Below are 144,179 nucleotides of genomic sequence, written 5' to 3'. Positions count from 1 at the left end.
GTGACCGTGTTTCCATCTTTCCTATCTTTCCTATCCTTCGATATGTCTTCGCTCGCTGCCCCAGCGCACCTTTCTCTCTCTCTCTATACCTTTCATCATATCCTTTTAATCCCTCCTCACCACCATCCCTTGTGAGATACTGTTGAGGTGTCGCACCCTGATGCAGACAGTTACGGGGCTCACTTTCCTTTTCTTTTCCCTCTTATAAACATAAACACTCCCCCCCCCCCCCCCTGTTCAGAAGGCGATGCGTGCGATTCTCGATTGCGCCATTGCACTCTACTTTTGAGGCCAAGCTCCAACGTCCTGCAAGTTTTGGGGAGAATATTACGTGCCAAAAAGTGAATGACCACGAGTGGGCGAAGCTCGGTCTTAAGGCCCGTAACGTCTTCGTTGAAGTCGCCGACTGCTATGTAGGGTTAGTTCTTGTAGATGTTTGATAGTATTCCGTCACAATTATGATTGGTGTTTGTGAATTGTTAAAGGTTTTTTTTTTTCGTGTCTCACATCCGCGAACTTTTCCGCGATGAACACCGCAAAAGGTCAAGGCTCGGCAACAAGGGCGTCGCCCCTGAAAGACGGTATGATTAGGATTCACGCCGTAGAGAAGGGCTCCGGATATATTGAACATCTGGTGCACAGTAGACGCACCTCTATCATTTCGCCTCCGCCGGAGTGCGACCACAGAAGCCGGTATCAAACCCAAAATTTTCAGGTCAGCGGCTGATCAAGTTAATTTTGGCGTTACACTGCAAAGAGCTAGTGCCAGCAGACGTCCGCTCCTGATAGCTCACGCCAATGTTTTTATTGCGACAGATCTTACCTGCACGCTGTCGGTGCGTTCGCTATCGTGCTCTGTGTATAGTTCAAATTATTGACAACTCCCTGCGCATTGTATGTTCTACCCACGTGTATGAGCACGCAAGTAGGGCTCATCCGCTCAAGCACAGCTGAAACGAGCCGGCCCACTGCCGTCGCACAGAGGCCACATGCAATAACATCACCTTCTTGCGAGGCCTGCCACCGATTGTAGCTCATGCAGAGAGGAAACGCCCCATCTGTCTTGAAAAAGCATGAAGAGACATCACGGGGAGAAAGGGAATGTGTCGCTCTAGCAGCAACTGTGAACATTTATTTTAAGGGTGTGGTCACCATCGCTGGCGCGCGCGCTATCTCGGCAGGTACCAGCAGGCGGCTCGTGTGCCCGTCTGCTCTCAACGCGAAGAGACTGCACGAGAAGAGCTCTCCCTGGTTTGGCAATATTCTTTTAAAGAAACGTTTTGTACAGCCACTTGAGGTCGCATATAAAGACTTAGCTGTTAGCCTTACTTCACATAATACTGCAAATTGTTGCTATCGCATTCATTGCTCCCCCATTGCGGTGAAACTGTGATATTTCTGTTACTTCTTCCAAAAAAAAAGCTGACACCACATTTGAGAACAACTAATGAGCAGGTCAGAAAAAGTACTCACAACACCGTCGACGACACCGCCTTCCTCAAAAGTGGCCAAGAACTTGTTCAACAGTTCTCGCTCTGTCTTCTGTCCGTTCAGGTAATCGGGGTGGTTCCGCACGTTGTACACGCTTTTCAGGTCGTCGAAGGTCACCTGACCGTCACCCGATCGGTCAAGCTTCTGGAACGCCTTGGTCACCAACGCCTCTCGGCTGGGACTCATCTTGGGCTGATATGACGGGAAAACGGCGGAACACATGGTAAGAATGGAGTGCTACGGCGTATGTCTATTCCGTACTGCTTCGATATCGTACTGTCTGATAGTCATTTGAGATTAAGATAGAAACGCATTTCTTCTACCATTAGGGATTAATCACGCTGTGGCGTCGTAAAAGAAAACAGCAAGGACAGAGAAAGATGTAGAAGTTACCGGAAAGTAGAATTCACTCTTGGACTCTTTAACAGCAAGACCGCAGGAGACTGAATTTACCGCGAACATTAGATTACTTTGATGTTGTTATCATAAATAGAACAATTCATTGGATGTAAACAGGAAATTTGGAAGCACCTTTGCGTTTCACCTAGACAATACCCATTCCGATACACAAAATAAAGAGAAAACCAGTGTGAAATAAAGTAGATGACATTAAACACATGTGCTTAAATAATAAAAAAATGCTTAAACAGGGAATGCTGCTGGAGACAAGATTTTAATAAGGGCACATGTCTTTGTCAAACTGCTGCCTTGACGAAGACGAGTACCCCGTTCATCAAGTCACCACGTCCCCTTCGTCGAGTTGCTGCGTCGACGTAGCATTCCACTCATCAAACCATTCGCTGCAGCAACCCATCCTGTCCAACGACTTGTCATCATTTGAAGCTGCACTGCTTGTGTTTACAAGTTCAGGTGAGATATTATTCAGGCCACTTAATTTGGAAGAAAACTTAGAAAACAGTTACGGGCATCGTTAGAGGTTTGTCCCCGAAAGCACAACACACGGATTCACTAAAGTCGGTTAACGTTTGCTTAATTTTACCTGACTGTTCCCTAGCGCTGGTTAGTGTTCAGGGCTTTTGGCTCATGCTGGTTGCGCGGCCACTGCATGGCATGAGCTACAGATGCATCCGACATGAAGGTTCTTGTTATAAGAAGATCACCCATATTTTTCTTCTCGCTTTTCTGGTTCGACCTTCGTGCTCAACTTACTCTGATGGTGCGGATGAATTCGTCGAACTTGATCGTCCCCGAATTGTCGGCGTCGAACATCTCGAACAGCTTGTCGTAGTCCTCGGCTTCGAGGAAGGGCGCCATGCCGGAATCGTCCAGTCCTTTGATAAATTCCTCGCGAGACAGGTCACCACTGCCATTGTCATCCATCCGACGGAACACTCTGAAACAGGCACAGGTAATGTAAATGAGTACTAGACACAGTTCTCTTTAAAAAAAAAGCTGTGCGTACTGAGAAAGTCGGAACGTCTTGGGGGAAGAAAACAAAATGGAAAAGGCCGGGAGGTTAACCACGCACTTGCCCAATTGGCTACCAGACATGTGCCTGGTCAATGCTGAAGAAAAGAAAATGGGTAGCGGAAAGATGAGACAGAAAAGGAAAAGGAAAAAGGAAATACTCAGTAAACGCGTTTACGCGTATACGTGGCCACGGTGGCATTGTCAAAGACTCCCACAAAAGCCCGTTGTTCTTGAAAAGCACAGAAGTGCTTTGGCTGTATCGCGAACCGACGAGTGACGGGGACGGTGCTCCAGTGGCGTCCGCACGAAGAGCGGTCGATCGCGCAATCCTCGCAACGCATCAGGAGGTGTTCGTCTTCCGCAGGCGAATCGAGCGCAGACCCACAGAGCTCTTAGAGTGTTTGGCAACGTTTTGGAGGCTTTGCTTTGTCATGTAGGACTAAGAAACTGACTCGTAAATTTCCCCTCACTATAGGGTCCAACTGAAATTTTGATAGCAAATTTTAAGCTGCAGGACCTGTCTACACAGGTGTCACCAAAATATGTATTTTATTAGCTACGTTTACTATTGGCTGTTGAACAAGTTTGATTACTTTAAACTCAAGGAGGTTAGCTTCACTATCAATACGGACACCTTTTTCCCCCTCCTTAGCCTCGGAGCCCGCAAGTCATGGTACGTGACACAGTTGTTTATTGATCCCAATGTGCTCAAGGTGTTGAGATGTCCATATAGCTATTCATACGGATATTCCTATGAATATCCGCATCAATACATATATGACTATTCATATTGCTACATGCATGTATACTGATATTCTAGGGGGCGACGCGCGTGTGTGCCTGACGAGGAAGACGAAGGGTTGTCTCCGCTTGATCGCTGGTGAACCGGGCACGCCATTACCGCTGGTTTGGAATATATCTAATCCCCAGCCTCGTCGATACGGCGTCTCTTCTTTTCCGTAACATATTTGGTGGAGGTGTAACGTTCCCCGTCTTCACCACGAAGCTTCGCAGTGGCCGCACAATTCAGTCTCCGGCCATGGCTACCAGTGACAACAGCCTGTCAGCGTCTCCCTCTGTAGCTCCAGCCACTACATACCTGACGATGCCCACCCCCCGTGATCCAGGTACATTCTCCGCACAACCTGGGCTCGACGTCGACTACTGGCTCCGTATGTACGAGCGTGTTAGCCACACACACCGATGGGACCCTACCATGATGCTCGCCAACGTAATATTCTACTTGGACGGCACCCCACGGGTCTGGTTCGACGCCCATGAGACCGAGCTCACCAGCTGGGATACCTTCAAGGAGCGACTACGTGACATCTTTGGGGACCCGTCCGGTCGCCAAATGGAAGCGCGAAAAGAACTCGCCACTCGTGTGCAGTCGTCAACAGAGTCGTATGTCTCGTACATACAGGATGTCCTCGCGTTGTGCCGAAAAGTCGACGAGCAAATGACAGAGAGTGACAAGGTAGGCCACATACTTAAGGGCATCGCGGACGACGCCTTCAATTTGCTCGTCTACAATAACGTCACAACCGTAGATACGACTATCAAGGAATGCCGTCGCTTCGAAATGGCCAAAAGCCGCCGTGTTCTGCCTCAGTTTACGCGGCTACCAAACACGGCTGTTACATCCACTTGCACCGATCTCGGTGCCGCACCACCCATGCAGGACAGCGTGACACGAATAGTTCGACGGGAGCTTGAGGCGTCAAGTGCGGCACCATTTCCTCCACATCCGCTCGATCATGGCGCCGCAGAAACGCCTCCGCCGGTCTCCGTTATTCAAGCCGTCGTGAGGCAGGAAATTGCAAAGCTTGGTTTTCCTGTGGCCTGCTCTGTGTCCCGACACGTCTCCAGACCAATGACAACAAATGCACCACATTTTATTCCGCGATCCCGCAATCCGGCGGAATGGAGAACTGCAGACGACAAGCCGATCTGCTTCCGCTGCCACCGAGTTGGCCATATCTCCCGCTACTGCCGCAGCACTTGGACGCCCTCAAACTGGAGTCAATTTTCCTCTAATCGACCGTACGAGGACTCCCGTCGGTATTCGCCCAGTCGTGTGTACCTTTCTTCCGACATCCCCAACAGCCGCTCCACTGCTCGTTCACCGCCACCTCAACGTCACCGTTCCCCATCGCCCCAACCACGCCGCTATCCGTCGCCGGTCAACTGTGGATCCTCTCGGACGGAAAACTAGATCATGCAGCTCCGGGAGGTAGTGCTGCATCGCTTGCGAATGATCCAAATTCTCCATTGACGCTCCCCACTGATACGAACTTGATTGAGGGGTATGTGGACGGTATTTCCTTGACGGCGTTAGTCGATACCGGAGCTCAAGTGTCTATAATGAGTGCTCATCTGTGTCGCCTGCTCAAAAAAGTCCTCACGCCTGCAGCAACTAAAGCCCTCCATGTCGCTGATGGCGGAACTGTGGCCATCACTGGAATGTGTACCGCTCGTGTTAGTATATTGCCGGCCGCCATGTTCCCGTTTTATTTACGGTGCTTGAAAATTGCCCCCACGACCTAATCTTCGGCATGGACTTCCTATCGACGCATTCTGCCTTCATCGATTGTGCCGCCGGTACTCTCTGCCTAGAACTTCCTCTTCTCTCGGATTCTGACCCTGAACTCCCGAACAGCTTGTGCACCACTGACTTCTTCCGGATACCGCCTAAAGCTCTCACATTCATCGAATTGGCAACACCCTCTCCCGTGCTTGACGGTGATTATATCGTGACGCCGATTACTGATGTTCTCCTGGCGCGTGACATTACTGTCCCACACTCTGTCGTAAGCATGGCCTCTAACCGAACATATTTACTTGTTATCAATTTCGGTTTCATAAAACAAGTGCTACCCCAAGGAAATTCGGTCGCCACACAAAGGCCCTTAATTGACGACCACGTCACCTGTTTTACGGCAGACGTATGTCCCGAGCACCCACATCACTCGCAGGATGTCACGTGCCTCGATGCGACCTTATGCTCCATGATCGCCCCGGACCTCAGACCTGAGAAGTCAACCGCGCTATGCCGCCTTCTGGCTTCATACCGCGACATATTCGACGTCGACCACCGTTCACTCGGCCAGACTTCACTCGTCAAGCACCGCATTAACACAGGTGATTCTCATCCCATTCATCGGCGACCATACCGGGTGTCTGCCACCGAGCGTAAAATAATTCAACAGGAAGTCGCCAAGATGTTAGCCAAAGGAATTATTGAACCCTCTTCGAGCCCATGGGCGTCCCCCGTTGTGCTCGTTCAAAAGAAAGATGGCACGTGGCGCTTCTGCGTGGATTACCGTCATCTGAATAGAATCACGAAAAAGGACGTTTACCCTTTACCCCGCATCGATGACGCTCTCGATTGTCTCCACGGCGCCCGATACTTTTCCACAATAGACCTACGTTCCGGCTACTGGCAGATTGCTGTCGACGAAAAAGACCAAGAGAAGACTGCATTTGTAACTCCAGACGGCCTATATCAGTTCAAGGTTATGCCATTTGGGCTATGCAACGCCCCAGCCACGTTTGAACGCATGATGGACTCTCTGCTGCAAGGGTTCAAATGGTCAACATGTCTTTGTTATCTTGACGATGTCGTTGTATATTCCCCAACATTTGAGACCCACCTTCAGCGTTTGTCAGCTATTCTCGACATATTCCGCACTGCAGGCCTCCAATTGAACTCGTCGAAGTGCCGCTTCGGACGCCGGCAAATTACAGTGTTGGGCCACTTTGTCGACGCCTCTGGTGTGCAGCCGGACCCCGAGAAAATTCGTGCAGTCACCAGTTTTCCTGTACCCCAGTCAGCCAAAGACGTCCGGAGTTTTGTAGGACTTTGCTCCTATTTTAGAAAGTTTGTGAAAGATTTCGCAACCATCGCTCGACCCCTCACAGAGCTTCTAAAGAAAGACGTCACATTTACGTGGGGTACCGACCAAGCTGCTGCTTTTTCTCACCTAATCACGCTACTGACGACTCCACCCATATTGGCTCACTTTGATCCATTCGCTCCGACGGAAGTTCGAACCGATGCTAGTGGTCACGGATTCGGAGCCGTGTTAGCACAGCGCCAACGGGGACACGACCGAGTTGTCGCCTACGCTAGCCGCCTCCTCACAGCTGCTGAGCGCAACTATTCTATTACGGAGCGTGAATGTCTTGCTCTTGTTTGGGCAGTCTCAAAGTTCCGTCCATATTTATATGGCACTAATTTCACTGTGATAACTGACCATCATGCGCTATGTTGGCTTACGTCACTGAAGGATCCTACTGGCCGGCTCGGGCGCTGGGCTCTGCGACTCCAAGAGTATACCTTTACGGTGACGTACAAGTCCGGACGCCTACATCAGGACGCAGACTGCCTGTCGCGCTACCCGGTCGCTGAGTCGAGCACTATGCATGACACCGACACCGAGCCTTGCGTCTTTTCCCTTTCGCAAGTGACATGCATCGGTGACGAGCAGCGCTATGATGCATCCTTGCGTGCTATCATTGAGAGCCTCGAATCATTATCTTCCAGTCAGTCCTATCGCTCGTTCGTGCTCCACGATGGTGTATTATACCGCCTGTTGCGTAGCGTATGTTTATCAGCTCGCGACTGCGTCTGCGCAGAGCCGATAAGACGAGCGGACGAGACGACGGTGAGTTAAACAAGGTTTATGTACAGCATATATACAGAGGCGTTACAATTTCGGCACTGGGGCCGACAGAGACTCGAAGAGCCGAACTCTCCTCTCTAACACATAGGTCAGCCTTTCGCCTAAGACCGCTGACTCACACACATGTCGGCACTCCGACACGGGGACGCCTCTCACATAGGACCTCCGATCGCGACACGCCGCAGGGCTTCTTTTATTTACACCGGGTCCCACCTAAAATGTCCAATCAGAAGCGCCGCTGGTCTTCCGAGCAGGCTCCTCCAATGGGGTTCGCCGCGCGATGCGTCAGGCCACCAGACATGAGGACGCCGGCTCGCTGTCACGTGCGCAACTGACTCAATGCACGTGGGCCACAGATGCGCCGCGCGTGTTCACGCCGTGGAGTTGTTCGCGCCCGGCGGAGTGCGGGCTGGCCTTGACCCAGATTGCCTGTTTCAGAGGCACGGACGTTTGACGAGGACTCGCTGGCATAACAGCACCCCCGCCGCCAGACAATGCACCGGAAAGACGAGCTGCTTCCACGGGACTCGGATGTCAGGTGCGCTCGTTCGCCAGGTCCCTCCAGGTTCGCCTCCAGGGCCATGGGGAGAATACAGCTCCAGACTGTTCCGGGAACACATCCCATCATTGACGACGGATCCCAGCCCCACTGGCTTGTCGCCACAACTTGCTGACCAGCTTCACTCGTCTCTTCTGACCATCTTCGGTTTCAGCACTTGTCGATGGTTCTGCAACTTGCTAAGAACGGTTCGACAACAGACAACACACGACACAAGCAAGTGCCCTCGGTCACCCGACAGAACACCAGACAAAGTATAGTACAACATATACCTATCTACGTGTTTATCGGAATTTTGTTCCCTCTACATCAAGAGGCACATGTGGGACAAAAGACCCCTAAAATGACAACTCAATTTTTTTTTCCACGTACAACAACGTAACGGATTAGAATACCACATAAAGTTGGCCCCTTGAGATCACTCTGAACGAGAGCGCTCAGCCCAGGTCGTGATGAGGTCAAAATTTTGCCCCGAATCGCCAGCCAGAAACCGAAAGGTTGAGAAGTTACTAGCTGGAACGCACTGCTCAATGCACCTGCATTAGCGTTTACCTTCCCCTTTTTTTTTTCTTTAGCGAACGTCAAAGTTGCGCTGTGGAGCAACATGCTCCACCTCAGTAACCGGCCACTTTTAGGCGACGATACCTATGCGGCACCAAGAGCGGCTCACACTTGCGACGTTGCACAGGGGAACAACGATACGGCTTGCTACTGATTGACTCCTCACCGCTTAGCTCGATATCGTGTTCGATCACCCTCATGTTTCCGGGGCGGTCCGAAAACACGTCTTCAAACTCGGAACCAATCTTTCTCAGGTCCTCTTTCTCAGGTCCTCCTTCACTTAAGCTAGGCTCTAGGTTTATCTGCTCCCAAATTACTTTCGATCCCCCTTCGATCACCTCACTAGAACTCAAATTTTCTGCTCCCTCTTCCTCTGAAGCCTTCAACAGCTGATTTACGACCGCTTGATGTTGAACATTGGGTTTCATCAAGTTGTAAATTTTGTTCTGCCGCCTTCCTACTTGCACCTCATAAGTTGTATCGCAAGGCTTTGATAATACTGTGGCGGGCCCTTCCCAATCAACCTCAAGCTTGTTCCTTTTTGGTGGCTGCAGCCGCATTACCTGATTATCAACTTCAAAAGCGCGCTTCTTCCCCGATTTCTCGTAGTGCTCCTTCGACAGCACTTTTGCCGCGTTTTTCTGGCTTTCCACGAGCGCTTCAATTTGGCTTTCCACTAGCGCTTCAATCGAGAGACCCTCACTCTGCCCTCGAATGAGCGTCTCTCGATCAACTCTCGGCAGCTCGCTCCAACTTTCCGCAACAGGCGAGAGCGTTGCAACCCTCTCGCTCTGACTCAATGGCGCCACGTCGTCTCCCCCAGCGCATACCGCGCCGGCCGCTCCCGCGACGGGCCGCTCGCGTGACTGCTCACATGACTCATGCGGAAAATTTCCTTTCTGGGGTTCCGTCGACCCGCCGACAAGGTCACTTGAGAGTTCACCGCATGGAACCAAGTCAAGCTTCCGCGAAAGCTTTCGCGCTTGCGATCGCGTGGGAGCCATGCACGCTAAGTTGGGGAAGAACGATTTGCCCTGCTCTTTGAGAAGCTGCTCCGAGTTGTTGGAGAAAAGATAAGAAAAACGACCATTCAGCGCGGCAGACACAGCCGCTTCGGTGCAAAGCTTACCGAACGGGCCTTCAATGACAACGGTGGCGATTGGTAAGCGAACACTCTGCTCCTCGGCGACTTGCCTGATCCACGCGCATTCTCCTGTGAAGTCATCCGGAGACACCAATGAAGGATGGACAACGTCCATGGTTGCCGCTGAGTCTCTAAGTGCTCGGCACGTTTTCTCATTGACCCTAATTTCTTGGAGATACGGCTCCAACAACCGCATGTTTTTTTCTGATTCTCGGATCGTTGCGAAGGCAAACTTTTCCTGACAGTTTCTCGCGATGTGCCCTTCCTTTTTACAGTTGTAGCAGATTAGCGGCTTCCGTTTGTTTTCCGGTTCTAATGCCTGTGTGGTAGAAACCTCACTCGATTTCTCCGCTTCTGTTTGCCCTTCCCCTACAGTGTCCTTCGTAAGAGACGGGTCCCTTTTGAAATTACGGTGCGGAGCGGGTTTCCGTTGATCAGGTTTCTTTGAAAAGCCCTCTTTTCTTTCATCCTTTTCAACGCGCACTGCCCTGCTATGCAACTTTCGGCGAGTATAATACTCCTCAGCTAACTCTGCTGCCTTGTTTAGCTGTACTTCACCAAGTTTGTCCTGCAGCCAAAGTTTAACATCCTCCTCGATGCAGCGGTAGAATTGCTCCAATGCAACGCATTCCACCACTTTATCGCGGTCGTCATAAACACCTTCGCCCTTGAGCCATTCGATCAAATCGGCTTTAAGACGAAACGCGAAGTCAACGTGTGACTCATTCCCCTTTTTAGCATACCGGAACCTTTGCCTGAAAGCCTCGGGTGACAATTTATAACGTCTTAAGAGCACTTCCTTAACCTCGTCATAGCTCTCAAACGCTTCCCTCGACAAGCAAGTTATCGCGTCGGACACTTCGCCGGGAAGAAGAGCTAACAGGTTCCGCGCTCAAAGACACCGCTCCAAAGCGTTTCGCTCACAGACGTGTTCAAACTTGACGAGATACTTCGCCATGTCCTCGCCTACAACGAACGGTGGCAGTTGGTCCCGAATTCTAAAACCGCTGACCTGAATCGTCGGAGAAGCTACGCTAGGCGCCTGCGAACACTGTAGGATTGCCAATTCTAGTCGTTTCATCTCAAGGCGCTCCTGTCTCTCGGCCTCCTCGCGACGTTCGCGCCTTTCAGCTTCTTCACGTTCGCGAGCTTCGCGCCTTTCAGCCTCTTCGCGAGCTTCGCGCCTTTCAGCTTGTTCACGTTCGCGAGCTTCGCGCCTTTCAGCTTCTTCGCGAGCTTCGCGCCTTTCAGCTTCTTCACGTTCGCGAGCTTCGCGCCTTTCAGCTTCTTCGCGAGCTTTGCGCCTTTCAGCTTCTTCACGAGCTTCTCGCCTTTCAGCCTCCTCACGTTCGCGAGCTTCTACTTCTCGCCTTTCAGCCTCCTCACGGCGTGCTTTAATATCCACCCAGGCCTCATCGACTTCCTCAGCCGATACTCCCTCATCCTTCATGATATCAAGGATCGCTTGCTTTCGTTTCGCACGGCCCAAAGTAATGCCGAGTTCCTCACAAATTTCGATGAGTTCCTTCACTTTAAGGTTCTCCATCGTTCACACTAGCCTCTTGCTGTTTGCCCCTGTTAAGAATCTACTTGCCGTACCCACTATAAGCCTACTAGCAAGACGCGCAAGCAATTTTTCACCCTCCCGTGTTTACCACCTCCGCATTGACTTTGGTTTCAAAGCACTTCGACTTGGCTTGAAACTATCAAAGCTCACTTCAATGCTTCACACAGCCCTTCTCTAAACTACTACAACCTGAGCTAGAGTAGTCTGGTGAACTGAGGGGAAAACATCAGGCACTCACCGCATCGATGTCGCTGACGCCGGCCGATCCCGCAGCTGCCAACCACTGTTGCGAACGACGGACCGATCCCGCCGAAGCCACCACTGTTGCGAACGACGGACCGATCCCACCGCTGCCACCACTGTTGCGTAGCGTATGTTTATCAGCTCGCGACTGCGTCTGCGCAGAGCCGATAAGACGAGCGGACGAGACGACGGTGAGTTAAACAAGGTTTATGTACAGCATATATACAGAGGCGTTACAATTTCGGCACTGGGGCCGACAGAGACTCGAAGAGCCGAACTCTCCTCTCTAACACATAGGTCAGCCTTTCGCCTAAGACCGCTGACTCACACACATGTCGGCACTCCGACACGGGGACGCCTCTCACATAGGACCTCCGATCGCGACACGCCGCAGGGCTTCTTTTATTTACACCGGGTCCCACCTAAAATGTCCAATCAGAAGCGCCGCTGGTCTTCCGAGCAGGCTCCTCCAATGGGGTTCGCCGCGCGATGCGTCAGGCCACCAGACATGAGGACGCCGGCTCGCTGTCACGTGCGCAACTGACTCAATGCACGTGGGCCACAGATGCGCCGCGCGTGTTCACGCCGTGGAGTTGTTCGCGCCCGGCGGAGTGCGGGCTGGCCTTGACCCAGATTGCCTGTTTCAGAGGCACGGACGTTTGACGAGGACTCGCTGGCATAACACGCCAAAGTTTTGAGCCGGATGGACCGGCTCTGCTGCTTGTCATTCCGAAACACCTTCGCTCGGAAGTTCTACATGAACTTCATGACCTTCCGACTGCTGGTCACCTTGGTGTGTCACGCACTTACGACCGAATACGCCGACGCTTCTACTGGCCAGGGCTTGCACGCTCAGTCAGAAGGTACGTTGCGGCTTGTGAGAAATGTCAGCGCCGCAAAACGCCATCGACACTTCCCGCCGGACGCCTTCAACCACTCGATATTCCGTCAGACTCGTTCCTCCGCGTTGGCTTGGACCTACTTGGCCCTTTTCCCTTGTCTTCCTCGGGTAACAAGTGGATAGCCGTGGCCACCGACTACGCCACGCGTTATGCCATCACACGAGCTCTCCCAACAAGCTGCGCCACAGATGTCGCCGACTTCCTCCTCAAGGACGTGATTTTGCAACACGGAGCCCCACGGCACCTGCTTACAGACCGTGGCCGCACCTTTTTGTCGAAGGTCATAGCCGACAACTTGCAGTCCTGTAAAACGAGACACAAGCTGACTACGTCATACCACCCGCAAACCAATGGACTCACGGAGCGCCTAAATCGAACTCTTACAGACATGCTCGCTAAGTATGTTTCTACCAACCACACCGACTGGGATCTCGCGTTGCCGTACGTCACATTTGCCTACAATTCTTCGCGCCATGACACTGCCGGTTACTCTCCATTTTTTCTGCTGTTTGGTCGAGAACCAACATTGCCTCTAGACACCGTCATACCGTCTCCTGGAGTACCTACCAGTGAATATGCCATGGACGCTATCACTCGGGCCGCTCACGCACGCGAAATCACCCGTACTCGCCTTCTGACCTCTCAAGAGAAGCAACGGCGCTTGTATGACCAACGACACCGCGACGTACACTTTCCACCCGGTTCTTTGGTACTGCTCTGGTCTCCGACCCGTCAAGTTGGCTTGTCAGAAAAACTGCTTGCTCGCTACACAGGCCCATACCGTGTCCTCCGTGTGGTTACGCCTGTAACATATGAAATTGGTCCTGCCACCCCATTGTCTTCATGTGCCCAACAGGCTACCGATATTGTACATGTTGCGCGCTTGAAGCCCTACAACTCTCCTAGTGACGTTGACATCTAAATGCGCCGAGGCGGCGCTTGCGCCGCCGGGGGTTATGCTACATGCATGTATACTGATATTCTAGGGGGCGACGCGCGTGTGTGCCTGACGAGGAAGACGAAGGGTTGTCTCCGCTCGATCGCTGGTGAACCTGGCACGCCATTACCGCTGGTTTGGAATATATCTAATCCCCAGCCTCGTCGTTACGGCGTCTCTTCTTTTCCGTAACAATATGAATATGGATATCCATACAGTGTCACGCCGACAGACAGGGGACATGGCTCGACCCTACGGAGCTTCGCCCCTAAAACCAGGGGACGCTTGACGGCACTCGAACGCAATACTTCCTGCTTTGGAGGTGGACGCTCTAACCACACAGCACCACTCGTCGTGTTCACGCGGGACTCGCTTGATGAATTTCGTGCTGAACGGTTGTGTCGTCCGTGATCTCTGACGCCAGAATAGCTCTCGCCGATCTGCCCGCCGTCCGCGAATTCCTGGTGCCATGTAGCTCTCGCTGATCGGTGCCCCGTCCTGGCACTCCTTTCACCATGTCTCCCATTTTTCCTACCTCTTCTCTCTTCTTTCAACACTCATGTCCGGAGATGGCTTCGTCTTTTTTATCTTCCTCTTTCTACTATTCTTTTTATGCCTTTCCCCCATCCACAACAAGGAGCCTAGCCATGTCATCAGTTTGGCAGACAGAAGTCGGCTCATTTTTGCTTTCTTTCAAGAACCACTTGCTGCGTGTTCAAGCGGCAAGCCTTGCCCCTTTTTTCTCCCTATCTTTCTATTTCTTCGTTCTCTCTTTTGCTTCGTAGCACATGAAGTGTCACAATGATTCACGGGCAGAGGTTAGTGACGTTCGAAGAGGCGTACATGATGTAGTACTGCACCTGTTGCGTAAATATATATCTTTCTCCCAGCGCATCTTATTCAATAGCGAGCACTTCTGACCTTCTGTTTCAAATTTCTAACGTTTTCACGCCGCTCAAGAGTGTCACACGTCGCGGCCAATGGTCACGTCGCACCGTGAGAAGGGCCGATAACGAACGGTCAGTTTGAGCGACGAAATGGACACCAAAAGAGAGAAGCGCGGCCGAGTGTGACAAAGCTGACGGAGCGATTAAATCACCATTCAATAAGATCACACGATAGAAGCTGGGTTGGAGATCTTAGAGGGAGGCCTCCATGCTCTAGTGGACATAAGTTGATCATGGCGATGATCGCGATGGACACCACCAACCGATCTACGCATCACCCTTGTGTATTCGCAATACCCAAGCCTAGTGTGAGGCCCTCTGAGGAGCGAGATGAAATTGCTGATTCACACGATTTGATAAGCATCCCCCAACAGGGATCCGCATAGGGACGATGGCCGAGCAGGGAGCATGGCTGAAAATGAGGTGCAGGTATGCAAGTTAAGTCGGTGTCACGGCGTGTGCCTCCAAAGTGACTACAGAATTGGTCAAAGAAAGACTGCGAGCACGACAAGGCATGGGCGGGGTCTTCGAGAGACCACCGGTGGACTGTTTATGTCTTTACAGTTTACATTGGCTGAGGACAATCGAAACGACCCTCCTAAAGACAGCCAGCAGACCGAAATTGGTGTCGTGGCTTGTGCGACCCCGTTGTGAGTAATCACCCTTCGTTAATTCTTGAACCGGCCATAGAGGGCGGTACTTGTACTATACGCTGAAAAATGCAAATGGTACGACACTAGAGTGCGTTACTTGCAGAAAGGAAGGATTGACGTCACACGTACGGGAGGAGAGAGAGACGATCATGCGACTACGATCACATGTCCTTCGGTGGTGCCGTTCTGGCGCACGCGCGCACTCAGAAACTCGGCGATGGAGGATGGACAAGGCTGCTGAGCGGCGTGCGCGCCGGGCAGCGGTGGCTCGCGCTTGAAGAAGAGACTCCGACGGGCGGGCGCGCGAGGCAGGAGCGTGTCGCGAGGACCCTGCAGTACGACCACGAGAGGCCAAAGCGGCGCGGCAGTGGCGTGCGGACCCAGCTTCACCTCACTCTCCATCATTCCCCCCGTGAATATGCTGTCATTTTTTATGGCTTGTTGTGTCCCAACGGCGACTGCTTCAAGTCTACGTTGAGATTCAAAACCACGTATGTACACTAACAAGGCAATCTGCCGAATTCATCGCAGGAGGATAAATCAAAAAACAACATAGGGAGGGGGAGGGGGGCAACCACTATAGGTAACCGATTTTTGTCACATAAACGAAGAACGTGCACAGTTGGCTAGCAATCCCGAAGACAATTTTACGATCATATACGAGTCATAAGTGTGCCTGCTAAACAATCTGTGTAGCTCATGGCTACTACACGGAAAAAAATCACAGCATATCTACGGAGTGAATGATAATGAGTAGGGCAGTGCTTTTGTTCGTCCGTCTGTGCATCCGTCCGTCCATCCTTATGTGTGTCTGTGTGTCCGTCGATCCGTCTGCCTGTCTGTCACTCACACTAGCGCTACCTGCTGAGTGAGTCTTACAGCTAGGTGGTGGTTACGAGCCGGTCACAGACATGCATGGATAGACGCATGCTTTTAGGAGCTTCGCCCCTAAAATACCCGATATTCCACAAGGGGGCCAGTCTCCCCCCATCCCCTTGTACCTCTTCTGGACCATAGAGTTTTCTCAAATTAACTAGAGGGGACTCTGGCGCTGTAATCGTTCAGCGACCATGGGAATGATGGGTAGTACACAGATTTGCCTAGGCTTCGTACGTGCGGGCGGCGAATCGCACTTGCGGCTTCGTTTATTGCTGTTTTCTTTTTTGTTTCGAAGGAAAGAAACGAACCCTTTTGAACTTCGTGACCCGATTTGAAATGGTGAGCCTAAAAGAATAAGGTGGGGAAGCGCAGCCGATGAACGTTTGCTGATATTTGTTTCGTGAGAAAACAGCTCCGAGCCTTACGAACACACACGAAGGCAGAAGCAGGCGAGAAGTACGAAGATTCGACAAATGTATGTACTACTCATCATTCCCATGCTCGCTGAAGCGCTGTGCGTTGCAGCTCCCATAGACACTAACTAGCGCCAGAGTTCCCTCTAGTGTATATTAGGAAAATCTATGCTCCGGATGCCCATGTATACTAACCAGCCAAGCCAAGTAGTTTATACCATAAAGCGACTTACTTTCCAAGACCCAGAATCCCTGCGGAGCCCCGCTGAAGGCAGAGAAGTCGTAGCTTCTCCACTGCGTCTGATGTGTTGTGCAGTTGCCTGGCAGCCGTGAGCTTCATGACGTTCTCGTTTCGGGTCTGCGCGGACACCGGTCGAGGCATGGATTGCGGTCTCGCAGCGGCCGTGTGGAACAAGAAGTCCCTCGAGAAGCGGCCCCCGTAAGACGACGTTTTCACGCGATGCTGCATATTAACATAAACCATAAGGATGATTATAATAGTTAGTACTTGTTAGGGCATAATGCCTCAAAACCACGATATGATTGATGAAGGTCTCAGTGGAGGGCTGCGGAAGTTTCAAACATCTGGAATTATTTTAACTTGCACCTAAGCCTAAAGAAACGTGCCTCAATCATTCTCGCCTTCACAGAAAAGGGGCTGCCGTGGCTGGCATTCAATCCTGCGACCGTCCAGTCAGCAGTCAGACCGCTGTGTTGGGTCAGCGTAACTGCATCACCATTAGGTAGTTTTGTAATAGCATGCGCAAAGCTCGAGAAGGTTGCGGGCGGAGCACAAGCGTTCGCCACTCCACGGTAGACCGCAAGGTGAGAGCGTATATGACGCATGCTCAACGCAAACGCTAAGCTTTGCGTTGACGTGTTCTAAAACTCTCTGTTGGAACAGCTGTCATTCACTCCACTTCCTCATTGGGCTCTGCGTTTCACGTCAACTCCTACCCGAACACTCATACTTCCATTGAGTCCGTAACGATAAAAACAACACAGACCAGACAGCGGCATGCGAATGTGCAACGCGAGCAAAGCGCTGTACGCCAGTCTCCGAGGTACAGTCCAACACTCGAAATCGTAAAATAGACCAGTCTCTCAAACTCGTTGCACTACTCTGGCGCACAGGAGAATGCACTCACGAAGGAAAAGACTGAAGGTATACCACATACGAAACGCGCAATGCTGCGAGATTGGCGATATGTCGGAATGTGCCCCCTCGTTCGGTAAACGAATGCCGTTTGTTTTTCATTGATTGCAAAAGACGGCTCCATGACCACCAAGTAAGCAATCGCGTACGTGCACTCGCAAACTGCGGGAAAACATTAGTCGACAACGACGGCGTAATTGAGGTTATTGAGGTGATCGGCACTATCTGACGTTTCTATTAAAGCGATCACTGTTTACTGTTTTGTTTATATACCCGTCCCACAGCCAATGAGGTATTAAGACCGATAAACGGGGCACCCACAACAATATATATGTTGGCTTCGTGTCACACAATCTGAAATTTTCGGTCACCATCCCCAATATTAAATTTCCAAATACATGTGACTTTTAATAGAGCATCAATGTTAGCTTTGACGTCTATTCGAATGTGATTAAAGAACCATATAATACTGTGAAGTGTTTTTGTCTTACACCACTTATGACGCCTTCATGTGAACCGCATGTTGTGCTTATCATTTTGTTCTCTTTAGGGTTTTTTTAATCAGACTGCTCAGGGGAGCCCAGGATTCCATAAGACGTCTCAGCCTTTATTTCCGGCTTAATTATTGGCAAGGAAAGGAAAATCGAGCTCTTACTTCGTATTATACGTCCTCAAAAGAGTTCGATACGCCGATGAGCGACAAGCCTGCTGTTCCAGGCCCTACACTGTGAAGCCTTCCACACAGGTATTTATTTACCAACAAGCACTGCACTTGTGCTTGGGCTAGTTGGTGCTGGCTGATAATTGTGGTACGTATACCGCAAGTACACAAAATATATCCACAGAAGCACACACCACAGGCGCTACATCAAAATTACAAGTCGACAAGCACTCATTCAAGCACCTCGCATTCTGGTAACTACCTCCCTATTCCCCCCACCACCCTAAATCTAAATTCTGGATGAAGCCCTGCTTCAACAGTTGTGCTTCTTAGTCTCAATTAAAGCTTTGACGCCAAACATATAACGCAAATCACGGGAGGGGCAGGGGGTGAAGGGGGTTCCTCTTGTGTTGGAGCTAGGGTGTGTGTGAAGGGGGGGGGGAAGAGGGGTAGACGTGCACTCTCTGCAAGTGTCCGCCCACGAGATTAATCTTACAAACATGTTTAGATTGCTGGAGAGTATATCGCATTAAACTAGCGGATTCAACTTTATTATTGCCTGTTTACCTTGTCCTGTTCAAGTGTTCAAGTACGCTTCGGCTGCGTGAGACATGAAATGGCAACTGCCGCTCGATCGGCTTTAGCGGAGTCAACAGAACTACGCACTTGCGCGAGCTCAGAAACCATAATATTTTCTTTATCTTTTGATTTCAGAGCAGGGTTCTAATTTTCATCTAAATAAAGATGAAGGGCATATTCACTCAAAGAACAAAACGGCCGCCACTACAAGGTGCGTGTTCCCCCACCCCTTGTGATTTTTCTAGATATACGTAACCGGTGCTAAATATACCTGAAATTACTCACCTTAAACAAAGACGACCGATACCAGCTCCCGCGTTGGCAGCTGCAGTAACACCGATGAACAAGTGACAACCGTTAAGAGATGCACACAAACAAGAAAAGAAGTACGAGAAGCGCAGGTACTAGGAACAGGTGTGCGCAGCCAATGACGCCCGTCGGGCGTCTTCGATACACCGGCGAGCTACAAACGCGTACCACGTGCAACGCCCCCGAAGACTAGCTAGTCAAGCGAGAAAGCATCGCTAAACCGGCGGCCGTGTGTCAAGATATGCTAAAATATAAAGAGACCCCCGCCCGAAGCAGCCGCATGCAAAAAAAAAAAACTCAGCATCTTGGGTGTCGTATCGGCCGGCCGGACGGCGAGGGGGCACCACGACCCCTCTCGGGTCGATACGGGTTTCCATTGTACGTGGCCCGGGCCGGCCCTTCACTCCGGAGGGGCCGGCGGTTACTATGGGTACTAAACGTAAACACAACGCTCGAGCCACAAGCACAAAGAATGAAATACGCGCAAAAGAAGCGTGTGGACGGGGGAGTGAGTGATTTCGGCGGTGGAGGGAGAGAGACGTATACACAACTGCGTATGTTTCTGGCGAAATCTGCCCTGGTAGATCTCCGCGTATCGTAATATAGGGGGCACGTACTCGCACGCCGGTGGCAGCAACATCGACGCATGCGTGCAGTTCGTTTTCACCCGTGTCGCGAACGTTTTCGCCATGATGGTGATTGATTGATTGATATGTGGGGTTTTACGCCCCTAAACCACCATATGATGATGGCTCATGAGAGACGCCGTAGTGAAGGGCTCCGGAAATTTCCACCACCCGGGGTTCTTTAACGTGCACTGAAATCGGAGCACAGGGGCCTACAGAACGTTTTCGCGCCACGACTGTTGTACGACTCCGCCGAGGATGTGTTTGATAAAACTTTGTGAGGAAGTGCTTGCATACTTTGCACCATAGATCGCGTACAACGCTATGAAAGTGGGTGAGACTTCTTGCAGCAGATGCGTTCTAAGCTAGAAATAGTTCAATAAAGTTCTTGTTCTTGTTCACCTATAAACCTATTTTCTCACAACACGTGCACCGGTTCGTTCGGCTTGGAGTACACAAAAACTACGGCGGACCAGTCTGCTTAGCTGTATTCACGCGACGAACGAAATTACGATTCGACCTTGAGGATGGCGTACTATACGTCACCATAGGTCACCCGTTCCCGCTTCCACACGTCGGTCCACGCGGAGCGATTCGCGAAACGACGGAAACCCAAATCGCAGCTGGAATGCCCGAGGAGCAATGCCGAAATCCTCGCTTGTGGCGGTTATTCTCGCCTGCCTTGTGAATGCTGGTTGTGGAGGGATCCGATACAGCTTTACGTGGCTAAAGATCATGAAAGGTCGCGCAACAACTAGTCCTGTGACAAAAATTACGTGGCGCTGCATAACAAGCCCCGTGAATATGAATCATGTAGTCACTTTTACTAGTCCCGGAATATGCACAAGAAATAGCTAAGGTAGACAAAGGGGCACATCTTGTTACTCACTTGAACTCCTGCATTGGCCATTCGCCACGGTTTCATGATACGCAGAATATAGGCAGAAGCAGGAATGAAGATGCAAGGCTTGCTTTGGAAGCATATCACATTCAGAAAATTAAGAAAAGCGGAGCTGATTGTATCAGTGATACCTCCATTTCTTTGCATGCCATGGAATATGAATTTTTGCGTGCCCATCTTGGTTGAAATATCGTGGTTTACGTGTGAAATATCACAACACGCGTGTACATTCAGCTGTTGCGGTGCGATGTATCATGGAATTTTATCTGTTATTACGTATACAATACGAAGCTGTGCGTGGCATGCAACGTATGTGGTTTTGGCATATATATGCGAGGCTGTGACAAGAATAAAGCAAGTGTTGTTTGCACGTCAATCTGATTCTTTCCTCACCTTCTTTTTGTTTTTTTGTTTTTCATTTTTTGTATTGTTTGCGTCAAAGGAGTTCCCTTCTTATTGTGCTATGTACCAACTAGACCCAACGCAAGCTTTGCTAGTCCCGTGACTAGAATTATGCAATGTCATGCAAACTGCTCAGCTGACTTATCATCGCGTGACACCACGCACTATTTAATCCATTTAATGACGTGACTAAAATCACACATCACCTACAGCTACAGTCACGATATGTTTAAGACATAAACACGTAACAGCTAGTCACTTGACTTAAATCCCAACATATGATCTATCAAATTTGATGTATAATAGATGTAAAAACTGTCCGAACAGATGCACCATCTACAGACCAAGGACCTCACCGGGCGTCTCAACAAGGCCATCGCCGATATCCTAGCCATGTACGTCGACGTCGAGCACAAGACATGGGATGCAATTCTCCCGTACGTGACCTTCGCGTAGAACACGGCCGTCCAAGAAACGACACAGATGACGCCGTACAAGTTGGCCTATGTAAGGAGCCCTTTCGACGCTATACTTCCAAACGTCGCTAACGAAGAAAACCTCGACGCCACCGTAACCTTCAGCGCGCTGAAGAAGCTTGTGAATGATCGCCCGCCTGCGCATCAAGAATCAGCAGGCGACCGAAAGCCGTTACTATCTTCGACGAAGCTTCGTGGAATACCAGCCCGGTGACCGTGTTTGGGTATGGGCGCCGATACGCCGACGTGGACTCAGTGAAAGACTTCTGTATACAGAGTTGTTCGACGTCTCGGACAAGTCGAATGTGGCGTTGTCCCCGATGGCTTAACGAGCTCTCAACAGCCCCCTGCACGAGCTGAAGTCGTTCATTTCGTGCGTCTGAAGCCGTATCATGCTCGTAATCAAACACGAGGACTGTATTTTTTGTTATTGTACTTTTCTGCATTGTTAATTATTGTTGCATGAGTTTTTTTTTTTTCATCATTTACTTTAAGCATCGGGACGATGCTTTTCCTGAGAGGGGCATTGCCATGAGCGGTTCTCATTTTTGCTCTTGCTGTATTCGCTTTACGCCCGCACAGGCAGTCAGCGACTGTCAGCGTAAACCACGAATCATGCAGTGTTCTACATTCGCAAACCGCGAATAAGTGCAAACCATGAATCAGCGGTACTGCTGACCCTCCCTTTACCGGCCACAAATTCGGCCAAATCAACAGCGTCATCTTGGATCTACAGTCTGCTCTCTCCGTCGAGGTCACGACTATGTGACAACATTAAGCGCTGCAGGTTTTTGCCAGCGCTCCACGCGCGGCAATCTTTCGCTGTGTTAGCGCGAACCTATCGAGCCTGCCAAATGATCGCGTGACTCTGCCGGACGTCACACCACTCGCTCATGCAACGATCACAACTGTATGCATACGTGATTTACTCTCGGGGGTTTTCGTGTTGCCTTTACCCCGGCAGGAAGCTATTCTTCCTCGCTACAGCTCAGACGAATAGACGTGTTTCGCGACGTATCGAACGTATACGGTCAAACTCAATATAAGACCCGGCATCCATTAGAGGCATCGTGCACGTGTAAGAGAAGAAACGGTCTACGACATATGCACAAAGGCACGGTGTTTTATTAATTTGTCGTACGTGCGCGTTGGTCTGTATACCTGCGAGCCTACTTACACCCATTTTGCCGATTTCGGTATACGGGAGCGGTAATAAAATAAAAAAAAGTAATGGAATGGTTTATCAGTGTCCGCGGACATACACGCCGCTTGTGGCGCATGGGGCTGGCGCAGTGACAGCGGTAAATTTTAATGACGTGAAATCGATTGTTTTCTCGCTAGAAAGGAGGCCATGCGCAGGTCGTGTTTCCCACAGTACTCCAGAAAAGCCGGGAAAATCCATTCGTTACACCAAAGCCTGTTCGCGGAAGGCGTTGCAACACAGTTCGAACATCGTGTGCCTGGACAAAGGAAGACAGGGACAAATGATGGACAGGGGGGTGTTGGCAATTGAGCATCGACTGCAGAAATTCGAAAGAGTGTCTGTTCAAGTGAAATTCATTTGTTTACGCGTGTTTCTCTTGCTTACGAGGATGGTACACCGTATATTTAAAAAAAATGGCACGGGACGGTTTGGTATTCACCTAACAGAACGTTGTGAGGTACAACGGAGAGGGGGGGGGGAGTGTAGATATTGTGATATTTTTTTAATTTGTGTCGATGTAGTCGCATAAACGACAAGTTACGCCTGTGAGTCCAACACTCACGACGAAAATTGTTAAAACTTTTACTCGACTTTCGCGTGAACGCAAGAAACTGATTAATATTACACTACACATATGTATTTTTCATTTGTGATGAATTTACGGCTATTGCACGCAGAAATTTGTCGAAGATGTAAGAGCACAAATACCGTGCCCATCATCCGGCTCTATGAAACATGATTTTTTTTTTCGACAAGGAAGTTGTTACTTAGTAATTTAAAAGGGTGCCACCAGAAAAAGAAGGGGCGCAACGCCACTTGTAACTGCATGTTTGACTCGGACGCTTGCAAATCCACGAAAATTATCACGTTGGGTCGTTGGCTTATGCTTCGGAGGCCATTTGGAGCTCCGATACATACATACATACATACATACATACATACATACATACATACATACATACATACATACATACATACATACATACATACATACATACATACATACATACATACATACATGCATGCATGCATGCGTACATACATACATACATACATACATACATACATACATACATACATGCATGCATGCATGCGTACATACATACATACATGTATGCATGCATGCATGCATGCGTACATACATACATACATACATACATACATACATACGTACATACATACATACATACATACATACATACATACATACATACATACATGCATGCGTACATACATACATACATGTATGCATGCATGCATGCATGCGTACATACATACATACATACATACATACATACATACGTACATACATACATACATACATACATACATACATACATACATACATACATACATACATACATACATACATACATACATACATACATACATACATACATACATACATACATACATACATACATACATACATACATACATACATACATACATACATACATACATACATACATACATACACACATACATACATACATACATACATACATACATACATACATACATACATACATACATACATACATACATACATACATACATACATACATACATACATACATACATACATACAAATCAAATTTGTTTATTTCAGCATTCGTACAATGTAGGAGCTTTGCCGAGCATGTCCATGTAATCACAATCGCAATAAAAATACGCGAGTGACCACGCCTTCTCGTGCATCATTTGTGTGCAACCATTTTTTTGTTTTTCCTGTGCTTGGCGCCGTGTTTTCGCGAACTATGCTGCCGCCGCCACCATAACTGGCGAAAGCTTATAGATACACAGTGGAACACGGGCACGCTGGAAATTATACCATGGGCACCGAACACGTGGATTGTTTCGGAGGAGATTGACTTGTGTACGCATGCCTTTAATACTTGCCCTTGTTTTCCCTTCACACTGCGCACGTAGCGTTTTAACAACATGGGTAATGATTTGTTTAGAAAAAAATATTCTATCGAGGAACGCTATAGACACATGGAAACAGAGTGTGCACAACCAGCAGAATAACAAACGCATGACTAGGCTGAATATATATACACGACACCCTTTATCAAAATAAATGTACAAGTCCACAGGATTCCCCGAACACGTGCTACTGAGGACCAACATACACACACTTTTCACAATGTACACGACAACGAATACACATAATGTACGAGGCTTGGTGCAAAATGTTAGCAAATAGGTATAACAGATGTCACGGTGCGAGAGTTAGGATGTGTTTACGACAAGTGTTCGACAATTTATATTATGAGGTACTCTTAGGAGAACAGTAAACTGTCCCCAGAGTGTGAACCATGAGGTGACAGCGTAAGAAGCGTGCTCTATGGATTATGCATTTAGAGAAATTTATTCTCAGACAGAGCGGAAATTAATAACATTCCAACAGAACGTCTCTACAGAACAGAACATGCAGCGACACACAACTATTTGTTACAAAAAGATACATATGCATTTGTGCACTACAGGGATAACGAAAAACAAATAATTAGTAAATATATGCGTATTGCATATTTACATAACATTTCTGCCGGTACTAAACAAACTCCAGCTTATCAAAACCAGGCAGTCCGAAATACAAGCTTCACGCGTTTTTCACAGACGAACACACAACGGCTGGGACAGTGCCAATGAAAACAGGGAAGTTTTATGGTACTCTTGACTTGTACATACACAAACGAAAACATCGAAAACAAGTAAAGATAGTGTACACATCTTACAAACTAGCACCAAGATCTAATTTATCACCGTGTATCCGAATGTTACAAGTTAAAGGAAAAGTAAAATGGATTGAGTTAAACACATTTCAGTGAATACCACGTATCCGTGCGTATTGGAGTGGGCGCTTGACTATAGTACGAAACAACTGGAAACTCCAGCTGTCCATCTTTATGAGACGGAATGCGGAGTGCCGGGAAAGCCTAAAAGACATTTAAATATTAAGTGCCAACTACAGAGATATGATGCTGCTCGCTACCAAGGGGCACGTATTAAATTTCGAAACCAGCGCACCTTAAATTCTGAGCAACCGACGCGCCAAGCTTTACTTGATGAGCAACGCCATGCGATTTATAAAGTTATTCCAGACTTGTACTCTGACGCTGTGCTCATAAAAAGATAATAGAGACATTACTTTGGCGTTCGAAAAGTACTAAAACAGTTTATTTAGCTCTTCCTCTGATGATCCTGACGTTCACCTCAAAGCTAGTTTTGTTTCGCTTGTGAACCCCTTGAAGGACAATGATTGTGCAGTCATTATTGGACCCATTACTATACAGGAAATCAAGCAGGCAATTGACAACTTGCCTTTATTGAAAACACCTGACCCTGATGGCATCTCAGGCAAATTTTGCAAAGCTTTCAAGAAAACGCTTGCTGCTATATTGCTGAATATTTTTTCAAATAAGTTATGACATGGATACACTGCCACAATCTTTTCGCAAAAGTCACACTGTGTTAATAGCGAAAACAACTGACAAGGAACAACTTCGCTTCGTCGAGGGCTACAGACTAATATCACTGTCAAACGTGGATTACAAAATTTTCGCAAAAGTATTATCAAATAGGTTGCAATTCGCTATGTCGATCCTCATTGGGTCTCATCAGACATTCAGACATGTGGAATCAGGAGTCGATCCATACAAACCAATATACGTGTCGCTCGTATTGTGCTTCAATACTGTCATGGTTTTCAAAAACATCTCGCGGTGCTATATGTAGACCTTGCAAAAGCTTTCGATCGTGTTTGTAATTCCTTCCTTTTTTCTCTTCTCGAACAATCCAATGTTGGCAAAGTTGTTCTTAATGGCGTTAAACTATGTTGGAATGAATGCTCAACTCGTCTGATAGTTAACGGTCAACTCACCAAGCCTGTTTCTATTCGCTATTCTGTAAAACAGGGGTGCCTGATATCACCTCTTCTATTTGCACTTTTTCTAGAACCACTGTGCCTAAGCATAATACAGTCGAGTTGCATTCGTGGCTTCAGTATATTAGGCAATGAAGTTAAAGTATTAGCTTATGCAGACGATGTCGCATTCTTTTCCATAGATAAGCCAAGTGCCATAAATGTGGTATATGCTATTGAAAAGTTTGGCGTAGTATCAGGAGCTCGTTTAAATGCCTCTAAGAGTTTAGGTGTGTGGTTTGCCCTGTGGGTAGCACACCGAATCACTTTGCAGGGATTAATTGGAGAAGAACTCCTCCAACATACCTCGGTGTACCATTGCATGCATATAGATTCAGTGCGCATTACTGGAAGGAATGCGTCCCTAAGCTTGAACGACAGACCCAGACATTTGTTCCCCATCGACTTTCAATCTTTGGGAGAGCTGAAGCTTGCAATACTTTCTTAGCAACAAAGCTTTACGGTGTATTGCAACTTATTCATTGCGCAAGATTTTATATACAACGCTTTCAACGGATTTTCGCTACTTTCATGTGGCCTTTTCGCTACTTTTGAGCCCGTGCGTCTTGATAATATATTCAAGCCAGTTAGTGAGGGTGGGTTAGGATTGAAACACCTCTACCTATGGCAAATAGTGTCACGATTCTTCTTTTTTCGAGACAATTCCCATCCTGTAATCTGTTCCTTCTTGCAGGTTACACTTGTTGATTGCTTACCAGATTTATTTGTTTCATCAAACTTCTCCGAACGCCCATGCTTGTGGGGATTCATGCAGAAAGTTTACCTCGCAGTTCAGTTCCTTAAATCTCGCTTTTCTGTAGAATACCTGTACACAGTATCGCGCAAGGTGCTGTATAAGGATCTACTGAGTAAACTCTTCCCACCTCCGTCACTGTACTCCAATCTTCGAGGCCATGGTGTGTTGAAGCGAGTGCGCAAAATCTACATTCCACCAAATTTAAAAACATTCTTCTTTAAACTCCACTCTGAAACATTAGCGGTAAACGCATGGTTAAAGGAAAGGGTATTTTTATTCCGTCTGTTAACTGCAGTCTGTGTGGTGTGCCGGAAACAATTGAACATTGCTTTGTTAGCTGCAAAGATGCCATACTGTTTTGGGATGTCCTTAAGCGAGCACTAAAAAAACGTTTCGTCCTTAATTCACACACATTGCGTTATCTTCTACCAACAGCGCTTGATGAGGTGCCATATGATATGTTTTTCCTCATGGGCATGCACAGCTTGTGGAAGCCACGAATGCAAGACCGCAATGCAGAGCCCACCACCCCTTCAAGCACACACTTCATTCAAATGGCTATCCATCTCAAAAACATTTCCGACGAGCTAGACTTTAGACCGGACTGGTACTTACTCTTAGAGAGCTGCTTGTCCTCCCACTTTCTTGTTTGCATAACATGATGTGAAGAACTCTCGATGTGAAGAACTCACGCTTTGTTAGCCATTGAGTGCTTATGAGTAACGCTTGAGCGCTTATTGTCGCCATTTGATTTTAGTTTTGTTTGCTTAATTTTGTCTTTATTACGCAAATACTTTATTAAATATCATGAAAAAAACTGTCACGCCTCTTCTTTTGAAAACAAGGAAAAGAACTTCCACTGCTTGGAAATGCAGTGAAAGTAGCTTTTATGTGTCACAAACACATGCATCCTGTATACATGCTTCACAATGCAACATGAAATATTGCAGTAATAATGCGTGGTACGAGCGTCCATCGCCAACGGGCGTCAAAGTATGTGATATCACAATGGCTCCACCGTGGTTGAAAGCCGGTACTCCACTCTAAAGGCACACACGCTACAGCGCATATTCCCTTTAAGCCACGTAGTGGGTGCATATCAAATTCGAAAATGTTCCATGCACTAAGTGTTTGAAGTACGCACTATGAACAAGATGTCACTATTGCGTTCAACTCCTAAGGGCGAAGCTTTAGTGTCCCCTAATTTTGTATTAAACTATTCGTTTTAAGTCACTGGCAGCTCTGTAAAACATTAAGCGGAATATCTGCTCGTGGTCCATGTACAGATTTGCAGTGAAAGTTTCTTTTAGTGTACTGCTACAGTACATCAAGAGTCTATAGACCCGTTCCATGTTTGTAAACAACGGTAGGCCGATGTCGACATTATGGGTAAAACTATAGCGACGTCCGCCCGTAACTTCCGCCATGAGCGCTGAGGGCTTCGCTGTGTGCCAACAAAACGGCGTTGTGAGACGCCATAAGCGTTGTGAAAACCATAAGCGCTGATGGCTGCGATGTGCGCCAAGAAACAAAACTAAGTTGTGAGACGCGACTCACATCTAACCGCGACGCAGATCGTCAGCATACCGTTTTTTTTTTTCATTGCTTGACTGAGAACACCACTTGCAGCATTGAAACTCCAGTAGAATCTGCAGTAGGCAGAGCGTCTTTTGCCTACTAAGACAGTGCCACCATATTTTCGCGACGTCGGTCCGGTGGATTTGTCTATACTAGGGTAATTTCCGCCTTCTGTGTTGTCTTTGCAGACAGCGCTGTCGTGAACATTGGTATGTATGGGAGACCCAGGCCTCCACGGCTTATGGGAAGCTGTAAAAATTTCCTTTGAACCTTTGCTGGTAATCCTCCGCAAAGGAAGGTTCCCGCAATGGAGGCGAGGCGTCCTGTTAAACGGCGAGGTAGAAGAGGGCAATGATTGCTATGTAAAACGCAAAAAAACGCATGCCTTTGTCTTGATGACTTTTGCTTTTGCCGTTAATGACAGGTTAAAATTAAAGGTTACTGATATGACATCGGTGGATCTCCCAAGTACGTTATCCCAAGTTTGTTTAGAAAAAGTGGGTAACGAGAGTTTACCAGGTACTTCTATGGGAAAGCTGAAAGTCGTCCCGTGCACCTCGCGCTTGATGAGTTTAGAAAAAGTGGTTAACGATTTAAAGTACTTAGTACTCTACTTGAGACGTAATAGCTCTACCGTCTGAAACGCTGTCTTGAATGGGGGGGGGGGTAGAAAAAGGGGGTAACGATTTAGAGCACAAGGTACTCTACTATGGGAGAGCTTAAAGCTGTCCCGACTAGGGATGCAAGATATAACAAGTAACGTGCACCTTGACTTGCATATGTCAGTGGCACTGTCGTCCGTCTGAAACGCTGTCTTGAATGAGGAACACTCGCGGCCTTTTGGGACTGCTCATGGACGAAGGCGTCGTTTCCAAAAGCGTGTGGCTGCCATGTTTCGCAACCACATCAGTTGGCCTAGCATCCAGTTGAAAGCTATGCATTTTTTTTCTGATCTCCTTTCTAACCGAGTTTTTTCCTCGCGTACGGGCGACAACCATATTCGGCAAATGATATCTTTAAAACTACTATCTTAAGCACAAACACAGGAAATACTTAAGGCTCGTTTACACCGTAACCATAGTTTTTTTTTTTTTTTGCATAAGACAGCCGGATGGGGAAGGTGGAAGCTTGCGACGAGAAAAAAAATCACAGCCTACCCACGGAGTGAATGACGATGAGTGGGGCGAAGTTTCGGAGGGTTTCGTTGGTAAACCGTGAATTTTTCGTCCTTCTGTCTGTCTGTCCATTCGCTCGTCCGTCTGTCTATCTGTCCTTCCATCTGTACGTCCGTCCGCACGTCTGTCTGTCTGTCTGTCTGTCTGTCTGTCTGTCTGTCTGTCTGTCTGTCTGTCTGTCTGTCTGTCTCTCGGTCTGTCTCTGTTCGTCAGCCTGTCTGTCCGTCCATCTGTACGTCCGTCCGTCTGTCCACACCTCCTGAGTGAGTGATAGAACTAGGTGGTCACGCACCAAGGGAGACAAGCATGTAAAAATACACGGCTTCAGGAGCTTCGCCCCTAAAAAGCCACCCGTGTCTACCGACGAGGTGAACTCGAGTAAATGCGTCGCAAAGTCGTGAGGGTATCACTTGAATGTTGCATAATTGGGTATTGTTTGGGAATGCTTAATTGCAGAACGGTGCCTGCAGTGTGGTGGCAACCATGGAAAAGTCACCAACTGTACCATCACAGTAAGATGCTTGCACTGCGGCAGGCCACATTCAGCTGATTCCGCAAACAATGACAGCGGCGCCTGGCCACCATCAACTCCCACCTACCAGCCTCATCGCGAGGCTCAAGCAGCCTTGCGGGCAAGCCCTAGCGGGACGGATTGTCCTCAGCTGAAGCAGACCACAGGCAAGAGCTATGCTGCCGCAGTGTGAGCTCCACCCAAGCTGGCGGACAGCTCGGCCCATCCACGCCAGTCAAGCGCAAGACAGCGGGAGCCGCCTGCTGGTCCCAAGCAACTGGGTTCTGCCAAGCCTCGCCCACCAGCGAAGGCACCCTCCCAACCAAATGTGGACAAGGAGAACGCAAACCTGAGGCTCTTGTTAAGAGTGGTTGCAGACCTGCTGCCTCCTGAAAACCAGCTGCGATCCATCTACCTTCAGGCAGGCGGTGTGCACCCTCATAACAGCCACAATGGTTGACACTCATCTGCATGGTACAGGGAAACGCCGCCGCCCGACTGTGCTTCAGTAGAACGCTCTCCCGTTGCGGCGGTGGCATCAAGAGCTCTCCTCACATCTCCTGCTGAATGAGTATGATGCGCTTGCTTTGCAGGAAGTGTACGTAGCAGTGGCCGAGTTGCGACTTCCCGGATACATCGGCTACCGAGGCGTCACGTCGTGCATTCTAGACACGAGCCAGGACGCGCCGTGCATGGCGAGTGCACATCCCCAGGATCCACCACGTTGCGCAGTGTACGTGCGACGTGAACTACCACATGCGCACATTAACGTGACCGATGTCACTGGGTGGGGGGGGGAGGGGGGGAGGACTTGTGTGTTGTATTGTGACGGGTGCGCTCCATGGTTTGGACACGATAGTGGCCTCTGTGTATGTGCGACCCGGACAGCGGTAGGACGTCACCATGCAGCTACAGCTCACTGCTAGATTCGGAAGCGACTACCTCTAATGTGGGGACATGAGTGCTCATCACACCATGTGAGGAGCCGCAGCTGTTCCACTCGATGAAGGAATCTGGTGGACGTTATCTATCAACTGGGCCTGCAAGTTTTGAACACTGGATCATTTACCTTCGTCCGAAGAACAGGTCGACCATCATGCCCCGCCATCGACATCACCCGGGTCAGTGAAGAAGCCCGGTACAACTGGGCGACGGATCTTGACTCCTGGGGTTCAGACCACCTGCCGATCGTCATCTTACCTGTGGGAGAAAAGATCCCAAGGAAGATGCTGTGTAGTACAGCCGACTGGCGGGTTTCCGAAGGCAGCTTCAAGACATCTCCGAGGATCAGGGTTTTCTGAATCTGGTAGCAGCAGCAGTGCAGGCGGCAACAATCCAGTCTAGGGTGCCAGAGCACCATCCTGTGCCAAACCTCCATCCCTTGAACCTACGAGCTGCAAGGCGAAGAAGGTACTAAAGGCCCCGTATCCAGCACAACCCACTCTTCAACCGTGTGGACGCGGTATGCCAGCGACATGCCAACTGTCGCAGGCAACAAAGCTGGCAGGGCATCTGCCCACCTTTGAGCCAGGCAAGAGGTATACAGCGCAAAAGAATGGCACCTTGTACAATTCTTTGTCTCGGGACCAATGATGCGGCAACCCGACATTGTGGCGGCTATCCACTTGACAATTGGTGAACAAGAACTGGGAGAGCGTCTGGCTGATCGCTTCAAAGAACTGCCACCAGCCTTTTCTGCAGCCCTCGCCACCACGCCTGCTCCCAAGCCGCCGCAAGGTCACCACCTTGCCTGGACAGCCGGCTAGCCAGATTTCAGCTGTGTCAGGAGCCCATTTCGGAACACGATCTGAATGATGTTTTAGCCAGTACTAAGCACCGTAGTTTCCCATGTGCCGAAGAAAACACATTCCAGATGCTGCGCAACCTGGATGTAGCCTCGCCACGGCACCTGTTGAAGACTTTCAATGGCATCTGGTAGAGCGGCACCCTACCCGGAGGCCTGGCATACCACTGGCGTGGTGCCGATCCGGAAACCAGGCCACCCTTGTGTCACCATAGCGTGCTACAGGCCCGTCTCTCTCACATCTTCTGCCTGCAAGCTCATGGAAGTCATAGCACTGGCACGCTTAAATTGAATTGCAGGAGCAAAGGAGTTTCTACCACAACAGCAGACGGGCTTCCGGCGCCACCGATGAACAGCAGACTCGATCGGGGACGTCATCTCCACCTTAGAGGAGGCCAGGATCGACAGCAAAGTGGCCCTGTTCGTCCTGCTGGATGTCTAGAGCGCTTTTGATAGCCTGCACTATACAGCGGTATATAGTGCTTTGGACACATTCGGCATCGTGGGACAAGTAAACTCTTACTGCATGGTCTTCACCTAACGTGACCACCTCATGTCTTTTGAACTAAACGGCAATTTTTCGTTTCTTTGGTGAAAATCATTTTCTGAAAAAAAAAACATTTTTTTGTCAATAAAACACTGTTTCCCGCCAAAAATGGAGTTCTGTGAACGAAAGAGATCAAAAGAGCCGACCTATATTCGTTGCAAGGAGAGCGCATGTGATAATATCATCCTGCGTGCAGGTCTGTACATCGACTGCTACTCAACCGAAGAGGAACGCGCACGTCTTCAAGGAGCATGAAGGAACACAAGGAGGGGTGGAGGACTAGGACGTTGCAGCCCTAGAGCAGCCAATGTGAACTTTGACTTTGAGAGGGCGTGCTCTATTTCGGCAGGCATTACAGACGGGCCGTAACCCCTTCTACGCGCTGTACTCTCAACGCGAACGGAGTGTGCGAAAATTTCTTCTCTTCCCGGATCGGCCATAAGCGGGGTTTGCACTGCGCCTTAATCGAAAGGCGGCCACACCATTGTGGCGCCATTTCGGGGGTCCATTCGTTCGTGCTGTACGTACACCGGCGTGCAAGAGGTGTTCTAGGGGTTTCTAGCCATTCAAGTTGCTACACGGATATCGAACACAGCAAGTGCAGAAAGTTTTCTGCACGTGCGGCAAGTGCGCGGACCTTTGAAACGGCAAACCCACCGAGTGCTCCTCGCAGATTGGATTGGATTGGATAAACTTTTATTGATTGGATAAACCTTTGTTTCCTCACAGATGACGTCAAGCCTTACACTTAGTATAAAAATACAATTTGTTGGTAACGCCTTCATTGATAAAGAGCTTAAGTGAAACTAACAAATTGTATCTTTTGGACCAGATATCGCGCAAATAAAGAGAACGTTGGTTAAAGGGACTATGGCCACTCCAAGTGTCGAAGTGGTTTTCTAGCTGCCAGTTATCTAAACGCGAGGCAAAAAGACGTTACTACAACTGAATGTTTACAAGCAGTCTCATGAAGCCTCGAGCTAGCACTCGCCCGACTGCCCTTCAAGCGACGCAGCCTTCCCCCCCCCCCCCCCCCCCAAAAAAAAAAAACAATGCAAAGCAATGAATGCAATGCCGTGATGTTTATTCTTCAACCGTCAGCTATTGACATCAGAAATATATAAGGAGGCGGACGTTTAACGTGGCGTAACCGCTTCACAGAGGGCCTTCCGACATCAGCCGGCCTTCAGCGATGGGCCCACTACTGAGAGCTGCACGTATTAAAACCCAATAGCGGCTACTCCGACCAGGAGATATGTCTTTATTAATGAGGTGACATTTTTTTAAACAAAAAAGCACGCGAAAACTCCGAGTTCGGACCTTAGCACTCACGCGTCCGAAAGGGCGAGGTATTTTAGGGACAATTCGACTGCTTGGCTCCTGCTTTCACTTGAGCCCCTCTTCACTATCGAATAAATGTGGCAGACACGCTCTATTCGATTTGAGAACTACCCCGACAGCGCTAGACAGGAGGGCGAGAGCAGAACACACTTTGCTCGCCGTTGGCTCGCCTGACCGTTCGGGTGCAACGCCGCCTCCTCTCCTATTAATATGATTAAGAAGGAAAAACTCCCAAGCATTTCCCCGAGGGTGAACATGGTTAAGTGCGAATACACGCGGTGATCCTATGAGGTGTATTTATTAATTCGCACTATTATATTTATTAATCACACTATGGTGCCTTTATGGTGTAATGGTTCCTGGGAATCGCAATTTGATCACACGGGGGAGTTTACGTTAACTCACTGGCGAATGCCAACGGATTTTAACTTTACTCCCCCTCACGACCCGCTCTCGACGGGAGACTGAGAGAGAAGGCGGGCGCGCGAGAGAGAGGGGTGCGCGCGCAGCTGCAACGAGCGAGGAGAGCGGAGGAGCGAGCGAAGGGAGAGGGGGTATAAGGCGCGTTACTGACACCGATATCAGCGTCGCGTCCGTGGCTTATTCGGTAGAGCGTCGCGCTGCGGCCCGCCAAGTCCTCTTTCTTTTAAAGATAGAGAGAAGAGTGCAGACGCTGCCGACGGCGGTGGATGGTTTGGGGTCGCTTATAAAGTGTATTCACACTTAAAACGTAGACGGATATGTCCTCCCTCTTTGTACATATTGTTTTACTTGAATGCGCAGCAGTACCGCCAGCACCCTTTGGTTTTGTTACGGCGACGCGCGCCCGCACTACCTCTGCCAGCCGCCAGTGTCATCTTCGGGAGCGGCTAAAAAGTGCGTGCTTTCATCCCCAGGGCGGCCGTGGAAACATCCGGCGCTGGTTCCACTACAGTGGGTAACTATCCAAGAACAAATAATCAAAATGCAAATATAAAAATTCACTGCCCCCAATCCTGCGGCTCACTTGCCATTCATGTGTGTAAGAGAGTCGTGCTACAAAATTTCGGATGCGACCATCAGCATTTTTCGCTGCTAACACAAACACTACACGCAATAGTAATTAAAGGTACGACGTCCCTACACGAAACAATCAGTATGACACGGAGCGATGTCAAAATCTTCGCGGAAGTTTGGCACGAATTCAACGTTTTTTGACGAAAAACCAGTGGCACTTACATGTGTGTTTATAAAAAAAGCACCAATCTGTTAATGCGCTATCCGTGTTTCACGTCACACAATAAGTTCTGTTGTGGTCGAATACTAAGCACTCGACAATGAAGTAGTCATTCTCGGGACGGCTTTGCGCTCTCCCATAGTAGAGTACCCTGTGCTCTATATCGTTACCCCTTTTTCTAACCCCCCCCCCCCCCCCAATACTAAGCACTCGAAATCGTTAACCACAATTTCTAAACTCACAAACGGTCGTGTGGGTCCATGGTGGAACTTTTTTTGCTATTCCTTCCTACTTCCTATTGTGGCATTGAGGCCCACGGGACGGCTTTTTATAAGCTCTCCCATATTAGAGTACCAAGTACTCTGTCTAAATTGTTACCTACTATTTCTACCCCCCACACACATAGTCTGTAAATCGTTGATTTACTTTGTTACACACTTTCTTTTTCTTTTAGCGGGACGGCTCCATGCTCTCTCATAGCTGAGTTAATGAAGTACTCGAAATCGTTAAACATTTATTTTAAACACACGGCCATAGGACGGCTTAAAGCTCTCCAATAGTAAAGTAATTGGTACACTAAATTGCTACCCACTTTTAAGGGCGAAGCTCCTTATTTATTTATTTATTTATTTATTAGAATACCCTCAGGGCCCATAGGGCATTACAGAGGGTATAGCGGCACCCGTTCGTCCTTCGTACCGTCTTAGTGTATAACAAGTATAACATTTTGACCTCCAAGGTGGTGCCGGTGAGATATTTCTTCTGTGCGTTGTTTAACAATAAAAAATGGTGCTTAATGCACATGCCAATGGCTGCTAATGGGGAATGAGAGACAGGATCATTCGGCTTTTAGTGAACGCGCACGCTGCGATTCCCATTAGCAGCCATTGGCATGTACATTAAGCACTATCTGACAACAAAGGGTTGCTACGTACGTTATACTCGCTGGGCGTACTCTGATTGGTTTTAGAAAGGTTTAGCGAGCATTGGGCCGCAGTGCCATGAATATGGTGAACTAGTATATACCATGAACTCGAGGTGGTTAAAGGTGGGAAGTACACCCGAAGCGCAAGCCGTAAGAAAGTGTGCGTGTGTCACCTCTCGTTTAGTCCTTGGAATTTCCTCTGGATGGTGGTGCTTCTATATGGGGAATATATGATGAAAAGATGCGAGATGGTGGTACTTGGAGTGTTGAATAGATGGACGAACGCACACACAGACAGATGCATGGATGGACGCATGAACGGACGCAGATGCGGATGCATGGACGAACGCACGACCAGACGCACGAACAGACGCACGCACGGACGGGCGGATGGACGCATGGACGGTCACACAGACGGACGCATGGACAGACGGAAGCAAAAACGAATGGACGGACGAATGCTTCGCCCCACTCTCCATCATTCACTCCGTCGATATGCTGCCATTTTTTTTTTCTAAACACATTTACATTCTGGACGTTGATCTCAAGGCCGCTTCGCCTGCCTTCTCATTGTTGCTGGTGCCTATACTGTCTTTGACGCAATCGCTGCGAGGCGGTTGCCGCAGGTCGTCGCCGTCACGCTCTCTTCTCGATTTTGGAGCGACTGTACAAAGAACTACTATCTTTTTTGACGGAGGAACTCTTCTTTTTGGGTGAGGAGAAATTCCTTCGACACTGCTCCAGCCTTTTTGGGTTCGTCTGCAAGAGACGTGTAAAGCATGTTTTCAGGCCTGCCTGGTTTTGGTAGGTTAATCTTTGTTTAGTACTCACACAAATACCTTGTAAATACTATGTAAATACCTAACATATAGATCTTTACATTTCATTTGTGTATTCTTCGTTTACCATGTATTGTACATATGTAAACATATCTTTTTGTAACAATTCTTGTGGATCTGTGTATGTTGTGTTCCGTGTGCATATATGTAAACATATGTTTTTGCAACAATTTTTGGTGTGTCTGTGAATGTTGTGTTCCATGACGACGTTCTGTTGGATTGTAACTGATGTTCACTGTTCGTGAGAATAAATTTCTCTAAACGCCTGCGTACTTGAAAATGTGAAGCTCAAGGGACGGCTTTTTCCCTCTCCCGCTGTAGAGGAATAAGTACTCTAAATCGTCAACAACTTTTTCTAAACACATATCAAGTGTGACGCCCCCAAGACGGCCTTACGCTATCCCATAGTAGAGTACCTTGTACTCTAAAATCGGTACCCACGTTTTAAACACACACTGAACGGTGAACGTCGTTCACGTTTCGTGCCACCTAGGTCATGGTGCCACCAATGCGAATGCATTCGGCAAGTAATTTTACCATAGAGTAACATAGTAATGTTATTCTATGGTATGATTTTACAGCAAAAGCTGGTATGAGATCAAAACTGGGGTCTCGCGCAGCGCCGCAGTTGTCTGCCGCCACCAGTGTCTGTAACCACATCGCGAAATTAGCAAAAAAAAAAAAAACTCGTACCATTGACACAGTGGGGCTCCAGCCCGGGTCCGCTGGGTGCCACCCCAATTTTCTACCACTCAGCCACGCTGGTGCGTAGGCCTTGTTCGCAAACTTGCCTTAGGCAGGCTTAATGTCGGGAAAGCAATCGCGTTAGTACGACTTACAAAGCGTTTTAAAATAGCGAAAGAACAAGCAGTCGTCGTACAATGCTAATAGCGTAACGAGTGGGTCGTCCAATGCTCGAACCCATTACAAAAGCTTGTTTTTGTTCAGCTATAAACTGCCGCGCATACCCACTTCAGGCATAATTCATCATCGTCGTCAGCCACTGCATGAACAATTGGCACGAAATTCCTCGCAATAGTCTAGCGCATACCACGCTTCTCAGAGGAATGACGAAAAATAGCATAGAGAATGCTAGCCTACTGCCCTAAAATTTTTATTAATAATGCCATAGTGGGAATCAAAGAAGTGTGCTTGCAGTGATTACTGAATGAGTGTTTAGAAAAGGCTCTGAAAGGCAGCTCTTCTATCTTTCGCTGTGACTGTTCTGTGCCTTCCGCACATGCCTGGCATTTTATTTGTTCTTGTTGTTGTTGATACGGCCTCATCAAGTGTGAGGTCCCCGGGGCGGCTTTCAGCTGTCTTGCACAGTATAAGAGTGCCTACACTACTCTAACCGTTATCTACATTTAGGAGCGAAGCTCGTGGCCATGGGTCTTCCCCTCCTAGCTCGTCCTGGTTCGCGACCACCTAGTTCGATGACTCACCGAGTAGGTGCACACAGACAGACAGTACAGATCGATAGACGGACGGACGAACAGATGGACGGACGTAAGCAAGAACGAACGAACGGAATGTTAATGAGGACACGTGTGGCGCCCCGTGCGTGTGACCCAAGACAGCCTGCGTTTTGACTCAATTCTCAAACTCAGCTGACCCTCCGAACGTGAAAGCAACCGACACAACGCGCAGCTTGGGGACCCAGTGTCTACAGCCCCCAATTCTCAACTCTAATAGTGCTCTATTCGCCTCGAAACTGGGACAGCTTAGTGCTCTTTGAGTACATTGCACTCAAAATAGTGGAACAATTTGTACTGAACAAGTCATTCAAATATAGGGGGGAAGCTCCCAAAGCCGTGGGTCTGTCCCTCCTAGCTCGCCGTGGTTCGTGACCGCCTAGTTCGATCACTAACTCAGCAGATGCGGAGAGACACAGACAGGTGGACAGACAGACAGAAAGACAGACGCACGGACTGACGGAAGCATGCACGGATGGACGGACGCTTCGCCCCACTTATCCTAGATAATTCTGCGAATATGCTGTGATTTTTTGTTGCAAAAAAAATTTTCTACATGTGGCTGAGTTGTGGTTGTAGGTGGAGCTTACATTTATTCTTAGGTTGTAAACGGCTATAGACAATAATATTGACAAGACTATACGCCTTTGAAACATAGAGAAACAGGCTCCAGACGCATGGTAGTCAAGGCCGTCAACCACCAAAGACATAAACAAGACTCAGTCAATGAAAACGCATGTACGAATGCTGTAGCCAGTGTTACGGCGGTTCATTAAGATACGTGGCGACCTAGACGATAGCTCAAACAGCAGGCAAGGCGTAGCCAGAGAGCGTACAGCCGAGTGAGCCAGCCGATGGCGATGCGCTTCTACACGTGTCTATCCACGCGTTTGCGACTGACCTTTCCCTTAATTCTAAAAAATTCGGCTCGGGTTGCATCATCGGTGGTTTTACAGCTCAAGGGCCCTTCTGCACCACCTTACATACCACTTCGCCGCTTAGATTTCTTAGCACTATTGCCACGTCTGGCCGATTCACCTGCGCTAAACCTGCACTCACGCGCGTCCTGAAACGTTCATATTTATTTACTTTTATTATCACGAACGTAAACTTGTACCGATGTTTCGCGCGGTGGCACAGGCAAACATTCTCGCTTTCTTTTCCTTTTCCCTGTTCTTTAGTTCCCTGTTCTAATTTCTAGTTTTCCCTGTTCTAATCATCCGATAGGTGGCGCTACCATCCCTACTAAGACACGCAAACTACGTAAACAGTATCCCGTTAAACTATAAGACGATGTTCGCAACGAACGTTGGGCTGCACGGTAACGCCATTCCCTTAATTTCTGCTATCAGGCTAACAGTGAACTATAACTGTCTATAGGCGAAAATAATAGAGGGTCAGGGGGTCGGTCTTCCCATGTGTTCAGGCTGAAGGGGTTGGGGGAGGTAGGACACCCCTTGCAGTGTCCCCCTTAAGATTTAGCTTTAGCACTTGATATAATTGAGTTAACAGTTGAATATAACGCAATGTTTAGCTTTTACTGCATACGTGTAAAACATGTGTTATATGCTTCTCAGCTGCGTAAAGATGGAAATCACAAAAGGCTACAAAGGAAGTGAATATAACAATGCAACTGCTCAAGCTCGGACCCCATGCTCATGCTTAAAAATTGTTTTTTCAAAACATTATTTATTTTCTTACATAAATAAAGATACAACCCTTATTGAAAAACCACAGCATATCCACGGGCTGAATGATGATCAGTGGGGCAAAGCGTCCGTCAGACCGTTTGTTCATCCGTCCATCCATCTGTCCGTCCGTCTAGTTACAGTGTATTCTAGTACACTATAGTCTAGTCAACCCTCCAAATGCCGCCATCCCGCATCTTTTCATCGTATATTCATCATGTAGAAGTACCACCATCCAGCAGACATTCCAAGGACTAAACGAGAGGTGGCTACCTGCTACTACTATTACTACTACATACATCGCGGACGCACGACCCATTGGCATAAGGAGCTTCGGATGGATGAATAGATTGATATGGCTGTACCCTTTAAATCGCGCGGCGGCTATCGCCACCTAGCCGTAATGCTTAGTGAACCAAAAATAGGATTTATCTTTTTTTCCTTTAAATAGTGCAGTTGAGGACTGGTACTTTGCAGAGAAGTGTTTAATTTTCACTCGTGCCTTGACTTTAGGCACCAATCGGACAACCTCCTTCTAGTTAATTCTACCCGCTTAAAGTCTGTTTCGCCCTCCCTGTCCCTAAACCCCAGTGCTTTAAAAAACTCTGCGCCATCATCCTGAACTATAGTGTGAAGCCCTTTACAAAAAATTATAAAGTGCTCGGCAGTTTCCTCCTCCTCTACACATGCACTGATTACCTTGTCTAGCCCTTCGTATTTGGCCCGATATGTCTTGGTTCGCAATACTCCCGTCCTGGCCTCAAACAGTAGATAACTACCCCGAGTATTATCATAGATCCCTTCCTTGGCCATTTCCTGCTTAAAAGTTCGATGGATCTCCAGTGCGGACTTCTTAATCATGCCGATTCTCCACATACCGGTCTCAGCTTCCTTCACCTTCTTCTTAACCGATCATTCTTTTCGGTTTGCCTCCTTCTATTTTCAAAGTATTTACCAGTCAATTTTCTGGTTCGCTTCCTGCATTTTGTACCGACATTCTTCATGTATAAGTAGCTGAAGACCTTCCTGACCCCCCCCCCCCCTCCCCATTTCTCTAAATCGCGTCTCAAATTTTATCTTGCTGCTAGCTTCCCTGCCCTCAAATGATGTCCATCCCATGTCACCCCGTACTCCGTGACTTGATGTATTCCTGTGAGCTCCTAAAGCAAGCCTACCTATTCCACGTTGCTTAATTTCTAATCTTGCTTGAACCTCCGATCTCATGCACAAGACCGCATTGCCGAACGTGAGACCAGAAACCATGACCCCTTTCCATATTCTTCTCACAACATCATAGCTATTGTAATTCCCCAGTGCCCTATTTTTCATCACTGCTGCATTCCTGTTACCTTTTGTCGTTACGTATATTTCGTGTTCCCTTAGGTACTCGGTCCCATTGCTTATCCATACGCCCAGATAGTTGTATTTATCTGTTATCTCTAGCATGACCTCCTTTATTCTATGCTCACTACATTCATTATCATTAAATATCATGACTGCTGATTTTTCCTCACTGAATCTGACATCTAACCTATCTCCCTCATTACCGCAGCTGTCCATCAATCTCTGCAAATCTTCCTTGTTGTCGGCCATTTGCACTATATTCTCTGCGTACATCAATGCTGGTAGTGCCTGCTCAATGAGTTTTCTTTGTTTGACGAAAAAGAGGTTGAAGCCAAGTCCACTTCCTTCTAATTTGGCCTCTAATCCTTGTAGGTACATCATCAATAACAAGGGTGACAGAGGTCCCCCCTGCATAAGCCCCCGTTTTACTTCTGTGGGCTTGGATACCTAGCTGTTTTTCCCACTTTAAAACTACCTTGTTACTTTTACAGATATCCTTTAAAAGATTAGTGACATCATCTTCCACACCTAGTGTGTCCAGTATTTCCCACAAGTCCTCTTGAACGCAAGTCCTTGAGCTCCCTTGATATGCAAAAATGCTAGCCACAGGGGCCTGTCTTCCTTTTCTGCTATTTCGATGCACTGCGTCAGTGAGAACAGATTGTCTTCCAACCTCCTGCGCTCCCAAAATCCATTCTGCAGTTCCCCCAGCACCCCCTCATCCTCTACCCATGCCTGCAGTCTTTCCTTTATAACCTGCATCGCCAGCCTGTAGACCACTGATGTCACTGTTATAAGATAGTTGTTTATGTTAGCTTTGTCCCCCTTTCCTTTATAGATAATGCTCATCCTGCTAAGTTTCCATCCATACGGGACTTCACCATCGATTCTTGTTTTGCTCACTGCCTCTCTCAATGTCTGCTTAGACTTTGGACCCAATGTCTTTATCAGCATAATTGGAATGCCATCAGAGCCTGTTGATGTACTACTAAGAACCCTCATCTCAGCCCTTTCCCACTCTCGTTGTGAAGATGGAGCCATTGCGCCACTTGATTCATCCTTGTCTATTGTGGTGCATAAAGCACTTCTTTGTTGAAATTTTTCTGTCACCCTTGTTCTTATATATTCAAAAGCTTCGTCCGCTTCTAGCCTAGCACCTTGAGCTGTAGTTTTAAATCTCTGCTCTAGGCTCGTTTCATTACTTAGGAAGTTTAAATGGTTCCAAAATTTCGCAGCTGCCTTTATGTCCTTTTTATGTGCTTCTGCCAGCCACTGAGCCCCTTTTCTTTTAACCTTTTCATTGGCCAGAAGGGATGCTTTCTTTCTACAGCTTAGAAAGATGTCTCATTTTCTTTCAACATTATCTGTCGGTTCACCCCGCCGCTTAGCATGTCTGTGTTCCCTAGAGGCTTCCTGACGTTTCGCCCTTAAAACGAAAGCACCCCCTATCGGAAGTATAACATTTTCTTTTGCTCATTCATCATAAAACTACACGGACGCCATCTGTTTTATAACATCTACATTGGTTTATTCCACCAACAACTGTCTCACCTAGCGGTGAATCCTGGAACGAGGTGGCTACGTACTACCTACATCGGGCACGAGTGACCCCCGCCTTAAGGAGCTTCGCCCCTAAAACAAAATGGCCACCGTGGCCTGATTTGCGCCACCCGCTGTGATTTTAAATGCGAAGCATTTTTAAGCGAACTTCGGCGACATTGAGCGTATCTATCTACCTATCTATCTAACTAGCCGCCTACGACTTTTAGCTTTCCTGGCCGTTTCAACAATGGTATCAATACCAAACTTGGTATGGCATAACAAGACTGAATCAAGAACATATTTGATTAGTCATAACATGAAAATCATAATGTGTATGTCATGATTTAAATTTCATGGTCCTGCACCTCTTGCGGTGGTTTCGTTCACATGGCACGTTGCAAAGTGGTATGGTATGACATGATTGCATGTCCAACACAAGCGACCGACCTTAACATAAAAATCATGACAAGCGTGTCATGTAACAACTTGACTACATGCCCTGCTCATGATGCGCTCGCGTCCGCTTCGCTAGCGCCACATATACCAAATTTGGTATTACAGTACGTGAATTTATGACGAAGGTATGTGACTGAGACAAACATGATAATCATGAGATGCATGTCATGTAGCAGCATGACTACATGCCACGCTCATGATGTGCTGGAGGCAGTTTCGCTAGCTTCTCTTATACTAAATTTGGTATTACGAGACGTGAATTGATGACGAAGGTATGTTACTGGTGCAAACATGATAAACATGAGATGCGTGTCATGTAACAACATGACTACATGCTACGCTCATAATGCGCTCGCGGCCGTTTTGCTAGCTTCACATGTACCAAACTTGGTATTACGCGACGCGAACAGACGACATAGGTAAATGACACATCCAACCATGATAATCATGACAAACGTGTCATGTAACAACATAACTACATGCCACACTCATGATGCGCTCGCGGCCATTTCGCTAGCTTCACATATGCCAAATTTTGTATTACGAGACGACAATGGATGACGAAGGTATGTGACTGGTGCAAACATGATAATCATGAGATGTGTGTCATGTGAGAACATGACTACATACTACAGTCAAGGTGCCAAAACATTTCGACATGACGCGGCGCGCGTGCTCCCCAGTGTTGCCACGCCAGGCACCGGTCTCGCCATATACTCGCACGTGTGCGCTGCGCTGCGTTGCTTTGACGCATGCGCGTTTCAGCGCGACAGGCGTCCTTTCGTCACGAAAAGAGGGAGACACAGTGTTGTCTGGGTAACGCATCGGCGCGAAATGCAGCATGTCGCATTTCGCGCCGGTTGCCGTCGGGCCGCGCCGACGGACTCTGGTCGCACCTGGCGTCAACTAAAGAGTGCTCGCGTTTTGCTAACGTAGCCTCACTTTGCCCAGCGTGCCCGTGCATCAACGCTACATTGGAGTATAATGGGCCCTTCGTGATGCGCTCGGGGCCGTTCTGCTAACTCCACATATACCAAACTTGGTGTTACACGACGTCAATGGGTGACGAAAGTTCACGACTGGTGCAAACATGATAATGCTGACAAGCATGTCATTAAAGAAAATGGCAACATACCACAATCATAGGGTGCTTGCGGCCGTTTTGCTAGCTCCACATATACTAAATTTGGTATCACGCGACGTGACTAGATGACAAAGGTAAACGACACATCCAAACATGATAATCATGACACGTAAGTCATGTACGGCATCATTTACTTCCACCTCATAACTTTGTGCCAATTTTAGAGTGAGATATCAACCTTCCTCTTTGTGCGTCGCATATCATAGATTCCCACTGTACGTGGGATCTGCCAATTTCTTCTGGAGTTACACCACTAAGTAGCACACTAGGGTGATTGTGTATACAGCTTGCTTTTGATTTGGCTTAGGCTCACTGAATGGATCGCATGGTTCAAGTTATCTTTAGTTTGCCAACACCATTTCGGAGCAGATTTAAAGCAGCACTTCTCTTCTGAAGCAGTCTGGAGCAGCACTTCTGTCACTGCACACTCTTGTCAACAACAGCGACGTGCTTGCCTTCATCATGTTGTCCTACTGTGACAACTCCCCACAGTTTCGCTGCTCAACAACCGAAAAACTGAACATGCATTTATTAAACAATTAACAATTTATTATTAAAGTGTTCAAACAAAAGAAAAGTCAAGTGTATGATTTTAAATAAAGTCATGTTATTTAACTTTGGGTGACATGAATTTGAAAATATTTGGTTTGTTTGCGTACATAGAAAACACGAAGACAGAGGGAATAGGAAGGGAACTGGCTGACAACGGAGCACAATGCCTCCCTGCTCCTTAGGGAAGAGGAGACATAGAGGAAAGGAGGGAAAAAGAAGGAGAGAGAAGAGGAAAGTAAAAAAAAGGGGTAAAAACACACACATGCAAAAAAGTAAGCCACATGAAACATGTCTATAAACACGACACCAAGTCCCTTGTCTTTAAGAAAGTTAAAAGGGCTCTATGAGCCTGGTCACGCTTAGAAGCACATGCTCCTGGGAACTACAATCATCAAGGGTCATGCACCTAAGTACAATCAGTCCATAGTCCTTTTTGAGTAGTGCTCACTGTACAATGAGTTGAGGGCACTCTGAAATGACGTGTTTTATTGTCTCAAAGGGGCCCACGAAAAGAAAGAACTGCAGTGTCACACACTAGTGCTGGAAATACCTGAACCATTTAATGGCCATTGAGAACTGTCGCGCAGCAGCGCGACAACGCCATCGAGTTGATGAGGTTGTGCCGCTTTGAGGGCCATCAATTGCATCACCTTTCAAAAGTGCCTGTGTGACACAGGTGTTGGAACACCATGTCACATATTTTACCGACACTGTTCTGAGTGGGTCCTCTAAGACTTTTCAAGCTGTCTTTTTCAATGAGTGGGTTGATACACCAGAGAGTGGACAGGTAAATGCAGCAGGAACCAGGATTGCGATTGCAAGTTATCCGACCTGGGCAATTCAGAACACAAGTAAATGCCATAACGACCCACTTTCATGTGAAAGGCATCTGCATCATAATATTGCAACAATAATATTCAAGCAATGAAACAGACGGTGGCTGTAGAAAATCCATCAGATGTTTTAGCATACTCTAGAGCTTTGACATGTCTTTTTGTATAGTGTTTGAGGTCCCAGGAGTTAATCTAATGAAGTGATAAAATAAGTACCGAGTCGGTACTACTTTAAAGGGGCTGTAAAAAGAAAAACACCCTGTCTCATGTAAGTAGATTACTCTTTCCCAATTGCGTAGAATGTCCCCATGCATGCTGCAAGCGAGAAAATATTCAAAAAGAAAATCCTGCTCCAGGCACCGTGACATCCCAGAGTTCGAAGGCATAGACTGCGCCCTACAGTATAGTTCCTGATTGGTAACAATGAAGTACGCTATGCTCTGAGGGGACCATGGACTTTAATTATCATAGGCTTCAGCAGATTTCATAGAGGCAGTGTTGCTGAAGTATGAAAAGAACACTTTGAAGTCTGCGACATGACAGGCAGAGATTTTGGTGCAGAACTGAAAAGTGAAACTTCAAGGTTGATTTTATACTCTGTTAATAAACTCATGATGGTGAAATAAGCAACGTTAAGGTTAGAATGCAATTTATCAATGTAAACCCATTCTGTAGCTTTAATTTATTGTCCCTTTATGTAGGAGCAGCCTTGCATGTCACAATTTTTACGCTGAGGCCCAACAATATAAAGTCAGGTTTACCAAAGCTAAAGGAGTTTGTTCACACTTTATTCGTGCGCACACATCAGGCCTCTGCCTTGTATACAGCGTGTGCGGCGTTGCGGAGTAGAGCATAAGGGAAACAAGATTCGAGCAGGTCCATGGTGAGGAACGGCGATTCATCCACCAGCAGGTGGAGGAGAAGGAAGACGGCTTCACGACCGGCACCGGCTTCCCGGTCGGCTTCCTGGCCAAGCCGCAAGAGGCTGGACGATGCCAGGGCCAGGAACTCTTTGAGCCGGTCCTCGATGTCATCGTGGCCGCAGATGGTGAAAAGGGAACCCGCGAGTGCGTTGACCGCGTGGGCCAGGCAGTGCATGTTGTTGGTGTGGGCTGTACAAGAAGTGGCGTATCAACGGAAGAGTCTCACTACACTCTGAAAAAATGCGGCTGATCCTCCTATATAGGAATCGGTGTACCACGAAAGTGAAACATGCCTTTACGCGTATGTTGTGCATCGTTTCAGCAACAGCAACAAAGTGCACGAAACAAAGCATGCACGAAATTAGCATACACAGGACGGGGCGGACTAATAACTGTCACAGCTCAACACATAAAGCGTGCTGTTCAAATACAAAGAAAGGCTCACAAAACGAGTGCACAAGTACACACAGAACAAGCACAAACAACTGTCACAGTTCTTCCTGCCTCGTGTGTCAGCAGCGCACCCTTTCATAAACGCGGTCGTGGCAGCGTGCAAAGTGACCTTCGTCTTCTCCCGCATAACTAGTCTGACAAGCGCGCGCGCTGGAGAGACCAAGCTCTGTGCAGGCAGCACTTCGTGGAAGCGACGACCTTGAGAGCGCGCCCAACGCGAGCCTGTCGCGCCATCTCGCCCCTGATAATGAAAACGTGCTAAAGTTTCAAAGCTCTGAGGACTGTAAAATGGTGTATGGTGTGTATAAATGGCTTGCCGTTAGCATCGCAGACAACATACTTTTTGTGTTGTAATGGTTAGTGCTGTGTGCTAGAGTCGAGAGGTTGCTGGTTCGATTCTGCGCGACAGATGCTTGCTTGCTTGCTTTCTGGTTTCTTTCTTTGAAGTTACTTAGTTTATAGTTTTCAACATCACTTGCGTGGCAGAAGTACATAAGCGGAGCCGTGGTGAACCCCAGCATAAAACCCTTTCACGTCAAAAAAATTAAGTAAAAAAGGGTATGTTTTTGTCCCACAACAATAATCACCATGCGGCTTGCTTGGGCTTCCTTTCTTGAAAACTCGGCGCTGGCCACTTTCCTATTAAGAAATACATGTCACGCTGATAAAGCACATGTAATTTTATGACCTGAAAGTGTCGGATACACGGGGACAGTGCAAGGAAAGCCACCCAAGATAGATTATTATTGCTGTGGGACAAGCATCTACATGTGGCGCTACACCGTAAAGATGGCGTCGCAAGCAGTACTGGACCCACGGAAAGTTCAAGGCATAAAGTAAAAACTGCAACTCTTTCATTTGTGAAGCTGAGTGCTTGTAGTAACTTAATGGGTTTGTAATGACATTATGGAGGTTAAGTGAAGTGCTTGTCGGAGATTTCAGATTGTATGCACACAGTTATATTCACATCGAAGGCTGCTATGGCAGCACAACGGCAAACTACACTGCGCAAATTGCATTTCTCGACCTCGAACAGAGCTGCAACTGCTTCTATAGAAACACAATCAAATTTCGTGCCATGAACGATTCCTACGAAAGAGGAATCAGCCCTTATTTTTTTTCTTAGGCCAGAGAGACACATTCGATCAAGAAAAGAGAGCTGTGCTCACCTTCCAGGGAAGGCTTGTAGACAGAGCCTTCGGTGCGGGCGAGCTTCGGCAGTGAGACGGCTACAAAGACCATGAGCAGACAGGCCACCTGGTACTCGTCGTCTCCCAAGTCTGCACGACAAATGAGGCACAGAAATAGCCGAGACAAATTAGTCACGAGACTTGACACAAGAGGGCCACTGCTTTGATATGCTGAGATTAGCATTCCCAAAAACTCCACCCAGTTTTTGCTATGCCTTTCTATGTGTATTTTCATTCCAAAGTGGATCAGTATTTCAGTCCAAGTCGTACTTTCATTCCAGGTAAGATTAGTGGGTAGATTGTTGTCTGGCAGAGGGCTGCTGTGCAGAAAGAACACGTACGACAACAATGATGAAGATGATCATACCATTGTCAGTAGGACCATAATGAAATAGTGCTTTCCATGGTGGCTTGCAGCACTTATACATGTCATGGCCCTCAATGAAAATACTGCATTCTTAAATATTTTCGTGCTCCTAAAAGGTAGTGGTGTTTGGGGGTGGATCCCACCAGGAGGCAGGTGTAACACAACTAGAGTGGAATCTTGATACTTTTTCCACTTAAAGTAGAAAAGAAAATGCATTATCAAGAAATCTGTATTAACCAAACAGGCTGGCTGGGAGTAACAATAGTCAGGAGCAAAAAAGTAATGTATTATGCAGAATCATACAAACGACATTTGACTGTTAATAGAGTAAAATTTGAAAAGACACAGTGCATACAGGTTTTATTCATCAAACCATTGTGCCCAGCTTGCAGAAAGTGTAGACACCTCTTCAGTAACTGTCAGCATTTTTTTTCTCGCTATAAAATTAGATTGTAGATAGTCATGCTATCATTTAACATTTAACAATATGTCAGTCCCGATTTCTGATCTTTAATCATAGCAGAATATGCCAGCAACAGACAATCAATATGCAAGCAACTCTCTAAACGAAACAGGGGCACAAAGAGCTTCAGCCACGTTAGGCAACTGTGTTGAAGGCATTAGCCTCCTCTTCCCCGATAGAGGGAAGCGGAGATCAAGCTACGTTCGGTCATAGGTTAAGAGCAGTGTGGCTTTTTGCCATCATATCACCTCTAGCCAACAGCATCGCTGTGTGAACAGGACGTCATAGCTGCTTTGTGACACACTTTGTGACAAGCTTTGGTGTGGTGCATTCTGTGATTCCTATCATGAAAGCAGTGTGAAGGCGGTGGGTCGTGATGTCACAATGACACGGAGATGTTACTAGCGGGGGTCCTTTGACGGCGAAAAGCTGCACTGCTTTTGACTTGCAGCCAAGTTTAGGGGTACATTAAAGGTTACAAAGAAAACCAGATGCTACCTTTATCATAATGTTAGTTCCAGCAATAGTCCTTCTTAAATTACTTATCCTTGCAGTGCGGAGTACAGCTTCTTACCTTGGGTACAGCTTAAACAGGGCTCGTTCACCCAAAGGCAATGCAGGTTTTATTAAAAAGAAGCAATTAAACGAAGAATGCATTGCTCCAAAGTTTGTACGAAAAGCTTGTTTTATACAAAAAGCTCAGAAGTTTGCTTGGGACCACAAGCAAACCTTGTATTTAAAAAAAAAAAATTTAAGGTTAAGCTCAAAAGCACACGCAGGAGTAAACATTTAAAGGAGTGAACAGTATAAAACATGTTCTCTCACCATTTTTCTGTGACCGCAAGGCTGCCACCAGTGCAGGGTCAACTTTGCACGGAAGTCCAGCCGCTGATGCCATCTCACTCACAACCTGAAACCCACACAAGAAAATTTTACAGCTCTCCTCAAACACACGGACACCCAATCTGGAAATGTGGTTACACAAAAACAAAAGATAAATATAAATTAAAGTAAGAAAAAACAGGTGTTCTCGCTTACTTAGTGCTGCAGCCTGCCAACTATGCAATAAGAAAAAAAATATTTGCATTGTTGTGTCTGATAAAGCAGTGGGGTGCTTTGTTGTATGTTATTTTCTTCACAAACATATAATTCTTATATTGCAATGAAGACACAACAATTTTTACTGAGTGTACGATAACTTACTTTTGTATTTTTTGTTTGTATAAATGTTGTATAAAGTGTATAAAACAAGATTTTATTCACTTAGTCAGATCCAATAATTGGCTATAATCCATATTTGTGAGAAGAAATTCCACTGTAGACATTCCACTATAAGAAAATAATATTTGTTCCGGTTGCCAACACAGGAGGGTGTTGACTACTTTAAAAATATAAGTAATATCAAGTGGCATCCCTTACTTCAGTTTGTCTTAACATTTGCCTGTCATTGTCTCTATGAAAACTTAAATGCACCGACAAAAGTCTTTGAATGTCTTAAACACACTGACAGTGCCAGCACTCACCAAGGTTTCTCCATTCGAGACGTGGTGTTTCAAGTCTGCCACCGAGCTGAGCAGGAACGGTATCCGGACCGAGAGGACCTGCATGCCCCCAAGCAACTCAAAATTATAAAAATGCGGGCAGCTTACACTATAGTGCAAGATCTTGAGGCTGCCGTAGATTACCAGCGACGCTTTAACTATCATGGTCGTAATTAGCATGATGATAATTACATGATCTTAATTACCATGACTTCATTGTACCTTAATTAGTACAACCTATGTGCCATGATTTTAATTACCAAGGTCTTTTTTCTCAGTTTCCTCCCGTTTATCTGTTCAGTGTTTCTTTTTGTTTCCTTTAGAAAGAACACACATTTACGATGTGCCTACTATGCACATCTATTGTGTCAACCTCACTGGCACATACATACCTTATTATCCGCAAATGTCCTCGGTGACATAGAATAAATCACAATATCTATCCTCACTTCTTTAATTTACATTGCCAAGGGCAAATTCTCTTTATATACAATCAATCCTAAAATGAAGAAGAGAAAAAAATAGTGCGCACTGGCCGAGTTACTGCACTGCACGCTCTATTCAAAGGTAAGTCATCTCGTCATGCGGAACTGTAGAACGAAAAGCTTAAACAGCTCTGCTGTTAAAACGCTTTAAAACTGCATCAAAGCACTGAAAACAGCCAACAATTTACACTGACAAGTTCCACACGTGTATTACAGTTAGAGAAATTTCGTTTGGTGCAGTAGGATGCTTTCTACTAGAAGGCCTGACTTGCGGATGTCGCCCTCAGTACAAGAACTTTTTCCTTAGTTCAAGAGATTTCCAGCCTACAAAGTGGCCGCCTACAAAGTGGCCAATCCTTCTTCTTTAGTTTATAAAATGTCCATAGTCAGTACGGAATTGCTTGCTATGTTTGAAGCGAAGTATGCAATGCAGCACCTTACATTACGTACACGAAACAAAGAAGAAAATTGGGTAGTTGGTATAGATTCACAATTAACATGGATCACTAACGTAATTTTAGTGCACGAAAGTACCTATGTGATTAGCTATTTTTGGGGCATGTTCAAGCCCTTAGTGAGAACCTCAAATGTGCAAATCAGCAAGAAAAATGGTACAGGACCATTAATGCATGTCACTGTCTGTTGTAACAGTGATTGCTGAACCTCGGTTATGTTTTTGGAGCGAAATGCTTCAATGCATTGCAATGACTTGTTGCAGGAGTCACTTTCGTAACATAAACATATTACTGCTCGTGTAAAGAAACAGACACTGATTTCATGCATGGCAGGAATTTTTTCCGCTACTGCTTTGTACTGCAGCAGTAAAGTGCCTTAGACACCGTTATAGATGATTCTACACAGCACTTGCCCTGGTATCACTCTCAAAACTGCTTGGAAGCTAACTAATGCCATGGTCAACTAAGCACTGAAGCACTCACGTCATTCAGGGCCTCCTGTGCTAGCATCCGGAAGCAGAGAATGACTCCGACGATGGTCATCCGTTGAAGAACACTGTCCACATCTACAGCAGATACATTTTTTCAATGCAGTGGCAAAGAAAAAATAACAGTGCAGCAGGGCCTCTGATAATCTTAAAGACTGTGTTTTTGGTAGTAAAATTTGTTTCAATTTTCATAAAAGCCCAAGTTGCTAGTTTAACACTTGTATGTTTGTTTCTCGTGTTTTTTTTACCTTTGTCTAACTTGTGCTGCTAAACACTAGCAACCCAACGTTTTTTTTCACAAGCCCCACCAATTTGTCCAATTGCACAGTGTGTGAACATTAAGTGGCACTACTGCTCAAGAGCGACTGTTCTTTCAATAAAATCAGGCCTTGATCATCCTTGCTGCGCTGCTCAACCCTCCTAATGTTTTCCCCGCACATGTACGGTGGTGGTTTTCTGTCCCACAGTGTCTTTGTCGTACGGGTGCATTTCTAACTCTTCGCTTTAAATTTAGCACCACAATGACGATGCGTGCTCACTGGAAGAAGCTGCCACCTCTCAAGGATTATAAGAAGCATTGTAAATAATTGTGCGATCTTCTTGCCGAGATTAACAAAGCCAATTTCTAGCATCAGCACTCATACGGTTTCTGCCAACGCCATTAGGTGGTTTTGGTTCTATTGCGTGATCGCAACCGAGGCATGCTAAACTAGTCTTTTTATATTCATCGGCATTATGTTGCAGAGATGGTCAAAGTTGATTGCCCTCTTTAGCGACACTGCTCTTCCCTTGTTGATCAGTGACATTCATGAGGTATTGATATTAATGAGTTTACTCTGACCAAGTCTGCCACATGCAGAAAAAATGCCATGTCTTCTAGCTCGACTCGTTGCTCCAAGCAGAGAATGAAGATGTGTGTTGTGTGAGTGGACGGTGATAAGGCATTGTGCGTAGACACATACTGACATCAGAAAACCGTTTTTCATTTTTTCTGCATTTTTTCCCAACTTTAAACATTTTGTAAATTTTAACAATGCAATAAAGTGATTTGACCATTTGGGAAAGTTTTCCTAAAAAAAAGGGTAAAAAATTAAATGTGTGTTTCACAAAACCTTAGATATGAATTAAATGAGAAATGCTTTATAAAATCACAGTACAAAATGTTGTCAAGCCTTTAGAAAAAGAAATCAATTTCATAGTGCAAATTTGATTCCTTTACTGACAAAAGGCCTGGCCATGATGGTAAATGCATCCAATACCATATTAAGGCGAATTTAGGTCGACCCATTTGGTCTTAATTTGAAATGAAAAGTTGGGGGTGGGGGGGGGGGCAATCTAGAATCGAAAACGAGTTTTCGTTATGAAGCTTTTTTAAAAATGATCTTCGCATATTTCTGCAAAGCTGGCTTTTCTGCGCAGCTTTCAAGTACTGCCGTGAAGCCACCTTTGCACATCGGTGGCTTTACGGTGTGTCAAAAAAAAAAAAAAATGCGCTCGTGCTCCTTTCTCCATATTTTTATGCCGTGCCATTTTCGGGGGTCTACCTACATTTGAGCGGACGTACAATAGTGTAAATACAGTATGTGTGTGCATCAACATACTTGGTCCAATCTTCATATGCAAATGATATACATGTATGCACCAAACATTAACACACACAATTAAAAATATGTTGTTGATTAAATCTGTCAATGAGTGAATGGCTGGGTGCAGTAATAGAATGTAACTAACGATAACCTGACTACAACATGACCTTCCAGTTGTCATGCCAAAAAGTTTGCTGCCATGTCACATGCCGTCACTGCACTGCTTGCCAATCATGGCACCTGAGGTTCGTAGGGATGCTGTGCGTAATTCTGGATACATATGACTTGCGGGCAAGTGCATGTGTTTATTCCCTATGTGGCATAACACACAGGGCACAACCCGACTAGCTCAGAACTAATCTATGCCTTGACAACATAAAATGATTAAACGTGCATAACCTATCAAAACAGCTATGACCAATCCTGTCTAGATGACACCATGAGCAAACTGGTTATGGGTAATGAAATAGTGGTGGGCTAATGATGAGATGGACACAAAATGAGAGACAAAGGCACAAGTGCACAATGTCGCTTCATTTCTTCTCTTTCCACGTCATCATTTACTCGACACTATTTCACATCACCGACTTAATGTGCTGAAGTTCTGCATTTAACTATAAAATCAATTAGCTTGATTATGTACAAGCTTAGCACACCATACTGCTACCGTTTAACTTCCGAGATGCCTTCAGGGCCACTAGTAATAAAGATTTAAGGTTAAAAAAATATATTTCCGTTACTGTCGTGAACTTGGTGAATAAAGGAGGCTTTCAAGCAAACAAATAGACTTGAATGATGCCAGGAGACATGTTAGGCTATGCTACAAGAAACTGAACGCCTATGTGGAGCGTCACTAACCACCAAACTGCTTCACCTGACATTCGCAACAAAACAAGGGAAATACATCGGCAAGCTTTCTAGCAGCGCAAAAAGCAATCGCAGACACAATAAAAAAAGAAGAAAGGAACAACAAATAGAAGAAATAGAACATGGACACTCAAAGAAAGAGAGAAGAGTAGACAAGGCCATATAGCACAAGGCTAAGAATAAAACGCTCAAGAAAAATAATGGCAGGAACGAAAGATGAGAGAAACACGGCAGCCTTACGCTGGGCCATCCGGGGTCCTGGCGCAGCACGTGCAGAGAGAGAAAGAGAAAGAGAGAAAGGGCAAGCATAGAGGAACAGAGGGAAAGGAGGAAGAAGAGAGGGGCACAAGTCAACACAGCCCCCAAGAGATATGCTGCCAGGCGCAACTGACCGTCTAAAGCGTGTTTTTTAAATCTAACATTAACATCGTCAACATGCTAGACGCTGCAACACAAGACTGAAAACTTAATTCGCAATTGAAAAAGCAGCGACACCACCCATGTACTTTGCTGTAGTAAGGGGCAAAACACACAGGTGCGCTAAAAGGGGCAAATGGCGTGGACGCGTGATTTCATTTCCAAGACCTAAACATCATTCGTCTAGCATTGCCGCAACTGATGCACAAGTGCGAGTTTATTTCGAACAAAGTGAGCAACCGCTGCATGCTACAATATGACATTTTCTTGAGAAACTTGATAGTTTATGAGCCAAACCTTTGACTGCAACAGTCCTGTTTATCTCGCTTACTGGTTTATATATAATTTTGATTGAGAGACAGGTCAAGCATTAGCGAAAGAGATGTTTCAATATTTTAGAGGGCACTGGTCGGCCGCACCCCTGAGACATTTGCAAGGGTTTGTATTCTCGGTCATCTATTTTGTGGATATTTTTTCACTTTCTACACGATGCAATGTGCATCCTGTGTGAATAAAATGAGGGGTTTTACATCCTAAAGCCACGAGATGATCCTGAGAGACGCCGTAGGTGTTCATTAACATACGCTAACATCACACAGCACACAGGCCTCTAACACTTCGCCTCCATCGAAATGTGATCGAATCCGCAACTTTCATGTCAGCAGCCGAGCACCACAGCCACCGTTCCGCCAACGTAGACGTGTGCATTCTGAGCTGTCAACAACCACCTTTGTGAATTTTTTTTACACTCTTTACATGGTGTGATGTGCATCCCGTGTGGCCGGCAACCACTTTTGGGAACCCTTTCCAATTCACATGATGTAAAATGCATCAGACATGGCATGCAACTGAAACAGTAAACACCCTGTCCACAGACTCGTCGAGCGACCCCATGCTGGAAATACTACCGATGAAATCGGCCGATGATACGGCCTTGATTCATCGCCTCTTCTAAAGCCCGAGAGTCACGGCATGGACCCATTCCTGGACTACAGAGCACATCTCTTAAACTTCAACCACCCCGCTGTACCAGTTAACTTGAGCATTTGGCATCTCTTCCATGTATTCTATATACACTGATTACACGGCATACAGTAAAACCCCGTTAATTCGGACTTAAGAGGACAGGAGGGAATGTCCGAATTAACTAAGGCTAAGAATTATCGTGAGTACAAACAAAACACTTCAAAAGTGTCTCCTACACCATCAAACTTTAGTTTCTTAAAAAAGTCTGTGATCGCGGCATGCTTCACGGACGCAACGTGCGACGAAGTCACAATTTTGCAAAGTTCCTGCAGGTGACTTAGTCCGCGCACGCTGTTCGAGGAAAGCATGCATATGTCCTCCAAAACGGCCAACGCATGTGCAGCTTTCGTCATTGTGTGGCGTGGACGCTCGTTAGGATCACTTCCGTTCTCGTCAGCTGATTCCCTTTCGCCGTCCAAGACTTCGGCGACGATATCGCTGTCGGTCACAATGCCGGCCACGGCAACATCTCTGTCAGTCGCGAAGTAATCACCCAGGAGCACATCAGCTGGCATGATGCCCACATAGCGGTAGTCTTGCTCTTCGCTGGTTTCCTAATCAGCCACCACACACGGATCAGCAGTGTCGTGCATGAAGCCGCTATGCCTAAAGCAGTTTGCGACTACTGCAGGCAGTGTGTTGTTCCACGTGTATGTCAGCATGTGCATTGTGCTGAGCAGGCTTACTTCGTACTGGTTGCTCGACTCCACGCAGAGCAACATCCCGTTGAGTACCTGCCGTCAATAGCGGCTTTTCACAAACTGTATGATTCCCTGGTTCATCAGCTGCAGGGAAGCCGTTGTGTTCAGAGGTAAGAATAGCAGTTTAATGTTCTCGATACAGGACACCTTCGTGTGCGCGCTACAGTTGTCTAGCATGAACCATAGCCTCCGAGATTGCGGGCATGCGGAGTGGTTCTCTCCGGCCGTCCCAATCGCCGCGCTCCCCAGCAAAACTAGGGAGTCTCGCCACTGATCTCGCCACTGGTCTTGCCTCAAGCGCCCAGCTACCGCTAGAGGGTGCGTTTAATGTGGGTTCCTCGAGCAGCGGAGACCACGGCAGAAAGCAGAGTGTGCGGGATTTCAGCGTGCGTACGTTTTTTTTTCCCTCGTGCGCGGGCAAGAATCACCGAAAAATCTGACGGCTTCCCCTAAGGCAAGTATTTTTTCTGTTACTGCTTTTATTGGTCCATTTGGCAAATAAAATCATGTAAACTGCTGAATTTTTCTTATTTAGATCATTGCAAGGGGGTATTGTTTCGTCTGAGAGCGAAGCATTCTAGCATTTCATCTTCCCGGATACGCGTATATGAGTGAAAACTGGGCTAATTATCGTTGTTGAATTACATTGCCCTCCTATCGTTAGAGATCATTTTACTATTTCATTGCATACTGATATTTATCAGGTGCGTGGTCAACTGAATTCAACTAACACTTTAGATAATTAAGGGCCGTGATCGTGCCACTTATTAGTGTGATAAGTAATTTTGCCTGATAACTGTGAAAAATTACCATTAGCCGACCTACATTTGCTCCCCACGTCCTTCACAGTGAAACTGCTTGAGTTATCATCGTCCCCTTTTTTCGTCATCTGGATTTTGATTATGTTTTGGTAGCACAATGACAATATCATTATCATGTTAATTTACACTAATGTCGACTGCATCCAAATCAACGGGTCGCAGATGTCGCCGAACAGCGTTTTTCAGAAAACCAAGTATTCGTCGAGGTAGACTACAGAAGAAATAAAAGTGTGAATATTCACAGCTATGTAACGTGCAGTGTTAAATAGCAGATACACAAAACTCTGAACGCATGCGACGTTCTTCTCCGACAAGCAAAACATATCGATGTTCGTTCTTACATTCTCCAACATATCCACTGAACACCGTAGAACTCACAGTGCGAATGGGCGACCTAAAGTGACCAAAGCGCACTTGTAACCAGCCTGTGGTTGTCGCAGAGCCGGTGACATTCAGTCTAGACGTAGCCTAGACCTTCTCCTTGTCTCCTGCTTCTGCGGCGTGATGAGAGGTAGTTGGAAAGACAAACTGGGGAAGCCTCGCGGGCGAGTGCAAAGCGTTGTATGCTTTGAGAGTGTGGCTTTCACGCCAGACTTGATGGGGTCAGCACATTGCGAGAAGAGAGCAAGACAGTTACTGATGCTGAGCGCCGAGTTTGGTTGACTCAGCTACCGTTCCTCTTCAGCGGGTGTTATTTCTTCATAACGCGCTCATGCTGCGATGTTCACATGGTTACCTTGCATGCATGAATCGCTGGCATTTTGCATAGAGGAGAAAAAATTTTGGAGTGGAAGTCAAAACGAATGTCTGATTAAATAGTAGCGATTTATCAATTAAGTTGCCGACTGGCTACAGTTTATACAATTGATGGTATGCAAGTGCTGTAGTTTTTTTCTGTTAGAGAAAGTGACGTCAGGTCTTGTTTCTTCCATTTAATTTCAGGAATGTGTCATACTGATGCGTGCCCTTCTGCACATCAGATAGGAAAAAAAAAAAAACTTGGGCACGAGGTGCCAGCATGTGCAATGATGGTGTCAACGGCGCCGCCGATGCCGGATTTGCGAGTAGGTGTGATTATAAAACGCTCCAGATTTAATGAAATCAGACAACCCAATCCACAACTGAAATTCACGAGTTACGCGCAAATAAATGGGTCACTTTCTTGTTCCTTTTGTGGAACTGCCCCTGACTTAGATTGGACACTGTCTTAGATTGGACACTGTTTAGAAAATTATCACAGGAGCACTGATGTAATCACTGCTGAGATGCGTAGCGCGACATAGTTTTATTGCTTTTAGGGACTAAGCTCTTTATAGTATCACTTGGTCGGTCGTCCTTCTATTTAGCGTATCCAGCATACCCACGGAGTGAATGATATAAAGGGTGGGGCGAAGTGTCCGTCCGATGCGGGCTATAGTGTGATAGGAGTCGACGGACGCATGGACAAACGAATGCACGGACGGACAGTTGGATGGACGGACGGATGGACGGACACTTCGCCCCACTAATCATTCACTCCGTGCACATGCGGTGATTTTGTTTATTTATCCCTTGGCCACCAAAGAGCGTTTTTCTTGTCGTTGAGAAGTCCCACTGAACGTGCCTCATCTATAGAGAAGACCAGTTGTGGCGAGCACGAACGGCGTGCCAGCTTTTTTTTTTATTATTTAATAATACTGTCAACTCTCGCTTGAGGGTCATAACAGGGAGGGAGTACAATATGAGTACAAACAAAACACCTAAAAAAACCACTAAGCAATAAACACAGGAAAACAGAATGGGCAGTACTTCAACCATTACCAAAATAAGCATCAATTTCTCTGTCAAAAGTTTGCACATCGGTACTATTAATAACATGTTGGGGTAAAGAATTCCATTGTTCTATAGCATCCGGAAAAAATGACCACCGAAGCGAAGAACGTTTCAAGAAGCAATAAAACCATGTCGTGGTGCAGCTTTGATTACATTATGGCGTCTGCCAGAATTCTCGAAACAGCGTTACAATAAAAAGCAGGGCTAGTTCAATTAGAGGAACAAGAATTCATTGAATCGAGTGTAAAAAGTAATCCATGGACGTAGAACGCTGCAGTTGTCGAACTTGCTTGAGGATCGGGCTGCCATTTTTTTTTTTTTTTTCACCAATGCTCCCTCCATACTATACAGCCTGCGAACTTCGAAGTATAGTTTCGACCGCATCCGGATCTCTTGCAGAGACATCGCAATTTTAACTGCTCTAATATGGGTGGTGCCAATGTACAGCAAAAGAAAAACCCCACTTGAAAATAAAACGCCCCAGCGTTGACTTTGCCTTTCGTACTCCTTGATCCTGCATTTCCAAATGAACACGAAGTTAAATAAAACCACAAAACCATTTTTTTTCCTCGCCACATAGAAGCTTCGCCAACAGCACTACAGCCTTTTCAACTGAAAGAAAGGGTGCCGTGATGCGACGAAAAGAGCAGGCCACACCCACCTCTGGAAACACGCGCTCTCCATGCAATTGAAAGCCGCTGCGCGGCCGTAATCTCGGAGGCTATGCACGAACAACACCTTCTGAGCCTTAGCCGCAAAGCGGGGGTCGAGCTGACGTAGCCACACTTGAAAGAGTTCAGCAGTCATCCAAGCCTTTCTGTTGAACCAGTAGTCGACAGGCAGCTGCTTAATATTCTTAAAACATTTTGGCTTCGCAGCCTTCTCGATCACCAGCAGCGGCAGTCGCTCTGTGCCGGTCATGTTAGCAGCCAGAAGAACTGTCGCCCGTTCTTTACTTCGTTTTCCACCGACGCACGCATCCCTCTTAAACGCGATTGTCTTGCTAGGCAGAGCCTTATAGAACAGCGCTGTCTCATCAGCATTGAAAATGTTGGACGGCTTGTACGTAGAAAGGCGCGCAAATAGTCCAGACCGCCAGTCCTGCACAACGCTTTTGTCAACCGCACCTCTTTCACCACATACGTTGCGGAACACCAGCCCGTGTCGCTTTTTGAAGCAGTCGAACCAGCCTTCCGATGCATTGAGGGAGTCGATGTTCATGATGGTCACAACGAACTTTTCTGCTTGTGTGCAGATAAGGGGGCCGCTCAAGGGCAAATGCGCATTGCGCGAAACAGCAATCCAGCGCAACAGTGCTTCTTCTAGCTTTGGATGCGCTGTCGTTCGAAGCCTCTTCCTTAGGCCGCCAAACATGTCCCCGTCACACACTTGCATGATCTGATCTTTGTTCTTCACGTAAGTGCCCAGCATGCTTTTCTTCGCATTGAACTTTTCCATCACTTCTTTTTGAGATAATCCCGCTTGCAACGCCTTCAGTATTTTCACCTTCGCAGCCAAATCCTTTGCTACGTACTTTCGATGCGGGAGTTGGGGCGGTTGGGGCCGCAGGAGACAGAGGGGAAGTCATCCCGGTGTCGCTCGCGCGGTGGTCACGCGTGCCCACATGAAGTAGACAGCACAAACATACACACACAAAAAAAACGCATGGTGATAAAAACTAAATAAAAACGAGCAAACTTTACACAAAACAGCAAACGGTAAGACTGCAGATGGCACTGATCACGTACAGATAAATAAATTAAAGCACACTAGATATGAGCAATCAAACTCAACCGTCTCGCAAACGTGTTCGACGTGCAAGAAAAAAGGTGGTTTGCCCGTGGGTTTCCCGTTGCTGATGACAGTAGCGATGCACTGCCTTTCATTTTGAATGTTTAAACCACCATGTGTTTTTTTTTTTGTGTTTTCTTGTGCCTCCGAGATGTATTACCCATGAATGAAGTTTTCTCAGAGGCCGCAATGCAATCCCGAAATTGCTTAGGTGCACCGTCGATTTGGCCGACTTAATCCGCTGCTGCTTTTCCGTCGTGACTCGACCGCGGTCGGGCATTCGAATGAACCAAAGTGCGGCCGAATTTGTCTGAATTAATGAGAGTTTTTAGTCATAGAACAATGTACATTTTGGACGGGACCGGACGCCATGGCCAAATTAACCAAAATTCTGAATAAACGGGGGTCGAATTAATGAGACTTTACTGTATTCACAATTTCAGGACACAGCAAGAGTGGTCTTAGTCTCAGTACGTTCAGTGGAACTAGCTCTGTAGTCATATCATTACCAGAGATACGCGATTTCACTAGTACACTTAGGCATTCACAAAAGTTTCATGCATATTGCTCATTGCCTATGTGAAAAAAAGGCACCTGACAATCGTCACAGCATGTACAACATTGCTCATTTTCTAGCATTGCTTCATGTCAAGCAAAATTAGAAATGCAATGGGGCAATCCTTGTCATCGTAAAAAATAGATATGAAACAACGTCCTATCGAAGTGGGGACTGACGGCTCTTTAGAAAGAGTCTTCATATGTGGACGGGTTATTAAAACTGAAGGTCTCTGAATACAGAATAAATGTTTGGCACTAGCTCACACAAGCTATTACAAAAATACAACGGTACACCAAGCATCACAGCTCAGTTGCAGAAACTAATGACCGCCAGCACGCCAACAACGCCACCAATTGCAGCGAGACAGCCTGCACTTAGTCTGCCGATTACATCACCGGAAATACAGCGAGAAACGATAGTAAAATTGAAGGGAGATAGAGGCAGCAGGCCAGTACCACAAATGAGAGAGTGAGAGAGAGAAAGAGAAATGCGACGATGAATACTGACTTTGCAGCTTCTTGAAAAGCTCTCGCATCTGTTCAGGCTTGTCGTAGTTGGAACGAAGTTCGATGAGAATCTCCCGATTCTGGAGCACAATTTTCTGAAACAATCAATCAATCAAGAAGAAAGTGGGCAACAGCAAAATGTTTCACGCAGATTTGTAACAAATCTATTATAATATTTGTATTTCTTTGCCTTGTGATACAACTGTTAGTACTTTCATTTAAAAAAATGCGCCCGGGCCATACCCTTAAACAGTTTTGGTTTGCTGGCTGTAGAATAATATTATGACATTATATGTATCAGAAACAATAAAAATTGATAGACTTACTAACTGATTAATCCTTGACTGATTATATAAGTGATTGACTGGTGGTTCTTCAGTCGATCTCACCTTTAGCTCTGCGACCTGACTGGCAATGTGCCACATGAGACTTTCGTTGAGGAACTTCATGCCATAAGGCCCGATCAGCTCGGCCAGCGAGCGCAACTCTGAAATATATAAAAAAAGAAGGTATTCAGCAAGCTCATTTGCAGATTTATCATTTCTCACAGTTAAACTTCCTTATAATAAAATAACTGGCCCCCTCAAAGAACAATGTACTTCCCTTTCACCGATTAGGAGCTACTTAGGCCCTAGCAGATGCCGTCAAAATATATGCAGTTATGGCTGGCAGATTGGCGCGGGAACTCCAATGCGGCCTTGCCACCTCCACCTTCTTTTTGTGGTTCCGCTCACTAACCGAGTGTCTTCCCGTAGCAAGTGTGGAGTTTTTGATATTGTGATAGAGTAACACACCAATAGGAGAACAATAGTTTTTCTCTCAAGTGCACCTTTCACCTCTCCCAGCTACTCCAGCAGCGAAGTAACTAGAACAACTGTTGTGGTAGTGCTCTCTCAACAACACACTACACCTTCCAGTGAGAAGCGTGAACTCCTGAGTGGGGCGGACCTCAAAGTACGCTGTCTACTTGGTTGTCCTGTAGCACAAGAGACCACCTATCCGAAATGAACACTCGCTTAGTGGAACATCATCGAAGAAGAAACGGAAGGCTCCGTGCCCTCGAGCGAGCGGCAGCTTGTGAGGGGGCAGTGGCGATGAAGAGGAAAGACGACAGCTAGGCCGATGAAGAGGAAGTTCCAACGCCAAGCAAGCACCTTGTTCCCATTTTTGGGAGACTCGAAATGTCCGCTAATGAGTCCCGAGAAAGTGCCAGCCCTGCATCTCTACTGTTGCACCATTTTTTCCGCTTGTTCTCTGCTACAGAATCTCACTGCGGCAGTTCATAGGAACCCAAGTTCTGAGAGAATTTAGGTACGTGCACACACAATTTCCTAGTGCCTTTAAAGTGTGGTGCCTCGGGCTAGCATTCAGAGTTGTCGTTAGTTGTCAGAACATTTGAAAATTGTCCTTTCCTCTTTTGCCATGACAAATGAAATTTCACACGTGTCCTTCAGGTTGAGTAGAAGCAGTAAAAGCATATTCGATAAATCCTTTCAGTACAAGCACAGGCATGCATTCCTCTTGGAGGCTCTTCCACTGCCATGTTGAATTTTCGTCCACGGCCACGCATGGGCTTCACCTCCACATCTCGTCTGATGATCTTTCCCTGTAGAGGGGGTGCTTGCGAGGGGTTTCACAACAACCAACACTTGCAAGGGGAGAAGTCGTCTAAGTGAAGTCTGCACGGGCTACTCACCCTGGACGTCGGAGAACTCCTCTGCAGTGAAGGGCACCTGCTGTCCGTCGTGCACAAGGTTGACAAAAGCCCGATGCAACGGAGAGTAGCACATGTGGCCGGCCGTCACCTTGCGCAGAAGAACCTCCAGGTACCTGCGGCAAAGATATATCTTGTAATCCTAGAGAACTTTCACTAGAACTGCCACTAATTTAAAGCGTGTGACCATAATAGTATTCAGATTGGCCAGTTCAGTAAAGACTCTGGCGTATGCTCTAAACCTCATTGATGTAACATCTTGATATGGGATGAAGTGGGACCTTACAAATGCATAAAGTGCTATCTTCCGACTTTGAAGTCAGCGTTCCTATTGATTCGTGCTCTGTCACTAGCAGGTGCGCTATGCAACACTCATTATAATTATAGATCCACACTGTTTCAGACCGGCCCTGCAGACGATGACAGTGGCCAGCACCCGTAGACACAGTTCACTGGAGTACATTCACCTCAAATCGGCCAATACCTGTCCCACTCGCTCACTTCTTCCAACTGTGCGACCGATGTCAACGTTGCCGAAAAGAGCGAATGACCTTTGGCTGGATGTGATACAAAATTACAGATTCCCCGCCACCTGTGGTGCAATATCTCCCTGCCTCACATAATCACAAGATCTCTGGATAGATTCTGCATTACTATGTCATCTTCTGACCATGTTAAATAAAAGTGATGCAGAGCCTCTTTGTAAAAAGAACTTGGGTGGCTGATAATGACAAGTGAGAATGATGTGTTGCGACATGACGCCATCTGATGCCATCGTTAGTTCATTGAGGAGACAAAAGTGGTCAACCGTGGAAAAGGCAAGTGGTCGAAGCAGAGTAGCTGCCATCCAGTAGGCCTAAAGCACCAGAACGTTCTTATTAGCTCACACCCACCACAAGTTTGGCGGCTCTCTTCTCTTTATCTTGCTGAACAGCCACAAGTGGTGTGGGGCTACAGAAGGGGAGAATGGGTGACATCAGCACTCACCAGTTGGTGTAGAGGGTAGCGATAGTCTTGTCACCGTGGCTGTCTTGTGGTTGCGTCTGCTGCAGCAGGACGTTGTTGAACACCCGAGTCACGTCTACATGCACTGGGGTCCATGAGAAGGCAAAAGAGGTCGGGAATATTCATGATCGAACATAGCTGCGAGTCAATGTGTTACGGAATCTAGAATGGCTGCTTAATGTAAAACTTAAAACCACGTAAAATGTCAATAAAGCAGTCAACACTTCGCGGTTACCCATTTGCCGATGCATTGGATTTTACATTCAAACCTCAATATAACGAATTTACACCTTGTGGGGGTGCTGACACCCCCTGTAGAGTTGTTTGCGTTGCGTGGTGCACATGTCTGGCCCAAAAGCCACAATTCGAGTTCCAACTACCGGGTGGTAGGTGGCATTGTGTTCGCGAGCGTTGATCACCACTATCATCATCATCATGGTATAGCGTCGGCGGCGACAAGCCTTGGTAGCAGTGAGCGAGAAATAAGCTGCGCGTGGCGGTTGCCGCGAACGCTTGTCTCTAGCATGGGTCCTCGGTGCGTCGCACTGTGGGTTGAGCGTCGGGGACCCTCATGGTAAGTCAAGCGTTAACGACGCCGCCTTGGGTGTGTTATTGTGTTTGTCATGTCGTTGAGTTTTGTTTATTATTGTGTAAGGATGTCCTTTGATCACGATTGACGTTATAATAATTCGGCCGACGATATCGCCGTCCTAAATCAGTTAAATAAATATGTGTTGTTTGGTTCGTTCCGACTGCGTCTGCTGTGTCCGTTAACTCCAAGAGCGCAGTGCTCTCGCTCGCGATTTCAAGACCCCACGACCTGCAGTTGAAAACTTTGTTATACCGTTGAATCCTTTCACAAGAAACACAGATGCAACAGACAACTGGTTACAAGAGACATCAGTGTGCCTACACTGATGAAATAGGGGTTGATATAAAAACATACTAGGTACCCTGCTTATGAGAGATGACACCTCATATAAAAAACAAGGATTGCTCTCCGTTACATGTTTTTCATAAAAGGGTTCAAGTTTGTAACGAGTTTTGTTATAATCCTTCTTTCAACAGAAAAAAAAAAACACTTCAGTTTTCTAGAATACAATTCAATCCCGCTACAACGAATGCCGCTTCAACAAAATTTCCGCTACAAAGAACAATTTTCAGTTCCCCTTCAGCTGTTCATAAGAGTCAATGCATAAACATTCTGGTCACAATGAACACTTTTTCTTCCGCCATTCCACTTCAACGAAACTTGACGATGCGATTCTCCACTCAGATATTTAATGCCATGCAGTAATACAATCTTGAACATTAGGATGCATTTTGACAACACAAAAATATGTCTACGAAGTCTTGAACGCACGTTGGCACCCTCAGAAACCGCCGCTCTTTACTAGGCATGGGGGCCGCCATCGCTCAACAGCAATAGCAATGAGACTTCCCTGCTCTTGCCACTGGCTTCCTTTTGAGCCGCATACAATTCGAAGTTGAAGCTCAGTCGCTCAAGTTTTCTACACGCCGCTACTGGGTGCAGTCGTGAAACGATGCCTTTTCCAATGCCAATGCTTTCGTTTCTTTTGGTGCTTGGCCATTGTGGTCACTGGTCAGAGCGACCGTTTGTCCGCATTATCAACAAAATCAGCCAGCTGCGACTAATGGACAATAAGAATATAGATTAGAATAAGGCATGTGTTACCACTCCACAATACCTCGTCTCCATCTCGGTATTGTCGAATACCATTTGATGGCATACAGCTGCTGGTGTTAGCATGTTAGTGCGACTGTTAGGTACGAATCTCAATAATTCGAACTCGAAAAGGCCTGAAAATTTGTTCGAATTAAAAGAAGTTCGAATTAATGAAAGCTAAATAAATGGAGGGCTCTCCATGCAGTGGCACATGTGCATTGAGCTAACACACGAGGGGGAAGTTTCAGAAGACTTACATTTATTCACAAATCACAGGACATTCGTTATTAATTAAAGTAATCGGCGATGCGCGTCTGCACATGTTTGCCTTGCAGCAAGTCAATCAAATCCACACGCATATTGCAAAGCATTTCTACTTCGGCTCCAGCATTCTCCTGGCAAGAGAAGTTGCGCGCGGAAATGTCCAGCGTCAACACTTTCTAAAGACGACGACGACAACGACTGCATAGTCTCTCCGCTACGCAGCCACAGCATGGCCAGCACATGACGAGAAAGGAGGAGCGCCTCCATGTGGAGAGAGGCAGATCGGCATTTGAGAAAAAACCAACACTCCATGGCAGCTTTTTTTTTTCTCTCTTCACGTGCATTGTTGAAAGGAGAAGGGTTACATGGCAAGGACGGGAAAGAAGGGGGAAGCGTGGCACGGGTGCATGAGAGACCCCCCCTTCAAGGCGCAGTGCCGTGCTCCCACAAGGGGCAAAGGCTGCAGAAGATAGTGCCTTTTCCTTTCTTTCAACCACAAATTCATTCAACCCAGCGACAGCTTTTTTTTTCCCCTCTTTCTTTTTGTGCGCGGCGTTGGAAGGAGAAGGGTCTTTACATGACAGGAACGGAAAAGGGAGAAGCGTGACACGGGCGTGTCGCAGATCGGCACCTGAGAAAGAGCAAACATTCCACCGCAGCCTTTCCTTACCTTTTCATTTCCTTCGCGCGCCGTGTTGAGGTGTCGCAGGTGCCGCCGCGGGACTGTGCGGGGTGCTGAGGGCACTTTGGGAGCACGGTATGTTCGAATTAACAGTCGCAAGTGTTTGCGCATTCGAACTACCGGGCGTTGTCGCCTATTGGAATACACATAGATTTGACGGGACCTCATCGTGAATTCGAATTAACCGGAAGTTCGAATTAGGCATGCTCGAATTAACTAGATTCGACTGTACATTCAAGAAAGCTGCTGTGGCAGTTGTGTCAGCAAAGTGCCTCACAAGTGAAAGGTGGCACATGCACATGCTGCCAGTTTTCTCTACTATACTTGTGCGCAGTACCCCGCCTACTTTGGCGACGCTGTGCTTAGTCATGCGTCCTTAAATCATGAAAAACGAAAAGGTGGTTCAATAAGAAAATGAAAATAGTAGTTCGTTATGTCTTAGAGCTTGTTAAATCAGGAACCAAGTTTGTTAAATCGGAATGTATAGAGGTCTGGCATTACTGTGTCAAGATTCTCATTAAAATACCCCGAACTTCACAACCATCTCCTGTGGTAGATGTCGCAGCTCCAATTAAAGAGGGATGCTAATCTTGTGTCATTCACAACTACACGATGTAAGAGACAATAAACACAGAACAACTTCAATGGCGGATGGCTGTGATGTTTAATTAAGGTTTGTAAATAATCAGGCAAAGGAAAAGGAAAGTGGATGCAAATCTGGCTTGCCACGGGAGGGGGCAGAACGGGCCGCTTTTGTGTTTAGCAACCGGTTCGTTACCAATTTAACTACCACGATACCATCCATCTAGGCGCTTTTTAGGGTGTTTGTGCGTAATGTTAATGTTGATAATCTTATTCAGCAAAGATAATTGACAAGAACACCTTCTTCAACCCCCTAAGAATGCATGCAGGTTTACGGCTGAAGGCTGGAAAAGTGGTCATCACCTTCGAGCACAATGTTACCGTGCATTAAGCAACAACACGAAACAGTAACACTGCAAACAGGCTTACGAATACAAAGAAGACACAATACATAATCCGAAATCATCAGAATGTCCAGTGCATCACGAACTTTTGTGGAAGGAACTTGATAAACACAACAAGCAGAAGTCTACGATTCTGAGCAGTAAGTGGAACAGCTGCTATTGGTTTCCTACTCGCAGCCAATGAAAAGCGAGCAGGAACGCACCATGGTTCTCGATGCCCTGCAGTACGCTCATGTAGGCCTGCACACTGGAAAGCAGCTCGGACGGCTTGGCTATCTCGTGGCTCTCTGGGTTGTACATCACCATCCCCACCAGCGCCCTGCAACACACAGCATACTCCGTGCACACTGACTCTTTCATTAATGTGAGAGAAGCGATGTGATGCGCTGAACTTTAGTACTGCTCAGTGAGCTTCAAAACGCGAAGTCGATTGTGAAATAAGTTGCGTAGTCTCAAGTCAATTCAGAGTAGCGTTGACAATTTACCCACTCGGCATTGTTGTTTTTGCATTCAAAGTGCACAAAGCTTTGTCACGAACACTCTCACTTTTCAATAAGGGCACTGACAGTGACAATGAATGACACAGGCAGTAAAGCCCTAACAAAATAGAAATTTTCAAAGTGTCCCAGCGGTTTCCGTGCCAATAAAACTACTAAAAGCAACAAAAATGTGGACTACACTCTAACTGGCCATAGTAACTACACTCAAGTGTACATTCATTCACAGTGAATGCTTAATTTTTCCAGAATATCAGCGGGTTGTTCTGATCATTACAGAGTTTGCGTGCATGAATGCTGCTGACAGAGGATACAGTGACTGAAGTACAGAATACAGCTTAACCACACCATATAACAAAATTAGTAGGGAAAGTACCGAAAAAGAAAGCAGTGCCCTTTCTCAAGAATTTCATTGCTGTGAAATGTAAAAGCAAATATAAAGAATGCCTTGCAACATGACGCTTTACTGTTAAATTTTCGTGAGCCTACCTCTCCAAGCATTTGCTTAACAATAGAGCTACGTTGCTGACATAACGAGCTTGCCATGCGTTTGCGAGTGCTGGTTGTACGATCCCGAAGCAGTATTCTTCTTGGAGTAGATTATTTAAGCTACATTTTTACACAGCTTGGCACCAGATTCAAAGCAACAACATGCCATGTTCGCAACAAGCTTGCCTCCAGCTTCACCGTCACACACATGCGTTGAAACTTTCCAGTGCTGCGCCAGACAGAAGTGATTGTATCTTGTATTCATAAGAGAGGTTGACAGAGAATGTGGGCCTCTCGCACACACTTATGTTTGGGACACCCGATATGTATGCAATGTCAGTTGCTTAGGGAGGAGTACTGGCATTCTTAAAGCACGAAAGACATCTGGCAAACACTGAAGCCTGGCTAGAAACATAGAAGCCCATGTTGTGGCTACTATCGCAAGCCAATCCAGTGGCACCATAAAGTTTTTTCATTTATGTTGCACTCTTTACACACAGCAGCAGATTCTACACAACACACTCCTGAACTCCTCAGGCTGGTTTTCCTTGGTGCAATCACTGTTCATTTGTATGGCAACAAGTTTCCAACTTTTAGCAATAGTATCATCTAGCACGAAACGCCATGTTCTTTAACTGGCATGACAGAGTGCAGGTCTTGCACAAGATGAGAGTCAAATCGCATTTTCATCTCCTTAAAGGAATACTGAACAAAACTTTTGTCGTCGAGGTTTTTAGCCCAACCGAATAATGTCCGGGTGCTAAAACCGGTGGACAAAAGCTTGTTTTCAAGCAGCAACTAGCAGAAAACAATGAATTCATTGCGTTATTCACAAAGTGCCATATCTAGAAGCAACGCTGTGAACAAGAGACGACGTTTAACTCACCAGATATGGGCATACCAATCATGCCAGCCGTTGCCTGCGTCTCGCAACCCACTCTGCTCCCACTAAGGTCCCTAGAATCAGCATGATTGGCACTGGCAGCAAACAGTTCTTCAAGATGGGGTGATAGAACAATAGCTTAGGCTGTGTTGGTGATTTAGCACCAACATGTGTGCAAAGTCGGAAATGAACGAGGACAGATGAGAGAATGCAACACAGTGTCCTCGTTGTGTCCTCCTACCTGTGCTCGCTCAATTCGCCCTGTGCTAATCCAGGCGGTGTGCATCGCAGCACCTTTGTGGAAAGGGGAGAGTGGGGCGTAAAGGACATGTGGAGAAAAGGTAGTAGCAGCGCAGGAACACGTGCACCTTGATTCCCCCAAAGTAGCAACCATAGCATACTTGACGTCCCAAATGTTGATGCACAAATCCCCGTGCACCCAAATCCAAATTTGGGTGCACGTTAAAGAATCCCAGGTAGTCGTGCAGCTCCAGTGTGCTCACAATCCTCGAAAATACCGCCAACTGTTTAAAATATCTGTGAGATAAGCCGAATTTATCCGAACGATCGTGTCTTCCGAGTGAAATTTTGATGCTTGAGTAATTTCTTCATACTTTGTTCAGTATTTCTTCCAGGCCTGAAATTCTTGGAACAAGGCACAACACCCTTTCCCCTTAAAAATGTACGCAGTTCAAACTTCGCAGGTGAGCTTACTTGTTGAAACGGTTCTCAAGGTGTTGCGCCAGGTACTCCCTGGGCGCGAACGTGTGATCCCACACGTGAATGCTGGAGGCGTAGTTGATGGCGAAGCACAGTTCCGTCAGTGCCATATGTAGCTTGTCCATACTGCAATGAAGTGCGCATATCATTTATGTTTCCCTGCAATGGCAAGTCACAGTGTTGACTGCTTCCCACAGCCTCTTGTCTTATGCCTCCTACATGTCCCACGTGCCTCAGACATGCCTAACACCCAAGTTACAGTAGCGATTTCAAAGGGCTGTTTGCCATGGCTCATGACGTCTTCTATAAGGTCTGTTGTGTTTCACATCCTTAAACATGCAACAGAACAGAAAAAGTTTACGACGGAAAAGACACAAGAGGGTGCACCTAAATCTTTACGACAAAAACAGTAATTTGCTGATTGCAGAATAGATGACTGTGTTGCACAGCAGTGTTGCAGCAAACACAGAGCAATTCCAGAGAAGCGCATTTTCTGTGCCTCGATTCCGCAAGTTAACCTGGACCTGAAGCAGCAATAGATGAGCACTGGTATGTGCCAGTGCTCATCTTTGGTTCATGAGAGATCCAAAGTTGCCATCAAGACCACATTCATTTATTTAGCAGAGCAGGCAAATTGGCCCTGATTCATGATGCACAGAACAACTGAAGTCAAGGATTAAGAAGGAAGACAAGACAAGTAAAAACAGCAAAGTATTTGTCTTTTTTCTGATGTTTAAGTGATAATCAGTGCTCCATGACATGGAAACTCTTTTCGATCACAGTTTCCCGCGAAGAGCTTTTAGTGCTGCCACTCACGTGCTAAGCTCCTCGCGGGTGCGGCGGTAGCTCTCGGCGCCGGGCTTGTCGCGCGGGGCGTTGGGCTGTGCACCGCTTGCACCCTGCCGGTGCTTCTTGTCGGTGCGCTGCTTGCGCTGGTGCATGGCCAGCAGAGCCATGTGGGGCGCCGAGTGCTTGGGCAGCAGACGGTCGCTCAGGGTGCACTGCTCATCGCAGATGGTGGTGATGATGTTCTTGGCCTCCTTGGACATCTCGTCCAGGAAAGCGTTCACCAGGGTCAGGCTTCGGTCGCCAATGTGGTGACGCTGCACCGATTCCGTCGCACGTGCAAGCAAAGTTGACTAAGCAAGATTTCACTGCACTTTACTCTACATTCTGAAAGACATGTCGTCTGAGAACAACGCAGTTTTCAGCAGAGAATGATTTGCCAGTGCGGCACTGGCTGGCACTCCCAGTTTAACGTGCACAGAAATACAAGTGGACAGGAGGACGATGCTCAATTCATGAAGCATCAGACGCGTTATCTGAAAGTTGAATTTTTAAACTAGTCCACCTTTCACTGCTTGTGGAATCCAATCCAAAGGCCATGGGTGTGACCCCTACCGGCAGAAGTTGTCTCTTCGTCTCCCTTAATTTCTTCACAATTCTATCCTAACTACTCCAATGCAGTTAAAAAAACCATAAATAATGTTCTTCATGTTTTCCTTGGCCTCATTTTCAGTTGGTTTTCATAAAAGTTAGTGTCCAACAATGGAAAAAAGACCTCAATTTGCCAATTTGGCAGGAGAGAACCTGAGTTAACCAATAGGGATTGCCTAGCAACATTAAGACTGTGAAAGAGAGTGGTTTAAAAACAGTGCCAAACTCTACAGATGACTATAAAATTTGTTCGTATATTTTTTTGCAAGTGCATCCTCTAGTGTATGCTCTTTTCACTAATGTTTGTCACTTTTCTGCATGTCTATTTTCCGGTGATTTTCTATTCTGTTATTTTTTTCTTACGGCCTCTGTCGCTCTCGTGGCGAGAGTTCCGGTGTCAACTCAAAATTGAGACAGCTACAATGCCCAAGGACCCTTGCTACATTTTCCCTTTTGTCGTTAATTTGACAAACTACTCTTACTTATTACATGTCGTGACGTAGTGCGACAATTATAGACACACGACATCAAGTGAGACAACGCAAGCGAGTTGTCAGAGTCATGCTTACCTCCTCGGGGCAAAGCTCATGAGTACAATTCATGAAATGGCCGCAGATCAGAGGGAAGGCAATGATGTAGCGCGTCTGCGCTGGGAACTCCAAGCACAGGTGGAACTGGTCCTCAAATGCTCGGCTGAAGAAACTGCGCCAATCAATGAATCAATCAATCAATCAACCAATCAATGGAACTGTGTTTTCATGAACAAAAAAATTGCGTGCACAAGGATTACTTGAGCCAATGACCTAAAGCGGCAAAGGGAAGTCAAATTATGACATGCGGAAAGGTATGCACAAGCCAGCTAAGAGGGAAAAAAAATAAAAGGTATAAAAATACACGTATTACATTTATGCCATCATTGTCATGATAGGTACTTGCAAGAAAAAAAAAAATTAACATGAGCTCGAATCGTGTGTTCTAACATACACACAAGTTACAATGTTTTCACAGAAAGAATCACTTGCGTGCTAGACTGAAACTTCAACAGAAAGATGCATTACTTATAGTTTGGCAGGCTGCGGCATACTCGGGGCATACAGCCACGTCGCATCTTGGCAAATATCCCATTTGGGGGTGAAATATGATGTATTGTCTGGAAATGCGCGAAAACCTCATGGCATGATTCCAAGTCACTCAGTATTACATTCTTGGCAAAAAAAAATGAAGGAGTGTGCTGTTTCGTGCGAGCTCGAGCAATTAATGTCAATTAGCATGTAATTAAGTATGTAATCATCTTGTAATCAATAAGCTTCAATCCCTGCATGAAAAGAGCGAAATATTGGGCCCAAATCGCACACACAGTTTCTTTGTTTGCGCTCGCTTCCAGCAAAGAAAAAAAAATTCTTGACGTTGCTCTCGGAATGGGGCACATCTAACAATCGTAGAACATGGTACTGTCTCTAGGGAAGTGATCCCCTGCAGCAAGACCCAGCACAATGAAGTTACGTGAGCATTAGTTGTCCACTCAGGAGGCCTCCACGAATGTGTACATTGCGTTTCAAGCAATGCTTCACGATTCCTAGCTGACATAGAAAATTCACTGTAAACTCTAGGTTGTATGCAGCACTATAATGTTTGCCTTGCGTGTTCTCCGGTGCCTCAACAACCGATGAGCAGCCTTTTCTGACCATGCCGATGAAGTGTTGCACGGCCCTTTCAAGTACGGTTCAGTGAACTAACTTGTTTTGCTTGTAACCATTCTATTCTGCTTTCAAACATTATGACAAAGTGACATCTGCCACGAAAATACTTTGTTATATCTAAATGTTCATTATAAATGATTACCCATAACACTGTATCTATGACAAAGCTATTAGTCACTTTGTTATAATCAATAATTCGTTACATTCGAATTCATTATATCGAGGTTTGAGTCATAAAGTCATATTAACCCTGAAGTTGAATTGATAAATAGATATGACCCTTGGAAAGAGGCATGTCTGGATGATATAGAAGGATCGTCTAACCAGAATATAGAGAGGTCGGAGGTCTCGACAAGGATCCGATCGAGGTAGTCCACCATTTTGGTGTGGAACACGAGCGTGTTCATGAGCGACGCCAGGTGCGGCCTCTCACGCAGGCTCCACGCGTGGCGTTGCGCGCACGCGTGCAGCTGAAGACGACACCAGTCGAGCCGCAGACCGCGCAGGTCCGGCGGGGGGCTGTCGGTGTTGATGGGAGCCGTCAGGGCACGTGCCTGCGAGCAGGCCGCTGAAAGCAATGCCGCGTCTTCCTCCGGAATGCCTGGGATGCCCTGCAGCGCCGCCTCGAGTGCTGGGGCGTCAAATCCGTTCAGGTACTGCACGTAGTACAGCTGCACTACCTGCGCATTCACGTCGTGCGAATCAGTTATAATAATAATAGTAACAAGGTTTAAAGTCCCAAGCCATGATATGATTATGAGGGAAGCTGCAGTGGAGGCACCACAAATATTGATTACCTGAAGTTCTTTAACGAGCATTTAAATCTAGGTACGCAAGCCTCAAGTATTTTCGTCTCGCGGGACTGAATCCATGTAGAAATACTATGACCAATAGACCACGGTGGCGGGTTGCACTGATTGGTTTACAGAAGCTTAGAGAATAACGAACAAACTTGAGACAAAGTTAAGGACCACGCAGCGTGCAATGGAATGGAAAAATGATAGGTGTAACATGAATCATTGGAGGTTCTGTGTACACAGTTGCACACACATGTTTGTGCTAGTTGTGTTGACCAGCCACTAAGAAAGAGCAGTGCACAGTCACATATGATGCTTTTGCTGAAAGCACTACCATGTTTGATGAGTTGTTTGACGTGCTGCTCTCCAGAGCCATGTTAAAGGTATAATTTTTAACAACAGAGCTGTTCAAGCTGAGCATAGTGTGTCTGCTAAATGCAAAAACAGCCATCATCACAAACCAGAATGCATTTTCGGAGCAGGTATATAGAGAAAGAAAAAACTAAAGAGAAAGAGAAAAAGATAGAAAGATAGAAAAAGAGAGAATGAAAATGAAAACGAAAGAAAAGAAAAGGAGAAAAAGAAATATGTGGAGAGGATCTGACAGAGAAAAGTGAAAAATAGGGAAGAAAGGGTGAAATGATAGAAAGGAAATGAATGAGCAGAGAGACAGAAAGAGACAGAGTGAGAAATAAATAAAAATGATGTAGAGAAAAAAGAGCAAAAATTAGAAAGATATACAGAGAAACATACACAAACAGATATTGAAAGAAGCAAAAACAGAAAGCATAAAAATGAATATAGACCGTTTTCACAAAGAGGAAGAGCACAGCATTGAACCGGTGCACTTTCGGCACTCTCTCTCTCCACCAGCCGTTCGGGCATTGCTGCTGGTGTGTGGGAATTGCTGCCTTTTGCACGCCCGGCGCGTGAGAGGTCAATATGTTTGCATATGTTTGCAGTTCTTCTGTTGGATCATCAACATTCCCCATTTCCATATAACACACGAGTTAGAACGCCTGCGGCTACCGAAATCTAAGCACGTGCGATTCCAAAATTATTGAATGAGCCCTTTCTAAACAGCATGGCAGAAAGGCCTGCATGACATAATGTGTTGTTTGACTCACGAACGTGCCTCTAGCATTTTTCTGATGGCACATCATTTCTTGGCTTGTCAATCTTGCGAGAGATAACTGGGACAGTTTTATGACAACCGCACTTCTTTTTCAGCAGCCTGAGTATTGTGAATAACCAACCAACAATAGTTAAAGCCGGCTTGTTTCCTGAACACGTGTGCTCGTTGTGATGCTTCTTAAAAAAAAAAAAATAATGTCGCCAAAAACACGCGCACTTTCGGCATATCGCCAGTAGCGGCTGCTCGCGCCGAACTTAACTCATGTCATGCCGTGCTGCCAGACGTGCAAGACACTTGTTTTGTTTTCTGTTTGTGTTGCTCCTATGCTTAAGTTCGAGCTCATCTGTCAAACATCCGTCTGCTATCCTGATCGAACACAAGCTTTGGACTATGACGACGTCATGAATCAAGACAGACATCAGTGTTTGTGCCTCCTTCATTCCATAAACTTTATATTGCGACATTCTTAACAGAACCAGATGATCTGAACGCGAGGGTCATTATGAACACTAATGCGCAAAAGTGCAGCTGGATATTGGCATGTATTCGCTCGTCTCCATCTACGTTACACCCTTTACTTCAAGAGTTGTCCGAAAATTTCTAAAGCCAGTGCACACCCCAAAACCCTACAAGGCCAGCTATAACACAACATACTAACCAATTACCCATTTATAAGGGCTACTTAAGGCGTGCATTGCAATTCTACTCACCTCCTATCAATGGCACCGCTGCGGGAACGTCTTGTGGGTCGCCGCTGCTTTCCGTTTCAGATATTTCGAAGCCGACAGCTTAGCGATTACTTGCTAGCCTTTACAGTCACGAAACATCGCTGTGTTCTGACCGCGTACCGCGAAAGACAGCAATACCCTGTGTACTGAGCGCATACACTGCACATACCCGCCACGGATCCCTGCACACACAACACGGCGGCGAAACATAGCAGACGCCAGACGATGCTGGGGCGGAAGAAATGGCAGCCTCATTGTGAAATTTGTTAAGGGTGAGGAGTACAAAACGGAAGTGAAGGTGACAAGGGGGGAAAGTAGGCGAGAGGGTAAAGTATGGCAGAGTATTGAATACTACGGCACAGTCTTGCATACAGCAAGGGGCAGGAAAGGGAAATGAGGGTGGTGAAGAAGGAAAGGAAAAGGGCAACCCCACCAGCTTCACCGCTTCCTCAGTCTTCGCACCAGTAGTGCGCAGCTGCCCCCTTTTCTATTTTACAGTGAAAAATGTTACGAGACCACAAGGTCGCAGGCAGCGTAGTTGTCCACTGCCGCTTCCGGTGCCTGTAACCACTATCGCTCGAAATGAGAAAAGAGAAACTGAGAACCAAAGACACCAAGGACGTGATGGAATTCAAACTCGGGTCCCCTGCGTGCCAGCCCAGTGTTCTACCACTGAGCCACGCCACTGCTTGAAACTCTGTTGCAAACTGACACTAGGCAGGCTTGATGTCGGAAAGGGATCCCATTAATATGAGTATTAAAGCGTTTCAGAATGGCCAAGGAACAATTAGGCGTCAAAAGATGCGAATTGCATAACAAGTGGGTCGTTGAATGCTTCGACCCGTTACTAAAGTTTCAGCCATAATTCTTCATCGTCGTCAGCCACAGCATGAAAAAATTGCACAAATTCCCTTACAAGTGTGTAGAGGGTATCAAGCTTCTTCGAAGAATAATGAAAGATAGCATAGTTAATGCCTTCGTACTACACAAAAATTGTGATGATTTATGGCGTAGTTGGTATCTTCCAAGTGCGCTTATAGCAGTAGCCCAAAGAGTGTTATAAAAAGGCTCCAGAACGCCGCTGAACACATCGCGTGGAGCGTAATCCGAAATGAGCACCGGCAGCGTGTTCAGCCAGCCGCTGACCTGTGATTCGTCCACTTTCTTACTTTCACCGCTAACAACTTTGTACCCTAGGCAGTGCCGTTCCTTAAAACGGTGCAGCCACCCACCAGAAGCTTGAAAGTCGTCGATTCTAAGGGAAAATGCAATGTTGTCCGTATCACCTTTCGCGTATCACCTTCGCGTATCACCTTCCTGTCTTTTCGCGTATCACCTTCCTGTCTATGTTGTTGCCAGCTGCTGTGACTTTGCGAAACTATGTCAGCAGGACCTCTTCCAGCTTCACGTGGGTAATGCGAAGCAGTCTTTGCCTGCTTCACATTAGCGCCGAAGTGCTGTGCATTCTTCAACACAACGTCTCACGGCCCAACAATGGTGCAGAGTGTCGATAGCGCTATGACTAACTCCTTTGCCAAGTCGGCGCGTTTCCTCTTGGGGTGTTCGTCGACTTTCCTCAGTATTTCAATTTTCTCCTTAAAGGAAAGGGCCTTCCGCTTCTGAGACATGTCCACTCATGCTTTGGTCTCCCAGCATACGAGCAGCAACTGATACGGATTATGCAGCGGCGGCGAGACGAGCACAGAACACCAACATGAGTGACGAGAATGAGAGCCTCTATGCACGCGCCCGCACCACATCCACGTGAAGTCACGGTCGCGCAGCGTAGTCACGTAGCGATCAAAAAGAAAAAAACACACACACACACATACAATAGCCAATTATCTGCGAGAAAATAGCTGACGTACCAAATTCGTCAGACACATGACCCAGCCTGGAAACGAGATAGGAGGACCCGCTCTGCCATGCCGCATACCTCGGCTCGACTCTCCTCCTCGCAGGCTCGTATCTCAAGCAAGCATGCTCAAGCATGAGATGTTTTTCCTTTCTCGTCGGTAGGCGTAGCCGTTTCTACGGGGAGGAGGTGAGGAGAGATTTCGATGCTTCTCCACGCTGCTGCGAGGCTCGGGCAGCTCAGGAGGTGAAGGCAATCGAGGTGAAAAAAAAAAAAACCCCACCAACCGCCGCGGTGGTCTCTGCCCATTTTGAGACCAGCCATGTCGCTCTGCTTGCGTGCAGCGGTCACTCGCGTGTTTGTATAATCCGAATTGGCTAGGGAAACTGTTCATATAACACCGAATTACCGTGTATTATAAACGACGCAGCCCATCCAACACAACCTCCAAATTCGTATCATGGCAAAATCCGTATCAACTGTAATCGTATCATCGAGATTCTACTGTAGAGTCTTATAGATACAGTGTTAGAAATAAACCTTTATATTAATTTTTCGTATATAACAAACTTATTTTGGTGTAAGATAAAACTTTGTTATTACGAGATTTGAGTATATTGTGTAAATTTGATGCATTTACATACAGGTCTTCATAAGTCACACCTGAAAGCATTAAAAATTTGAAAACAGCAGAATGGGTTAGGAAACATATGCAGATATCCCATTAAGAGATAAAAATAGGCCTCGAAGGGCCACACAACGTGTAGGAGAGACCACTGGTCTCTCCTACACGTTGGAGCAACGAAATGGATACCAAGGGATGGCGAGAGCACCATATTCCGGTAAAAAGTTGGGTGGGGTGGTGAAATTAATAAATTTCCTGGCCTTGCCTCATGCAGGAGACCTCACACAGGACAGCGTGAATTGGAGATTGTTGGGAGCGGCCTTCGTTATGCCGTGGATGATGATAGTAATGCCAAAGGTAAGTCAGTAGCAAAGGATGCATTTATTAGTTTAGGTGACATTTTTTAGGTTATAATAAGCTTTGTTATGAACCGCCCTTCGAATAAACAGGATTACTGGGCACCACCATACAAAAAAATGTTTTGTTTTTTCCAAAAGATCGATCAGCGCGCTAGTTCGCACGCACGCATTTATTTTCAAGGCTTATTCAGTGCAGTATAAAAAAATGGACGCTAGAAACTACAAAAAAATGCACTTACTTACAACTGAAAAGTTCTAACCATACACAATCCAAAAACTGGTCAGCCTTACAAAATTATGTAAAAGAGGTACTGAAATTCAACAAGTGTTGCCTCCTTTACAAAAAATAAATAAATAAAAGGCCACATTTCTCACACACACCTGGCTGTACTTGCGGAAAAGTCCGCGGAGTTCCTCCATGTGGAAGAGAAGCTCTGGGAGTTGCCGGTCGAGCAGGTCTTCCCCTTGGAGGCTCCGCGACCGCCCCGGAGCGCGAGACGGCGGTCCCAGTTCATTGTGCCGCACGAGCCAGCACACTTCGTCACGTGCCAGAGAGAGCCCCATCAGCACGTATAAGGCCTGTATAGCAACGAAGCAAAGTCAGAAATTTTTATTTCGGCCACAGTTAGGCTTCTAAATGACACAACAGAAAGTACGAAGCGACACCTGATATTAGAAAATTTCCGGTTTTAGTTGCTTGCTACGGTGTTTACCTATTCTCACAGCGATGTCAATTTTGCGCAGAATACAATGCTGAATCCTGATGACAAACAACAAGCCCAGCACCACGTAATTTTAGCATGCAGTTTAAGTTTGTTAATTTTGATTTCACAGTAGCAAAAAGATGTCCGATATAAGTGAACCTCACGTTATCCAGAGTATCAAGAATACTATCAACATGATCACCAATAGCACGCAGGCTTTCTGGCTTTCACGTCAACACCATGAGGTTCGTTTTATAGGACAGCAATGGGTTTTCAGTTTGTGGTTTCACCCTTTCCAATCACTCAAGCTCACCTTTGGTCCCAGCAAACCGGGCTGCTCGGCCAGCACGAGTGCGAGCTCCTTGAGGGCCGAGCGGAGGAACTTGCGCCGCTCGCGGTGGACCAGGGGTGCCGACTGCACGGCCTGGCCAAGGGCCTCCTTGACCTCGGAGGCCCGCTTGCCGTGACCTTTTAGGCCCTCGAAAAACTGCTGTGCGTACGGGTGCACGGCAAGCAGCTCGTCACGAAACAGCGTGAGGGCCCAGCCATTGGACAGGGCCTGGAGGAACAGCGCCTGGGCAGGGGGCTGCTGCAGGTACGGGTGAAGCAGCAGGAACCCCACTGTGCAAAAATAGAACCATCAACACCAAAGCTTTCAATAAGCCGAGTGTATACAGTCAAACCTCATTACAACAAAGTTGCATCTTCAAAAATTAAGTTTGTTATACCCGAAAATTCATTATGCAGGCACATTCTTAACACTATGACTATTGAAAGACTACTCTCAATTTCCTTTGTTACAACCAATATTCCGTGTTTGTTATATCGAGTTGAGAGCTTATACAGGCTCTGTATAAAAAGTTATGGGAAGAATTTTTTCTTCTGCAATTGCTTGTTGTAGCAAGCTCGCACCAAGTGTACTGTGGGGAGGGGGGGGGGGGAATGTGACCTTCAAGATGTGCCAAGTCCCAGTCACGTACATGCGTTCGTTCAGTCTAGATTGCGTTTTTACTAGAGCCCTCTTGCACAGCATTGTGCAAGCACACAAGGCAGCGAACGATTGAACAACAGTGGAACACCAAATTTTTCGTTTGCATGACCAGACCCGACCACCCGGCGATAATAACATTGCAACGATTTCCCCACTCCCTTACAGCCTTGCGTTGACATCAGCAGACCATTTTCCATTTCCAAAAGCGAAATCTTCCCTCAAAAGACAATACCGTGGGGCCCTGAGTGCTGTCAAAGGAGTTTGTAAGAGTACCTTTCAAAGGGTTGTGAAACAGTTTCCAAAAATTTTTCACTACCAGTGCATTCGGAATCCTGACCATCCTTTCAGCAATATTCCTTGCTTATTTTAACGCGACAGTGTTAAGGAGCTCGTTTCGCAGAAGCCGGCATTGATGGTTGTGAGCGAAAAATCATCATCTTCCGTGTGACCGAAAACTCTAGAAAGATGCAAATGAAGTAAATAATAAAAAAATTCAGGGTCCCAGTGAGGATTGAGCTGGGGTCGTTTGCGTGGCGAGAAAGTGTTCTACCACAGAGCCACACCTCTGCTTGGGAGATACAGTGAAAATAACTTTTTCGGCTAGGAAATGCAGTGAAAATAACTTTCATGCTTTACAAACACACACATCCTGCATACATGTTTCCCAATACAACACGAAATATTCCCGTAATAATGCATGGTACAAGTGTAGATTGCCATCGGGTGTCAGAATATGCGATTATCATAATGACTTCATGGTTTAAGGCTGGTCACCTACTACAAGAGGCCCACACGTTACTGCTCCTATTCCCTCAAGGCCACGTAATGGGTGCATATCAAGTTCGAAGTGATTTCATGCATCACGTGCTAGAAGTACACACTGGGGACAGGATATCGTTATTACGTTCAACTCCTAAAGACGAAGCTTAAGGATACCCAAATTTTTTCATCATACAGGTTTATTAAATAGCAACATAAGCACAATTTCAACTCCCCAGCCTGCTTTCCCTTCAACTTTCAGCTGACGTCTGTGGGGTCTCGAATTGGCAAGCGCATGCCACGCCACGCTCTTGGAGTGAACGGACACAGCAGACGCAGTTGGTACAAACCAAACAACATACATACACATTTATTTACCTAATTTCAGAATGACGATATCGTCCGCTGAATCGATACATCAATCGTTATCAACACGCTACCATACAAACAACACAACACAATAGCACGACAAACACACAGTACCCAAGGTGGTGTCGCCAACGCCTGACTCACCACGTGGGCTCCCCGGCGCGCAGGCCTGCGGTGCCACGCGCCGAGGACCCAGGTTAGAGACATACCGTTTGCGGCAACCGCCACGCGCAGAAGAGCCTCGCTCAACTCTCGCCCGCCACCAAGGCCTGCCTTCCGCCAGGGGTCACCGCCGGCCCTGCCACTCTACCAACATGGTACTAAATGCGAACATAACGCCATCTATTGCCCGGCGGTCGTCACCCAAAATGCGGCCTTGGGGCGAGACACGTGCACGGCGCAAACAACGTTTCAGAGGGTGTCAGCACCCCCACATTCCCCTAACCTTAAATCAAACCATATCCCGAAAACAAAGATCAGCTACACAAGCTTAAACAAAAAAAAAATGACATCGCATGTCCATAATGTCTTTGCACTACGACACTGCCGCCGGTCGACACTGCTGCACTGTCCGGCTCGACTTCACCTCAGTACCGGCCCCACAACAGCAACGTTGCCATCGGCGTGACGAACCGTCGCTAGCGCCGACACGTCTTCCAGTTGGGACCAGTACTCCCGAAGGCGTCGGACTGCTGGCAGTTGCGCAGGTCTCAGGCATCTCCATTGCCCGACCTCACGACCGCATTCCTGGCCAGCGACGCTGACGATGTGCAGAAGACAGCCGGCTGTGGATGACATCCCTCTCGCTGAATACATCAACAACAACAACAACAAAAAAAAAACTCGAAAGAAACAATGGAGCAAGGCCTAGGGAAGGGAGCTTCGGGCTTTTCAGCCACGTGGTACGATGGTCAGTACGGCAAGCTAATACATCGGCGGAGGCCGAGACGCCCATCAAAATAAAACAAGAATCACTTTTCCTAACTCGTGCATCGCAAGATAAAAAAAAAAAACAAGTGAGGGAAGCAGAGCGCAACACCTCAATGCCACGATCCACCTAGTTGTGCCACGTGCGACAGGCGCCTGCCCAGAGCCTTAGGCCTAATGAGTCGCTCAGCAAGAACCAGCATCCAAACAGCACCCAGCTTAGGCACAGAAGAGGCAGCCCCGAGGAGACATCCACTCTGTGAGGTGACCCTATCGCTCGCCACACACAGCAGCTTACCGAGCGATCGGCGTCCACCACCCCGGGCGGTGTCACAACGCCCCGGCGTCGAGCCGCAATACAAGTCAGCAACGACGCCCGGCTCCCTGAGCCCATAGAGATAGAAGAAGCTATTTACAGAAAAACGGACCACCCACGAGACTTCCGTACTCACTCGCTTCGGGCCTGGCCTGCAAACCACATGCTCTAGGCCTTCTCACCCCAGGATGCAGACCGCATGGTTCTCGTCATAATTCAACAACGGTTTTGAAACTAACACAAACAAAAAAGAACAACAATTGCGACCAAAAAAAACATTGAAATTTCCACCTGCCGACAAAGTCAAACACGTTAAAAACAGATCTCTTCACTTCTCAACAGAGCACACCGCTGACGCTAATAAAGAAGTCCCCTAGGCCTACTTTACCCCGGCTCTAACAAAAGCTTGTACCGAACCGCAAAAACTGTCGTCCGATACTCCAAGAGCTCCACGTTGGGCAGCCAGTGTGAGGTCTCGAATGGCGAACGAGCACCACGCCACGCTCTTGGAGTGAACAGACACAGCAGACACAGTCGGTACAAACCAAAGAACAATACACAGTTATTTACCTAAGTTATAACGTCGATATCGTCCGCCAAATCGTTACATCAATCGTGATCAACCCACTAAGTGAACGTGATCAACCCCTTACAATCAATTTCCATACACTGTAACACATTGCAAACACATAATAGCAAAAGAGCACACAAAAGGCGGCGTCGCCAACGCTTGACTTACCACGTGGGCCCCCGGCACGCAGGCTTGCGATGCCACGCGCCAAGGACCCAGGTTAGAGACAACCGTTCGCAGCAATCGTCACGCGCAGAAGAGCCTCGCTCAACTCTCGCCCGCCACCAAGGCCTGCCTTCCGCCAGGGGTCACCGCCGGCGCTACCACTCTACCAACAGTGGTACTCAACGCGAACATAACGCCATCTATCGTTCGGCGGTCGTCACCCAAAATGCGGCCTTGGGGCGAGACACGTGCGCCACACGGCACAAGCAACTTTACAGAGGGTGTCAGCACCCCCACACGTCTTATCAAGTCAGCCAGTCAGAAGTCTCGGTCATGACTATATTAAACGCGAGATGAGACTGGGATTGAGAAAAGAGGCAAAAGTTGAAGCTCGGTATGACAGAAAATACAAACCTGCAAAACAGTGGCTTACTGAACTGAATGTGCTGAACACTTTAAACGTATAGGTTACTCGCAAAGAGAATGCACTTGAACTTGGCAAAAGTAAGCCAAGGATGTGGGGATACAATAAGGTACAGAGTGTGAGGCATGTTCTACTGATGCAGAACGAATATATGGCACATCAGACAAAGGATGCCTTCGTGCTCTAGTAATTCGACTTATACAAGATGACAATACCAACCTGAACCAAATGCAAAAAGCCTGTTAATCTCAATCAGCATTACTGGTACATGTAACATCAGAAAGTATTTTGGCATTCCCCTCCCCATGTTAAACCGAAGAAGACTGTGTTAGGACTCGCATTAGTAGGAATCACATTAGTAAGCAATCGATGATGACGATTAGCAGGGTATGTGGCGCAAGGGCCATGGGTGGCCAAAGAGCACCATAATCAAGCAAATGGAAACGAATGAACAGTTAAGCAACCTGCACCACAGTACCATTTTGAAATGCGACACCTCAAGTAGCCCATAAAGAATAAATTACTGATCCCACCAGCCTTTTCTAGAAACCTTTACCAGTTCTATTTGCTACGAGTGGCATTCCTGTTAAATAGAAAGGAGTGTCTGAATTCATCATCCTCAGTAATAATGACGGCTACCCAAGAATTCAGCACAATATCAGCCATATGCTCAGTGACGCTTTGACATACAATGCCTAATTACTGCCACATGTTTCAAGCCTGACCTTTGTTCTCTTTACGTGCTTCCTTTGTTAATTGGAGCATTCATCTTGTGCCCTGACAGTTAATCTATCAAAACGCACTTTCAAGCTGTCAAGTGTAAGTGATGACTCTTTGTGTGGTACCTACAGCTTGCTTCACTTGAAAACTAAATTATTACTATGACAACCCATCCATCTCCAGCACAAAATACGTTAAGTGACACATACGGTAAACGACAAAGGCCGACAATACACGAGTTCTGTGCCAAACACCAACTTCTGCTTCATTTAGGTATGATGCTTTTAAATGAGATCGTGCAAATAGTAAATTTTAGTTTTGAAGGGAATTCGAACCTAGTAGTGATTTAGTATGAATCATTTCAAGTCGAACAGTATATATATCACACATTAAAAAAAAAATCACCGTATTAGTCATGACCCGCTTAATTTGCACAAAGTTTTTTTTTTAATTGAAAGAAGACATGAGAAAATGACATTCTTTTTGTTCAAAAGAAGTTGATGCCACTTTGAATAGTAGCTGGACTTGACTTTTGATAGAATGCAAGTGATAACCTGTGAAATATTTAATGTTTTGCAATTTAATATACTTAGAGCATAACTAGCATAACAAAGTTTATAAAATAAAAGAACAAAAAATAGAGTCTGGATCCACCTTGAAATAAATCTTTGCAGCAATGCAGATTCCCCTGGATACCTGTATTCAAGGTTCAGCACTTCTCCAGTGCAGTGAAACCACATTTACAAGAGCTACACAGAGACTAATACAGTCGAGCCCACATATAACGGCCCCACTTAAAACGAACTTTCGCTTAAAACGAACAATATCCGCATGACCGTCAAAATATACATTAGTTCAATGGCACAAAATCGCACCTACAACGAACGTCTCCGAGCGCCGCTGATCGGTTACAGCGAACGGAGTCAGCGGTCTGCCTACTTCCCGGGAAACCAATTTTGACCACCGATCAGGCATCGTCGAAGTGCCTATACATTCTTATTGTTAAACGCCGACCCTGCCTCCGCGACCCTCCAGTTGCCGCGTTCCCCAACCCATGGAGGAAGGAAAGCCGTTTCCTTCCTCCATGCCCCGACTGCTTTTTGTTAGGCACCCCTTCGTCCTTTGACCCCCCCCCCCCCCCCCCCCCCGCTATTCTGAGCACCCCGCATCGCTAGACGAATAAGTGATTCTAAGAGAGGGAAAAGAAGAGAAAAGTGAGCCCCGTAACTGTCTGCATCACGGTGCGGCACCTCAACAGTAGCTCACAGAGGATGGGGGTGAAGAAGGAATAAAAGGATAGAAGTAAAGGTATAGAGAAAGAGAGATGCGCTAGGCCAGCGAGCGAGGACATCTCGAGGGGATAGGAAAGATGGAAACACGGTCACAGGAGTCCAAGGACGGGGCACCACTTGCGAGAGCTTTTGTCGGCGTCAGGCGATGGCGTAGAGCAAGTCCAGTGGGTCAGAGCTACGCTGTCATCGGAGATCGGCGTCAGGAGATGACGTAGGGCCAGCCCAGTCGGCAAGAGCTGCGCTGACGTCGGAGATCGCGAGGGCACAACGAGGCCCATGTTTTCACATTGCCACCGATCTTTCAAAGACCAGTTGGCCATCTACCCTGTTTTTGATCGCTGGCACTGTCGTTGGCGTCGCCGGCCTGGAGTGACCAGACCATTTACCAACATCGTCAGCCACCGACTGTATCCGATACGCGGCGTCTGGTGCATGCGCGTACGCTACCCCACCAAATCTGATAATTTGCGATTTGTTTTGTGCTTAGGACTTGTTCTCGTTCACTTCGCCTTTGACTCAGCATGTCCTCCGCGCGCGTGCGGGAGCGCGAAATCGGCTGTTAATTTGCGCGGAACAAATCGCGAAATATCGAAGTTCGTGAGGCCACGCCAACCCGCCGGCACAACAAGACGATTTTTCACCACGGCCACCGATTCTTTGAATACCGCCGCGTGCAGGCACTTTTTCCAAGTTTTTTTACGTGCGAGTTTCGCGGAGCTTTCAAGCAAGCTACCCAGCGTGCCTCCTTCTCGTGTGCTTTGGTTTTCAAGGTCGCCCTCGGATAGCGAGAACGGAAGAAATCGGATAGCGAGAACGACGAAAATTCGGAGCCATTGCCTCAAGCAGCTTATGCCATGGGCCTCGGCGAACGAGCACCCTGCCGTTTTAAATGAATTCGAGATTGCCCTTATTGCTTCTGCTCTTCAAAACACGTGCATCATGGACTTTTCGGGGCAAAAAAAGTTTGCGCTTTCACTCGCAACTTTTTTAAAAGCTGTGTTTCATTTACTACGAACTTTAGGATACAGCGAACAGATGCCGCATCAAGCTCAGGTTCGTTATAAGCGGGCTCGACTGTAACTGATAATAAGTAGTAACATACACCTATATGTTCATTGCGAATACTTCGAAATTTTCAATTATTAATATGTGAATTGAAGCGAATTGAAATACAGTAGTATTCGTTCAAATATATGAAGTGTTCGATCTTTCACACAGGCCTACTTTTTAATTTTAATGGCTCTTTTCATCGGCTGCAATGGCTACTGAGAACTAAAATTGAATTCTCGTGCTTCATGCGGACGCTTCGTGGGAACTTGACATCTTGGAAGCTTTACAAAGCATTGTGGCTGAAAGTAGATATTCATTAGGTTATTCTTATCTGTCTGCCATGCCAATGTGCTAAAGTGTTTGCATAATCATAAGAGCAGCAATAGCACCCTCCTGTTCAGATTGCGATTACCGATGTACAACAATAACTTTTTCATTAAATTATGAGACAATGGGCTCTAGATTAGCATATTTACTCATTCAACATGCCTTTTTGACAAATGCTTCCAGGATGTGTGCTTTAAACGAGGCAGGCCTACAGCCAATGTTTCTTCAAACAGAGCTCAGATTGCTAGGCAAGTTACCATAAACACTGGCACTAACTATATAGGCATTCACAGTTTACGATCCACTTTTAGGATGTAAAATACGTCCTGAAGTCGTTAACATGTCATCAGCAGACAGTCAGGAAAGAAAGTTAAAAAAATTATAAATTAAAATTCATTTCATTACGAGACAGCAGGATTGGGTGTGCTGGTGCAACATAATTGAGCGAGTGTATTGGTCCAAACGACGACGCTCTATGCGCCCCCTTCTGTCCTTTCTTACCTTTAGTGCTGATATGCACTCTAACAATTTCATTAGTTTTCAAGTGCCAGCACACCAGTGATTAGTGTTTTACAAATTATTACTGGCGCGGTTAGCTTCAGCAACAACACTGCTTCATTAGAGTTGGCAGTAATACATTCAAACCTCATTATAACAAAGTTGCACTTTACATAAAAAATGTTTGCATACCTGAAAATTTGTTATAAAGATATCTATTGCAAGGCTATTTCTCATTTACTTTGTTATAGCCAATATTTCATTATATACAGTTTTGTTATATTGAGCTTTGAGTGTAGTTGCAAATCGACCAGTTTAGTGCTTAGGTGTTGAATGCAGCAATGATAATGCGAGCACTGGCATGACAAGTGGCACCATCTAGTAGCAGATTGCAGATATTGACCTGCTTGTGGGTATGCAAACGGTCGGTGCAAAGTATTGCTCCAAGTTTTCACCCTCCAAAGTTGGGATGCACAGCATACATGAGAGAAAAATGGAATCACCTCTCAGTAAACGGAACTCCTGTTAAATGTAACATATTTTCTTGGTCCCTTCAACTTCGGTTTGCTGAGAGTCTACTGTATTTTTAATCTCCCCCATGAGAGATGATTATGTCGTTGCCGACACTCTCATGGTGCTACTCTGATGGCCCCGTTTCTCCTCTCGTGCTTGCTGGCTCTTCTTCCTCATCTGGTGGTCTGCCAGTGCTCGCGATAGATTCAGCAGTCACAGCAGCTGAGGGAGGATAGAAGTGCTCGAAAGCCACAATAAACCCTAAATCAAGCATTTTGTTGAAAACTATCAATACCGAAAAATCTGCCGATGTTATGGCTCACACTACTTACAACGCTCACAAATTTTGCAGGAACAGCCAAAGGGGCAAACAAATTGCTTGACAGCACAAATGCAACATATGATACCATTGAAATCGCACACAAGAAAATAAATTTACTACCAGTCAAACATGCTCCCTACTCACATATAATCCAGCGCTCCATGGTCTCCAGGGAGAGGTATTCACAGGGCATCTACAATGTAATGCAAGATAAATCAGTTTTATCTCACGATTTTGGCACAGATACATAAATTTACACCATAAATGAGATATTTTTTCACTGCAATCCTTCCTTAGGTTGGTTGGTAACAACTTTACTGCTAGTCCTGCAGAAATTTCACCAAGCGGGCCTAGGTTCATTATGTGGAGTCATCGAGGCTTTGGATGCCCCTTATTTTCCGTGCTGTTATACTCAAGTAGGTTTAATATTGCTTAATTAGAAAGAAAAGGTATTCAAGACAAACAATGATTACATCTGTGGTTTTTTTCTTTCAAAGTTTTCTTTTTATTTGTTTTATGAGTTTTTCCCAACATCACTGCATTTTGTGCCAGTCACACATGCGAAAACACACCGATTCTGAACCAGCACCCACCGTCTCAGTCTGTGCGGGTGTGAGCATTTGTGCGGGTGTCACCAGAAGGCTGAGCATTTGGCTCTTGCGCCACTCGTCGGCAGTGAGGTTGCGCCGAGGAAACACCTGTTGGAGCGACATAAGGGCCTGGAAGAGGGTCTGCAAAAGAGAAAAAAATAAAATTGCTTTTATTAGTCAGGATGTTGACCCACAGCAATAAAGAGAAAGACATTCATCATGGGAAAACGATGACAGCGTACAGAAACGCTGTCATTGTGTAGGGGAATTCTAAGATTTCAAAATGCTTCATCGGTTCTGGTTTTCTGCACAATAAGTAAAGCAATACATTCCCCAACGAATTTTTCAGACTCCAAAAATTCGGACTTGTTAGATATTTCTGACTTCACAAATGCACGATCAAGGTTCCCATCACACGAATGCATTTCCGCTACAAATTTTTTTGAACGAATTCATGTTCGAAAGTTCAATTTTCCAAACTAAATCGTTTGTTTTGAGCTATCCTGCTCGATATTGAGAGCCGCCATATTAGATTTTTTTTTGGCTTGCTCAAGTTTGGCTTGCAGTGGCTAGTTGTGTGGCCTCCAAGATGGGAAGCGCGCACTATCTTTCAGTTTCAGAGCTCAGATCTGATCTTCCTTGGGTAGAAAAATGGCAACACCTTTCTTGTTCAGTCCGCCTTATCATCATCATTATTACGCCGGTAGGTTATTTTTTTATTTTCTGGGCGTTTGTTTTTCTCGTCATTGCACAGTGGTCATGTCAGTGGTGCACGAAGTGTTCAAGCCATCGTGCACGTCACATGCTCGCTGCTGTACTCACTAGCAGGCTGTGGTCACGGTGCTCGGCCACTGACTTGGAACACATGGGTTCGATCCCGGCCGCGATGGTAGCGTTTTGATGGTGGGGAAATGGACGCTCACGTACTGTGCGGCGTCCGTGCAGATAAAAGACGTCTAGACCTTGTTAAATCCCACCGAACAGTCAATACGTCGCATCCATCTTTTTGCGACCGGCATCGAGTTTCCTTTCCAAGGAGCCACCAACTTTGCCGCCCGTAACAGTTGGCGGCAGCAATAGTCAACGCGCTTGCCAACGATGGTAAAGTAGCCCAAGTAGAACCAAATTTGCTCGTCCCCGAGAACAGCATGAAGAATAGCACTATTTGGGATTTTTTTTTTTCCAGGTTTTTTGTAAACTAAATATACTTCATTTTCACCGCATGACAATTTTTTCAGACTGTTCGATCTTTCGGATTATTTTGTCGTCCCCGCTAGGTCCAGAAAATCGGTCGGAGACTACTTTGCACCACAGTGGGTGGCACATGGCTATACAAGTCTGCATGATCTTCATCAGCCGCTCACATCACCCCATCACCTTGCCATGTTCTTCGGGCAACATGCTCAGAAAAAACGGATAAGATCATGGCCACGCCAACACAGAATAGAAATGTCACAGCATAAACGGTGCCGCATTACTAAAGAAAGCCTAGCAATTACAAGTGAAATCTCTCAGACATTACACCCCTGGTAAACAAGACTTGCACAAACACTAAATGCATAGTTATTGCAACAACGGCTATGTTCCCCTGGTCAAGCTCCGCACAACCAGGTGCTTCCGCCATATGAGTCACTACCGTTTACACCTTTGGTAACACCACAGTTATTTGTAAATGCCAAGAAGTTTGGAACTAAAAAAAAAGTTGTTAAATATGGCAGCTACACACTATTGATGCCAAACCTGAAGGAAGAATGACACGTTAGTTGGCCTGTGTTGTTTCTTTATTTCTTCTTTTTTTTTTCTCCTCTTTCTGTTTTTTTGTTTGTTGTACCTCTTTTTCATTATTCTGATTCCATTTCTTTATTTCTCTCTCTATTTCTTCTGCTTTTTTTTTTTTTTTTTTACCATTAGCCCCGCCGCGGTGGTCTAGTGGCTAAGGTACTCGGCTGCTGACCCGCAGGTCGCGGGTTCGAATCCCGGCTGCGGCGGCTGCATTTCCGATGGAGGCGGAAATGTTGTAGGCCCGTGTGCTCAGATTTGGGTGCACGTTAAAGAACCCCAGGTGGTCGAAATTTCCGTAGCCCTCCACTACGGCGTCTCTCATAATCATATGGTGGTTTTGGGACGTTAAACCCGACATTTCAATTTGCTTTTTACCATTATTTCTTTTTCTTCTCCTTCTTGCTCACTCTGTTTTGTTCTCAATGTTTTTTTACTGTACGCTCAAACCTCATTTTAACAAAGTTGTATATTACACAACAATAAGTTTGTTATAACCAAAAACTTGTTATAAAGATATATTTCTAACACTACATTTATTGCAAGATTGGTCTTCATTCTCTGCATTATAACCAATAGTTCGTTACGTCCGGGTTTGCTATATCAGCATTCGAGCAAATTTTTATTTCTCTCTCCTCTATTTTTTTCTTTGTGTCTTTTCTTCCTGTCTCTCTCTTTCTTTTTTTTCATGTCTTTATTCTCTTTGTTTCTCTCTATTTTTCTTTCATTTTTTATTGATTTCTGTGTATCTATTGCTTTCTCTGCATTTATCTTCTTCCTTCTCCCACTATCTTTTTTTTCTATCTCTTTCTGTATCACTCTCTCTCCCTCTTTAACTTGTGTCATGTGCTCCACTATATCAAGCAAGGTTTTCATTTAACGCTTGCACGTGCTGTACTCAGTTGGAGGCGCTTGCCCAGTTTCTGCAACAAGTATCTACAAGCGAGTTTTTGCAACACTGCATAAATATACAGCGAGCAACAACAGCTTCTCCGATCAAACCTATCAATATCTGCCATATCTACCACCAGTACAGACACATGCATACGTAGGCTAAAAGAAAAAGCGAGATTGTGGTCGAGTCTACGTGAAAAAAAAAAAAAAACAAGAAAAATGGCAGCGAGAGATTGTTCAATATTGGAGAAGATTCCTTGCCGGCATTGTGACAATGCTCTACAAAAAAGATGGGGTGTTACACGCTGATCAAGCCTGCGTTCACATGCGGCAAATGCTTTTCTAATGTTTTTCAGAAAGCACATCTATTTATGTTTGGCTCAAAACCGCAACACTTAACAAATTGCACTAAACTATGCCGTTGTCTCTAGTAGCCTCATCCTCCTTTGCTATCTCTTGGTAAGGCAAGTGCTCCATCACAACAAACAAGGGCCAGGTGCCCTGCTCCAACATTATCAAGCTTCGGAAATCATAAGATGGTAGCCATTCCAGAAGTGCATGTATCTCAGCCTCGCTGTTTTAGCAGAGTGCTAAATGTTGAAATGCTTGGAAGAAAATGAAAAAGGGAAAGTGGCAGTGTTCTGTGAAAGACAGCCCACAGTCTGACAGTGAAAACGGCACAATTAAAGAGAGTGGTACATGAGGTCGTGGAATTGAGGCTTGTGGTGGGTACAGCCAATACGGGTTAAGAATTTCAAATTTGTGCTTAAAAAGGTTTATGTTGAGCAGTATACTTCAGTAGGTTCTAGTCACCAATAGCGAGATAACCTTTCAGAATCCACAGATGTAGGTGGAATTATCGACCTCACCTTGGAATGTGGCACGAACTCGTCGGCGAGCTTCTTGAGAGGCGGATCGTACTCGATGATGAGCTGTCCCAGGCGAGGAAAGCTGTTGTCGCTGTGGCCGTGAGTCATCTCGTGGGCCGTGTTGAAGAGGCCGAGCACTGCTTTTCGGTCTTCGACGCGCGACAGTAGGATCATCAACGTCACGTACGCTGCCACCAAGTCCAGGTACGCTTTGGTTACGTCGAAGTTCAGTGTCTATGCAGGGAAAGGGTCGAGAGTTGGAACACCATATCAAATCACGCTGTCGTAATAGAAGATTTGAAATCACAGCCCCGTGTGCTCATACCCAGGGCTGTAACTTTCACAACATTTTTTGGCCATGCCAGGCCCTTGCACAAAAAAAGAAACAGCATGGATCATCAAGAGAAAACAGAACTGGTGCTCCAGCCCCAACTAATAGACAAAATGTGATGTGAAGACATCCTGCATTAATTTCTATCGATAGGCCTAACTATGTCTAACGCATCTTGACCAGCAAAACTTGACACATGCCGTCCAGCATGTTCGTGAGAGCACATCCTACCAAACTGCAACACAATACACTGGTTGCTCATCTGTATGACCACCACTGTTTCTTATCGTTGTGCAAGGTAAACCTTGGGCTTCATCTGGCGTATCTAAGAACGTAAGCATAATTTTTGTCACGTCATGTCTTGCTTAGCATGTATGGCCAATGCGACTATGAAGCGACGCCAGGATGTCACGCAGCGTGGTGCCATCTCTCAAAGAACATGGCAAACGGTGCCACTAAACTGTTGCCTCCAGGATCAGCTCTGGCAGCACTCCATCAAATTGCCCACCACTGGTGTTCAAAAGAGCGCGGGCTTGGCGATGGCATTTAAGGGAAGGTGCAAGTCGAAAAAAACGTGTGTTTTTAATAACATGTTTTTCGTTTTTGCTTGCTTTCTTCACGAGGTCAGTTTCTCTACATTTACGACGAAAAAAAAATTGAAGATTGTAATTAACCTTGAAGTAGATCAGAAGTGCTTTTGAAGAGAACAAGGTGGCCACTAAAAAACTAAAAAGAGTTCATTGTCTAGGGTCCCCTGAAAATTGTCACCTGCCTGCTTTCCATTGCATTTCGCACAAGGGGTTTACTAACGCCACATGCTCAAAATAACCATGATTTGCAAGCTCTCATGATGGAAGAAATCAACATAAAAGCCATACCTTTCCCACACAAATGATCTTTCACTTATACCTTTAAAATGCATTTTTCTCAATGTCCATTTTTGTGCAACTTCTTGGGTCTGGACATCATGAGTTTGGTCCTTCTGACAGCCTGATCGGGATAACATTTTGCCCACATATTCCTTCACATGTGAAGGGTGCAAGTATCTCCTTTAAAACTTGATATCACCGGTATAATTATTACGAGTCTAAAGCAAGCAATTAGTATGAACTGAGGATTCTAAGAATTCTCACACTACAATTTTTCTTGTCCATCAGAATGTTTTTCACACTCTTTCTTGATGGTTATTTGCATTCTACAGTTAATGTGGAGTAATATGAGCTTTTAATGGAGCACAATCATAAATGGTGAGGGGGCATACAAAGTTTGTCCAGAATAAATTATAGTTTACACACTGTCGTGGCACGAAATGAAAACTGTGCAACTTACTATAAAAAAATTTACATATTTGAAATCAGCATAAAAGCCCATATATACAACAAAAATTTCATTGCCCTAGGCTACAGATTACCGCAACTTTTTTTCCGAATCACATGTCCCCTTGAAAGAGCAAGTGTACAGTGCCTTATCTGCCTTTTGAACATTGCTTTTGCAAATGACAAAGTTTCACCAAACAAGAATTCAAGTGATAGAGCAAACAAACACTACAAGAAACTATGAAGTAATATTTTTCCGTAATTTCTTTGAACCATTCCTAGAATTAATATTGAAGTCTTGCATAAAGGGTTGACTGCCAAAGACTACAATTTTTTTTTTAGCTGTTGGGCTGATTGCTCGGGTGTCCTGTTTAATTCTAGCAACGATGCCTGGATAATCTGGCCTGAGAGCCAATGTGTTCTCTCGAGTTGATGGACGGCAGCGCTGGCTTTTAGCTCGAGGTCATCTGAAGGCCAGCGAAAAAAGGAGTCAAAAGCAATTCGTATTTAAAAATCAGCAAAAACTAGCGAGCTGAAGACATTGTGACAAGCAACAGAAAAACTATTTTAATAGCTGACTTGGCAAACGCGACAAGCTCCAACTCACTACTAATAAGCAGAACTTCTTATTGTGATCGTAATTAAAGGATGCATCATGAAAGTACTCACAATGTCCAGATGAAGCTGAAAGGAGTCTATGGTGGTGAGCAGCTCATTGACGTGATCCTGCAAAAGAAATTAGTCATTTAGCATACTCAACAATGTCATCTGTATCACATCAAAAACCAAGCTGGAGCGCTGTCAAAAGTACAAAATTATACAAAGACAACGTCCTTACACAGCAGACTATAGCTGCAGGTGAAACTGCCCGATTATTGATAGGACTAAGGAGCGAAGAATTTCAGCTCGGCTAAGGACGCAATACACACTGCCACATGGCCGTGTGCATATAAACAAGACAACCAGCTTCAATCATAAATAATGCTTACTAGTTGCTCTCCGTCCTCAACACACACACACACAAAAAAAACTTATGATAAAAACAGTCCCTGCAATTGTCTCATATCACGCAAAGGATAGAACGATAGGTACCTTTGTTGATTTTATTAAGATAAAATGTTGCGTGAACACTTTCAAGGCCTACAGAAGTGGCACTGAGCCACAGAAGTGATTCGGTTTCGACTAAGCATATTGCATTACTTGTAGCATCACTCAATAGTGATGCAGAGTGCTCTGAAAGACTCTGTGCTAAGTAATTGATTACAACATTGCTTCAGTAAAGTATGCGACGAAGGTGATAAGCATGTGGCAGTCAGATGGTCATTAGGCAATGTAGATCGAACCAACATATTTAGAGGGGGTGTTCATTCGAACCATTGGCCGAGTAAGCTACAGCAGTGTTTCCATATTTTCATTCATGTAAGCCCCGCTTATGATTGGAGAATTAAACATTTGCTGCACAACACAATCACATAGAAAGCACTGCCGTAACAGTGCGGTCCTGTCCTGTGGTCATTTTCAGCATTTAATGCAGGAAACATCCACGCGGTAACGTACCTTTGGCTCGCAAATTGAAATGCGTAGCTTCCTTACCCTAAAGTCGAGGAGGTCGACAAATGTGTAGTAGTATAGTGACAATGACTTCATGATGTCCTGACGAATGTTGAACACTGCGGACAGCTGGGCCTGCAAACAAAAACGCAATCAGAAGTGGCGGGTGAATCACTTTAGATCAGAAATTTAATCATCAATTGCACTGATTCGTTTAATGCTTTCGCCTATAAAATGCATCCCTGTATTTCGGTAATCTAATGTCATATTCTCAAAGTATGTTTCGGTCACAGTATAGTGAACAGATGTGCAACCAAGCCCTTAGTAGGCTTGAAGGCCTGCAATGTATTTGACATTCCGTCTCTCTCAAAGGGGCACTGACACACAAATTTAGGACCTTGTCTTTTTCTGTTGCAGCAAGTACCTAACAACCCACTTATCGCTGCGGGAGAGCTCGTTTGCTCAAGTGTGTGATGGTTAATTGTTTGAAGATTGTTTAATAGACCTCACTCGCAGCTTCCGTTTCAGGCAGCGCCGAGTAAAGCGGGACCCAAAGTGGAGTTTGTGTAAACATAGGTGGCTACATGAATTCACAATAACGCATGCACATGAGTACTGCATTAACAATTCTTTTTAACAAGGACTTTCAGGTTGCTGCATAATTCTCTCTGATGCCTTGTGAATACAAGTGACCCCCCAAAAATGCACTGCTGAGGCGAGGACATACTTTTCTACACCCGTGCAAGCCTGCCCTTCTTTCCGCTGAAAAGGTCTGCTAGGAGAGAGTGCTCGCAAGGATCGTGGCAGCCAACACAAACTCATGACGAAGGAGGCAGTTCGGTTGTTTACCCGAAACCCTAAGGTTTATTTTGGGTGAAGTTCTGCGACACACACTTTAAAGGGGTACTGACACAAAATTCAAAAACCGAAGGAGCCTGCTGGGTCGATTTTTGTGAACATTCGTATATCATCTGCAAGATATTAACAGTGAATATAGCTTAGAAGGTATTTTAAATTAATTTTGAAGTTTGCGTGAGCGACCAACTCCATAGCGCTACAGACACCATCGTAGGGGACCCTGAGGTGACCCCCTACTTCCCTCATGTCACCAAGCTACGGTCAACAAAACAAGTTATGATGACATCATAGCCGCCACTTTTTTTTGCCGCGTTAGTTCCCGCAGTCTATATTTCTCAGCAGCTGGTTGCGGGTGCGTGGCCGTGGCACACGCTTATAAAGTTGTGTCTGGCGACATTCCAGTCCCGTTTCCTTTTCGAAAGTAATTCTTTATGCAAACCGTGCGGAAGTGCATCACAGTTCTGTGTGCTGACATGGTCAAGAGCTGCATACGCTAGGTGGCAACAGTTACACCATGTTTTTGGAACTCCCTCAAACTGTAACTCAAACTGATCGATAATGAGGGGCCTGTAATTAATCATATGTCGCGTGCTGCAGTAAACGATGCGTCATGTCATCACTAACAGGCCGCCAGCAAGGCACTGCAGCAGAAAAACGCGAGGCCAAGGTTTTTGTGTCAGTACCTTTTTAAAATTGATTTTCTACATGTTCTAGGCTATATTATCCATTAATATTTTGTAGATGATGCAAGTGTGTCCACACAAGTCTATCCCACAAGTTATCTTGCTTTCAAAATTTTGTGCCTATAATTCTTTGAAGGACCACTGAAAAACCCCACTGTACAAAATCTGTGAAGAGAAAACTGCCCACTTGTACGATGTGAACATGCTGCCTCCATAATTTTGTGAATAAGTGCTGTAATAATGACGTTAGAGGGGATATCACAATAATTTCACCTGGTTTTGGTTTTTCAATAGGCCTTGCTATCCTTCTACTCTGTGTAGTGGGGTAAGTGCAGACAGTCATGCCCACTTGGTCAATGTAACACTACGCAAGTGATCACGTCATTTGGGTGCAGCCCACAACTGAGAAAGGCTTTCTTTCTCCACATGCAGCTCTTGTCAGAGCTCCATGGCGAGGAAGCACAGTCCACTGGCGAGGTAAACAAACGTATGACAACTGCGTGGCCAAAACTGCACCACCGCAGGGCTAAGGCACCATTTCTGTAGAGCAGAGGACCCCATGAGGAAGCCAGCGCTACCCAACATTGCCCATGGGCAAGGTTCAATCACTTCACGGGCAAAGATGAACAGGAGTTAGAAAAGAGTATGTGAATCGTTTCTAAATATGTAGCATCTGGGAAGTTTGCAGCATTGCAATATTTGTGAAACGTGATTTCCCCAGTTTTCCAAATGAATAAGCAAACTTTTTTATAAGGTTAAAAAAAAGTCGAAGCCAGTTTACTGGCTCTTTAACACCAGGCTAACGTGACACTAACCGAATGTTGGTTCTTGCAACAGTTGAGTATGGCTCCGCCTTGCGGAACCCCACACGAAATCTGATATTGCCAAAACAGACTATTCCGAGAAAAGCTGCGCGTTTAATGCATGGTCTCTATGACAGACATTTTTCACTTAGTTTGCACATTCACATTGAAATTTTTAAGTGCCCTCATGCTGTGAATAACATTGCACAATTTCCCTTACATAGGAGCTGCGTTACATCAGCTAGACCTCTATCCACCAGACACCCATAATGAGTTATGTCTCCTTTTCAACACTACACTGATGCGTTTTAAAATTGTATTTTTTAAAGGTGCTACAGAGCTGTGGAATGCTTAACCCAGTCATGTTTAGCCTTCGTCACTTGCTGAATTTTTCTTACACATAGCTAAAAACTGAAATTCACTACATCTGGTTCTGTTCAGCCACCTCTGCATCATTTGCTCAAGACTCCTGCGGCAACTCTTTGAGGCTGCAGTACGGCGAAGAAACCAAAAATGACCACTCTGCATCATTTGCTCAAGACTCCTGCGGCAACTCTTTGAGGCTGCAGTACGGCGAAGAAACCAAAAATGAATCAAAAACACATTTTTTTTCATTTTTAGAGAGAATATTTCTCCGTTACATTTAAGTAGAGAAAGAAATGAGAGGAAGAGAACGTGGCTGACAACAAAACAGGAGTAAAACCTTAGGTGGACTTCAGTAGTACTTTACATCTGAGAGATCAGTAAACAAAATTTGCCAGAAAATGCGAGCTAGCCCCTCACTTTTAAAAACGAATACAGGAATGCTGCAACACATCCTTATTCTAATAGCGTTCAGCTATGTTAATGAGCCAAACTCCTTCTCTGGAAGTGCATAAAAGTGCAGGTATGGTGCATAAATGCATGTATGTATGTATGTGAGTATGTATGTACGTATGTATGCATGCAAGCAGGAGCAAGAGATGAAGCAAATCAGGCAAGCTGACTATTTCGCAACCTCTCCTTTCTGCTATACATATGAAAGTGCGAGTTCTCTACAAAATTTACAAAGCCTGTGTCACAAACTACAGTGTGCCCTGCAAGGGCTCAATGGGGCCGTCATTTTTTCATATGAGCCACTAAGCCATTGTTGACTTGCTTTCACGTAATGCATAAGTATTAGGAGTATAGAAGTGGGAACAGGTACTCTGAATCAATGACGCAAACAAAGAAAAGCAACCACTTACACTGTTGCCCCGGATGTCAATGTTGGGGAAGCGCCGCACAACATGCTTGATGGCCGATTCGAGGTTTTTGTCGGAGAGGAACGACGGCTTCGACTTGGCATCACCACAGGCCTGTTCGCGAAAAGTACCATGTCAGTGCACATCTTGTATCACCCTACAGATAAGCTTATGCTTCAATACTCCAAACATTTTTGCAGCAAAATCCATCATTGCTCTTGTGACACGACAAAATGCTTCTAATTTTTACACAGACATTGAAAGCATTGGGCACTCTCATGAGGTAACACCGTCAATTTGCAAATAACACTCCCTTTAAAAAGGGTGTACACCTTTTTATAGGTATTCAGTAAACAAAAAAAAAAATCAAAGAACTCTTCAATAAAGGTGTTGTTCAGCGCCAAGCAGCATGGCACAGGTAAAACGAAGCTTTCGGTATTTTGATAGCGCATTGCGGTACTGGCGATCTCCTGAAAGCTTTACAAAAATGTCTGCCTGTTTGTTCACAAAAGCAGTGTTCTAAGTTATCAAGCTCTCTTAAAGTCGTTTTTCTCTCTTTTTTTTATTTACTGCGTCCAAATGAAAGACGAGGTAGCTCGCGAATGTTCACGGCGATTTGCACAAACGATCTTACTTCCCATAAGTTCATTCTACATCGTTCAACTCAAGCCTTTAATGCTATTTTCGTTTGTTGCTCCGCAAGCGAGGATTCCCATAACCCGAGCTTCGCCTGGCTGAGATCGCTTGCGAACACCTCCCGAAGTGTCGGAAGTACCTCAACTCGCGAGAGGCGGCCAACGCCAATCTTCCGCTATGCGTAATCTAGCGCCAGTAAACTACACGTGAACGAACTCATAAAGGGAACGAAACCAGACAGACAACGTCCCTCTTTCGTGCAGGAGTTCGCGATCGCATCGTGCGAAACCAGCGCTTGGAAGGTTTCTGCGACAACTAACGTTTGTAAACAATCGGTCGCCGACTGCTTGACATCTGCGGAAGTGAACGCCCTTTATCGGCAACAGCAGTTGCACTTGGAAAGATTCTAACATGCCGCCGTGACACACCCTGTCCACGGAGTAAACGACTATCCGTCATCCGGGATAGACGCGCGGACGAGGAACGAGAACGGAGTGTTTAGTTACCTTTTTGATGTTGTATATCCGCGTGAGCATTCCGACGCCTCGGTCGTTGAGGATGGTCAGTTTCTCGGCGATCCGCTGAGTGGTGACTTGAAGTGATCGGGCCATGTCGAACGCTCAGTCAGTCCTCCGCTTCACGCCACAACCCGCAGGGAACGGCCCGAGGCACGCGCGCCGCACATAAACACACGCACACACCGCACCACAGGGAACGGAAGAAACAAAATGAACTTTCACACGCTGGTAAAACTCACTTGACAAACATGACGCGTCAGAGGCGTCCGCTTTGCTCGAGCAAAGCGGCACTAGCACACGCGAGAACGTCCCACGGCACGCACAACAAGCGCGGCTTATGAGGATTAGCAATGCCGGAAGCGAGGCTACACTACGTTATTCGCTTCACGGATGTTTCTCCGCATCGTCGGAGCATAGCCTCTGAGACTGCGCCGCACGCTCGCCATCTTGAAGGCCACAATCTGAGCTTGTTATTTTTTACGCCACTGTGTTGTAGCGCGGCTAGCCCCATATTTTGTTGTCATTTTTAAAAGTTACGAAAACAAAAACCTAAAACTTATTTTGTACTTCTGTTATTTTAACCTATCAAATCATATTGGTTTTTTTAAAATAAGTAACACATGTTTTTTAGAACTGTTTGAAAAGTTGTTTGTGAAAAAAAATTATACTTTTTTTCAAAGTGTTGTTGCACTATTACTTTTTTAATTTGTAGTAAAACAACTTTAGCAATAAATTTTTTAAAATTTGAAACATTTATTTTATTTGTGTTTTTAATCTCTGAGGAGAGCTATCTTTGTCATACATGCTGTAGTAGTTTGGTCACTGAGGCATAGCTAAATGACCCCAAGCATCCTTGTGAAACAAAAACGTGAAATTATTTTTCGGTAAAAGGACACTGTTCAGCCTTGTGGTTAAGTACTTGGTAGCACCTAAAGTGGACGACAGCAACTCGCAGCATGTGCTATGTTATCTGGAAGGCGCCAGCAGAGGCCGGTAGCGGCATCCATCACATCGTGACGCAATCAGCCCGTGTGTGTGACAAGCGTGCACGCGCTGCACGCAGGTGCTGTGGCCTTGCGAGTTCTATAGTCGCATCTTTTCAGCGTACCGCCTGTGTTACGCCGCCGTTTGTCACCTATGCGCATAAATTCTCTCGACGCGGCGCTAGCCAAAGCGCCACGAATACCACCCGCATCTCTTGTGAAAGCCATGGATGCAGTGCCTCCTCGGTGGTGATACAGCCGTGTTTTGTTTTGTACCGAGCTAGTGAGGAACCATGGACGATCCGCTTGTAACCAGGATCAGCCCTCGGGCCAAGGTGCTTTCCGCTCTCTTCTACGGCGTCGTCTCGTTCCTCATCATTATTATCAACAAAGTCGTGCTCACTACCTACGGGTGAGTTCGTAGCCATGCGCTATGCAGCCTCTTAGGCGAGCGCTTTCGCTTTCACCTTCTATCATGCATGTTTCCCGTTCATCTTCTTCACCTGTCTCAGGTGTCAGACGAAGTGCCTTTTTAATATACCTTTCTGTTTCGTCTCCTCCCGACAGGTTTCCTTCGCCGCATTTCTTGGGGGTGGGTCAGGTATGTCCTTTGCATGCCCGTTTACCTTTGCCACTGCTCTGAAGTAGTACCGATCTATGTTGAAGCAATACAAGATCAAGTATGCCCGTTACTGTTATGATAGTCGATTCAGTGCGTCAACTTGCCGAAGGAATGTCAGTGCACTTGCGCTCCCATTCCTCACTTAATGAAATCAAGGAATATATCATTCACGGCGTATTTTAAATCTCTCAACCCCTTTTTTGTTTTTGTTTAGCGCGAACAGCGCTCTAATTAGGAATGACTGCTCTATAGGTGACCCTTTTTTACAAAAATAAAAATAATAATGGGCTATTTTCAACTGCATCTCTGGGAAAAACTGCCGTAGTGAACAGCGCTCATGCGATTGAGTTTTGATGTTAGTTAACTGACTGCCACTTCGGTACTGTAGATGTCGTCTAACACGAACTAGTTACAGCCAAGATAGTTTTGTGCACAGCTACATTAGGATCGTGTCCAAATTTATAGCTTGGTTTGAATTGTTGGTTGGCGCGCGCGTTTTTTTAATGCATGTGGCAAATGCGAAACCACCCCAATAAATTTTGGCGCCTACGTTTTGGCGTCTACGTTCGATGGAGAACGTTCTCGCCGCAGTTTGTTTTAAGTTTGCTTCGCATTCGGTTGCATTGCAATGCACACTTACTGTCGTGTCGAGCGTTTCATCTTTAAAAGTAGTCGATGCAGTTTGCTCGGGGAGAGTTCCGAGAACGCGCAGACAGGTTTCGTGTTACTTCACCGAATCGCACTTATAGAGAAGAAAAAAAAAAAATTGAAGCAATGACCGACGACTGGGGGGTTTTCCCGTCTTGTCGCGGTAGTTCAACGACGGGCCTGTCTATAATTAGTTTCGGTGGTTGGACCGCGCGCCCTGGAATCTTGATCTGTCTGCGAAGCTACAAGCCCATTATGAGACACACACGTACATTGAATTACGTGTGAAGTACGTGCGATAAATGCTTTATTCGAAGAGGTAGACAAAGCAAGTTCCATCAATTCGTTATTTCATTTTATTACCTTGGTTTCTTTTTCACTATCATTTAGGAATGTTTGCGTATTGTTACTTTCCGAAAGTGAAACCATGCTTGAAAAAAAAAAAAAACTGGCTGTCGGCACGCCCAGCGTATTTACTGAGCGCTGCATGCAATCTATGTACTATTTGTTTATTAGTAATACGATTTCTTTTTTTTTCTTTGAACTTCGAAAGACTTGAGGTCTTTGATATGGAGCTCAGGTAACGGCCTCGCAGTTCCAACGCTATAGTTTTTGCTGCGGCGCCGTTGTCATATCCGAAAGCAAAATGCGCGGCATGCTCCTTTTATTAGTGCCATTTCATTCCGTATTGATGTTTCGCTTTTCCGCATTCGCACTGTCGCTACTCGTCACTTTGACCTCTTTTAAGTAACCGAAAGAGAGAGAGAGAAGTACTTCTTCGAGGGATTTGCTGTAGCGGGATTTCGCTATAGTGTGCATATAGGCCGTATTATCATGCTCTTGAACAAAACCGAATAACTTGGGAGCATTCCAGTTTCAATTCGTTGGCTGGACAAGTGACTATGCAAAAAAAACAAACAAAAAACGCAAAACTTTCTCGTGCTTTGGGAAGAAAATGATAGTACGGCACCACACACTCTAGCGGCTTTTCGGCCGCAACCGCCGCCGGAAACTGCGTCTGGGATTCGGAGATAAACGCAGTAATTGGGTGGGAAGTCTGAAAGTTTTACGACGCTGATAACGGGCCTTACAGCCATCTCACTGAGGGCTCGGTGGTGCAATTCTGGGTGCTGTAGCGGGAGGTGAAAGGAAAGAGCAGAATGTTTTTGACGGTATTTTGCTTCGCTTAGATGGGATATCATTTTCTCATGACCTAACCTCTGCTGATTTGTATGGGAACAGAATAGAGTGACAGTTTTGCTTTGCATATTGCATGCATGTTAGAGGATCCTAGCTAGGTTGTCAACTTCACCTGGTGTTTCCCACCATGATTCGGCTCATAATCATATCATGGTTTTGGGGAATGATCTTGAGAGTGTAATCATTCTGCTGTAGCCTTGATCACCGATATTGTAGTGACTATGCTGTTATCTGTTGCTGACTATAAATAAACGTGTGATTGAACATTCTCGTCTCCATTCCAGATGGTTATTACCATTATCCTGATATGGGCATTAAGGCAAGCAGGGTTTATAGACTTTCCAAATATATCGATGGCCACGTGTGCTAAGGTGAGACACAAGCAAAACGCATGATGTGTTGGCATGTTTTTTTCATGAACATGAAAACATAAACATGTTTTATTTTTATTAATGAATGCTTACCTGAAGAAAGTATTTATTTGCCTTTACAGATACTGCCGCTTCCCATATTCTTTGGAGCCAATCTAGTGTGTGGCTTGGGAGGCACACAAAAAATTAGGTACGCCATCACTATATGTCTTATGTTCACTGGGTAACACCGTTAAAAAGAATTTGTGAAGTGTTCCACAAAGACAACATCCATATATTCTGTTTTACCTGCACTAGCTCAGTTTTCGAAGTGAGCACATCCCCAGAGTTTCAGGACATGTGCATGTCACAGATCTCTCTGTGGTGGTTGGGTGACCCGCCGTAATTGAGTGGAAAATACCCACACAAAATAAATCGTATTTCATGAATGAAATGTGACGTCGAAAATGACTCATGGTTTCAGATACTACCGAACCACTGACACAATCTGGACGTAATTGTATTTACCTGCCGCAAAGTGCCTACTTTCCTATGCTATTTGAATGGTTTAGCCCGCAGCTTATGAGAGCTGCCTCAATGTAGACCCATTTTGTCCCATTCAAAAAATTGCAAGATTCGGAGAAGATGTTTCAACAACGACTGCCGGTTTTAGACTCGCTGAGGGGCGCACTTTCTATTAATATGGTAGTTTGTTTCTGTAGCTAAAGCCGCGCAACTCACTCGGTCATTATTCTCGACTGCAACGCTAACATCTGCTACTACATTATACAGAGTTGTGGCAGAACAGTTTGTGGTGCGGGCCAAGTTTTTGAATGCCATACTCGGATGTGTGTGTGTGGCAGAGCGGGACGAAGAGAGTGCTTCAATGCCTCAATAAGTCTGCCTGGCCACTGGTGCAGGCAGTGCCTGCACAATTGTGAGCACAAACACCTCGATCCCCCCCGACTACACCAGAGCTCAGCAGCCAATACTATGTTGGGGAAGTCAGTTTCTAAGTATGGCTTGTAGGTGGGTTCTAGCATATTTTTAGCTAATATACCACCCTGGTTTGACGAAGTGATAATGCTAGAACTTCTTTACTATAACATGCGAAGATGCAGTTCTTTAGCTTGATCTGCGGTCCCCATTGTGTATATTATTTAGATGTAGCCTCCCACAATGACGTGCTGGTAAAGCATGCTCATATTTCCTGGTAATTTTTTTAAAACTAGCATAATTATAGTCTAGCAACTAGGTAGACGAATACTTGATCACCAATGGCTTCCAACACACCGTCAACATAGATAAATAGTGGTAAATGATCGGGAAATCTTTACTTCGCATTCTGAAGACAAGCATATTAAGCAATAATAGCACATCAGAAGTAACAGTAATCTGTGCTCGTGCTCTTCAGTGCTTTTTTAAATGGAAAGAAGCTTTCAATTTTGAGCTTTGTATCTTCACTTAGGAAGGGCTTCAGATGTTGGTTTTCTAAAGTGTGCTATATTTCACAGTCAAGTAGTTCAAATATATACCAACGAGCTAACTTTCAAGGGGGAGGACAGGGTGTGTTTCCCCCAACTTGAACAAAAGGAGGTCGAACCCCCTGTACCCCCCTCCCCCCATGAATAACGACACTGCAACACACGACTTCATGACTTGGCTGAGCTGTTCACCGCAGCATCTATCCTTCATTGTATGTGCTTGTATGATTGAAGTCGCCGAGGAAAAAAAAAACAAACAAGCCAACGAACACTACTTTGATCACAGTGCAACTGAGATTACCTTGGGGAAAAGTTTCTGACAAAGAAAAATGTGCAGGTCGCAGTACGCAAGCTTGAAATTTCTCAAGGAGCATAAAAAAGTGATCTTTTTATTGAGCAGTGTCATGCCATATGTTTGGACATTGTGGAAGTCTTATTTACAAACCAGTGGGCATATTGTAAATGAATGCATTCGAATGTTTCATTTGGCTCCAAGTTTATCTATGTTATTGTAGGACATACATTGTCTTCAGAACAAATGCGCCATAATACTTATTTTGCTTGTCAAACTAAGCATCTACAAATTCTCTCTGCAGCTTGCCAATGTTCACAGCATTACGTAGGTTTTCCATTCTCATGACTATGATCGGGGAATACCTGGTGCTGAGGTGAGTTCAAGTTTTTCTGAATATGAACCTTTTTTTAAAAATTCTCATTGCACTAGCCTCTATCTTGATTTTTTTTTTATTTCTATATTCTATTCTTGGAACTGTTTGACATGAGTGCCTCGTTCATATACCATGCATTGTGCTCTATGTTGATTAGATAGCTGGAACTTGCAAAGTGAATGCATACTGCTACAGGGTTCCATAGCTCCATGCTATACGAAACTAGCCAACTTTATATTTGCTTTAATCACTCGAAGGGCCAGAGTGGGGGGCTAGTTGGTTGTACATAGTTGACACTTACGACGCGCTGTTTGAACACGAAGAAAGACACGAGAAAAGCACAGGGAGAACACAACACGAGCGCCGCTTGCATTGAGATTCATTCCTTCTTGAGCTTGTCATGGCTGTAGTGGTAATAATCAATAATTCTTTAACATGATTCTGCAAAACTTGGTCAACGTTCGCGGTTGTAGACAGCGCCATCACATTGAAAGTGATAATAAACAGGATTTCAGCAAAAGCACATATGACAGATATGTGCTGTGAGAGAAAAGTGTGAATCTAATCGTAGAAGCACCAAATGTTAAACTGTCACCGTACACATGGTGAGAAGAACAAGATACCTTATTAAAATGCATTGCTAGGCTAGTTTATAACTTTCAGAAATGGATAGCACATGGATAACTCTGAATTGCTGGTCCTGTGCTTTTGTGCACCTACTTTGTCTTGTTTCATTTAGAGCTATCCATTTACAGAACTAAGTACATTTCTGGTAAGGTTATATTTGTCAGATGCCTTATTTACTCAAAATAAATTAAAATACGCTGCTGCCTTGTAACTTTCTTGGGCATAACAGGGAATCCCTGTGTAAGCAATCGTGCTCACCAACGCAGGGCTGTGAAGTAGCATTTGATTCTTCGTCTCTCTTTTCCCAGGAAAAGGCCTCAGACAGGTGTCGTGATCTCTGTGTTTGCCATGGTGGGAGGTGCAATGATAGCCGCGTGGTAAGTACTTTCCATGTGGTCCTTCGCATATTATTTTGCTACTGTGAATTAGGAGTAGTGAGGTTAAAGAATTCGTAAGTTATGTAAGCAGGACAGAACATGGTGGAGAGTGTCTTTTCTCAGCAGTGAAGCGATTTGAAGAAATGAAAAAGGCACTATGTGATAATGAGTGCAGAGTACAAAATGGTAACGCTGTGTTAACGACATTGCTCCACTAGGAACATTGTTATTCAATGCAAACATGCGGAAAAGATAAGTCGGAAATGTTGTAGGCTCAATAACTTTAGAATTATAGGGCCGTGCTCTGCCCTTTGCGCAGCGTGACCTCCCTTATGCGCATGTGCGTCAGCTCTGCCTCTCTCTCTCTTTTCTCTCCTATGCTTCCTCTCACCTCGTATCACCTACACAGTGAGTGTGCGCTAACCTACACTCACTCTCCCATCTCTCCTTTCAGCATTCCTCCCCTCATCCCCACAGGGTTTACGCCTCCATTAGACATGCGCCTCCCCTCTCCCTCCTCTTAAGCTCGCGCTTAAGCCAGCGTCTTAAGCCAGTGTGTGCTAGCGAGTTTTTTTTTTTAATTTAAAAAACGGACTGCTCACGTTGCATGACCATTCACTGGGTACACCGTACACATAGGTACTCCATTTGAACCTCCAAGGTAGTGCTGGTGGGAGACTTCTCTTGTGCATTGTTGAACAACAAAAATTCGCAATGTGTGCATCAAGTAAAAGCGGACTGCTGGTCTCTGTGTCCAATCGGACTCTTTTGTCTCTTGGTGCACATTAGCAGCGATCGGCATGTTCTAGTAGGAAACTCTGGTCTATCACTGCGTGCTTTGCGCCACCCCAGGTTTCTCTCCTGCGAATGCTGCAATAAGCGCCAGCGTTAACGTGGCCGGCACCCACTTTGCATTCGCTTTTGTTCGCACCTGCTGCTTCGCATGTACACGTGGTTCCCTTTAGCGGTAGACGGTGTAATTTTTTTAAATGCACTATGTAGCCACATGTTGCGAACTTGCATAGCCATGACTACAGGGATGATCCTTGGAAATGTGATGGGCTATTCCTGCAAAAAGAGAAAGCTTCATTTCTGTCTTCATGCCTACTAACTTTTGAAATTTTTTTTTAATAAAGTTTACATATTTGGGCTGTTCCTACAATTTTATAGATGTTTTGTCTTGTGCTACAAAAAAGTTATTCTGTTCCAAGAGAAACTTTTGATGGTATTTTAAGGTAGCGAAGTGTAAAAAAAAAAAAAAACCTTCAAGAGAAGAATTAAAACTGTGCCAGTGCTGTACCTTTGCATGTATTATCATAAGATTCCTAAGCATACTGCATGATGTACCTACTTCAAGCAGGCTCTAGTTGTACCTCTTGGGGTGTTTTTTGGTTGTACAATAATAATCACCGTTTGTGAGGTTTCCATTTTTCTGCTTTTATGCTGCGCCTCCAGGGCTTTCAAGTGACAAAGATTACACGTGTTATGATGCGACGTAGCATTATTGATTGGAAAGAAGTGCGCGTTGAGTTTTTAAGAAGGAAAGGGACAGCACGCAAAATGATTGTTGCAGAGTGATGAATGTGTGCTTTGAAAAGCACAGCTGTTCTGCAAGCATAAGTTCATCCAGATAAGTGTCTTGAAATAGACATCACAGCTTCGCTGCTGGTCTGTATCGATCTGCTACACATTAGCACGGATGGCCGCCATTTCAAAAAGAAGAGCTCAGTTTGTTGGGTCGTCCAGGGACTGTCCTAATTGAGCTCGGGCCATCTCCCTTTCAGCAAAGACCTGTCCTTCGATGTTGGCGGCTACACGCTAGTCCTGCTCAATGATTTCTTCACTGCGGCCAACATCATATGCGTTCGCAAGGTTGTCGACGCCAAGGTATGCGCACCAGACGCTCTGACATTGAAAAACACAACGCCGTGAAAGCACTTCAGCGCGCAGTCTGACACGGCTTTTGCTGTTCAAATGCATTCTTCTGGAAGTTTTGTGCCTCAAAGCTTATAAGACGTTTACTGACTCGGTCAATTTAGTTTAGGGTTTGCGAACGAAATCGTCAAAACTACGCTTCTGCATAGAAATACGGTGTAATGAACCTTTACGAGCGGCTGTCGGTGGTTTATAAATTTCGATCAGATGTGGCACTTGATTAAACACTGATGCTGACCCACTCCTATACTTCGTACTTCATTTTCTGTGTTGCACGAGTTTTTATATAGGTTGGGACTCTGTAACGCTAAGTCTTCTTCATAGGCCACCTGATATTTGCCTTTTAGTATGATTCTTTAAAGCTTCCTCGGATTTAGTGGCAACAAATGTTTCTCCATGAGCAGCATTTGATATGCTTTCTGTTCTTTTGTTCCCAATGATAGGACCTCACAAATTACGAACTGCTCTTCTACAATGCCTTGCTCATGGTGGCACCCCTGGCTTTTCTGTCGTGGGCCATTGGTGACCTGACAATGGTGAGCCCATTTGCATGTTACCGTGTCCTTGTAAATGTCGCCGAAACTGGGTACATTGCCGAGTAAAACTTATAAATGGCAAACATTGCTGTGTGTTAGAGTACAATCTCATGTAGGGCACAAGAATATTGTCATAATGCTGAACTTCAGCTGACTTAGAAGTGAGGTAGTAGTTATAAAGAATAGTACTACAATAAAGGTCTCTTAACTAAAGTGTATTGAAGCAAGAAATTCATCAGCAAAACTCGTACACTAAAAATACTGTGAAGCTGAAAAATGACATCACAGGTGAAAAAAAAAAGGCAGTGCCAGAAATGGCAAAGAAAAAGCAGATAACATGAAACACTAATTACTTATTGTTAGTTAAAATGGTCTCGAAAAAGTAGTTGCTTCCAATTTTTAAAGAGAGTGCTGGAAATCGGATGTTCCGCAGCAACTAATTGCGACCTTGCGTCAGTGTATCGTGATGCATGCTTGGGAGCAAAGATGTATTCATATAGTGAATATTGTTGAAATGTGCAGTGAAAAGGGCATTAACTAAAGGTCTCTTGGACAGATGCCAGTGTTGGTTGTTGAGACCTCATTTAATATAGGGAAATCTATATTGCAAGCGGCCATGTTAAATGCACACTCGTACCTCATTTTAACAAAGTGGCATCTTGCACCAAAATAAGTTCACTATATGAAAAAAATTATTACATAAGTGTATTTCCAACACCATATCTATTGCAAGAGTATTCTTCATTTACTTCGTTATAACTGATATTTCGTTATATACAGGTTCGTTATATCGAGGTTTGAGTGTACATGTGCTAGTGGTCGGGCGACTTTTGAATTCTATTTCAGTGTGACAATGACAGTGCCTTTCTTTCATCTTCTGTTCGGGTCACAATAATAAAAAAAAGGCGCTGGAGTACCCGCGATGGCTGGAGCCTGGATTTCTGGGTGCCTTTCTTTGTTCCTGTCTGATGGGCTTTATGATAATGTACGCCACGGTGCTGTGCACTGCGTATAACTCTGCTCTCACCACTACCATCATCGGCTGCCTAAAGGTACGTGCATTGCTTCAAAATGACTAACACTCCGTCCTTCTAAGCATCGGTTCTAAGTGACAAGCATCGCTTCTAGTCTCTGAATGACAAGCACTCCATCTACATGCTTTGGAGAGCAGTGTGCCAGAATACAATCACACCTCCTTATAACAAACTCACATCTGCCATGAAAATACTTTGTAATATCCCCAAATTCCTTATAAATGATTGTTTGCAGCACTGTATCAATGGCAAAGCTATTGGTCACTTACTTCATTTTAACCTATAATTTGTTATGCACTCAAACCTTGATATAATGAACCAAGATATAACGAAATACTGCTTTTAACGAAGTAAATGAGAAATAATCTTGCGATGGATAGATACAAATAAACGTTTATAAGGAATATTTAGATACAGCGAACTTATTTTTGTCAAAAAATAAGTTCGCTGTATCTAAATACTAGATGCAACATTATAATGAGAATTGAGTGTATCTGAATTCATTATATCGATGTTTGAGTGTATAACACCAGGGCTTATAATTTGTCTGGCAGATTTGAATTACATGGCTGTTCCCAAGAAAGAGTTGAGTAGATCTGGATAGGGAAGAATTTCTACTAATTCAAATGCTTAAAAACCTGCCCAGCATTATTTTGAACAATATTTTCTATTCATACAGCCAGTCATGCACAAAAAAATGTCGCACAGTGTTGCCGCATGCTAACATGTCCAGCAGAACGTGATTAGTATTCGAATGCCTGCAGGAAGACGAAGCATTTGCGCAGCTTTGCAGCTTCATGCTAAGTTTGGTGCTAAGGGTGTTTTAAACAAGAATGTATGGCGCAAAAGCTGTTACTTTCACACTAGCTTGCATTTTATCCCATTCGTTCTCAAGTTCATTTGTTCCTGCTCTTTTAATTACTAAGCTGCTGAGGGTCTGGATTCAGAACTTTGGAAGTGCTCCTCAGCGTGGTCACACTTAGGTAGTGAACGTTTCTCAATTAATTATGAGGCCATACTTGGAGTCTCTTTTCATATTTTTTTTGGATGACGCAGCCAGCAATGGCAAGGAAAATGGTAGGTGTAACCTTAAGAGACAAGAAGAGAGCAGAGTGGATTAGAAAACAAACCGTTGTTAAGGATATAATAGTTGAAATTGGGAAGAAGAAATGGACATGGGCCGGGCATGTAGCACGTAGACAGGATAGCCGCTGGTCATTAAGGGTAACTCAGTAGATTCCTAGAGAAGGCCAGTGGGTTAGGGGGAGACAGAAGGTTTGGTGGGCAGATGAAATAAAGAAGTTTGTGGGTGTAAATTGACAGCAGCAACCACAGGACTGAGTTGACTGGCAGAACATGGGAGAGGCCTTTGTCCTGCAGTGGATGTAGTCTGGCTGATGGTGATGATGACTTGGTGTCTCCTTTGATATTTTTTGGCTGACTTGTATGTACACGTTGGAGGCCTGTTGAATTTTGCAGATTGCTGAGTTCACGTTTGTGCTTTTCTTATTTTTTGTTTTTTCAGAACATAATGACCACCTATGTCGGAATGTACATTGGTGGTGACTACATCTTCAATCTTTCCAACTTTGTGGGCCTTAATATTAGGTAAGAGAGCATCTTTGTCTAGAGAAGAGCAGGGCATATTGCTTGGCATCTTTGATGTTACTGAAGAGTAAGGTTTGTTTTTGTGTGCTCTTGAAAACGTATGTTTTGTAGTTTGTTCATCGTGACTTATAAGTCCACAGTTAACTGTTCTCAGGCTCTTGTGAGGGCAGTAGACATTGCGTACTATGTTTTTTTTTCTACATTGGGTGCAGAATTGCTTATCTGCAGGTCGCAGGATAGAATTCCCGCTGTGGCGGCCATATTTTCATTGGTGGGGGAAATCCTTGAAGCCCAAGTGCTTATATATAGATGCACATTAAAAAAAATCCCAGGTGGACAGGAATTTCTGGAAAGCTTCACTATGGTGTCTCTCATTATCATCTTGTGGTTTTACAGTGAAAGCTGTTATGAGATCACTACTTGGGTCATGCACAATGCCGTAGTTGTCCGCCGTCGCCGCCATTGTCCGTAACCACTTCACACGAAATAAGAAGAAAAAACAAACCTAGTACCAAAGACACAGTGGAGCTCGAACCTAGGTACATTGCGTGCCAGGCCAGCATTCTGCCACTGAACCACATTGCTGCTTGGAACTTGTTTACAAACTTGCCTTAGACAGGCTTGATGTTGGGGAAGGAATGGTATTAATATGAGTAATAAAGAGTTTTAGGACAGCAAAAGAACAACCAGGTGTCACACTATGCGAATAGTGTAACGAATGGGCCGTCCAGTGCTCCAACCCATTACAAAAGCTTGTTCTTGATCACCTAATAACTTTGGCGCATACCCTTTTCAGGCATAATTTCTCATCATTGTCAGCCACTGCATGAACAACTAGCACAAAATTCCTTGCAAGTGTTTAGTGGGTACCACACATCCCAGAAGAATGACGAAAGATAGCATAGCAAATGCCGACTTACTACCCAGAAATCATTTTTATTGTCGTAGTAGGTACCCAGCAAGCGTGCTTGCAGCAGTTACCCAAGGAGTGTTTAGAAAAGGCTCTGAAAGGCTGCTTTTCTAGCTTTCACTGTGACTGTGCTGCGCCTTTTGCTCAGGCCTGGCGTTTTCTTTGGATGTTAAGCCGCAACAATTATTATTTTTTCTGCACTGAAAAGCCTGGAGCATTATTTAGTACTTGCGTATTTATACTTTGGGAAAAATAGTTGCTCAAATGGAAGTTGTATTTCGTGAGAGTTAAGCAGTACAATTGTCCTCTGATTTGATAGCATTTATGATTACATTCAGACTGATCACAGTATCTGCAAGCCCTCATTAGTGAAACGTAAGTTCACTGTGATCTATGCCGTCTGAACGTTATAACGTTGAAGGTCTCGCATATCATTGCGTATTTGCTCTATATTTTGTCTGTTTCTCTTTTTCTTCTCTGTTTAGCGTTGGCGGAAGCCTGCTGTATTCTTATCTCACCTTCATTCAGAAGCAGAGCAACCAACAGATGCCAACAACACAGTCAAAGTGAGACCCTTTCGTAATACAGTTCTTTTGTGTAGTGTCTGCTTTACTAAGCAGCTTATTTCTGTCTGCTAGCTTCCTTGCATTTCTTTCGAAAGCATGCCTCAAAAGCTTGCATGTGCCAATCACATTAGATGCATTGTAGCTTGTTAGGTGTCCTTTCTTGCAGTGCACTCTTTTCAAAATTTAAAAACGCAGCTGCTTCAGTTTAACAAGTTTGAAATTTTCTTCCACTGGACTCGCTCGGTCTTAGACTTATGACATGACCTGAATCTGAGTGAGTAGACTTGTGAGTTTGCCGACCTATACTTTTCTGTAGTGCTGAAATAAAGATAATATCATCAAAAAGATTGGTAGACCAAAAAAGTTCGAAAATAAAAAAAAGAGGTGACGCTCCCTAAGTATTTTATGCCAGCTCATCACGCATCTGCGTAGACCTCTCAAATTTTTTAGCTAGACGGGGCACATTGTTTGTGTTACAATTGAATTCAGTGAGCTGTGTTCAGTGAGCTGTGTTCAGTGAGCTTCGAAAACTTTGAGCCACAATGGGGCTATAGCTAGATATTTCTTTTAAAACCTGCGACTTCACACTAATGCACTGGAATTGGCGTTCTCGTGACTGGAAGTCCCATAACATGGGACATTGAACTTCCTTTGCACATTAGAGGGCCAAACCCCATGACGGCGAAAATGCACACGAAAGCGACGAGTGATGTGACGTAGATTGCCTTCGCACGAACAGTCGCTTGCCCAGTCAAGCCTAATGCATGTGACGGCTTCAGCGACTGAATTTCACTGTCGCTGGCGTGAGGCTGTCAACTCGCACCGAAAGTTCCCTGTAGTCATTGGTATCTGACGTAAAAATAAGATGTGCTGTTGCGTGCATTTGCGTGCTTATGGGGTTCGTCCTTAATGATAAGTCTGTGACCACCAAAATAACAAGAACATTTTTTTTTTTTCAAAAAACAGTCTACCACTATAAACTAATGTAATGTTTCACTTTAGTGTGCCTGTTAGATATACCTATTTAAGTATGCCTTTTCCACATTTATCAAAGGAAAGAGTTTACAACCATTTGGTGCTTATCTTGCCTCTAAATGATAACTGTCTGTCTTACATGCCTTTTCTTTCTTTAAACGCTGCCTCTCAGGTAAGTTTACGTTGCCACTGCATGCACATTATTAGCTTAAGGGCATTCTTGACAAGCGATTTTTATCAGCAGTCCTGATACGAAAGTAGCAAGCTCTTGGAGAATAGAGAAATGCAACCAAGAAAGACAATCAATATTGTTGAGCCGGAAACCCTCTCAGCCTGCAAACACTCCGTCGCGTCTGCATCACAGCATTGGTGTCGATCCTGAGACAAGATTTTCTTGCTGCTCTATCTTCATAAATTGACCCATTGGCCAATATTAGCACCAAGTTTTTATGAACCCCTAGACCATTTTGTTTTTTGAGAGTTTTTTTTTGTCTAAGAAGTTTATTGTTTAATTTGATATTGAATATTTTTGGCTTCTAGAGAGCGTGCTTTGATTGAAGAAAAAAATTGAAGCATATGTTTAGTCACAATGACTTAGGAAAATTTATTGTTCCATGGCTGATTAGTGTCTGATGGTCTGTAGTATTGTGTAATTGTCAAAAAACTGGCAAACAGGTAATGTTTTGTGGGATGCCCTACCGTGGCCACCCAGAAATGGTAACTGAGAAGACTTGATGGGGACGTCGTTCGTGTCAACCTCCCTGCCATGGCGTGTTCTCTTCGTAGTGTCCTTTGAAAAGCCTTCCTCGTCTGGTGCACTGCTGCAAATACCGGTGCGACCATCATTACGGGTTTCGCATCCAAAGTCACAGTAGACTTCGATGTTTGAATGATTAGCGCCTGAGGAGCTGTATAATAATAAAAGGCTTCTTTCCCATGATAATGCATGAGTGATGTAGGCATTGCCTTTAGATGATGCCATTTTCTTGACACAAGTGACTAAAGTGTGTAATGACAGTAAAAATTTAAAAAAAATGCCATGTGAAAGCTGCTATTAGTGAAACGGCACATGAACTGGCTTAGAAATGAGGGAGTCTTGTTCGAGATGTTCACGAGGGGGGGGGGGGGAGGCTACTGTAATTACTCGAATCTAACACGCACCTTTTTCCCAGTAAGCGAGTTCGTAAATTGCATGCGCGTTAAAATCAAGGGCGAAAAAAAAAAATGAATACGGCCATTCTATTGCCATCGGCATTTCCAAAATGGCCGCCCCCTACGTGCCGCCCGTGCGCCGGCATGGCGCGTCGGCCATTTCTGCCTACCGTGGCCACCCAGAAATGGCCACCCATGTGTTTCCCATGTGCGGCACTTCGTACGTGTGCTGAGGAGTTCGTCATCTTGTAGTTCATTAGCATCGATGGCATGGAAGGGTCGACTCCAGAAACTCGACGAGTGCACCACGATGCCGCTTTTAAAAGAAAAGTCATCGCATATGCCGAAACAGACAGAAATCGGGCCGCATCGCGGTCGTTCGGAGTTCCCGAAACGTGCGTGTGGGACTGGTGGAAACAAAAGCAGAAAATTGTCAAAGATTCATGCAAAGGCTTCAGTGGACCACAGCAGGGTCGGTTTCCGCAAATTGAAGAGCTGTTCGCCGAGTATGTGCTTGAGCATCGAGCGGCATAGCGGCCCGTGACGACAGAACTGCTCTAAATGCGGGCTATGCAGTTAGCTTTAGAAAAGGGGCTAACGCGGAGCCAGTTCAAAGCGAGCAGGTGCTGGCTAACTAACTTTATGAAGAGGAAAGGCTTTTCCCTCCGAAAGCGAACGGGCATGCGCCAAAACTTGCCGGAGGAGTACGAAGAAAAGCTTCACAGTTTTCAGAGGTTCGTCCCAAACTTGCGGCACAACAACGGCTACCTGCTTGGGCAAATCGGGAATGCCGATCAGACACCTTTTTACTTCGACATGCCTGGCACCACAACCGTCGAAAAGAAGGGGGCGAAGCAAGTTTGCATGCTGACATCGGGCCACGGTAAAAAAAGAGTGACGGCAATGCTTCGTTGCACATCAGATAAGCACAAGCTTTCCCCATACCTCATATTTAAACGGAAGACGCTCCCGAAAGGAGTCGTTTTCCCGAGTAGTATGATCATGCGGGCCAACGAGAAAAATGGGTGTGCGTTGCAATCGATGTCTTACTTTTTTTTTCGTCGTGAAAACCGAGTGCGCGTTACAATTGAGGGCGCGGTAGAATAGAGTAAATACGGTATTATCTTCAGTGGATGGACGAGCCATTCATGTCCAAAATAATTGAGGGTTTAGAGAGAGAAGGCAGCCTCGTGAAGAATGCTGATGCTGTGACGGCAGTGTGGCAGACTGTGACAAATCGGTCACTAGAAAGCTTGCCTGCTATTCCCACTAGCCGCCCTCTTCACTTTTTGTTTTTTTTTTTTTTGAGGCTGACTCTTGCTGCCTGTATTGTAATACTCGGTTCAGTGAGTGTCCCCAACGTGCTCTCTCTCATTCGGGGTCTGATGTGTGCGCAGTTCTTGCACGTCACAAATCAATATTTTTAGCCCTCATTACAGCTGAGCAAGATACAGAAATAGCACACGAGAATTTTTTGCTATAAACATTCTTGAAACTGAAAAGTGCGTCGAGATACAATCATGTGGACAGTGAAGATTCACCTGTGTTTATACCTTGACGTAATCATCGAAGTTGGCACAATAGTTTTTCTGGAATGGAGTAATTTATTTCATATGTTGATTTTTTCTTGCAGTAATAACGAGCTAAAAAGATTTGTTCATGTAAGATGACAGCTGAAATGTTTGTGTATTTTGTGAATAAATTCATATGGACAGTGGAGCTGTTAATTAAGCAGCGATGCTGACTTAGGAGTAGCCTCAGAAATCTTAGCTTTTGTTGATACTTTTACAGGGAGAAAAGAATGGTAGGACTCCCCATCGGCCATGTTTATAGATAAAATGGTGGTATTTCTAAAAGTTTTCAAACATAATTATGGCACAACTTCACAGAGTTTATTAATTCTAGCAGTTCACTTATTGATACTTTCATTCCGGCTTTGAAATATTGCAAGTGTTCTGGCGGGTAATAGGAATGGAGCTGGTGTACCTCTGCAAGGTGCTGTGTGAACTCTGGTCAGTTTCCTCGGTTATGCACATGCACCAAGATCTAGCAATGCCTGTATTCTCTTCCTTTTCTGCTTAAATGTAGTGTATGGAAGGTTAGGAACACGTGCTATAACGAGTTGGATATGTAAATCTGAATTTGGGAAGTTGTGCTTTACTTCAGTGGAGTAATTGAGCCTGTTCTTCACCGTGTCACACCCAACACTGATACGGCTTCACTATATCTGATATTTGTTTCAAACATATTATGTGTTACATTTCAGTGGTGGCGTGCACTTAACGTTCACATGGTTATATTGGGCAATAATATGCTTCAGCCATGTTCATTCTATCGAAGTTTAGCTGTACATTACAATGAAACCCTGTATTTAGCAAAACGGAATGTGTGGTGCACGTAAAAAGCCACATATTCGGGACATTTCATATTGTATAAAAATACATTAGGCTTTTTTTGAACCCTGTGATCTGTAAATCTTGGATGTCAATTGGACGGCATGTCATGACTGTGCGCACAGCACCCTCTTCCTTGCTCTTCCATGAACTGCATGGTACACAAGTTCTAGAAATATAAATGCATGTTGGTAAAGAAAGACCGTAGGAAAAGAGAGATGTCCAAGAGTGAACATGCACTTGGCACCGATGCCTCTAGTTTTATGGCTATGCCGCAGCCATCAGGGTTAAAAAAAAATTCATCTTACCATGAGGCCAGTTCTGATTCTGAATTTTTTCACTCAGCTGTTATGTTGATTTAGGTTTCATTTCCTTTTTTTTTTTTTTCTTAAATTTCTCTTTTGTGTCCTACTGTGTAATCACTCATTCAGGTTGCTTAAAGACTCGGAAAATGAAAAATCCTGCGTAAGTGGTGTGGGTTGTACCCAGAACTTGCTCGTTCAAATTAAGGTCACTTGGTGCATCGTATAATTGGAAGTAGTGCTACATAACTGATGCACGCGTTTTCAGGCTTTTAGATTCTTTACACAGGTGACACCTCACAAAATGGAATGATTACTGAGAGTATATAAGAAGTTCAGTGTTGCAACTTTGATACTTTGAGTTTTACGGCTGCGCACGTGCCACACATAGTGGAAATTTGCATGTTAAGAAACAAAAATGCTGCCGGACTTTCCATGCCATTGCAATAACTAAGCTGAGCCTGAGGATGCTGATACTATAACTGAAAGTATAGTTGGCTTATGCTTTGAGCCACTGCAGTCTATTGAATGTATTGTGTTCTTTTTGCATCTAGTAAACAGTGGTTGAAGATGAACTGAAGTTCTCAAAATGCTGGCATAGTGATCGCTGATGTGGCTCTCTTAGCAAATGTCGATAGAGTTCTAAGCTATGGTGTGATATTGTAAGGTCATGGGAAAAAATGGATGTGGATGAAAAATGTAGATATAACAACTTTTCTTAGAAGTGCATCTGCTGCAATTGTGCTGCCGAAAAATGTTTGGCAGTTCAGAGGTGGTTATACTAGAAAACTAGCCTTGCACATTTTGTGATGCTATGGCAGTTCTGAACATTGAGGCTGGGAACTGCTTACTGTTTCTTTCTAATCCCTTGCTTCAAATAGCTGTTGCAGGAAGTTATATTCACAGCAGTACCACAATAATTGTTTAACGTTGGCTCATTGAACTTTCATTACAGGAAAAGAACTCTCTCTAGAAGCTGAGTGCTGTCCATTTTCTTGTATTGTTGTCAATCATACCAAAGATGTAGAGGACACGCAACACATCGTTCTTGAATCTAGCATTAGTCACAAGGTAGTGTTTCAGTGTTCCATAGGTGTTCTGTGTTTGTCAAGTGCTTGTCTAGATTAAATTAATGGGCCACGAATTTTACATTGTGTTTTTTCTGTTCTAGATGATGCCTGGTGTATCAAGTTGAAGAACAAGAGAAGCTCAGGCCCGATGCACATGCTTCGGCGTCTGGAACGAGTAATTCTTTTTCTAGATCAAACAGCCTTGTTTTTTCAGTCTGCGATGCCATGCCGTGGGCTATTGCAGGCTGGAACTTTTTTTTATGGTGTTGATTTAGGCTTGTGCTCACTCTTGCCATGTTTGGGCGTCTGGAGGCAACCACGTATTTTCTGTGTTTTATGTATATTTTTTTTACATATTACTGATGCCTGAAGAACCTTGTTTCGCAGTCTGCCCTTTTGCATGTCTGCATTGTTATTGACAAGAGTAAAAATGTTGAAACGAAGTTTGCCAGCTTTTTGTTCTTATTTAGCTGTTGCGCCTAAAAAAATTTAGGCGCGGGGGGGCAGTTGTGCAACTCTGAAATCGAAGCACCAATGCTGTGTCTACCATCTGTTCTCCTGATGATTGCTATGTGAAATGTGGGGCGGTAGTCAAGCCTTTGTAGGTGTTCAGTTATTGTTTTCTGATGAGTTGTGGTTTCCTGTCCCCTAAATCACAGGCACCCTATTGGTGATTCCAGTTGAGTACCAACTCTTTCCCGAGTGGAGGGGGGTGGGGCAAACCTACCTCACTCGTCAGCCAGGATACATATATATACATAGTACATACATACTTACATACATACATACATACATACATACATACATACATACATACATACGTATATATCGGGAGAGGGAACTTTATCGACGCACTTGCACTTTGATATAAATTAGAATACAAAGATGTGACACAACGCGCAATCTTGGGTACCACGAAGTTTAATCGCACTTTAACAGGCCGAGGCATGGCGCCCTTTGCCCAATTTCCACGTTCAATATGCGACGCTCATCTTGCTATCACTCCTCTTTCTCAGACTATGCTTTGGGGGTTAACATTTACAGATACTACAAAAGTTTAAAAATTTATCATGGATGTTAGTATTCGGCATGGAGGTGTATCAAATGTCAACGAAGGTACATCCGCGTTGAACGGAGCTATAGCTGCCAAACACCAAAACATGCATTCGGCAAACCCTCCTTTATCAGTGTACAGTAAGCATTCAATTACCCCTGCAAAGGAGCGTTTTACTTTCGTGTTATATGCAGATTCCTGTGGCGGAGGGATGAACCATGTTTTTTCAAGGAATGATTGCTATTACATTTTTTATAAGTAATATAATAAGATATTTTCATAAGTAATATAAGATAAATATTTCCACATGCAGCAGAACGGTGTTTAGTAGTTTTTGCACGTATACATCTCTGTCAGCTCATACTTGCTGGGAGAAAGAGAAATAGAGAGAAACAAGCAGCACTGCACATGTGTGCTTCTTTGCTGTCCGAGATGTATTTTGAGCTGTAAAAGACAATTCAAGTTGAGTGAAAACAAACTAGCCGATTCCTTACTAAGCCTCCATAGTACTAAAAACGCCAGGCCTGTGCGGAAGGTGCAGCACAGACACAGAAAGCTAGAAGAGTGGCCTTTCAGAGCCTTTTCTAAACACTCGTTGGGTATCTGCTGCAAGCACACTTGCTTGATACTCACTATGGCATTATTAATAAAATTTTTGGGTAGTAGGTCGGCATTCGCTGTTATTTATGCCTGAAATTGGTATGTGCCACAGTTAATAGGTGAACAAGAACAAGCTGTTGTAATGGGTTGGAGCATTTTACGACCCACTCTTTACGCTATTCGCATTGAGCGATGACTAGAGTTAGTGTATATGCTACCTTTAGGTAGCATATACAGTAAGTCTAGCTTGCGTGAACAAGTAGCGGCCTCCCGTGGAGATCCCTGTAACGACCGAGCGCACCATGTTCAAATCTGCCAATGGCTGATAGAAGACCTTCTACGAGAGACTTCCGAGCTTCCGCCGTCATTTGTCGAGAGAAAAGAAAGCATTTTTAGCTGACTTTGATAATTTATTGTGAATTGAAGGCCGCCTGCTGGGCTTTATTGTTTCGTTCTCGGGAGCCTCTGCTACTTATTGGCATCGTTTTTTGACCATGCTCAAAAAGTGTTGCAGGGGCCCTTCAAGAAAATGTGGTTGACTCCCGTGCCTTGTAAGGGAGGGCGCCCTTTAGCAAAGTGCCTTATTGCTCCTCACACTGGCGCTACTACGATGCTTTTGTCTTTATATCTGAAGGCAGAAACAACCTGACAGAGCTCGCGGAAGACGGCATGTATTTCAACTTCCATTGCAGGAAGGAAGTCGATAATGTGCAGGAAATAGCACGCATGTCGATTTCCGAGTTAGCGTATCTTTCTTTCAAGGTTCTACTCGTGCCAGGGAAACCTTGCGTGAATTTGCAAACATTTGCGTCAACGGAGAATTCCTATAGGGAGCCTGCAGCGACGCTGCAGGCTCCCTATAAAGTGGGTGGAAAAATAACTTGCCGTGAGTTATGCAAGTTAATTTTTCAGCCACTTTGCTTTCTTCTTATTTACATTACATGGGTTCTAATAACTTCCCCTATACATTCCTTGGAATTATTGTCTGTTAGATCTCATTAATATTGTGTTAAAACACGAAAAAACGAGCCCTGAGATATACATCTCTTTCCCATATATATATATATATATATATGTGTGTGTGCGTGTGTGTGTGTGTGTGTGTGACGCTATGATGAGTGGGTGACGTGGCCTGGCTCATACGTCATGTTTTTTCCATTCTGCACATCTTCCTTCTCTGCCTCTATGAACCATCACTTAATACGTCACACAATTCCCCCACCCCCCAAAAGAAGGCATGAATTATGAACAAGAAAAAGTAAACAAGGAGAGGTTAAAAAGTCACGAATGTCAAAAGTTGCAATTGGTTCTATGCTACAGAGGAGTTCTGTAAACTTCCGAAGACTTCAGTGGAGAGTGCAGCAGTCCGGTTAACGCAGAAGTTCTGGTGGGCGTGGCTGACTGTTGCGTTCTGGATGGCATAACCACACCCTGTAGATCTGCACTGGTGGTGACATGGGTTGCGTTCTTGCGAGGATCAGACGAGAGTGGGAGTCCCTGTAGAATTTGAAGTTCGGATGTTGAAGGCGTCGAGTTGCGTCTCGTAACGGGAACAGACGGTGTGCTTCTAGTTTGCATGTGCAATGGTCGCAGCTGATGAAATCAGAATGATGTCTTGGTCTCTGCGTTGTACAGATGGTACCTTCTCGTCTCTTTCGTTGTTTTCTGTGGTTTCGGAGCTGTAGTCGTAGGCGCAGTCTTGATCTCTTGCGCCAAATGCGTTTCTGGCGCCGATCCCTTATGCAAAGATGCCCGACGTTTTGAATTTGTTTTAAGAAGGCTTACTTTGCATCGTCGTCCTTGTCGGTGTAACCGTTGGAGTGTCTGCGATTCTTGGACTTGCTTTTGCTGGCGTTGCTGATATTGCTGTGGAACGCCTTGTGGTGAGATCCCTTCTTGACCATCGCGCTGGTTTTCTTGACAACTTGATGGGGTGCCCAGTAGGCAGATGGTAGTCTGTGGGCTGTTGTCATGCAGTTCGGGCAATGAAGATAATGCTTCAAAGTTCGTAGAAAGTTCCTCAGAAGCTGCTTCTATCCTGTTCACTACGAGAGGCTCTTCTGCGTTGCAGCGTGCGACGTTCGATGCGCCTGAGTCTTCAGTGTTGCTTCGACTGTCGAGTGTGTATGCACCGAACGGCGATGAATGAACCCGCGTGGAAGAAGCATGGCTCAACAGGGTATTTTCCCGGTGCGTCAGCTCGTCTATCGTGAACACGGCGTCCTTATGAGGCAAGCGGTGAGCCTCAAGAGCATTTGAAGATCCGCGTAATTGAAACCCAGGTGGTGGACCACGTACGCGAGACGAAGAATGAAGTGCATTAGGTGGGTAAGCAACGTCTCGTGTCGTTTGCTAGAGCGACGACTTTGTAAATACCGGCTTTCGTGAAGAGAAACGTGGTAGAAGGCTATGTTCCTTGAGAAATGAGTGTGTATTGTGACGGCTGAGTGTTGTTGTGGGCAGATGGTCGGTAATTAGGAAGCCTTCGTCATAGTCCTTAAAATGGGTAATCATCTCTCCTCTGATCTTTTGCCATGATTCGTCGTTTTCGAATATGTGTGTCAGGTAAAACTTAAATGCCTCACCGGAGATGTAGTCCGTGAAGTTGGCGATCATCTGCCGTTCTGACCATGATGCAGCGGTAGCGTGGAGTTCGAACAGGTCAAACCAGTCCTGTACAGGTCCATCGTCCGCTGCTCCGGTGTACTTGGGGATGAGAAAGTCAGTCGATGGTTCTGTTATGATGCTGGTACTTGAATGCGCCTGAGATCACCTCATCTGTGGTCGATATTCAGTTGAGGCGTATTGCTGGTGGCTTCGTGAATGATGTGAGGCTGATGAGCGGTGGCCAGGTCGTTGTTGTTGTTGTTCTCCTATTGTTAGTGGCACATACCCACTGTGGGGGATTGGCCAAGAATCGAGTGGCTTTAAAATTTACTGTTCAGATTTAGAATGATGGAGGTATAACAGAAACATTACCGATAGCCTATAGGCAAGTGTGGTGCTTAATGTAATGCATACAAATATTTACATAAACAAATTTATTCTTAGAATAGACCAATAATCTGATTTTATACGTATATAATTATGTGCACATGTTAAGATAATGAAACTGGTTAATTAGTCAACCTATTAGTTTTATCAATATAGTCCCGGACGGCCGCGCATACTGTGCCATTAGAGAAACCAGAAATGGAAGCTCCAAAAGACAAAATGACGGGCAGAGATAAGTCTATACCAATGCGAAGCAAAAAGCAAAGGTATTTCTAATAGGGTTTTTCGTAATGTGTTAAACCGCCTGCAAGTCAAAAAGAAATGGTCTATTGTTTCCAGTTCATCACAGAACGCGCACAGTGGCGAAGGTGCCTGAGCAGACCTGTGTTTATAGAAATTTAGATTTGGTACCCGGCAACGCAGCCTTGTGATAGCTACTTCTTGTTTTCAAGTGCGGCAAAAGTCTCTTCGCCAGGGATATAATAAATGGCGATATTCTGTAGAGTTTGTTAGTGCTGAACCTTTAAAGACTTGCATAAGCGTACGTCTGCGGAATCGAACAGCAGTCACATAAGCGGATGATGGACAGATCGGTAGAATTGGTTCGCTCATTGACGACTTAGCTAAGGAATCAGCTATTTCATTCAGAAACAAACCTTTATGTCCAGGCACCCAAACTAATCGCACTTTTCTCAAATGCACAGGTACTAGTGCACGGAACGCCCTTGTTACGTGATTATCAGCACCAACAGAAAATGCTGCACAGAGAGATAGGGAATCTGTTATTATGACAGCTGATGTAATTGCTGTATCTAACTTGCGTAAGGCGAGCACTACTGCCAGAAACTCAGCCACAAAAACGGGTATGAAATCGGGTAGTCGAAGGGAATAGATCCAATTTAAAATCGGGCTGAAAATACCAACCCCTGACTTTTCGTCGTATTGCGATGCGTCTGTAGCAATAATAACGTTCGTTGTAATACGGCGCAGGTGATCTTGTAGTAAACCATCCAAAATATTATGGGGAAGTAATTTGGCATTATTAGGAAAAATGTCGTCGAATTGAATTTTCACCGGGGCTGAATTATAACGACTCGGCATGATGTCGCATATACGTACGTTTAGAGGCTCCAGTAAATTTTGCACAAATATAATTTGTGGCGTGTGAAATCGCGGCCATCTAGCAGCAAAAAATGATTCCGGGGTGGAAATAAAGGCTTTTTCTGAATGTCGTAATGGTGATTCATAAATTCTTAAGAATGTCTGAACAGTCAGAAGGCGAATTCTACAAGAAAGCGGAGGGACCCTCGATTCGAGATACAACACATTGTTGGCGACTGTTTTGGGAAGGCCAAGGCATAAGCGCAAAGCTTCTCTTTCCAGAAGAATTAGAGGCCGCAACTTGTAAGCTGGAACTCCAGAGAAAAGCACACAACCAAATTCCAAAATGGGACGAACATACATGCGATATATCATTAATAATGTGTCTCTTCTCATACCTGTGCGGTAGTTGCTTAGCCTACGTAATATGCCAATGGCCCGCACACCTTTTCCGGCGATATATTCGATATGAGATCGCCAGTTAAGCGATGTGTGATAAATTACTCCAAGGTATTTAACAGATTCCACCTGTGGTATATCCTCATGATGGTAAGACAGAGAGATGTTCACAGGGTATTGCAGCGGGAAAAACAAGGAGGGCACATTTACTCGGATTAAATCTGAAAAGCTGTTGCCATCGAGCCAGCTCTCCAATATATTAAGGTAAGTCTGCAGCCGTTCATATAAGGTCTGAATGTTATCTGCCATTGCAAAAAAATGCGATATCGTCTGCATGAACATAAGTTGTTATATCATGTTTACGTGGAATGGTGCTCATTAGTAAATTAAATAGCACCGGGGAAAGCACCGAGCCTTGCGGTACTCCCCTCGTTTGGGTATGAGTAGATGATGAAAAGCCATCTTTAAAACAATAAAATTTCCTGTCTGCGAGAAAATTGTGAACCCACGCTACTATGTATGATGGAAAATAAAGGTATTCTAATCGATCTATCAAAATACAGTGCTCCACGGTATCATACGCTTTAGCGATGTCTAAGGTAACTAAATCAGCATATTTTTTATGTAGCCAAGCTAATTGAAGCCTACTTTCTAAGTCAACGTGGGCATCCCAAATTGAACAACCAGCCCTGAACCCAATTTGACAGGGACTTAGAATAGACCTCATGGTAATAAGTTCATTTATTCGTATATTGATGATTCAACCAATTTCACTAAGTTTGATGTCAGTGCGATCGGCCTTATGTTATCCAACGTGTATGCATCATTTTCATTTTTTAGCAACAATACAATTTTGGCAAGTTTCCATTCTGGAGGTATCCATGCATTCCCTAAAGAATAATTCACCAGTTCTAGCAAAAGATTAGGCGATTCCTGTAGTAAACATTTCAACATAGAGTTCGTAATCCCATCTGGTCCGGGAGCCGTCCTCGGTAAGCATAATACTGTCTGAATCAATTCAGCTCAAGAAACTTCTGGAAATTCATGCAAGTTTACCAGAACGGACTGAATAGCCGAAAAATTCGCAGTGAAGCGGCGTTCTAAACCTTGCGCTATGTCTTCTAGAGAGGTGTTCATTTGTACCGGCGTCAAGACACATGACTGCAACGTTAAAGGTGCTGGTAGTACTTTTCTTGTCCGAAGATAAGCGAACAAAGCACGCTTATTTTTTTATTTAGAAAGATAATCAAAACGTATACTCTCGTATTCTTCTTTCGCGCGGTTCACTGTACGCTTAAATACGCCAGCAAGGAATTGAAAGTCTTTCCAGTTTGTTGGGCTCTGATTAAGAAGTTTTTTCCAAGCGGCTTTTCGTCTTCTATAATCGCGCGTACACTCATCGTTCCACCAACGAGAGGAGGATCGTTTATTGGATGGAATAGAAAATTCAGAATTTTTTCTAGATCCCTCCAGCATTGAACCAATCGTAGATGCAATCTCCTTAGTACTGGCGTTTCCAAGCTTGGAAATGGCAGAACGGAGGCAGGCTTGAAATTTGCTATGGTTGATGTATGTGCGTTTTGGCTGATCTAAAGTTATTGTTGGACAAGTAATGTCAAAAACTACAGGAAGGTGGTCACTGTTAGTTGCCGAATCCAGAACAGCCCATGACAAAATCTTGATTGCATTGGAGCAAAACGTTAAATCCAATACTGAGCTAGTTTGAGCTCGGACAAATGTTACATGACCTTTATTCAGACAGGAGAGGTTGTGATCAATAGTCCATTCCCACAGTCGCCTACCACAAGAATCTGTCCTTATACCCCAAGACAAATGGTGGGAATTAAAGTCTCCTGTGAGTACAATTTCCTTTCTACATGCTACCAAAACGCTGTCAAGATAACTCGTGCTCTGCACACCGGAGGGGAAGTAACAATTCATGATTGAAAAAGGGTGGTATCCGGGGAGACACAAGTCTGATGCTAATAATTCACAATCCAAGTCTAACATTCTGAAAGAAATTTTCGCTCTATGGCATAATTTACTTGATACAAGGATCATTAAACCACCACCACGTGATGGGCGATCTAATCGAAAAGAACGAAAACCTGCAAGATGGAAATTTTTATCTGGTGTAAGCCAAGTTTCTTGGAGAATTATAATATCAAGATTAAAATTATTGCAAAAGTAATGTAAGTCGGTTGAGGCTGAGAATATAGAACGGCAGTTCCACTGTAGTACCCTCAACTGACCTATGGTGTTGAGCGCACCGCAGAGGCGCATGTTGCGCCCTTGTTAGCATCTTCACGCAAAATAGCTGATTCATTCCGTTTAGATTTGGACTTGAGATTGGTGAAGATAGGGGATCTGGTACGTTTATTAGTTCGTATATCGAGTTCCATATCTGTATCAGTACTTGTACTCGGCCGAGGCGAATGTCGGTCCAAGTGCACCTGTGTTCCTGGCTGCTTAGCCTTGCCTGCAGATGCAGAAAGTTCGTCCATCACTACATTGCGTAGCTGTGTGGCGTCACTGGTAATGTGTAATACTGCAGGTTCTGTACTAGTCTGTACTGTTTGTCCAATCTGGCTTGAAATAATTTGCACTAAACAGTCGGAAAGGTTAGATATTAGTTTATCCATTGCCTTACTCACTGCCTTTTCCACAGCAGTTTCAATAGCCTGCGATAGGGTTGAGTCCATACTGGAAGTGCAGCGCGCTGTAATTCCAGAGTATCCAAAAGCCCTGTCTCTAACTATGTCAATGGCTTCCCTTCGAGAACAGCGGCGGCGGTCAATAACTTCTAGGATTTGAACCTCCCGGGAACGAGCGGAACAGTCAGAGTTGTCGGCGCAGTGACTGCCCCCACAGAGACAACACTTTTCCACTGTTGCAGTACAATTGCTTGAAGGATGACTCTCTCCGCAGGTGCTACAACGAACGTTAGATTTACATCCTCTCGCACTGTGGCCGAATCTCCAGCAGTTCTTGCACTGAATCGGACGAGAAGCGAGGGGTTCTACTCGGAAGATCAGTGGCCATAATTTTATTTCTGACGGGCATTTTGTGCCCACAAATGTCGCGATAACAGATTCGGTTGGTACCCTCTGGTTGTCGACTAGGCGATTACACTGGTAAATTGAAATTACGCCTGCTCCAGAGAGCCTGTCTAGGGTTTCAGCTGGACTCAGCTTGGAGTCGACTCCCCGTACAAGGCCTTTGGTACATGCAAGGTGAGGCGGAATAAAAGCACTCACCGGGGTAGCAGCAAAGGAGGTGCATTTGAGAAGATCCTGCACGCAGGTCTGATCCGGCGACCTACACATGATACCTCCTCGACCAAATGGGCGCACATCTGTGATGGTCTGGAAATGATTTGAAGTTGGCTTAAGTTCCTTTTGAACCACCTGAGGGTTTGAGTCTGATGAAGCCTCCATTTGTAGGTACCAGTGCTATTGGAATACTGTCGATACCACTGCGGAAAAAGGAGTCTAGCGGTAATTCATTAGACGGCAGGGACGCTGATCAGGCGGATCGCGCCTGGCCAGGAGAAGTAGTCGACATGAGCACTAGAGATATGGTTAGACTCAGAAACAGATAAACTATAGAATCGAACTCTAAGACAGAAAGTTAAAACCACTCAATCCTCAGCCAAGAACACCCCAGCAGGTTGAGCATGGCACTGCAGCGTGGCAGCAGCTACTGCAGGTCGTTCTCTCGCGAGGCACAGTCTCTTCTGACGTCGCTTCTTCTCCGATTCGTTCGCAAGGTTTCTACAGGGTCGAGGGAGTGCACCCGACGCGTTGAGCGTTCGCTCGAGTCTTCATCCTGTCGACTCGTGTGACGTTATGATGAATGGGTGACGTGGCCTGGCTTGCTTGCTTGCTTGTTCCTTTCTTTTGTGGCTCTCACCCACTAAGGGGGATTGGCCAAGAAGCCGGTGGTAATGCAAGTAAATACCTATAGATTTTCTAGATTAGGGGAATATGTTTACTGTGTTTTGACTGTGAAATAATTTGGCGCAATGTCAGAAAAAAAAGAAAAAAAGAGGGGGAGAAATAATAGAATTTGTTGAATATCTGTGGTGGAATCGTTATATGAAATTCTCCTGAAATTTGAATCATTGCAGTGTATCAGCCAAATAATAAGTGGTAGTGTGACTAGTAAAATTCGAGAGCTGATCGCTGACTCAGCAAGGTAATCTTCTTGTGTTATATATGAATTCGCAGAGAGCCCCGCAGATGGTCCTGTCGCTGTGTCCCAATGAAATGGCCCCAAAAGATAAAATATTGGGAGTATTAAGTGATATTACTAATTTTCTGAATAAAATTTCGAAGCAGTTTTTATTTTGATTTTTGAATCGGTGACATGTGATAAGAAAATGGCCGATATGTTCAGGTTCGTTACAGCTTGAGCACAGAGGGGATGGCACCAGACCAGACCTGTTTAAGTAGAAATTAAGAGGTGGTACACGGCAACAAAATTTTGTTACCAAGACTTCCAATTTACGCGTGGGACACCATTTATTATTCCATGTGAAGTGCAGGTGCGAGAAATCTGGATTCGGTATCATGGTTTTTGATGAGTCTTCAAGAAGGGAAAGTTTTCTAAACCTCGCTGCTGTTACATAAGCTGTAGGAGACATGATTGGCACAATCGGAAGATCAAGAGATGTTCGCGCAAGTTTGTCAGCCATCTCGTTTATAAATATACTACGATGGCCTGGCACCCATATCATTCGCACTAGACGAATGTTTGCTGGGATTAATGATTTAAAAGTCTCTAGTACTGCTGATGTCGACGACGATGATAAGAATGAACACACGGAATACGAGTCAGTCACTATCACAGCTGTCGAATGAGTCGCAGGAAGTTTACGAATAGCTAGTATAACGGCCGTTAATTCCGCTTCAAATATTGTTGTATAATCTGAGAGGCGTAATGAAAATGACCAGAATAATGAGAGAGAAAAAATACCCACACCTGCCTTCTCGCCACTCATAGATGCATCCTTTGCAATTACTGTATTAGTATCTAATTGAGACAGGTGTTGTTCTAATAAACCAATCAAATATTTAGAGGGCAAGTGTTTAGCGTTGATGGGGAGATATCGCCAAATTCTATTTGCACTTGGCCGATTGGTTTGACAGATGGTGTGATCTCGAATATATTAACTGCTTAACGGCCTGGCTCATACGCCATGTTTTTTCCATTCTGCACTTCTTCCTTCTCTGCCTCTACGAACCATCACTTAATACGTCACACACACACACACACACACACACACACACACACACACACACACACACACACACACACACACACACACACACACACACACACACACACACACACACACACACACATATATATATATATATATATATATATATATATATATAAAGAGAGAGAGTTGTGCAAGAATAAGCCCCGCTGGGAATACTGGGAATTCGCTAACTCTCTGCCTATGCTTTCAGATCATGCAGCACCCCAGACAACACTCGATGTCCAGAGGTCGTCCTCATATGGTAAAATCGTTCTCACACAGTTATCATTGACCTTAGTACTTACTAAGGACGGCACAAGCTGGTTTGCTTCGGAAACGTCTTTTCGAGTGCTTTCCGAGGACAACAATTGGTCTGGAAAAGGTTCTGTTGAGGATCTTTTGGGAATGACAAAAGCATTGCACTGAGCCCTTAGATATAATTCCAGAAGACTTTTGCGCACCAAGTAGATGCATTTCATACGTGGAAACTTTCTCCACACGTTTGTTTCTTACAGTCATAAAGTGATTGTATATTTTATCCTCGTTTTTTTGCAGAAAATTTTCAAATTATGCGTCGCGTTCATTGAGACACACGTAATCAATTGACTTAGGTATCGAACCTGGTATTGCGAAATGTCCATTTGAAATAGTGTGTTCTTAAATGTCACAGCCCTAAATTACTCATTATACGTCGTTGTAGCGCGTAGTAATAAACTAGCAGCTGGCAACCATTGATTATGCGGCACCATTTTAGATAGTCAAGTAGCCAAGCCATTCCAAGCCAACTGACTGTCAAAATAGCAGCGGTAATCTTGTCAGGGAAAGTGCAGTGAACTAGTGAAGGTTCGTGTCCTTTGTTGTTTGTGTGCGTGGTTAAAAGTGAGATATGTGTGAGAGTGTAAGTCGTAGGTGATGACGGTAGGTAAATTGTCGTGTTGATGGGTGCACTGGGCTGCTTAACGTTCAGACTGATCATGGATGCATTGTCACCAGCCGACCGCGGCGAGGTGTGGTTCGAAGCAGCCTGGAACAAGAGCAAATCGAGATCAATTGGCCTTCGAAGCAGCCTGGTCGAAACGTGAAAGGATCGACTTCTGCATCTGACACATGGCCCGACCTCGGGCAAGTCAAGTGAACGCCCGTGTCGAGTGTACTGATAGCCTGTCATGCGGAGCCTCTAGCACTAGTGAGTGCATTGGGCGCGATACACGTGGTGATGAGGACACTGTGTCAAACTTTCGAAGAAGATTACAAACGTAGTTGATTGAGCTGTGTTGACTGCCTTGATACTGCTTTTCTTTTTTCAGACTATACGCGGACTCGAATGCCTGACAAAGCTGTCTATTGTGATTAATTACTGTTAAATAAATTTTAGTCAACAAGCTTTGTTTGTTTTACTCTAATAGTCCAGCACTGTCACCTCTCTATTGATTGATACAGTATATATACTCGAGAACTCGCAGGTGTTTTTCTTTTGATGTATGAAAATGTCATGAAAAGAAGTAAATCCTAAGTAGTATCACTGCCCACAGTACCGAACCGGCCACGCTATTGTTCTGAAAAGATACTGAAAAAGTCCTGAAATGTTGTTTGGAGGATGTGCTGAGGTGGTTGTGGGTATGGACAAGGGTACGGGATTAGTGCCTTTCTAGTACCATAAGAGGACATTCTGAGAGCGTCATAGTGTCCTCACGGAGGCATACTGAGGATGTCCTGAGGTTGAGTTTATGTTGTCTGCGACAGCTCTCTTGTGCATGATTTAGACTGTGGTGGTAGGTTTTAGATCTTTCACGAAAGTTTGGGTTGTTAAGAATAGAACACGTCAATGCATTTGGCACATTATAGGCGTGGGTATACATGAGAAAAATTGACAAAGCTTGCATTAAGCCGAGCAAAGATGAGAACAAAACTGGACCATTCTGAAGGCTAATCTAGTTGCTCTCATAGATTGTTTGTACGCTTTAGCTAAGCACATGATACATGTTGTGCCTAGGTTGTTTTCAGGGCGCTGCTAGGCTTATAAGAGTCTATTTTATATATCGGTGGTCTCATGCTTAAGTGAAATATTCAATTATGCCTGACCACGGCAAGCCATTGCTTTGCTTCGTTCCACACATCACGCTAAAAAAGAAAGCCATATTCAGACAAATCCTTGTCTTCATTATCACAACCACAATTAATCTGCAAAATATCGCACATGTTCTTCTTCGTCTATAATAATCATCTGTTGAAATAGTCAGGAAAATAATTTTTGAAATCACTCTTTCATAATGCATGTTATCAAAGTTTAACGAACATAGCATCTGTGCTCACAGGCACACATTAGCGTGCACATGTATTGCCCAATGAACACAGGCTTTCGCAATGCGGTAGTGACAAATAGAGGGAATAGAAGTGAGCTGGAGGGGTAGGAAGAAACTTTCATTAAAATCAACAGCTTTGTTGGCTGGGCGGAGGCCTCCCACATGGGGACGTCGAGGTCTTGCCCCTTCGCCGCCGCGCGGGCTTTCTGGGTAAGCCAAAGCCGGTCGTCGAGGTTAGAGGTGCAAAGGCGTGTCATCTCGATGAGAGGGTCGTGTTAACGGACGATGTATGTCGGGGTTTACACTGCAGCATAATTTAAATAAACACAAGCTACCAGATAAGCTGCCAGAAGTGAGCAATGACGTTTATTAAATGCGAAACATTTCTTAGAGAACTTCGGCCACTTTGAGCGTATCCATCCATCCATCCATCCATCCATCCATCCATCCATCCATCCATCCATCCATCCATCCATCCATCCATCCATTCATTCATCCATCCATCCGTCCGTCCATCCGTCCGTCCGTCCGTGCGTCCTAGGCCCGCACGAGACGCGAGCCTGCGCACCGCCGACGGGAAAGCGTCACATCATGCAACTAAAAAATGCTCCGCAATAAGAAAAAAACCACTGTGACTGTCATACATTGGAAGGAGTTTCTTTGATGCTTCACACATTACGTGACAGAAGGGTAGTATCGCGCCAGGCGTCGAAAATTGTGAATTGAGCGAAGAGTAAGTGTTTTGAAGGCTCGCCTATTATGAAACCAGCAGACGTTTATTCACCATCTGCAGCAGAACCGTCAACAAAATGAACAGCTGCCTCAGTTGGCGTTTTGCCCTACGGTGTGTCAAAAGCGACGCACACCACAATAAAAATAAGGACATAAACTAGCGCGTGTCTGAGTTCTTTCTTTTGAGTTTGCGCTCTGTTCTTGAGGTGCGGGATCAGAAAAGAATGCATTTTTTGCGACATGTAGTCCTTACGAGATCGCTTTCAACGTTTCGCAGAATTTTTCCTTACGTCCTTAAGATGTACGTAATGTCCAGCAAAGTGGCATGTGTCTATTTATGTCACTCGACCATCTGAATGGTGGGCCATATTTGGAACAAATTCTTGAATTCAATAATAGAGCCAAAATAAGTCTGAAAAAGATCACATATGTTCTTCCTCTTTAATATTTATCTTGTGATAAATGTTGAGAAAATGATTCTTTGAAATCACACTTTCATAACGCATGCAATAGAGGTTCAACGAACATGACATATGTGCGCACAGGCATACAGGAACACATATGACCAATGAACACTGGCTTTTGTAATGCGGTCGTGACAAATAGAGGGAAGAGAAATGAGCAGAATGGAAAGGAATACACTTTAATATAAATCAACAGCTTTGCTAGGAGGCCCTTGGCGTCCCACGTGGGGACGTCGAAGTCTTGCCTCTTCGTGGCCTCGCGAAATTTCTTTGCCAAAGCTGGTCGTTGAGGTGGGAGGTGTGAAGAGAGTCGTGTCATCTCGACGAGAAGGTCTTGGTGTGAGACGGGTTTTGGGGTTTACATTCGCACATCATGTGACGGCAAATAAGCTATGTGTGAATAAGTTGCCGCAAGGATGCAAATGCATTTATTATTTCCATTTTCTTTCAGATAACGCTCATTATCACGTTAATAAAAATACTTTTCTTGGGCGAGTAGTGGTGGAATCTTCATGTTACGTACTGTTACGTTGGGTGAGCCGATATCCGGAAATGCTGGCAGAAAGAAGCTTGAGGGGTACCACAGAAAAATCGCTAAACATAAGACCCGGGTACTGTTTTTCGCGACAATTTCCGCGCGAAGTGTTGCCTTTTAAGGCTTTGACCTCTTCCCATGCCGACCCGACTAAAAATGAGCAAATCGACTACGTGCGTCTCTTTGACATGCTCCAAGAGCACTTTTGTTCTGTAATACCACAAATCATTTTCTATGGCAGTAAACGAGTGGTTTTTATAGGTTACAATTTAATTTACGTAATATTTAACGGCGCTTTGTTAATTTCTTTAGAACTTGTGGAAGTACACATAGAGCACGGTGGCGCGAAATCATGGTACAGAGCTGCTGCTAACTGTTGACAAATGTTTATTTTGAGCAAGGCAGAAAACATAATATAGAGTTAATTTCACAGTGTAGCGGTTTTATTTATCGCCATGACAGCTACAATCACATTTATGTATCACTTGGTATGTCGGATCAGTACCCGACTCGGCACCAAGACCAACCCGGTTGTTTAGGCACAATCTCTTAGATCGACAAGGTTTACCCGTAAGAAAAAAGTCAGAAGTACCACAGGGACCACGATGTCACTGGGGGTCATACATTCAAAGTACCGGGGGTATAAAGGCTTACTCATGGTGTCAGTTCATGAGTCCTGATCGACTTGATAATTCAAAACAGGAGCAGAAGCAGTAACGAAGGCTAGCAACGAGAGTTTCAAGCTAGAGCAGCGTGATTGGCACAAATGTACTCACAAGAAAACAAGGTTTTGTCTTTTTTTCTGTAAGGTGAAAAGTGCTTACCTTTTACCATAAAGTTCGGCATGGTGATCTCATTACCGACAACGTTACTCGTGCTTGGAACTTAGAGACAAACTAAAAAGATGATCGTGGATCTATGAAATATTGTCTCTGTTTTCGAGCAGACACACAAAGTGCTGGATTTCAGGAATCGTCTTCAAGTGCTCGAGTGTGTCGTCTAGTAATGAGCTAAACAACTATACTTGCACAAAAACTATATGTTTGTGTGGTGCGATAAGGAGTGTATACCATGTGATATGTCAATCATAATGATCTGAAAATGAACTTACACCACTCGGAAGAATATATAACGTAGCAAGAACTGTTAGTAGCTTTACATCAAGCTTCCACCTACCGTTCAACAAAATCTTTTCGAGGCACTCTCTGAAATACTCTTTCTTTGTTTTCGGTGGCTCTCACAAAAGGGCAATGGGTGCGTTGCGAACACCGATACACCAGAGTTTCAGCCAGGAACACCACGCAGCAGAGGAGTACCTGTATCATCCAGAACTGTACGAAGAACCCGAATAGGTCGAACTGAACAGGATCAGCTGCATGTAGTTGTGAGCAGTCAGAATGTTCATCGCGAAGAACTTGGCCCTCTCGAATAGCGTTGAAGAACCTTCTCAATGGTCGATACAGCGCAAGACCTTTATGCATTCGAAACCCACTGAGATGAGATCTATAGTGTTCTTTGAACACCCGGACTTCTCGAACATGATAACGAAACTCGCACTGGTGTGCAAGCGTTTCGTAGCAGACACGATCGCGTCTCATAGCGCATCGAAGGCAATCAGTGATATTGTGCCTCACGAGATCCTTTGGATCTTCACGTTTAAACACCGCTTGTAGCTTCGAAATCAGTGAGGCTGCTGATGAGGTGTTGTGTCGGAGCTCTTTTTCCATGGCAGTGTTTAAAGTTGCACATGGAGCGACTTCGTGCCTGTCAAGGGCATCTTCCAACTTCTGCAGTGTGTCTATTCGGTCGCCGGGTGCTTTAATCGTTACCTTCGACGTGAGTTCACTGCGGAAGTAGGAGGATAGCGGAAGTATCGCAAGGAACCAGAGGTAATACAGTGCCACTCCAGCTATCACTCGGCGTGAGACGTTGCCTGGCAGAGGAGCCGAGGTTGCTAGAACGGAAGCTAAAAGCAGTGTGACTGAGTCGGCGATTCTCACTAAAGGTGGACGCTGACAATCCTCCATTGTGGCAAGCACTAACGCGACGACCAACAGAAGAGCAAGGGTCGATGCGAAGAGTGGCCAGGAATGGTAGACCACCTCGGAAAGCGTCACGGCACGATTGTCGTTCAATCGGGAATAGAAAGTCTCCTGAACCATCTCAAAATGTGGAATGTCCGCATCAAGAACAATTTCCGCATCTAATTTGGCTGAGAGGAACAGAATGTCCCAGCTGTTATAACGGGTTCCTCCACGTACGCCTCGAAACGCATTAAGATATTGAACGTAGATGGAAACGTTTGTTTGATCTAGACTATCTAGAATGAAGACTAAGCTGGGATGATCGCAGGAATGCCAACCGTCGCCATAGAAAGCGTTGACAACACATCCTACAGTCAACCGCTCCCCAGAAAGGCGTTTGCCCTTGGGGCTGTCTATACGCAAGTTTGACAGTATTTCTTCGGTTGACGGATTGTGACTTACCGATGACGTGAGAGGCCACACGGCATTTTTTATGTCTGCGCCTTTTATTTCCAGAACTCCAAAAACCTGGCAGGGTGAGAGAGTCAGGTAAATATTTTTGGCGTTAGTGAGGTTCAGTGGGTAAAACGCTGCATAGAGCCAGGATGCACATATCATTGTGCGCTTCGCTGACTGTAAAGTCAAGTCCATGACTTTAAGGTCGCTTATCGGTTCGGCATAAACAACTACGGTTCTCTTGGCTTCCATTCTGTTCTTTTGAAAATAGGTGCCTATACCATTGTGTGGAAGGCGCCATGTAGTCACTGTTCCTTCGAGAAGGTGCGCGAAGGAAGCGTGCGTTTGTTTCCACTGTGTTGCACACACCACCATAACATCGGCCTTTTTTGTGGAGAGCGATGACAGCGTAGCAGTAGCTTGTCTTTCCCAGCGCACTCCACGGGCTGAGTAAGGCAAAAAGTGAAGTGCCACGAGTACCACTGTGGTCAATGTAGCAAGTGCCGCGTTCGCCATTGCTGAGTTGTCGGCGTTGGACTAGGAGAAGGCTTCGTAACTATATGTTCTTCCTCTTTTGACACGCAAATGAATTTGCCGTTCACTTTTTAAAGAAATATGAACTCTGATTTAAAATGCGTCAGTTATCATTTTCTGCCATTACTCCTTCTTATGTGACAACCGCAGGAGAACTGACCTATACGTAATGATGTCTTGAGGTAAGAAACATGACCGAAAACGTGGTCATTTTAGGCCTAAGTGGTACAAGATGCGCAAGTGGACAGGCCGCTTGGAAGGCACGTCAACTACCGATCTTGTGATCAGCCCGATTTCTTGCTGGTTGATTACCAAGTGGCTATACCTGTTCCAAACGACTCGTGCTCCTTGTCGATACCACGTCGATGTCACTGCAGCCTTTCATGACGGTGCTATGGCACTCCACGATGGCTTTAATAAAGCGTGCTGGGAAAGGCATCTCGATATGATGCATGAGTACTTCCGGCACTAAAAGCCGCCATGGAATGAGGCCTTAGATTACGTTTGTCAGCTCCAAACTGAGCTTTGCCTCTTACGAAAATTGACCTCACGCAAGAGTCAAATCAATCTGGCTCTGTAAGTGATCAGTTGTAGAACGCTTTGGTGACGTCAATCATTCAAGTCCGCACGTGCGGTTTCCATTAGAGGCTTGAAGTTTATCAAAGGCTGTGATCCGACCATTACAAAGCGGACAGGCGAGATCAGCCACACTCGACTCTACTCTTCGAGTCGGTTATTGACCACCTGTGTGATAAAAGCATAAAACAATATCCATGTATATGTTATTTGGTACACATGAATTATTAATGATACACGTTTCTAATAGGACTGCACATGCACGCAGAATCTCCTAACTCGATGAGAGGTCGCAAGAAAAGCTAGGCGAATATAGTGGTAGCTCAGAAATATCTCTATCTGGTTCTTACACCTACCGTTCCGACCGCAATGCGCATAGGGGTAGTGTCTTTCTTGTTGTTGATTCGTGATTACAATCGCATCATGTGTGAACATCTGATTGTTTCGAGTCAGTGTGATGCAATGTTCAATTTAAAACAGGACAGTCACTGACATTTGGTTCTTTCTACGGTTCCCCTGCAAACGCATTTCCGGTGTCCTTTACATCCCTTCCCGAGTTTCCTTTTACATTAAATAATTACTATCTGCCAGGTGGTGTTTAAGGATGCCTGATGGAAGGTGGGTTGACAATACTCTTGTGCTTGGCAATTCATCTGTCCTGTCTATGGCAATTTGTATTTGTGAGGCAAGTTTGTTACTCTAGTTGCCAGATGTGGCCATATTAGTTCTTCTGTCTTGAATCACGCTTTTTTAACTAGCCACAGCTTGTGTGTGATAACACCATAATTCCTGGTATTAGTGAGCATGACTATATTGTGGCTCATGTTAGGCTTGTTTTATTCTCATGGGCGCATAATTGGCCAAGAAAAAGGTTTTTTGATAAATGAAATTATGCTTCGTTATCAAATGAGCTTGTCGTGTTACTGCTTAAATTCCGTCGTCTAGCTCTTTCAGTAAATTGCCACCCCCTACGGGGTACATTTTGCTTCCTACAAAAGCACAGTGTTGACAAGCATGTTCTAAGTAGACAGTTGTCTGCTAAAAAACGCAGTGATACGCCTTTGGTTACTCTGGAAGTCAAACGAAGGATTAAAAAAGAAACTTTTGTATTGGTGTATTTATCTTGATAAATTGGCGCATCTGGAAATGACATCTCGATCCATGCTTCTCGTCTTCGTGTTCTGGGAAACGGTATAAAGCGAGGCCTTTCTGCTCATATTGCAATTCCAATAAGCGAGATAGGTCTGTGCGGACAGTACAACGCTCTGTCCAATCACTTCCAACCGCTTATGGTGATATGCAGACATCCGGCGGCTTAAGTCGTTGGCAGGAATCAGTATGAGAACGGCCTTGCTGGCTATCTTCAGGGCATGGGGTAAACCAGCCATGACCACATTGAACAACATTGGAGACAGCTAGCTTGGACACTGCCCTGTGGCAGGCCTCTGGTGATTTTTCTTGAGCTACTCCGCACTGTTACCAACGTCACCTGCATCGAGTGATCGCTAAGAAACACACGGTGAAAGCGCAAGAGGTGCACTCTTATATCGACACAAAACGACAAATTATCGCACCGCGAAACACGAAGTCGTACAAACTTTCACCGTGTCTAAAATGTCTTGTGCACTCAATCATTGCCGAAATTCAGTCATACATGCTGGAGGAGGCTTGCCATGCTGTATCTGCCATTTTATTCCATTATGCTCCCGACCACTGGCAAGAATCTCCGTCAAGTTTGCTATACACGAGTTTGTGATGCTGGTATTTATGATGCCAGCTATGGGCTGTCCTTACCAGACTTCAGCACGGGCACTACTCAGGTCATTTTTGTGTTTAAAAAAATGTTTCCCCTCGTACACGTAGTTAAAAGCTTGAAATGTGCCAGAAGCGTACTGGTCACATCTGCAGGCATGTTCAAAATTATTTAGATCGAACTTCCATCAGGTACAGGTGCGCAGCGTCGACAGATATTTTGGGGTTGACGTGAGTTCTGGTAACGTCAAAGGGGCGCAGATGGCAGATTCACAATAAAGTGCGAGTGAAGGTGATGGTTCACTTTCTATTCCAGTTATAAGAATGTCAGCAATTTCTTTGGCTAGATTTGGCGTAGATGTATCCTTGAATAGCACAAGGACATTGAATGATCGCAAAGGCTAGGATGCGCTTCCGTCATCATATACAAGTCGTCAGATCCTTGGAAGTGGAGTAAATGCGCTGAAGCTCTCCACAAGCCCAGTTCTTTGTTTTCTTCGAAGCTTTTTTGGTGCGTCGCAGTTCTGCATTAGGTCTGCTAAATAGTGTTCTCAAAGCTGGTTCTCCACTTATTCGCAAGCTCTTTTCGGTGGCTTTTCTTCTAGCAGCACACAAACTAGGGCGTTAAGCTCCGGGGCTAAAATATGTGCAGGTATCCTGAGTATGACTGGTGCCATCGCTTTACTCCCTAACATATCAATATGTCTGGTGATAGGGGACCTAGATGCTCCCGGTAGCAATCCCAATCCGTTACCTTGCTGCATTTACCTGCCGTCAAATGGTAGCCAAGAAGATGAATAAATATAGGAAAATGTTCGTTTTCTATTCCGTCCAGCACTTTAAAGCACGTGAACTGAACATCACTAAAATGCAAAATCAGATCAATAACACTTGTACACGCTGGGTGTCTAAAGAACGCTACGTTGCCATCATTCGGAATGCATAGGTCCAGCTTATCAGTAGCACTTTCCAGATAACATCTACGTGCATTTGACCTCTTGTCACGATCCACATTGAAAGCACCACAAGTTTTGCGCGGAACTGGGCAAAAACGACCCAGATCTTCGAAAAACTTTTCGATGGGAATTTTTTCTTGAGGAGATGCATACATAGATATAATGCTGATTTGCGTTTTACTATCTAAGTTCTGGTCACATAAACTTCTGTAAAATCTGCGCACAAGTCAGCCACATTTAGTGCTACGTGTGCTAGCACTCCAGGACAATTGGATGCGAAGCCCACCACTGGAGGCGCAGGCGCTGCAATCGCTGTGACGTGCTGGTTTGGATCATGTGATCTTACTTCGTTCTCGCGAAGGGAAGCAAACGGTGGAGTGTGCCGTTTTTAACGGCGACTTAGCAGTTTAATGGGCCTTTATTGCTTCCCGCTTCCTGCAAAGTGCTCGGCTACAATTAATCATCAGCAGCCACCTTCGGCATCAACCAAGTGCGAATAATACCTTACAGAAATGCAATGGGTACTTCGCTTATCCGCAGATAGACGATTAATGGCCCAGTTGGGGGTGCGCTCTTTCTAAAAAAATGATTGATAG

General features: G+C 45.3%; 3 protein-coding genes across 7 annotated transcripts in view; 1 reads left to right on the top strand and 2 right to left on the bottom strand.

The window, feature by feature from the left end:
• Positions 1–19,242, bottom strand: part of LOC119181096 (calcyphosin-like protein) — a 25,079-nt gene extending 5,837 nt beyond the window's left edge. The window contains exons 1-4 of the mRNA XM_037432279.2: positions 19,094–19,242; positions 16,646–16,875; positions 2,662–2,845; positions 1,474–1,683 (exon numbers count right to left, since the gene is read on the bottom strand). Of these exons, the coding sequence (XP_037288176.1) occupies positions 1,474–1,683; positions 2,662–2,845; positions 16,646–16,794 (543 nt within the window). The 5' untranslated portion in view covers positions 16,795–16,875; positions 19,094–19,242. The remainder of the gene's footprint in view (positions 1–1,473; positions 1,684–2,661; positions 2,846–16,645; positions 16,876–19,093) is intronic.
• A 27,909-nt stretch (positions 19,243–47,151) lies between these two features.
• On the bottom strand, positions 47,152–102,843 carry Hem (Nck associated protein 1 Hem). Of its 2 annotated transcripts, XM_037432255.2 has the most exons (24): positions 102,386–102,843; positions 101,247–101,357; positions 97,719–97,811; positions 96,795–96,851; positions 94,479–94,712; positions 90,940–91,077; positions 90,491–90,539; positions 81,416–81,723; positions 80,780–80,977; positions 75,224–75,579; positions 73,769–73,901; positions 72,579–72,865; positions 71,757–71,888; positions 69,377–69,492; positions 65,537–65,639; positions 64,532–64,665; positions 63,225–63,322; positions 62,837–62,930; positions 55,443–55,460; positions 52,745–52,827; positions 51,304–51,381; positions 50,606–50,690; positions 48,930–49,040; positions 47,152–47,496 (listed from the first exon to the last, which is right to left on the bottom strand). In XM_037432255.2, exons 1-24 carry the CDS (start codon positions 102,488–102,490, stop codon positions 47,189–47,191), a joined length of 3,429 nt encoding a protein of 1,142 aa, XP_037288152.2. In that variant the 5' UTR covers positions 102,491–102,843; the 3' UTR covers positions 47,152–47,188. The 2 variants fall into 2 exon arrangements, with proteins under 2 accessions (XP_037288152.2, XP_075731869.1); XM_075875754.1 differs by lacking the exon at positions 55,443–55,460.
• A 663-nt stretch (positions 102,844–103,506) lies between these two features.
• frc (UDP-sugar transporter UST74c fringe connection) lies at positions 103,507–122,158 on the top strand. Of its 4 annotated transcripts, XR_012886531.1 has the most exons (13): positions 103,507–103,792; positions 103,948–103,981; positions 106,135–106,221; positions 106,344–106,411; positions 108,281–108,352; positions 109,288–109,356; positions 111,141–111,243; positions 111,735–111,827; positions 112,733–112,879; positions 114,387–114,469; positions 115,865–115,945; positions 121,723–121,838; positions 121,939–122,076. XR_012886531.1 is itself a non-coding variant. In XM_037432257.2 (12 exons), exons 1-12 carry the CDS (start codon positions 103,674–103,676, stop codon positions 121,940–121,942), a joined length of 960 nt encoding a protein of 319 aa, XP_037288154.2. In that variant the 5' UTR covers positions 103,507–103,673; the 3' UTR covers positions 121,943–122,158. The 4 variants fall into 4 exon arrangements, 2 of the variants coding, with proteins under 2 accessions (XP_037288154.2, XP_037288155.2); XR_012886532.1 differs by lacking the exon at positions 114,387–114,469; XM_037432257.2 differs by lacking the exon at positions 121,723–121,838 and having other exon boundaries at positions 121,939–122,158.
• Positions 122,159–144,179: the final 22,021 nt, after the last annotated feature.

The sequence above is a fragment of the Rhipicephalus microplus genome, chromosome 10 (genome assembly GCF_043290135.1).
Source record: "Rhipicephalus microplus isolate Deutch F79 chromosome 10, USDA_Rmic, whole genome shotgun sequence".
Taxonomy (NCBI): Eukaryota; Metazoa; Arthropoda; class Arachnida; order Ixodida; family Ixodidae; genus Rhipicephalus; species Rhipicephalus microplus.
Note: the sequence above shows the minus strand (reverse complement) of the source record. Positions and strands in the feature narration are given on the sequence as shown.

Excerpts from the sequence above, each read along its gene's own strand:
- Hem (XM_037432255.2), bottom strand. The coding sequence starts at position 102,490 with ATGGCCCGATCACTTCAAGTCACCACTCAGCGGATCGCCGAGAAACTG. Across the intron at positions 63,323-64,531 it reads GGAGTTCTCCGACGTCCAGG|AGTTGCGCTCGCTGGCCGAG; the intron begins GTGAGTAGCCCG and ends TATATATTTCAG. Across the intron at positions 49,041-50,605 it reads CTTGCGGTCACAGAAAAATG|ACTTGGGAGACGACGAGTAC; the intron begins GTGAGAGAACAT and ends TTTGTCGTGCAG.
- frc (XM_037432257.2), top strand. The coding sequence starts at position 103,674 with ATGGACGATCCGCTTGTAACCAGGATCAGCCCTCGGGCCAAGGTGCTT. Across the intron at positions 103,982-106,134 it reads ATTTCTTGGGGGTGGGTCAG|ATGGTTATTACCATTATCCT; the intron begins GTATGTCCTTTG and ends TCTCCATTCCAG. Across the intron at positions 106,412-108,280 it reads GGAGGCACACAAAAAATTAG|CTTGCCAATGTTCACAGCAT; the intron begins GTACGCCATCAC and ends TTCTCTCTGCAG.